This window comes from Equus przewalskii, chromosome 15 (genome assembly GCF_037783145.1).
Source record: "Equus przewalskii isolate Varuska chromosome 15, EquPr2, whole genome shotgun sequence".
Lineage (NCBI taxonomy): Eukaryota > Metazoa > Chordata > Mammalia > Perissodactyla > Equidae > Equus > Equus przewalskii.
The window spans coordinates 44,420,630-44,564,808 of record NC_091845.1 but is presented as its reverse complement, the minus strand read 5'-3'; the positions used below and the strand labels follow the sequence as shown (position 1 = coordinate 44,564,808).

The 144,179-nt window shown below is 42.7% G+C and overlaps 1 protein-coding gene and 2 long non-coding RNA genes across 8 annotated transcripts; 2 read left to right on the top strand and 1 right to left on the bottom strand.

Moving 5' to 3' along the window:
• Positions 1-2,091: 2,091 nt before the first annotated feature.
• Positions 2,092-17,908, bottom strand: LOC103553761 (uncharacterized). The gene is made up of 3 exons (XR_545544.2): positions 17,759-17,908; positions 7,399-7,460; positions 2,092-2,197 (listed from the first exon to the last, which is right to left on the bottom strand). It is a non-coding gene; the product is annotated as an uncharacterized lncRNA (long non-coding RNA).
• A 4,843-nt stretch (positions 17,909-22,751) lies between these two features.
• On the top strand, positions 22,752-27,681 carry LOC139076163 (uncharacterized). The gene is made up of 4 exons (XR_011527483.1): positions 22,752-22,877; positions 24,962-25,051; positions 25,120-25,230; positions 25,479-27,681. It is a non-coding gene; the product is annotated as an uncharacterized lncRNA (long non-coding RNA).
• Positions 27,682-76,896: 49,215 nt separating this feature from the next.
• Positions 76,897-137,580, top strand: SNRK (SNF related kinase). Of its 6 annotated transcripts, XM_070575689.1 has the most exons (9): positions 76,916-77,048; positions 80,106-80,155; positions 90,673-90,731; positions 92,384-92,509; positions 92,605-93,078; positions 121,664-121,805; positions 126,944-127,156; positions 129,654-129,788; positions 133,885-137,580. In XM_070575689.1, exons 1-9 carry the CDS (start codon positions 76,959-76,961, stop codon positions 135,107-135,109), a joined length of 2,514 nt encoding a protein of 837 aa, XP_070431790.1. In that variant the 5' UTR covers positions 76,916-76,958; the 3' UTR covers positions 135,110-137,580. The 6 variants fall into 6 exon arrangements, with proteins under 6 accessions (XP_070431791.1, XP_070431792.1, XP_070431795.1 ...); XM_070575694.1 differs by lacking the exon at positions 80,106-80,155 and having other exon boundaries at positions 76,908-77,048; positions 90,673-90,747; XM_070575693.1 differs by lacking the exon at positions 80,106-80,155 and having other exon boundaries at positions 76,912-77,048.
• The last annotated feature ends 6,599 nt before the right edge of the window (positions 137,581-144,179 follow it).

Below are 144,179 nucleotides of genomic sequence, written 5' to 3'. Positions count from 1 at the left end.
GAATCGTTTACTCTTATGAGCATGTGGTAGAGCCTGTGGGGCAGGGACTGAGGAACAAACGCTGTCCTCACCCACCAGAAGCTTATGGTTCGGTGGAGGGCACAGGGCCTCGAACGCGCCCAGTGCAGGGAGACGTGAGGGGCTGTGAGAGTTGTAGGTGTGTGTCTGCGTGTGCCAGCAAGGCGCTTCCTGAGGGAGGGCTCTCCCCTCCCCTCCGTGTGTCCCTCCTCCCTCTGTCCCTCTCTGATTCCCTCTGTCCCTGTCTCCCTGCTTGTCCCTTTTCCCTTCCTTCTCTGTCTCCTGGTGACAGTCTGTCCCCATGCTCCCCTCTCCCCCCATACACACACTCACAGTTTTGTCTCTCCTCTGATTCTCTTCTCTCACCCCGCCCCCATCTCTCCCATGCACCGGCCAGTCCCTCCAAACCAACAGAAATTCTCCCCATTAGGAGGCAAGGAGGAAACAGCCATCCCAAAAAGACAAGGAACAGAACTAGAGCAGAGGACCAGAATCCTGTCAAACATTTCCCAGGGGAGAGGAGAAGGCCACAAATGATAATAAAAATGTTGCTTGCTGCCATGACAACAGCAGTCATTCAGCCACAATACCAGGGATTTGGAGAAAACAAAATCAATTGAACGTTTATTTCCCCAGCATGACCAGCATCCCTAAGGAGGCAGAAGCCAAGAAGGAGATGCCTTGGGGTCTCGCCTGTCACCTGCCAAAGAACTAGGGTGCTCGGCGGGGACTGGCCCTTCTTTCTCCAATCTACCATCAGCAGTGACATCTCTTTCAGCTGTGCCCTGTGTCCAGCTCTTCATCTGAACCAGGGTAGCTATGGCCATTGGGAGTCTGCTGGGAGCCCTGGGGAGCAAACTCAGGCCCAGGCTCAGGGGAGCGGCCCCCACCATGAGGCACTGGCAGAGCATACAGGGCCTGGAAGGCCCAGTGTAAACAAATTACCCAGATTATGTTTGCAGATGGAAAGGTGGGAGGTCGAACCCCACATAACAAAACAAGAAGCAGCTTCACTTTTAAGGATAAAACCTAAAATCAACAATGGTAAAACTAAGAATGATTAATGCGGCCCCTGTTCCCCCTGTAGCCAAAATCACACAGTTAAAGATTTACCAGGAACAACTTAAGAAAAGGCCATGAGGGGATCATTTACCATTTCTGTTCTAGATAGTTTATGAACACGGGCACAAATGTTCTGTAACGGATTTCCTCAAGCTGCATTGTGAGCTACGCCAGCCAGAGAGTCACAGGGCGAGTGTTTCTGAGACGGTGGTGACTGCCATCTCCAGAGAAGCTGCCACCTGCTCTGAAGCCGTTGGCAGGTGCTGGCAGCACACAAGGCCCTGGACGTTTGATCTCCAATTTATTCTGTGTTGTTAGGACAACAAAGGAGGCTGAAGAGCAGAGTGACTCAGCATCTCCCCGTACTGTATTCCTCCCCATCTCTAGGCGCTATGCAGCTTTCAAGGGTCTATGCACTTAAATAATAATATTGCCAAGTGCCCAAGGTCTCAAACTGCGTGAGATACTAATGTGAGTATAAAAACACTGCCTGGCAAGTATGGCTGTCACGAGGAGACTCCTTTAAGAGAGCGTGTCTGCACTGGGGCATCTGGGAGGCAGAAAGGCAGTAGTTAGAGATAGAAGGTGCAGTCGCTGCCCATTCTATTAAATGTGATGTGCGTGGTTTCCAGACAGACGGGCATTTTTGAATCCTGCTCCTCTATTGGCTAAATGGAGCGGGGTTTGTGTGTGGATCAAAGATAAGTGACTTCTCCCTACTGGATATTTTCTTCTCACTCACTGGCATTGTTCAGAAGAGAAAGGTGGAATAAGGGCTGAATTTATTCACAGACAGGAGCTTCAAAGTTGAAACATCAAGGAAGCACCTCAAAACTTCAAAAACATCTTCCTACCTAAGTGCTCCAACATTTCATAGTTTCAAAAATCACAAGAAAAGGATGAATTATCCCAAAAGAGCAAATTTACTTTAATTTCCATTTAAATGCCTCAAAGCAAAAAGTCCAAGAGTTCCGACTCTTCTCCTACTGCTGTCAGGCAGGCTGGGAGCCCCTCATAATCTCCCCTCTTACTTTTCCATCTTGTGGTGAAAGTCTACTTCCCAGGCTGGCGGGGGCTGACAGGAATCAACGTGACAGTTGCCAGAGCACACCTATTGCTTCAGAAAAAAAGAAGTTGAACATTCATATCCAAACATCTCACCGGTTTACCACCCCATCACATGGATCTACAAACAAAAACTGGCTTTAAAACAAATGCCGTTGCAAAACAGTTTTGCAGGGTCTTAAAAAGTTACACATATACCTACCATATATTCCAGCTGTTCCATTCCTAGGTATTTATAAAAAAACAAAACATGTCCCCACAAAGACTTTCCATGAATGTTCACAGCAGCTTTATTTGTCATAGCTAAAAAGTGGAAGCAATCCAAATGTCCATCAATAATTAATAAGTATGGTATAAACAAAATAACTAAACAAATTGTGGTATATCCAATACAGTGGAATACTACTCAGCAATGTAAAAGGAGAAACTAGTGATATGAATAACAACATGGATGAATCAAAATAATTATGCCTAGTGAAAGAAGCCAGACAAAAGGGAATTTATATAAAACTTTAGAAAATGCTGACAAGTCTGTGGTGACTGAAAATAAATCAGCAGTTGCCTTTCTCCCAGGAAGGGTCCAGGGAGCCAGAAGGAGGGATCCCAAAAGGGTATGAAGAAACTTTTGGAGGTGATGGATATGCTCACTGTCTTGAATGTGGTGATGGTTTCATGTGCATATACAAACGTCAAGCCTTGTCCATTGTACACTTTAATATGTGTAGTTTACTATATCAACTATGCTTCAATCAAGCTGTTTAAAAAATTAAAGAAAAAATATGCCATGATGCAGTAACAGGGACTAGATATACACCCCTGCCTTAAACACTAAAATACTAGGAAAAATATGTGAAACAACCATTTTCAACACTGGACAACAGTCAAGGCAGGATCGTGAGCTCTGAGAGAAGGGAAACAAAGAGTGAGTCCTACCATGGTATCAGCTCCCTGCCTAGAGAGAGCCCAAAGGAAGCCTGGTGGTCTCACAGAGTTGAGGAGACAGAGGTTAGAGTGTGGGAGCCCACAGCAGCTCAAATTTTCAGGGCTGAGTACCAGAGAGGAGGGAGTTCTACACACAGAGAAAATTCCAGAGATTGTCAGGTAAAAACCGCAAGTCTTTAATCTCTGATTACTCACTACTTGTGAAGAAATTCCTTGAGGCAGAGAAAAGAACCACCTAAAAGGAGCAGATAGAGCAATTCCTGGAGTGCTTACTAGAAATAGTTGATATTCTCACCAGTGGAAGTGGAGACCTTGCAATATGTGGGTAGCATCCCAAGAAGGCTCTTGCCTCAATAACGGGGCTAAATTAGTCCCAGACTCAAGGCTGCTCTGGACCGAGCATAACAAAGCTTGAAAGCAAACCCTGAAAAGATCACACTGTTCCCAGGTAACCATGTGGCAGAGCAAAGTCCATCACTCTTTCAAGGAATAAAACAAAATCCAATACAAATACTGTAAAAACTTCATTGTCTGACATCCAATAGAAAATTACCAGACACGCAAAGCAGCAGGAGAATATAACTTGTAACCAGGAGAAAAAAATAGAAGTAGACCCAGAAAAGGGAGAGATGATGGAACTAGCAGGCAAGGATATTAAAATAACTATTATAAAGCTTATCAATAGATTGAAGAATGTTAAAGGAAAACATGAACTCAATTATGAGAGAAATAGCAGATATAAAATAAAATCAAAATGGAACTTCTGGAGGTGGAAAATCCAATATCTGAAAAACAAATAAATCATGAGCAACGATCATTATCTGGTTGATAGTGGGACTCACTCTCAGGTTGTCAAATGATAAGTGAATCATCACTTCCTTGGGGAAGCCTCGTTGGATGCAGCAGAGTCAATATTCTGTTGTGCTTTCACAGAGCTTCAACCTCCTCTTCAGAGCACTTGCCATAGTTACGATATTGCCATTATTGGTAGGACTACACAGTGCATGTCTGTCTACACTATAAGGTCCACGAGAGCAGGAGCACGTTTTTGCTTGCCTGTGTGCCATTGCCCAGACCAGTGCCAGGTATAAGGTACGGACGCAAATATATTTTGAAAGAATGAATGAACTCCTGTAATAGGCTCTGCCCTGGATTCGTTAGGCAGCTCTTGTTTAAAGCATCATCTCTGACTTCCTTCATCAGCATAGTGACGCTGTTTGACCATAGGCTACAGTTCTCACATAGCCTCATAAAACGCGCTGCCTGCAGGCACTGTTGAGTCCCGAGTTAAACGTGAACACACAATTCACTGAGTGACCTGGAGCAGGTTGCATAATGTCTCTGATCTTTAGGTTTCTCAGCTATTAAATGAGGATGTTGAAACGGATGATCTCTAAGAACTCTCCCAGCTCTGATGTTCCAGGATGCTACTGTGGTCTAGGCTCCAAAAATGCTCCTCCTCCTCCCGGAACCCTCACCTCCTAGAATCCATGCCCTTGTATATACTCTCCCTGAACTGAATCAGGGCTTTCTGTGTGACCAATAGCATAAGATGGGGAGAACAGTGTGTGACTTATGAAACTGTCATAAAGGGCATTGTGGCTTCTGCTGTGGCCTTTTGGATTGCTTGCTCCGGGGGACCCCAGCAGCCACGTCATGAGAATACTCAAGTATCCCTGGGGAGAGGTCCTCATGAAGAGAAACTAAGGCCTCCTGCCAACAGCCATGTGAGTGCGCCATCTTGGAATCAGATCCTCCAGCTCCAGTCAGACCTTCAGTTGACTGCAGCCCCAGCCAACATCTGACCTTAACTTCATGAGAGACCTGAGCCCCATCCAGCCAGCCAGGCTGCTCCTGAATTCCTGACCCGCTGGAACTGTGAGAGATGATAATTGTTCACTGATGTTTTAAATCACTAAGTTTTGGAGTAACTTGTTATGCAGCGGTAGATAACTAGTATACTGGTGCTGAGAGCCGTCCCTCCTTCCCTCTTTAATTCCTTCTGGTGTGAAGAATACTCTAACCACTGCATAAGCTAAATCTCCCAAACGGAAATCTTTCCTAATTTGGGAACCAAGTTGGGGGCCTGGAATTTAGACCAAGGTCTCAAGGAATATAGAAACCCCTCTTTCCTTGGCCCCAGGACACCTGATGCCACCCCATTTGGGTGGCCTCTGGACACATTTCCTGCTCTTCTGAATGAGTTTTCCAAGTCCCATAATCCATTTTGAATGTACTAATAGCACCTGTGGGCACATAGCAGGTGTTAAATAAATATTATTTGCTGTCTTGGTCCAGTTCTTCCAGAAAGTAGAACCCAAGAAAGGATTAACATTCTAATAATTTAGTTAAAAGTTGAGAGGCAAGAGCAATGGAGATGAGGGAAAAAAAGAAAGTGAGACAAGAGAAGTCATGCAATGGAACACACTGACGGCCTCTGCTCAAGGAGAGCAGAGAGGGAACAGCAGGTTCGCTGAGCATGGGGCTTCTCTGGAAAGGCTGCAAGGAGGAATCATGATCCAGTGCCCTTCACAGGAGAAAGGGAGGTGGAGGAATTTATCCGCCCTGCTCCCACCTTCTATCTCCTAGGTCCATATGCATCCCCTGGGGAATTAGCGCCTCTGGTTTATCCAACCCCTGATGGCTGCTCAGGAAGTCAGATCCCACAGCCCATGGTGAGGTTCAGTGGAGGGCATCCCAGAGCGAGTGGGGCACCAGCAGGGGAGAAAACAAAGTCATTGAGCAACCTGAGAAGACATACAAGATGTGTGTCCCCCGCAGGTCCCTTCTTGGTCCCTTTTCTAATTCCTCAGGTACTAACTTGCCAGCACAGCCATGGGAAGGCCTGGATTCTCCTGTTGACTGCATCCGTTCCTCAAATGTGTAGTGTGGGTGGAGATACAGTGACGCTGCATGTTAATGTGAGCCGACCCTTGCAGGCTTCACGACAGATGGACACACTCAAATCCCGGCATGCAAAGTGCAAGACTTCCTCTTTCTTCAGCCGCCTAGGAGGGAGATCTTAGCTCTCAGCGGAGGGGTCTCTGAGACAGTAGCATTCACCCACTGGCTTAGAAAATGCAATTTAATGGAATAGAACTGGAGCTTTTGAGCCGTCACCAGGCTGTTTTAGACAAAATTAAAAGGCCCTAAAGCGCTTGTTTTTTTGCTAAGAAGAGAAGTGTTTCCTCTCAAGAGTTCTCCAAACTTCTTAGAAGCAAACCTGGGAAAGTGGCTGTGAGCAGGAGATGGAGGCCCCATCAGTCCCTCAGAATTCCGGTGTGATAAGAGGAACAGTCCAGCGCTCACTAACAGAGGAGGATGGATGATTGGATGGATGGGTAAATGGGTAGATGGGTGGTGGAAGTGTGGGTGAAGGAGTGGGTGAGGTAGCTGCTCAGTTGTGTGGACATCTGAGAAACATTGCCCAGGCATCCGACATGCTTACATGCCCCTTTTCCAACAGGCGATCAAGGAAATCATTGCTGTGGGTTTTTACTGTCTTGAATCAGTCTCTCCAACGTGCATTTTTCCTGTCCCTGACACAGCCACCCGCTCCGATCCCCCATCCTTCTGGCTTGTTATCAGTTCCACACTGTCTCTTTGCATTAAAGTGACAAGAAGCAGCACAAAGCTGACGACAGGAGGCTAGAGCTGTAATTTGCACTGACATTCACTGGTGTTATCCACTTATTGCCTGGTAAGCCAAATAGGATGTTTGTCTGATTTTGATCCCAGGAAGAGAAATGACAACCCTGCTCTACTCCTACCACTCAAAACAAAGCACCAGGCTGGTCCTCAGTCCTGAGTCGGGCCTGGCAATGCCCACCGGCATGACGTGGGTCTTCAGTTTCATCTTTCTTCTGGCTGAAATTGCCTTTCAGGCCTGACATACAGCAAACACTGGATGTGGGGGGGCTGGGGGGGGGGGGTCGCGTAGACCATGGACACATGGCTAGGGATGGGCGCACACCATGCTATCCTCTCAGTCAGTGACCGTATCTCTCACAGGTTGCTCAGGGCCCTCAAAGGACTCTGGGAGAACTAAGTGCCCCTGGGAAGTCAGACCCCAGCTGAAAACACCTCAGCAGCTCTCCTTCTGCCTCCCCAATCCCTCTCTTGAAACTCTCCCAGCTGTAAGAGAAGCGAGGCTGAATGACAGGCTCCTGAGCAGCAGCATCAAGCAGTCAGCCTGTGGGCATGGCCTGCTGCTCAGTTTACAAGGCCCAGGACAAGATGAAAACATGGGACCCCTTGTTCAAAAAAGCAGGAAAAAGTGTCATTAAAGGTACTAAAATATAAGACGTTTACCTTTCTTCTGTGGTCTCTCTCTGCCTCGTCGTGGTGTTTTTCATTTGCTGTACAATGCTGTTCTAAAATAAAAAAATAGAAATATTAGCGTGAATTTTACCATTCCTCTGTCTATTATGCAATGACAGTTTTAAACGCACATAAAAGAGTATTCAAATCAGATGCGGAATCACCAAAATGACACAATTTGTATTTCCTAACTCATACCTGCATATATATTTCTCTCCTATCAGAACAATGGAAAAGCTGAGTAATTTCTTATTTCACTTCTTGATATACACACATTCTACCGACGCTCTCTTACCTTCATCCTACTGGCGAGACAGGAAGGACTGAAAAGAAAAGAAACTATGGTTTCCCTATCTTTCCCTTTCGTTCTATGTCATCATTTTCCACCTAAATTGTTGGTTACTAGAGGGAAGTCATGTAAGAATATGACAGGGCTCTTCGGCATTTCTTAGGACACCACTGTCTTCTTTCTGCATTTAAGGCAAGTTGTGGTTGAACAGAAAGTATGGCCTCTGGGCTGTCTGTGGTGTCCCCCCCACTGTGCCCCCACTTAGCCTGTCGTACAGGTAACACACTTCCCTTATACTGCCTTTGGGTCTCACTGAATTCTTGCGCAATGTGGGTCGCCTGGGATTCTGTGCTCATGGGACATGGCAAACACTATATGAGATGGGGCAGCAAGGAATGGCGGACATGCATATTGCTCACACATCTCTGCTCACATGCACGCTCTATTGTCTCATTGACTTCACTTACAAAACTCAAGTTCAAAGATAAAATTAATGAGAATTTCAAGATGACAATGGCAAAGCCTTAGACTAAATGTGAGACCCCTCTGAGTGTGGGGGCCCTGTGCAACCACGAAGATCTCACCCCCATGAAGCTGGCCCTACGTGTCAGGAGGATGGGCTCTAAGAGCTAACACTAGAGAGTGCCTACCGTGACCAGGCACTGGTTCAAACGCTTTATGTGTATTAACTCATTGAATCCCCTTTATAACCCCATATAGCAGGTAAGTTATTATCCCATTTTTCAGGTACAAAACTTAAGGCACTAGGAGGTTAAATGACTTGCCCAGAGTCACAGAACATGCCACTGGCACAGCCGAGAGGCAGACCCAAGCAGTCTGGCCCTAGAGTCCATGCCCTTGACCACTTGGCTAAGCTGCTTCTCAGGATAAATCCTGGAAAGACTTAAGGGGGAAGTCACACATTTCTCTTTCCCCTTGCATCTGTATTCAGGTCTGTACATCGGGGTCGGTGTCTTTCCCTTCAAGTGGGAATTCCTAACTCCTTTAAAACTTAAGTTTTGCTCAAGCCCAGGTCAAGGGGCTTAGGACGTTTTAAAGATAATGAGGTGGGCTGAAATTCACACTGGGAGGTCTTGGACAGGGCTGGGTCCAAATAAGTTGGTGGTGGGGGCAGCTTCGGGTCTGAGGAAGCGTCCTGCTCCCAGCTGCTGTTAGACTCCGGAGTGGGGGAGTTTTGCAAAGTTAAGTGCCTGGTTTGGTTTTTCCTGTCCTTTAGTAAATGGTGCGTGCACACAAACACACACAGACATGACCCAGCTCTGCCTCCAGGCCACATTCTTAGAAACTATGTCCCTTTACCACCCCCAAGTCTCATCTTTCTCAGTGTGACTCAAAAGCATTCCCCACCCGATGCCTGGAAAGGCGTTGCCCAGCAGGTTCACCAGGTCAAAGGAAAAGCCCTTTGCATCCGAACACCGGCCTACACACGTCAGCTAGGAGGAAGGACAGCCAGGAGGAGGGAAGTGACAACTCCCTACTGGTGCTGTGTAGGTAGGAGAGGGCAGGGAGGGCAGAGGGTCACGGAAGGGAAGGAAGGCCTTGGGGAACGCACAGAGGAGGGAAGCGCAAGATCAGATAAGCGCAAGATCAGATAAGCACTTTGCACAGGTCCCTGCAAGATGAGGGGACGGATGCGATGCCCAGTGGCTTTACATCAGCCCTAAATGGTTTGTCAGTCACTGAACAATCTATTCCTGTCCAGTCATCTCTATGACCCAGAACGCTAGTGATTTTTTCTCTGAAGTAGTATGTGCCATCCAAATAAGGGTTATGTCAGATGGGAGCTGTGTCTCCCCTCTCTTAGCATGCAGGTTACAGACAGAGATTCCCAGTCCCACCTACCATAAAGACTTCTGTATCATGACACATTAATACACAGTTTTGAGGTTTTTTTCCTTAAACCTTCCTGCAGAGACAAACTTAAATGTCCCATCATTTAGGAATTAAAAACAAAAAGTATAACATAGCTGGATATTGACTACTACAGATCAGATGCCTGGGCTTGAAGAAAGGACATCAATGTGGGGAGGCTGGGGCTTAAAGCCATGTTTCCATCATTCTGATAACAGCAGTCACAGCTTCTCGCCACGGTTGCTTTTCATTTTCCAGAACACAGAATGTCTTCCTCTGCTTTCTTTCCATCTTCCATGGTACGGTGCCTTTAGGGGAATCTTGCTTAACAGCAACAGCAGGGGGCAGAGCTCTCTTTCCTGTTTCCTTTTTGGGGTTGTAATGCTCTGTTTTTCTGGACATATTGTTTGGAGACCAACAGGCATGTATTTGATGCATGACACAAATGACATATGGTGATGTTAATGTCACACCATTGACAAAAGAAGACAAGGAGAAGGATCCGGCAGATGGGTCGGGGTTACATTTCATACTGTACACAGTTAATTGCTGACAGCTCAGAGCAAACAGCAGCACCTTTGTCCATGGAAAAGATGCTAAATTTTCTGTAATCTCAATCAAGAAGTCCCCAAGTGGCTATTTCAGGGACCTTCCCTACTTCTCAGGGAGTTTTCTTTTTCTTGGTTCTCTTTTTTCTCCTCAAAAATGCTGCTGGTCCCAGGGCTTAGGGACAGTAATTGTTGCTTCCTCTCAACATAAAGGTCAAGGTCCTTTGTTACATAGTTGGTTTTGTGGCCCAGATAAAGTCGGGCAGTGATCTCTGCTAAAGAGCAGTGGAAGATCACTCGCCCCCGGGTTGTCACATTTGGCTAGTCTGAGTGAGAAAAGGGGGCTAATGGTGTAAGAGCAAATGAAACCACACAATTATGGTCTCTTGCTCATCTTTTTAAAGACAGGCAAAAGACAGTCCGAAGTCAGACAATGGTGGGCCACGAAGGAAAGTTCAGGAAAAAAATCAGCCGTTTTCTTCTTTTGTTCATAGTTTTCTGTTAATGTCATTTTGAAGTGAAGTCTCCAGCAAAGATTCTGACACTATGACGATACAGTTTGTGTTTATAAAAGATGGAGAAGCTGCTTTCGCCCTGGCTGCTGATTTCTAGATTTCTTCTGGCTTTAACACAGGACAGCTGGGGTGTTGAATGCCAAGCAGGTGGAGGTTGACCCCTGGCTGGCTGGCCCCATCGCTGTGTTAATCTCCAACCAGGTAGGCAGCATCACTTGGCTGTATGGCCATCATGGATACTCCTTTCAGGTGGTTGTGGGTTGCCACGGAAACAAGGAAGTCTTAATGTTAAGAATAATTTTCTCCTTGATGGAAACAGTCTCTCTCCAAAGGAAAGTTAACTTGGAAACCATTCGAGTCCTCCCCAGTTGCTGTCCCCACCCCACCCCCGCCGTACTTTCTTTTGCTTGCCTAGAGGTCTTAATTTTGATGATCTATGAGGTGTCAGCCAGAAGGTCTTGTGCTCTGCTGCGAAGCACTATAAAAAGGCAGATGTATGACTGTGTCATCCACAAATACCCTAGAAAGTTAAGTGTTATACCAATGTTGATAATAAATGTTTTCCTCCGAAGTAGGTTACGGCAGTATCACCAGAGCCCTCTAAAATACAACACACCGATAAAATCTCAGGGAACTCAGGGACACCTAACCCTGCCATTGTCCTTATAAGACAGTCAGGAAAAGTTATTAAATGCCATTCCATCTTGTTTGCCTGAAAACCTTGAATGAAAAGAGGGACAGCCCCTCCAAACATCAGAACTTGATCTCTACAAATGGGAAGCCTTGGGACCAGAAAGCCCCAGGGAATTCAGAAATGACTCTTTAAAAATCTTTTTGAGGAAACATGGCCATTGACCTATCCCATTGACTCAGCCCCCAGCCCCAACACACACCACTCCGCCACCTTGATCTAAATGGAGGAAGGCAGAGAAACACTCTGATCTAGGTCCTGCCTGACCTTCCATCATAGGCTGCTGCCTCAGTCATTTAGCAGCTACCGGTCTTGACTCCTGGCTCCTGCAGGGGTTTGTCTGAAGAAAGTCCCCAGGTGGGGAGCCTCTAAGAAGGGCCACATGCTTGTGCGCATAAGAATTTGAAGCTTACTTTGCAATGATCCACAGTTGTGCTGTCTTTGCAAGAGAAAATTCCAAGCTGAAATTCTATATTCTGGCCCCCGTGGATGTAAAGTCTTGACTGTTCCTCATTTTTCTATTGCTTCTCACCCAGTAGTAAGATTGGTCATTTTTGTTACTGTTACTGTTACTGTTTTCTATTAGAAGGTCCTTCTTGGAGCAGGATAAAGAGTCAGCATCACTGGGCAAATGAGCCATGGTCAAGAATTTGAAATGCTCTGGTTTCAAGCTGCGGTCTCCAGAAGCAGATCTTGAGAGAAGAGTCTAGCAAAAATGACTCATTAGGAAGTGTTCCTGGTGTTCTAAGTGTTCCGTAGGGTGTGGAAACAGGACTGAGAAGGGAAAGAGAACAAGCAAGGGGATGATGTCAAACCAAGCCCCTGGGAGGGTAATGTCGGCACAGTTCCTCAGGGGCACGGTGGTGGTGACGCCTAAGTGTCACTGTCAGGGATGAGGGAGTTGGAGAGTTTCTAGCTCTGCACCCCTCAGTCATTAGTTAAGGGCTACAGGGGCGGGACATATGGGCGTGCAGCCAAAGATGTTCCAGTAGCCTGTGGGTCATCCTCTGACACGGAGACGCCAGGGCTGCTGGGCCTGGAAGCACCAGGAGAGCTCACGTGCCCAGAAATGGCAAAATGATCCAAGGGGACTTTGACGTAGGACTGACAGCAGCTGCCCCACACCCATCCACAAGAAAATAAAGCAAAAGCAGGAACCCAAAGTTTCCTTCCAGATTCATTCATTTATCTATCGCTCATTTAGCAAATATTTCTTGAGCACCTGCTGTGCTCCAGTCATTGTGCTACCTGCTGGAGGTTAACACCAAGACGGCGACGAACAAGAAGCCAGCACTGACCTTGTCGTTGACAGGCCAGCAGTGTGATGGAGTTGGGTGGGGAACTTCTATCTGAATGCCCGTCACCCGGCTCAGATTTGAAGCAGTAATTGCTAGCTTCTGTCTAGGCCTGTTCCATGAAGGGCCAACCCTTCTACCTCAAAGAAGCTCTCTGTACAATTACATAACCCAGGGGTTATGGGGCTGTGCTGCTGAATGTTAATAGGGCACCTAGAGATCCCTGGATGAAAAGCACAACATGACAGCAAGGTATTATTAGTAATAAAGTGGTGTTTAGTAATACCAAAATAAACAAGCTGACGCAGAAGTTTTGCTCTGTATTCGGAGGAGTGTTCCGGGTCTCCAGGCCCTTTATCTAAGAATCAAATGCTCCCAACAGCTATGAAACACTCCTGTCCTGGTTTGTCTAAGGGCCGGAGCATTTTCCTGGCATCCGCACTTTGGTGAGTGCCCTGCTGATTCCAAGGAGTGTGGCTGCGTGGGCGGTGTGTCAGCAGCGGCCCAGGCAGATGGGTTACATAAGGTCACATCCATCTATTGCCCATGACCCACGGGCCAGGAGGGAGGAAAAGGGATTGGAGTGAGTGGAGACTAAGAGCAAAATATTTCTCATTTGTCAGGTCAAACGGGTTAGGAAAAGTGCAAGCAGTCTTCCTGCCCCTCCTTTCCTAGGACCAAAGACTTGAAGGTAGGTAGATAAAATAAAATATAAATATAAAAATGCGGATAATATGTATGGCATCCAGTTAAATTCCAACTTCAGATAACCAATGAATACCTTTTTAAGTATCAGCACGGTCCAACTATCTCATGAGATTTACTAAAACATTATTCGTTGTTCATCTGAAATTCAGCATCTGGCGACCCTACCCCCAAGGGCTTCTCCAGGAGGACTTAGCTCCTTCCATTCCCTGCCCAGGTGAGAAACGGAAGGCCAGACAACTACGGTAGACTCCATTTCAAGCCACGTGGGGGGTTCAGCTCTCTCCAATCCAGCCGTTTATCTGAACTCAACTAAAGTTGCTTTTTAAGATTCTTAGCCGTTCCTGGGATTAGAAATGTCGACCCCAAACTATTCTTCAAGTCACTTTAAACCCCCTAGTGCCAAGCATAATGCCCAGCCTCCCTTGAGAGGACAGCAGGCAAACTGTGTTTATGGGCAGGAAAATGGTGGCAGAGAAATGACCAAGGTAAGGATCCCTTAGCAGGGCCTCCAATTCCAGAATTTCTCTCTCAAATGTAACTCCTTAGTTTTTCAGTCTGTGAGGGGTTTGCCTTAAGCTTATGAAGAAGTTAAACAACGTTTTACTTTTTCAAACTACAAGAACGAAAAGCTCTCTAAAATTAAATGCCGCGGGCTCACTTACAGTCACAGAGAAGTATAACCATCGCCAAACCCCAAATTTGTCAGCACCTTTTTCCTGGCATAGCACTTTCCCAGCAGTTACTTCATCTGCGCCTCAGCACAGTCTTGCGGGCAGGCAACACAAATGTTATCCAGCCCTTTGGCAGGTAGGGCAGGTCAGGACAACACAGGTCTAAGGGCCTGTACTGGGTGATGGGAGTGGTGACAGAAACCTCATTTGTGGCTCTGGTTCTTCCCATCTGAACAAGCTTGTTAGGATGTAAACTGGAGCCAGATTCTGGATTTTAGAGTCAAGGTCTGGGAGAGGCCGTTGAAGGATTCCAGGCCGTGGCTTTCATAGTGTACCTGGTAGAGGCCACAAAGTCATTCCATAAATCTTTATAGAACAGGAATGACGTGCCAGGCACATTCCAGTGCCGGGGACACAGCTGGGAAAGGTGGACAAGCTTCTGGCCTTCGTGGGGCTTACGTTCTGCAGGTGGCGTCAGATGGTGACAAGTGCTCTGAAGATGGGGATGGAAGGAACAGGTGGGAGGCGGGGCTGCTTATGGAGGGTGAACAGGAAGCTCTTTCTGGAGAGGAGTTGCCTGAACAGCGGGTCTCATGTCCCATCTGGGGCCCAGCTTTGCAGGCAGAGTGGCTGCAGGGTTCCAAGGTGGGAACGAGTTGGTGTTTGAGAGATGGTGGGGAGGCCAGCGTGTCAGGCAAGCTGGCGAGCAGGGAGACGAGGTCGGAGCACCAGGCTGCTCAGGCCGTGGTTGGGAGTTTGGATATTATTTGACTTGTGATGGGGAAGCTGCTGGAAAGCAAATCTTAGCCCAGGTTCTCACCTTTTCCTGTAAAGATCAAGAAAGAAAGAGGATGTGGGCTCAGGCACAGACTGGGGCAAGTGGAGAGCACACGGAGACCTCACAGATGGCGGCCAGGTGTGCCCCTTTTGAGGAGCTTTGGTTTCTGGAAGTGGGCAGGTGAGGCCCTGGCTGCTCCCTCCTTATAAAGGTTGGTTCGTGGATCTTGGGGTTTTCCAAGGATGTAAAATTCTATTCCCTGAAGTTTCCTGTGCTTCTCCAGAGACCTAGAAGGGGCCCTGATAAGGTTTCAGACCCCGCAGTGGTAAGTTTTAGGCCCTGACAGCCTTTTGATACAGGCTGGGGTGGCCCAGTCACCCCACATAGACTGCTAAGAAGAGACAGTCCAAGACTGACCCAGGGGTGAACAGAGCTGGGCCCTGGCACAGAGGCTGAGCATTTTATATACCTAACTCCTTGGACTTGGGAGAAGGTCAATCTGGCACCTTGTTCAGAGGCCAGATTAAAACATTTGGACTGGGGGCTGGCCCACTGGTGTAGTAGTTTAGTTTGCACGCTCCACTTTGGCAGCCTGGGATTTGCAGGTTCAGATCCTGGGCACAGACCTACACACCACTCATCAAGCCATGCTGTGGTAGCATCCCACATATAAAGTAGAGGAAGATTGGCACAGATGTTAGCTCAGGGCCAATCTTCCTCACACACACACAAAACAAACAAACCACATTTAGACCAGTGGTTCTCAAAGTGTGGTCCCCAGACCAGCAGCCTCAGCATCAAGTAGGATCTTGTCAAAAATGCTAAATCAGAAACTCTGGGGGTAGAGCTCAGCTCTCTGTGTTTTAATAAGCACTCCAGACGATTCTGATACTCAATAAAGTCTCAGAACTATGGCTTAGGAGAAAGCTGTTAAATAAGACAGTTAAACAAATAAGCCTGCGTTAGTTGAGACTTGGCTCTCAGTGTAAAGTCAAACCAGTTCAAAAGCAGAATCCTTCAGGGCACGGGGATGTGTGACGTAGTCTCTGTCAAAAACCCAGCCAACCACAGAGCCTGATATCAGTTACAACTTCTCCATCCAACAAAACTCCATCATGAAATGTGTAGTAAGGAACGAACTCTGGTTATTTCTCCCAACCAGGTTCCAAGGCCCTAATTTATTCTTGGTGCCCTTTGCGTGCTCCCGAGGCGTTCATTCATTCATTCATTCCCACACTCTTAGCCACTGAAGATACAAAGATAATAAAATGCCATCGCCGCCCTCGAGTAGCTGGTATCAAGGAGAGGAGAATGACTTGTGAATGAAGAGTACAATGCAGGGAAATCGGTACCACAGGAGCGCTCCAGGTTGAGGTGGGGCTCCGCACACAGAGAAGGAAAGGAAGGAGGAGGTCTCCGCCAGGCCAAGAGGAAAGAAACACAGCAGCATGGCAGGGCGTAGTTCAGGCTAGTGGCTGAGTCGAATCATGACACAGTCAGATGGGAAAGCTCCAGTTCGCATCCCTCCCTTCTGCCTGAGAACACAGTTGCCTGTAGAGTCTAAACACACCGCCATGGCCACCAGCATGTGCCTGAGGTGCAGAGGGGAGACTGGAGTGGAGAGGGCGCCGCTGGCAGCCGCAGCTCCCATGCTGCTGACCAGGGGCTGCGTTCCCAGCTCCTTCTTCTGAGCAAAGTTTTCACCGGCTGGTCGGCCAGCTCCCAAGCCCAGGACTGCCTCCCCAGTACGATCACCCTAACAGGCCCTCCCAAACATCACTTCCACCCTAGAATTTTGTTCATTTGAAAGTACTTTCAATTGAGCAAAGAAGGACCTGGAATAAACGCCCTGTCCCTGTAGTCACAGCTTCGACTCTAGGCCTTAGCATACAGCCTCAGTGATGCCCCTCGTACCCACCCACAGTGGGCCCCCTTTAATCACTCATTCATTCGAAACTACTTATTATGCCAGGCCCTTACCCAAACGCTCCCCCTGAGTCATCCTGTTACTGATGGTTAACAATTATGTGGGAATTTTTAGCCTCACTACTAATCAAAAATGTGACAATGAACTACTATTTTTCACCTATCAAATTAGCAATACTTTATTTTAAAGAAAATACTCAGTGCCAGTGAAGAGGCTCTGAGATGGGCACCTGTAACACTGTCATTGTAACAGAAATTGGGACTTCCTTTCTGGAAAGCAATTTGACAGTATGTATCAAAAACTATTTAAATGTTAAAACTCATTTATCCAGGGCCGGTTCCGTGGCCAAGTGGTTAAGTTCGCGCATTCCGCTGCAGTGGCCCAGGGTTCGGATCCTGGGCGCCGACATGGCACCACTTGTCAGGCCACGTTGAGGCGGCGTCCCACATCCCACAACTAGAAGGACCTGCAACTAAGATATACAACTGTGTACATGGGGGGGTTGGGGAGATAAAGCAGGAAAAAAAAACCTCATTAATCCAGCAAGTTTATCGAGAAGTTATCATGGATTTACACAAATATTTACACTAGCTACCATTTTTGAAGCACATACCATGTGCCATGTACTAGATACATAAATTATCTCTCTTACCAACAAATATGTTCACCAAAATTGCTTTTAATGGCAAAAAGTTAGAAACAAGCTGCATATACAATAATAGAGAAGGCTTAAACAAATTAGAATAAGTCCACAGAACATAATATTATGCTTTAAAAACTATATCTTTAAAGAATTTTAAATGCCATGAGAAATGTTCTTATGTATACATATGATTCTAACTTACAAAAATACATTATAAATATACATGGTTTCAAAATAACAGAGAAATAAGTCAAAATATTACTTTGTAGAACGGGAACTTTGTTTTTTAATGCTTTTTGCGTATTCCTACTTTCTACAATTGGCCTGTATCCCTTTCATAATGAAAAGGTTATAAAAATTAAAACACACACACACGCACACGCACACACACACGCACACGCACACATGACTGACCCCTGGGTGGAAGGAACTCCTTCTCTCATTCTTCTTCAGACAGCTGTCTCCTGATCCAATCGTGGTGAGTCACTCACCACGTCTGAGTTTTTATTTTCTCTTTGCAAAATGGACGTGATAATCCTGGCCTCTTCACCTCACAAGATAGTTATATGTCGCAGCTACCTTCTGCTTATAAAACCCCAGGTGAATGCTAATTACTATGATTACTAACACACTAATGCTCTCTGGGAGAGGTGAGTCACAGTGACTGTGACATCACTAGTGAGACTCACGTAAGGAAGGAATGATCTTCTGGGACAGGATTTCACATAAAGTCTCCTCTTCCCAGAAACCTTCCTTCTGTGCAGGTTTCCAAGAGGGCCTGGAGGGTGGAGCAGTATATGCATCAGCCATTGCTAGGTACCAAATGACGTGAAACCTCAGTAGCACACCAGTGAGCATTTGTTTCTTGCTGTGCATTGCAGGTCAGCTGAGGTTTGGCTGATCTTGGCTGGAGTCAGCTGGGTTGGGCTCCAGGCTGCTGTTTGGGTCCAGATCTGTTCCATGTGCCTCTCATCCTCCCAGGACCAGCAAGCTAGCTAGGGCATGTTTTTCTCATGGCAATGACAGAGGCACGAGAGGACATGCCCAATCACACAAGCACGTTTCAAACCACTGTATGTGTCACATCTGCTAATAGACCTCAGCCAAGCCCGAAGTCAAGGGGCAGAGAAATGGTCCCCTCCCAAGATAGTGGGAAGAGCTGCAAAATCACATGAAAAAGAGGTGGATGCAGAAAAGGTGAAGAATTGAGGCCAGTAATTCAACCTGGCACTGGGAAGTTTGGGAAGATAGCATGAGCCAAAAAGCTGTTTGCTATCTGTCCAGACTGAAGGAAATAAGAGGAAGGGCTGGGTGGAAGCACGGGCTGTGACCTGTTGGAGGCAGCTGGGAAATGCCTTCTCTACATTCCTTCGTTCATTCAGGCAACAAACATTTATTGGGAGTTGGGTTTGGAACTTGGTGAGGTCCCAAGCTGGGACGCAATATAGGTGAATGGAGGCAGGACTCCATTCCCTTTGGTTGTTTTCCTAATAAACTTTACCTCCAAACCTGCACCCGGTAGCCATATTTTACATGCACTGTAATTTGCAGCATTCCTGCCTCTTGTGTTGCCATGGTTTTCAAAGGTTGTGTTTATTTTTATCATCTCAAGACCATATCTCAAGCACTTCTCTCATGTGTAAACGTCTTTATGATGGGAGCTCTCCCTGGGAAGATCAAATGGAAGTGTGCCCAGTCTGGACTGTAAGGATCCATCTGAGGGTGTGGTCTATTGCCTAGGATAGTGGGTCCATCTGCCAGGATAGCACCTGACGAATGTGAGGACCAGGGAGCTCCTACCGCTGTGCACATGTGGGGCTGACTGAGGAGATGCCTCCACAGAGACGGCAGAGATGGAGAGTTGCAGAGACAGAGGCAAATGTCAGGAGCTAGGAGGCAGCCAGCCATGCCCAGGACATGGGCAGTGGCTCTGGGTTAAGTGGGGAGCAACAAAGGCATGGGGAAGTGTTGGACATGAGGAAGCAAGCAGAACCGGATGACAGATGAGCAGGTAGGGCAGAGCCTTCCAGAGCCAAGGCCCCGACCGTGTTCCCTTTACACTTTCCTGTGCGAGAGTCTGAGTCTTAACAAGGATGAAGAGAGCCAGGCTGGACGACCGAAGCAGCCGATTGCAACCTGTGACCCTGAAATGTGGAGATTAGCAGAGACCAAGGGCCTCACACCAGCCTGAGAGTCTGGGTTAAGATGTTTCTTTTTAATTGGAACCAGTTGACTTGACACAAGTACAAATAGGCGTCTCTTTTCACTTCTGAAAAGAAACAAACAGGGGTAAGAGAAGAATACCGAGTGTGGAATCCTGACAAATAATGGTGGAACCAACACAGATGTCCCTGTTAGGATTCCATCTGCCTTGCAGGAGCTCACTGTACCTATCAAAAGTCAAGGGCTGAGCCTCAGGCTAATCGTGAGAAAAACCATCAGACCCATCCCCAAACACCTGACCAGCGCTCTTCAAAACCATCGAGCTCATCAGTGAGAGAAACTGCCACAGCCAAGAGGAGCCTGAGGAGACCTGAGGTCTGCATGTAACCTGGGACCCTAGATGGGATCCTGGAACAGAAAAATACGTCACGTAAAAAGTAAGAAATCCTGGGGGCTGGCCCCGTGGCCGAGTGGTTAAGTTCGCGCACTCCGCTGCAGGCGGCCCAGTGTTTCGTTGGTTCGAATCCTGGGCACGGACATGGCACTGCTCATCAAACCACGCTGAGGCAGCGTCCCACATGCCACAACTAGAAGGACCCACAACGAAGAATATACAACTATGTACTGGGGGGCTTTGGGGAGAAAAAGGAAAACAATAAAAAATCTTTAAAAAAAAAAAAGTAAGAAATCCAAATACACTATGGACTTCCATTAATAATAATGTATCAGTACTAGTTCATTAATTATAACAAATGTACCATCATAACGTAAGATGCTTATAGTAGGGGAAACTGGATATGGAATGTATTGGAACCCTCAGCACTATCTTCTTAATTTTTCTGTAAATCTAAAACTCTTCTAAAAAATAAAGTCCATTTTTAAAAAATCAAGTCAGGGGTCGAGAGCACAGACTTGGAAGGCAGGCTGCGGGGGGTCCAGTCCCCCTCCTTGTCACCTCGGGCAAGCCACTAACACTTCCCGCACCTCGGCTTCCTCGCTATAAAACGGGAATAATCCTTGCCCTGGGAACTAAATAAGTTAAAACTCGTCAAACTCTGGAAGAGTGCCTGGCACCGAATAAGTGCTACAACTGCTTATTTGACACACAAGTAAGACTAAAGGTGCAGGTTCACCTCAAATGTTCTGTCAAACAAGAGCAAGGGTATATTAGCCGAGTTTTTATTTTTCTTACAAAAACAAGAGGAGCATGCTCAGGGCTCAGTTGGGGCTTCACTCAGATACCTCAAGGCCCTGCCCCCTCCCTCCAGCTTGGCCTGAGTTCAGCTCTTCCTGCTCTTTCTCCTGATGGTTTCCCATCCTCTGCCAGGTTCGGATGGAATGATGCAGCCTGAAAACCTCCTGCCGTATCAGCACAGGCAGATACACCGCCTCTTGCCTGTCCTATCTCTTCCTTCCTCCCCAAGAGCAGCCTACTAAATCTAGGATCTAGCAATACCCCCATACACCTCCAGTTCCACCACCCTCCCCCAGGTCCATGGCCTCAGCCCCTAGACCATTCAGCTGGCTGCTCTGCCTGCACTGACGCCCTTCCAGCTCGGAGAGCCTTGGTAAGGAAGGGAACATGACACTCCAACAGGATGCTTGGGAAATGCGTATGTTCCTGAGTGCTCAGGAAGAGGTCTCCCTAAAGAACAATCCTGAACTTTGTCCAAGTGGTTGAAAGCTTGACACAAGTCATCTTCCTGTGAGCATCTGAAAAAATCCTGTGTCCAGGCAGAATCAGATACACACATCTGCTGCTTCCTTCAGTCAAGATCTTGAATTCCTAGGGCTGTTTCCTGCTCCTGCTCGCGGCCACACTCCCTTTCTGGGGCTGTGAAGTAAAACAAAAGCCAAACACAGCAACGATGTAACAGCGAGGGAAGAGCTGAAGCTCAGGACGAGGCTGAATCTCCCAATACTACTCCTTGGTGGGTTTCCCCACTTTCTTCTAAAGAGACCTATTTCTTGTCAAACTGGTGAAGGAGTCGTTCATATAACCCTCATTTTGCAGATGAGGAAATCAAGTCCTACCAGGAGACAAATAGAAAAGAGATTTGGGGTGTGTTTCCTGACTGGAGAAGGGGTTGCAATCCTCATCCGCATTCTCTCAGGGGTTAGAAAATTTTCTTTGCTTTCCATCATGCCAGTACTTGGCAATGACCTACATAGACCACATGTCTAATAATAACTTGAGCTTTATTAGCACCCAACATTCAAGGGCCTCTGCAGATTTGGCAAAGACTGACATTGACTAAATCATCTGCTTGTTGCAAAGAAAACTTCACTCCTCTGGGGCAGCCTTTGAAGAGAAGAAGCTGCCGGCTAGGAGTATCTGGCACAGCAGTCATTTGTCTGACTTTTTTTCTTTTTCATTTTTTTTTGTATGGAAATCTCTAAAATCATGGCTCACTTGAACAGGGTTGATATTTAAGATATGTAACAACCAATATGGCTTGGATATCGACCAATCAGAACGGATGTTGGCCAGGATACCCACCCAGGATCCAACTCCCATTCCCACCCCTGGTTGGCCAGGCATTGCCCCTGAAGTTTCAGGTTTAGGACAAGGTCCAGGGAATTCCAGTGAAGGGGTGTAGTGTGGTAGTCAGTGTGGTGGGACAATGGCTATACCAAGTGAGAGGGAAATAATTCAGTATTCAACCTGCTGACTGTCAACCCTAACTGCACACGTATTCTCAGTTCCCTGCAAGCACAGATCCATACCACATGGCTGAACACAGACTTGCTCCTAAGCATACATGACGGTTAACTATGGCAAACCAAGGAGCAGAGGTGTTTGAATTCAAGAGCCTTGAGAATTTCATTTTACTGCATCCCACCTCCCCTCTGGTCCACTGAAGCTGGAGCTGGAACTGGAGGTGGGTCAGGTGAGTGGTTACCTGAAGTGAACAGATGTAGGAAGAACCAGAGAGTAGGGGCATGTCACAAATGACAGCATGAGATCGTCAAAGTTAGGGAAGCCCGAGAGGGTTCCTGAGTCCAAAGGACAAGTGTGGAGTTAGACCTGAGAGATAAGACAAAACAGAGCAAATGCTGGGAAGATCCCAAGACAAGACAGTTAAGAGGATCAGAGCAGAGTGAAGGAAGAGAGTGCAAAACCATTGTCTCAAAAGCTCCACCACTCCTTGCCGGGGGAAGCTTAACCCTGGTTGAAAGTGTACTGAAGGGGTGGAGCTACTCAGTACTCACCAGCTCTTAGAACCTCCCTGTGAGAAGATTTCCCGTGTTTGCAGCTAGCTCACACAGCAAGGTCTTTCCAGAAAAGATGTCCCAGATGCCAAAGCTGACACATCAGAAAGATCATCATTTGAAGGGCTGCTTCCCACTGGGAAAAAGCATGATTTGGGTGAGTGGTCTTTTCCACCAGAGTCCAAATTCTCTAGGACTTTGGCCATCTCAGAATAGGGTCGCCTTATAAATTTTTGCCAATACGGTAATTCTAATATAGTCATTTTCAAAGTGGAGAGACTTCAATGAAAGAATTCTCCTGATGGATGCAAATTGCTTCCCAAACATGTGAGTCTTTTCTTCTCTTCTCCTGAGTAAATGCCACGCAATCCTCCAACTGTCATTTACAGAGAACTAATCGCTTCTTACTAGTAACTTATTAAGTGAATCACTAAGGATGACTGAATTTGGAATTTGTGTGTGACCAGAATATTTTTAGTCAGTGTTCTATCCCAGATTCTGTCATCCATGCAACAAGTGGCCCCTTGCAAAGCTCTGGCTGTGCGGGCACGCTGTAGATGGCCAGAATGCCCGTGCTTGGGAGGAAGCAAGTTTTGTTATCTCTTTTATCAGTTGCTGCTACTGTGTTACCCATGTGGTTGGTTTGAGATGATCTGATCTTCTCAACAATGTTTACATCATTATTTGGTCCTGTAATTTTCTAATGACAGATTGAAAGATATGTGAACATCGTGGTTCAAATAGGAATGATCATTACCCCAACCGCAGAAGCAAATGTTTACATAATGCCACCCCCTCCCCCCAAAAACAAGCTGCTTGTACATTGACACTTCATTATTATAAACAAGTCTCATCTTTCTTCCATTGGAAAGTGTAAAAGAATAGACGGATAACGAGGTCCCCACCTAAGCGAGTTGTAAAAAAAGTTTGGGGGTTATTGTTTTTCTCAGGGAAGATTTTTTAAATGCAATTTTATTTTTTAAATGTTATAAATTTCTATGATTCAAAAGTCAAAATAATATTGAAAGTATAATTGAGAAGTTTCACTCTCTCTGCTACCCGAGTCTCCTTGGATTTTCCACTCCACCCCACAGAAGTCACCACTTTCTTAGTTCCCTGTATATCTGCCTAGCTTTTTTGGGGGGCGGGGGAGGAGGAAGATTGGCCCTGAGCTAACATCTGTGCCAATCTTCCTCTATTTTTTGCATGTGGGATGCCACCTCAGCACGGCTTGATGAGTGGTGTGAAATTCGGCACCCAGGGTCTGAACATGCGAACCCCGGGCTGCAAAAGTAGAGTGCGAACTTAACCACTATGCCACTGGTCCAGCTCCACCTAGCACGGTTTTTATGCAAATAGAGGTAGTCGTGTTTTCCTCTAAAAGGGAGAGATAAATATTCCACTAATGCACAAAGCTCCCCTGAGCCCACATTAGGAGGTAAAGTGAATAAGGTAGATAAGTTCAGAGGTGACCCTAGAAGACAGAAATAATCTCTGAAGTCTATCTTCCTATGACTGTCAGCAGCACCGGCCTTTTTTTACATACCTGGCTCTTGGGAAAATAATGGAATAGAGTGTTTTCTCCTGACTCCCTGGCTCTGCTTTCATATTCTGCATCATCCCTTGTCAACAATACCATAAAAGTCCCCGACAAAGATCCATCTTTTGTTCTACACCCCACACCCACCTCCAATAAACATATCAGTCCCTGTGGGGACGGGTAAATGGATTCCAATGTACACAGTATTCAAGGACGAAATGTCTGGCTCATTCAAATCAAGGTTTCCTCCAACTGGAAGCAGTCCTTCAAAATGAGTCTGATGGGGAAACTTGATACTGGAGGATGTCCCAAACATGCAATAGTCTACGGATTTATGGAGGGCTTATTATGTGCCAGGTGTTGTGGCAGGTGCCAGGTGGAAGGGCAAGTAGGACACAGGTCCCACCCTCCCGGACCTCAGAGGCTCAGGAGGAGAGTTACAGGGCATTGTAATAAGAGTCACGAGGAAGGGCCCTAACCAGGGTGGAGAGCTCAGGGAAGGTGTCTCAGGAGAGGCCTCATCAAAGCTGAGACAAGAGGGGTAAGGAGGACTCAGTCAGGCAGTGAGTGGGGATTTGAGGCAGCATTATGTGCAACGGCCTTGGGATGAGCAAGCCATGGCTCTTTCCTCCTCTCCTACGACTTCCTTTCCAAGTGGGACCTGGTGGAGATCATTCTGGTAAGCAGTGATTTGAATGCAGTGCAGGGGCAGTAGGAGTTGGAGGCGCTCAGGAGCGAGTGGAAGTGTGGAGTCCCTCACATCACAACACATGGACGTGTGCCTGCTCAAGGTCTGTGCAAGGTCGGGGGCGGGGGGCACCAGGGAAGAGTCGAGAAACTAAACGCCTTCTCTCCCTAGGACCCCCAAGCTTATTCCAGGCACACTGCATACATTGCTTGGAAACCTCAGAAAATATCATGGCAATGGGAGCTTCGAGGGAAAGGTCTCGAAATGTCAATGAGTCAGAAGGTGAGTCAATCTGGTTCCCAACAGAAAACAGATGGCACATTCAAAACAGGGTAACCCGGGGAGGGACTATTTACAAAGTGTGGGGGGTGAGGGCTCAGTTGATGGTGCAGCCCTAGGCCCAAAGGAAGGAGAGAGAGGACAGACGGCAACCCCCAAGTCCTCACTGAGACTCGGGGTGGCAGGATACTGGACAAGTTTTCTTTTCGTGTTTACGCTTTTCTCTATTTTTCTAATATTCTCAAAATTAGCACATATGACTCTTGGAGTTGGAGAAAATATGATTTTTGAAGTAAAAAAGGCAAAACCACAAACCACATCAACAACAATAACAACAAGGAATGTGTCCCAAGGAGGCCCCACTGGGCAGTACAAATGCTTCCATTAATGAGGTCGGGAAAGGGAGGCCTCACAAAAAATTCTGTCCCACTCTGAATAGCCAGCTGACCCTTTCCCACAGGACACTGACCACAAGCAAAGCAAAAGCAACTGGCATTCTTGACGAACTTCTTGAGAAGAAGACTCACTGGGCCCTGAAGAAAGTGCTGCCCAAGCCCCTCTTGTTTCTCTGAAGTGAACCTTGTGGGGAGGGAGGGGCAGACACTCAACACTCCAGGGACAGGGGTTCAAGTCCCAGCTCAGCCACTTCACCATGGGGAAACCTCAAGCTAGTCATGCACTGGCTCTGAGTCATGGTATCCCAGTGACCATGAATATGTATGATAATCCTTCCTTCTTAAAGTCATTGTGAGGGTCCACGGCGTTGTAAACCACCAGAAAACCTACAAATGCTACTTGTAAGTGAAGGGAGGGTGTGCATAAACCGTAATCACCACCCCGAAAGGCAGGAACAAGGATCTCAACCGGTCCCCTCTGCCGTGGCACACAGCATCTAGGAGGCCTGCAGCACAGCTTGTCTTTGGACAGAAAGAGCTCAGTCTTGGGTGAGTTCGGGAGAAGCACATGCAGGGCCAGATGCAGCTGTGACAGGTTTCTGCATATCTCATCAGATAGCCTTCTTTCTCTCATCTTCTCTGCGTCTCCCCTCCTCAGCTCCCTGGGGTCCCTGTGCCTGGAACCTGGCTAGGAGCCTCTCGTGGGGGTCTCTCCCTACCTACAGGGTGGAGGAAGGCCCCCAGGTTTAGGACTTTCAGAGACTTCAGAGGGCAGCACCCATGACACCCACCTTTCTCCGGCTCCCTTGGCTGCCTTTGGCAGTGTCGTTTCAGCGTGCGATTGTGCTAAAAGACTTCTGTCCCATGAGGAAGAAACGAGATGGATGAGGCAGGTGGAAAGCCTGTCTCGCTGTATGAGAAAAATCATGGTAGAAGAGGGCATGAAAAGAAGGCAAAATAAGGACATGGAAAATTCCTGATAAAGACTGCGCGAAGCCTGAAGACGCGATCACCTTCTTTCACAGTCATTCCCAATCCTTTGACACGTGCTGCTGTGGGGCCTGAGGCACTCGCAGCAGAGCCTGAAGGTTTTAGGGCTGAAACAAAATGCAGTGGCCAAGGAAAACTCTTCTCGGATTCTACCGCCTCTCTACGCACGCATCACCTCTCACACCTCACACCACAGCCCCGAGGAGACCGAGGAGCACCCGAGCCACACACCCGAACTTCTTGTTGCTTGAAAGCATTGAGCCTGGCTTCCTCCCCAATTCAAACTGCATGATCTGACCTACAACTACGAGTGCTTGTCCTCGGTACTGACAAAGGATGGGTGGTAGGCACAGGGACTCCAGAAACGGAGAAACAGGTATGAAAGTGGAGCGCTTGTCCTTCCTGCAGGATGGGGGAGTGGCTAAAAGTTTGGATTCTGGAGTCAGACTGAGAAGGTCCAAATTCCACCTCCTCTGCTTCTTGTCGGGGTGACCTGCTTTCTCAACCACCTGAGCCCTCCGATCCGTCTCTGTCAGTGGGATAAGCAGACTTTGTGTGCTTCTTCAGGTGATGCAACGTAAAATACACAGCGCCAACTCCCACACATTTTTGCCTTAAAAATAAAAATTGGCCCTGAAACTAATCAGGTCTCTAGCTCTCTTACCAAGTCACAGGAAATACAGGGGACTGAGGAACAAATTAAGCAACACTACGAAGAAGCAAGCAGCCGAGCCCCGAACGTGGAACATTCTGTAAGATAAACGACCTGGTGTCTTCAACAAGTCAACAGCATGGAAAAGGGAAAAAATGAGGAGTGGGAACTGTTAAGGAATAAAAGAGACCTAAAAGAGAGAGATGCCTTAAAAACAGCCCTAAAGAGACATCTGTGAGAGAATGAACCTAATAGTAAGGAATAGCTGTTCATTTTGTGAGGTTGGATAAGGGCGTGGTGGTTATATTCCAAAAAGTCCTTACCGATTACAGGTGCACACTGAAGTATTTGTGGTGAAAGGATGTGTGTCTGAGATTCATAGGGTCAGGGAGGAATATTAAAATAGTTGGAGCTGGATGATGAGTGCCTGTGTTTTCATTATATTCCTCTGTCTATATCGTGTATTTTTGAAATTTTTTATAATAAAAAGTTTTGATATGGTCACAAATATATGACTACAGATTGTGCTAGGGGCTGAATGGGACACTTTAGTAGGACCTCAGCATCTGCAGCTTACAGAGCTTGCATCCAGGGCTGGGCCAACAGTTGCTTGTAGCTTTACCTGCTTCACTTCCAGAGTGAGCCACGTGTCTCTCTAACTTGTGGCAGGGGATGCCAGCTTGAGCCTGCTCAGGACACCCACCCTGCCGTGAGGAGCCTGCGAGCACAGGGGAGTTGATGCTCCTGGGGCAATCAGCCAGGTGCCTTGCTTAAAGGTGCATAAACTGAGACTACGTGAAGTGAAGGGGCCCCTTCATGGCAACTGGTCAGGGACAGAGCTGGAGCAGGGATTCTGTCTTCATGACGTCTATGGTACCCAGCAGAGGGCTTTGCCCACTGTACGCCTTCAATAAGGATGATGTTTTGCATGCTTAAATAAATGTCTGAGTCAAAAGAATAGGGACCATAACTACACAACACAATTAACAATAGAGAGTTCTAAAAATAGGTCTATTTTGTTTCATATGACTGATTTTAAAATCCCAAAATATCATCTGAGAAAATGAGTAACTATAAAGGAAGATAGTCTTTCGTCCCACAGCAATACACTTCCACATGGTGATAAAACATCAGGCTGACTGTCTCTTAGCTCTGCCTTCAACATAATGAACCCAAGTATCCGCGCCCATAGAGGGATGTGTGAACAGGTGCGTGCACTCCATATTGTTGTAGATAAAAATAGTTCACAAGCTTGGAAAAACAATCTGCTTTAATTCTAGGAATTTGAAAAACACTTGCAGCCAAGAACAGAATCTCAATTTTGAAGATAATTGGCATTTCCCCCCAACCACAAATATTTTAAATATTAAAAGTGAGATAACACACAGAGGCAACTCCTCAGGCCCAAGTCCTTGTGGCCGTGGGAATCCACTTTCTCCCCTCTCTCTCTTTCTACTCTCTCTTGGGGCTTTCAGGGGACTACGACTGAATCTATAGGATTGCCAAGGTTTAAAAAAATAAGCTACTTGGCTATCACGTAAAAATATGCAAAAGATATCCATACTCTGTTTTTTGTGTAAAGAGCAAGGTGGGAAATATTTTTTGTTAGAAAACCGACAAGAAAAAGGCTAGTTGAGTGATGAAGTTTCCCACTGTGTGGCTAACCTGTTTAGCCAGGGCCAGATGGTTCGGTGGGCCCATAATGAGATCAAACGGATTCTCCATTGAGGTCAGCATTGAATCCAGCCTAGGTCACAAATAATAGAGTTGTTTGGCCAGAAGTATGTTCAGACACTGATGGAAATGAGAGGATGTTTAGAGACACAGACATATCTGAACTTGGGTCTAATTTGGCTCCTTTCTGGCATCCTTTGGTCCTGAGTTGCCGTGGAAGGAAAGCTTTCTGTATAGGATAGATCTATAACTGTGGTTCTTTCCCAAAAGATTACAGAATATCCATGACTTTCCAAAACTTTAAAGAAAGACATAGTGTCTAGTATAAAGTAGAAGGTGGAGAATCCTCTCGTACATGGTAGATAAGAGTGTAAACTATGACAACTTTTCTACAGATAAATTTGACCATATATATCAAAAAACTCTAAAAGTTTGCAGAGCATTTGCCCAGCATTCCACTTGTAGGAGTTTATTCTAAGGAAATAATCAAGGATGTGCCCTAAGATATTATTTATATTAACAATAATTTTTTCAAAAATAGAACAATGAACTAATCTTACTGCCCAACAATAGACGATTATTTTTTTTAAGTGCTGGTACCAAGGAATAGCTTCAGTCATTAAGAAAAATATTGCAGACGTATATTTATTGACATGGAAAGATGTCTGGGACATATTGCAAGTGGCAAAAAGCCGGTTATAAAATAGTCTGACCCTACTTTTGCTTTTCAAAAGCTTTATATACACACATGCATATACACACAAATATACGTGTACATGTGCTTTGGAAAAATGTATTAAAAAGTTAGTCACAGTTCTCTCTAGGTAATAGCGTAACAAGCAATTTTTCTTTCCTTCTTTTTAGTCATCTTTATTTTCTAAACTTTTTATAATAAACGTTTTTATGTTTTTTGCTGAAACGTATTTAAAAACAGAAATTCACAGCTCTTCAGGGGCCGGCTCGGGGGTGCAGCAGTTAAGTGTGTACATCCCGCTTCTCGGTGGGCCGGGGTTTTCCGGTCGGATCCCAGGTGCGGACATGGCACCGCTTGGCACGCCATGATGTGGCAGGTGTCCCACATATAAAAAAGTAGAGGAGGATGGGCACGGATGTTAGCTCAGGGTCAGTCTTCCTCAGCAAAAGGAGGAGGATTGGCAGCAGTTAGCTCAGGGCTAATCTTCCTCAAAAAAACAAAAGAGCTCATCAGAAGGATTCTATGCAGTGGCCAAAAGGCAGGACAGTGGAAGTGTGGTCTATGGAAGAAAAGGGAACAATAACTCGGATCAGACCCTGTCCTCCTTCTTGAGAGATGTGTTTCTAGGGAGGTCAGCCCCAAACTCGCATGGGGTGGGGAGGCCTCTGCGGTCCTCCCACAGCAATGCTGAGACAGCTGTGCTCTTTACAACTGTCAGGCTGTGTCCCGTCGGCTCCCTAAGAAGAAACCTTTCACCGGAGTGGGGCGTGGGGTGGAGCGGCCAGTTCCTAGGCAGGAACAAAACCCAGGCCACCCGTCTCTTTCTTAAAAGTTACTCTTCTTGGCTTATGCCTCATCCTCAACTATTTAAACATTAAATTTCCTAATCCCTCAAGAGAGTTCTTTGGAAATGTGAAAGGAACCCATATAACCCTCAAGAGAGCACAGAGACAGCCAAAGTCGGTTTCTTTTGATCTTTCTCGGTTTTGGGTGTGCCTCCTAACAACAGATGTCTCAGCACTGGGGGGAGCCCAGCCTTAGGTGATGCTCCTTTTTTCCCTTGGCCCTCTGAGGTCTGCAGTAAGTACTCCCACCCTATTAGCACACACGTCCTCCACAAAAGCGGGTACAGTGTCAAACCTAGGATGAGTAAGTCTGCCCCAGAATGCTAACATCAGCTCAAAAGGCAACCAAGCCAGCATCCTAACCTAGGGCTTGGAGCCTTCTGGCTAAAAGGAGGGCTGGAGTGATGCGCATAGCCTGCCTTGACAGGCTCCTGGGCTCCTGCAAGGCAGCTTTGGAGTTAGAAAGGCATACATGTTTAGAGGTGATGACGTCTAGCGCTGAGAGGCCCACAGTCGACCAACATGGCCATCCGCAGGCCAGACTACTTACCAGCTCTTGATGCTACAGAAACTCTCGGAATCTTAGTACCTTTGTTTGTAAAGTGGACATAACACAAATGCAGGGAAAGTGTATGGATTAAATAAAACGATTAGGCCAGTGGGCCTAGAAGAGTCTTATGCAGAAGGTCTGTGGCACCTGTGCTGAAAAACAACTGGGCCCTATCTTCTGACCTAACTTCCCAGGGGCAAAGATTGCTGATCATCCCCTCCAACATCAGCCCGCACCTCTTCCTTAGCTGCACAGCAGCTCCCTGGAATAAGGGTCCCATTTCCCAGCCTCTCTTGGAGCTATGTGTGGTGGTGAGGATATATTCTGGCCAGTGGGATCTAAATGAGAGTGTCACTTGAACTTCTGTTATGGGAAGGAGTGGCCTCTTCACTCTCCTTCCTCTTTCTCCTGGGCCAGAATACAGACTTGATGGCTGAAGCTTAAATAGTCAAATAATCTCATGGGCCCAAGAGGTGAGGATGGCAGAACAATAAGACAGAAGGAGCCTGGGTCCCTGACCACTTCACAGAGCCCCCACACCAGCCCCAGACTCCCTACCTCTAGATTCCTCTAGGGGAGGAAGAGAGAAACTTCTTGTTGTTTAAGCTGCTATTGTTTCGGATTTTCACCCACATCCAGACAGACCTAAGCCTAGCTAAAACATCACTCATGCTGTATTTAAAGCTGGCTTTTTTTTTTTTCCTGGTCTCGTCCTTTTGTGAAAACAATGATTAGCAATTTACCACCCTATTAGTAGCTGTTCGCATTTGTGAAATCTCCTAATAAACATCTTCCTGACTCACAGCATCTTATATCACACTGTCCCCCACTGACAAGTCACCACCCACCCTGAAGGGTTTCCCAGTTGACTCAAGAAACAGGGCTGTTTCACGAGCACCCACCACAAGGAGACCCCAGAGTCAGGGCATCAAAGAAAGATTATGTTTATAAGAGAGGAAGTAAACGCATATCCGGGGAGTGGGAGGAGGTTGTGATATTTTTGAAAGCTTTAAACTGCAACATTTCAGAGATATTTTTAAAGATCCAGAAAGATCTGTTTGTAAACTTTTAGGAATGATTTTTTTTTCTTTAAACGGAAGATTTATTTTAGTCTCCCATTTCCTGTCTCTTTCTCTTTGTTTATTTTATGATAAGAAAACACGATATGATGAAAGAAGCTTGTTTTGAACTAATTTTCTTTTCTAAAAGTTTTGTCTCTGACAGCGTTTTGTCCAAAAAAAAAAGGATTATTTTCTTGGCTATGATTTCTTGAGGTGGCTTGTTTCCTTGCTCGAATTGCATGGTTTGTTTTGGTTGCTGATGACACTCAGGGTTGGTTTGTCAGGTTTTTGTGTGTGTAGTAAAATATCCATAACATAAAATCTACTATTTTAACCATTTTTTAAGTGTGCAGTTTACTGGCACTAAGTACATTCATATTGTCGAACAACCATCACTACCATCCATCTCCAGAATGTTTTCATCTTCCCAAACTAAAACTCTGTACCCATTAAACAACAACTCCCTTCTCTTCCCTTGCCCCAGCCCCTAGCAACACCCATTCTATTTTCTGTTTCTAAGAATTTGGTTACTCTAGGAACCTCATGTAAGTAGAATCATACAATTCTTGTCCTTCTGTGTCTGGCTTATTTTACTTAGCATAATATGTTCAAGGTTCATTCATGATATAGCATGTATCAGAATCTCATTCCTTTTTTAGGGTTGAGTAATAGTTCCTTGTATGTCTATACCACATTTTATTTATCCATTCATCAGTGATGGCCACTTGGGCTGCTGCCACCTTTTGGCTATTGTGCTGCTGTGAACATGGGTATACAGGTATCTGTTCTAGGCTCTGTTTTCAATTCTTTTGGGTATATACCCAGAAGTAGAATTGCTGAATCACCTGGTAATTCTCTGGTTAATTTTTTTGAAGAACCATCATACTCTTAAGGATCACTGCAGAGGTAGAGCACGAGGGTGAGGTTATTCCGGTAGTAGGTAAAACAATGGTTCCAAAACTGGATTATGCATCAGAATTACCTGGGAAGTCTTTTAAATGCAAGTTCTCCAGTGCTCCACTTCCCAAGACTGTGAAATGAGGTTACCTAGGGGAGGAGCCCGGAATCTGGAATTTAACAAATTTCCCATGCCACTCATCCACGGAGTGGCCTTTGCACACATTAGGGTTGGGGAGCAGGGTTCGAGCTGCCCAGGTAATGTCTACAACACACACTGAAAGAAAGGTAATCTTTGTGTAGACACTGAGTCCCGGTCTGCCTAGATCACCTTGTGTGGTGGAAGCTTCCTCTAAGAAAGTGAAGGAATAAGGAAAGCCATCTCTGTGGCCTTGCAAAGAACCAGAATAATAACTCTCATTGTTCAGAATTCACAGCTGCTTAATGATCTGGTTGTCCTTTTTATCTCTCAGACGGCAGAGAGCTTCCACTTTTTCATGTACACTTCCTGAGACAGGATCTGATTGGCCCTATTTTTCACTGTCCGATATGGAAGGCTCCTATTGGACAGCATCTTGGGTGAAGCCTTCTCATAGGTTGTTCTTCCATCTACCCAGCCTACGGGAGCATTTAACAGGGATTTCTGGTTCAATGGGTGTGGCCAGGATGGCAGGGTCACTTGGCACAAAGTGAGGCAACTCTGAAGGAAGGAACATCTCTTCTTCCTCTCTCCCAACAGCTGTGCTTACCCAAATGCTATAATGGCTGTGAATCCTCCAGGACAGGCACTATTAGCCAAGGAGTGCTGTGAGCGTAGCTTTCCTCCTCCGAACACCAGAATTTCTTTTTAATTAGATTTTTAAAAAATTTTGTTTTATAGTCTTGTATAAAGCCATTCATACTGAGCTTAGAAAGTTTGGAAACTATAGAGAAATGAAAGGAAAGAAGAAAAAAATCACCCTAATCTCTCTCCCTAGAGTCTGCCATTTCAGTGAATTTCCTTCTTGCCTTTTTTCTCTGTATAGTTTTTTACTTGCTCACTTGTTATTATATCCTATTTTCCCATGTTATTATAAACTCATAAACGCATTTTAGTGGACACATGGATCTGCTATGGCTTACTTAACTCTTTCCTTACTGTTTAGTATTTTTTGTTGTTTCTGATTTTTCTCTATTGAAAACAGTTCTACAATCAACATCTTTGGGTAGAAAGCCTCTTACAAATCGTTTCCTCAAAGCAGAGTCCAAGAAATGGAATTATTAAGTCAAGTTCACGTACATATTATGGCCTTTGATAGGTAGCCCATATAATTGATGAAAGGATTGGTACCAAATTGCACTCTCATTAGCAAAGTACAATAATGTTCACCATTACCTAGATTCTAGCCCAATAGTTTTCAGCTGTGGATGATTTGGCCCCCAGGGGACATTTAGGAATGTCTGGTGGCATCTTGGTTTTCACATGGAGTAGGGGCACAGGGATGCTGCTATGCATCCTGCAATGCTTGCTCGTTACAGCCATACACAACAAAGAACCATCTGACCCAGAATGTCAATGGTGCCAAGGCTGAGAACCATACTCAACTATCACTTGGGCCACGACCTATTCAGAGAGAAAAATACAGAATCCTATCAATCCAATTTCAGGGCCCAGTTGTCAGCTGCTTTTGCTTCTCTCAGTGCCACGTGATGTTGATGTTGAAAACTGGTCTAATACCAGCTCAATGTGTTCTTGTCCAGGGCTGGCACCCTGCTCCAGAATCAGATCTCCTCTTGACCAGCCCAGGGCACCACTGAAGCACCCCTTACCCCAGGGCCCTGAGAATTCTTACCAGCCAGCTACCAGTGGCTCTCAGTCCAGACCACTGCCACCCATCAGAAATGTTCTCATAGGCTTTAAAAAGGGAGATCTAGATGCCCTGATTTTGAGAAGTTTTCCAAAGTGCTATGCGAATTTACCCACATATTCCCCCCTGCATCCAAAACCCACAGTAATCCCTGTACTATACACCAAAACCCTAGGACTTTGAGGACACAGCTTAAATTCATTGATCTAATCTGTGGTAGAGACAGCTACCTCTTCCCAATATCTGTTCTTCCTTTCCTTCATGGTAAAAGAATCTCCAATTTTTAGCTAGTCAATGGCTCCTCAGAACAAATACCTCATTTCTTAGACTCTCTTGCAGCTATCCAATGGCTTATAAGAGGAAGTGTTGAGTGTGACTTCTGGTAGTGCCATTTTAGAGATGCAACGTGCCCTTTTCCACTGATGGCAGAAATGTGGACATGCTGGCTTGATCTAGAGCAGCCGTCTTAGACCATGAGGTGGAATTCAAGTTTAGAGGATGGCAGAGCAACAAGATAGAAGGAGCCTGGGTCCTTAATGATCATGGAGTTTCTGTACTGGCGCTGCACTACTTACTGCCAGGCTTTACTATGTGGGAGATAAATAACCCCATGGTTAATTTAAGCTGCTGTTATTTTGGTCTCTGCTACAGCTGAATCTAATCCTAACTGACTCATAATCCAGCTCCCTCATTTGAAAAACAAAAATGGAGGCCTGAATAGACTATATCAGGCTGGGTTCTGGTGCCTTTTCTGTCAGCTGTCTGGGAGTTTGCTGAATAAGATAAAAAAAATGTGTGAACCATTTAAGGGAATTGGTGTATTTTGGGTTATCTTATGAGACTAACACAAAAAAAAGACAAAAGACTTGAATTTGGAAGAAAGCAAAGGTCTCAGACTATATGAGATGAGATTTGGGACACAGTCAGGAAAGGAAAATAACACATCAGCCCTCATTTTTCGGGGTTAGGTCTTCTGAATCTGGAAGTTGTTAAAACTCTAATAACACCCTTGGTGATGTAATGATCCATTTTTAGCAGTTGGCATGTCTGAATGCAGAAACTGTTTATAGAACAACGTAATTAGTAGATACTTCATGGAAGTGATTGTTGCTGGTTCAATTATTCTTTAATAGATTGGACAGATCAAGTGACTGCTCTGGAAGGAGAATCAACCTTTCTTTTCTCTCAATCAGGATAAGTGAGCGCTTATAATTTATTAAGATTATCCCTTTGGTTTCATTTCACTCACAAAGGAAATACATGCACCTTCCTAAAATATACAGATTTACTTCGCCTAGGGTCCAGCAGGTAAAGAAAAGATAATCGGCATCCCACTGAGCTAGAGGAAAGCTGTGCCTGCACATCACCTAAGCAACCAGTCGCTCTGGACAATTCCGCCAAAACACCCATTGACTCTGTGAAAAATCCATCAGCCTGGTTATGTGACATCCTGCCGACTTCTGTTTGCCCCTCCCTGGTTGAGTAACTGAATTTCTCATCATTTACTGCCTGTATTGGGTTCCTAAAGACCCTGCTGCAGGTAAACCTTTGATTCCAAAGAGGAAGTCATCCTTCTTTAAAATTCCCCACTGGGTGACTTTACTTATGACCGTCTGAAAACTCTCTGCAGAATGAGGTTCAATTGCCCAGTGGAGCTTGGACAGCCAGATAAAACCCAGTCCTTTGGACAAGCAGAAACAGTTTGAAAGATAATCGTTAATTGGCATTCTCCTTTTTCTTCTTTCCAGTGCCCAGAAAATGGTTTTCCTTGCCTCTGGAACTAAATGGAGTGAACACCTGATCCAGATTTACTTGGATCTTTCTTCTTTAAGCAACTAATTCTTGATGGAAAATATGCTTATACCACATAGACTCACAGCGAAGAGAAGGAAAAGCCTCCATTTATCCTGTCTCTTTGATTTCATTTTACCCTCCTGGAGGCCAAGTCAGGCCAAGCAAGCCTCATCCGGTTTTAGCCTTTACGACACAGAAAACAGTTTGGCCTGGCTGGCTGTAGTATGATCATCACGCAGCAGAACCCTGGCGGCACAGGTTTCTGTATTTCTGAAGGCTGTTTGTATCGCAAAAGAGAAACTCAGAGCTGCACCAAGATTCAACCTATAAAACATGTGAGTGACCAGCCCTGTGTACACCAGCCTTTCTATGCCAGGGTACTCGTCTGCCACTGGCCTACTTTCATTCTGCCTCCTTCTCTCATATCTCTTAGTCTAGCCAGTTCCAAGTTCACCTGAGCTGCCACACCCTCAGTCTATCTGTTGTTTTAATCCCTCTCTTCAATCAGTAGTGCGCTGGAGCCGGCTCTTCTGGCTCAAGAAAGCCGACTGGGCACAGCTCTTCCCAATGTCATGTTCAATAACATGACATTGGTAGCCTGAAATCAGGCAAGGTTAGGGTAATCAGCAAATCTACAAATAGGGCTTTTTCCCCCCAAGAGAGCCAGTTGTCAAACATTTACCATCACACTACTGGATTTATCCCTTTTCAAAAATTAAATAAGAATTGATTTTATTTTTGTAAATGTTTACTCTATCCTCAGGCCTAGAATAATGAAAAGGAGGACCAACCCTGGGCAAAATTGCTAGATGTGTCCAGTGCACCTCTGCATGGTTTTCTTCAAACAGTCTCCTCCAAATTGGTTCTCCTCCCCTTCTTCATGATCGATCCATCTCCAAGCCAGCCCTCCCTCAGCAAGGCTGGACCACCTGGAGCTTCCCTGACCGTTCTCCCCTATCAAAACTTACCTGACCATGAGTCAGCCCTGATGGCCTAATGGTTAAAGTTCGACACGCTCACCGCTTCGGCAGCCCCACAGCATCAGTTCCTATGCTGTGGCAGTGGCTCACATAGAAGAACTAGAAGGACTTACAACTAGGATATACAACTATGTACTGGGGCTTTGGGGAGGCGAAAAGAAAGAGAGGAAGATTGGTAACAGATGTTAGCTCAGGGTGAATCTTTACCAGCAAAAAAGCAAAAAAACTTAACTGACCAATGTTCTATTTATCTACACCAAATTGATAAACACTTTCTAACCAGGAATTGCTTCATATTTTATTCATCTTAGATGACTATATATCTATGTATTCTTTTTTTGAGCAAGATTAGCCCTGAGCTAACATCTGCCGCCAATCCTCCTCTTTTTGCTGAGGAAGACTGGCCCTGAGCTAACATCGTGCCCATCTTCCTTTACTTTATATGTGGCACGCCTACCATAGCATGGCCTGACAAGCGGTGCCATGTCTGCACCCAGGATCCAAACTAGCGAACCCCGGGCCACCGAAGCATAATGTGTGAATTTAACCACTGTGCCACCAGGCTGGCCAGAGATGAATATATTTTTTAACATAGAGCTTTCAATGTCTTAGCTCCAAGAATTAGGAGAATTTCAGTCACGCTAGCAAGGCCAGCAAATATTTAGAGAGCATTGAAACAAATCACTGTCTCTTAAATAGACCTTACATACATATTTCAGTTAAGAGTTACAAAATGGTACAGTCACTTTGGAAAACAATTTGATATTTCAAACGTTAAACATAGAGTTACCTTATGACTTAGAAATTTCACTCCTATACAACTAGAAGGATCCACAACTAAGATATACAACTATGTACAGGGGGTTTTGAGGAGATAAAGCAGAAAAAATAAAAAAAGAAATTTCACTCCTATGTATATACCAAAGAGAATTAAAAATAGCTAGGGGCCAGCAAGGTGGTGTAGTTAGGTTAAGTTTGCATGTTCCACTTCCGTGCCCTGGGGTTCACTGGTTTGGATCCCAGGTGCAGACCTACACAGTGCTCCTTAAGTCATGCTGTGGTGGCATCCCACATACAAAATAGAGGGAGACTGGCACAGATGTTAGCTCAGTGACAGTCTTCCTCAAGCAAAAAAGACAAAGATCGGCAACAGATGTTAGCTCGGGGCCAATCTTCCTCACCAAAAATAAATAAATAAATAAATAAATAAATAAATAAATAAATAAATATACGTCTACACAAAAATTTATATATGAATGTTCATAGTAGCATGACTCATAATAGCTAAAAAGTGGAAATAACCCAAATGTCCATGAACTGATAAACAGATAAATAAAATGTGGTCTGTCTGTATAATGGAATATTTTTCAGTCATAACAAGGAGCGAAGTTCTGACACATGCTACAGCACAGATGAAGCTTGAAAACATGCAAAGTGAAAAAGATCAGAGACAGAAAGTCAAATATTGAATGATTCCACCTATATGAAATGTTCAGGACAGGCAAATTCATAAAGACAGAAAGTAGATTAGTGGTTGCCAGGGGCTTGAGTGAGAGGGGTCACAGGGAGTGACTGCTTCGTTATGAATGATTACAACCACATGACATTTTGGAAAAGGCAAAACTATAGAGAAAGTAAAAAGTTCAGTGGTTGCCAAGAGTTAGAAGAATAGGCGCACAGAGGATGTTTAGGACAGTGAAACTATTCTGCATAATGCTATAGTGATTGATCCATGTCATTATAGGTTTGTCAAAACCCATAGAATGTACACCAAAAGCGAACTCTAATATAAACCATGGACTTTGAGATAATGATGTGTAAGTGTAGGTTTATTGATTGTAACAAATGTACCACCCAAGTGGCGGATGTTGATAATGGGGGAGCCTCTGCGTGTGGGGGTAAAGCATATATGAGAAATCTCTGTACTTTCCACTCTGTTTTGCTGTGAATCTAAAACTTCTCTAAAAATTAAAGTCTATTTTTTAACAAATGGGATTATGCTTCCCTAGGAAGTTGTTTCTGTAGTTTAAGAAGTATTTAGGGATGAGATGCCGTAACGTCTGTAATTTAACAATATTTCAGAAGAAAAATGAAGCAAATATGGAAAAATGTTAACAATTGTTAAATCGAAAGGATGGGTATATGGAGGTTCAGGATACTATTCTCGGTTCCTTTCTATATGTTTGCAATTTTTTATAAGAATAATTTTAAAAGATCTTCCAACCACAGAAGCTATAAATTTGAGCAATCTCAAGTAGAACTGTTCATCTTAGTCCCCTAAAATCTGGGCCTGTAGTACTCTAAAGGTTGGAAGCCTATTGGGTGATTATGATCCTAGCGCGAGCCTGTGAGAGCATGCATCTGGCCCTGTGCTCTGTGTTCACATGGGGCTTGGCTAAGGTTCTTAAGTCTGCAGCAGGCCGGGCAAGGAAGTGACTGACTAGTAGGCATTTCCGGCTTTCTCAGTTCAGCTGGAGGCAGTTGAGTACAGTACACATGTCATTATTTTACCTTTGTGCATTTTGTAACTCTGGGGACAGACTGAAAATAACTGTTTTTCACTAACTCTCATAAGAACGATCCCCCATTTTGTTCAATTAAATGTTTTAGGTCCCACTAACTCTATTTGGTTGGCCATACTATTCTCTGAGCAGCAAATCCCAGATAATCAAAATAATATTTTAAAACATACAAATACATTTTTTTCTTGTACTGATGACTCCTCCTTTTTCTTCAAGGGGAATTGTTTTGCTTTGGGGAATTTTAGGGATCTTATAGATGCAAAGAAAGATGAAGAGATAACGTTTAGCTTCTAGCATCCGAACTAGGATTTTGAAGTGAGAAAATAGTCTTGGAATCCAAGCTTTGTCTTTGCGGGAAGGGTTTTGTAAGTCCCTCTATCCCGACCCTTTAGGGAGAAGTGCAGTGCTGGTGGGCCTGAAGACAATCGATTGATCCTAGCCTTTTAGGTCAAAGAGTCTCAATCAATGGGAAAAGAAAAGAGACTAGGGAAGGAGAAACCGGCAGTTGGGCGGGCACGCCTCTGGGCTAAGGTAGTGTGGCAGATGAGTGGAGAGAAACTCGGGACAGCATTTCTACCTCACGTCTCACTTGGAACCCTGGGAGGAGATTCCCCTGTGAGCTCCCCATACCAACCTTCCATGTGCAGCCACATCAGAGAAAACTCAGGGCACAGCATGATGTAGTGGAGGGAGTTTGGCTCCTAGGTGATGTGGAAGGCACCCCACAGTCCCCATGTTACCCTCTCAGGGGACAACAAAGCTGAATTGAGAGCCAATGGACGTGCCAGGAGGCCTTGGTGAGAGACGAAATGGCCTCAGAGCAGTGGAACAGAGACTCAAAAGGGTCTGTGGTGCCAGCAGAAGCAATGGTGGGCCAAGTCAACCTAAGAGAGACCAGCCTGTGAGTTACAGCAGCAGCAGAGGACAGCAGCGACACCAAGAAAGCACCCAGACCGAATGGTCAGCACCATGCAGCAGTCCCAGCCAGTTGTTCCACAGCAGATACTGGCGTGGAACCAATGGAACTCACACCTATCCAACCACGCCACCCTCCCTCCAATAACCATGTAGAATACAGTCCTCTCCCCTATACTTAGATGTCACCTCAGAGGAGCAGAGGTGGGAGCTGAGAACTTTCCCCAAAAGACCTAGAAAGACTTTAAATGACTGCATTTAAGCAAGTTCATTGGACTTAAATAAACATGGTCGCTCCTACCTCTTACCCAACAGGATAGGGTGTTATGAAGAAAATTAGACTAGTTTTAAAAAAAATGATCAGCTACATTTTCTTTGCTCATCTGAATACAACGTATTCAGAAGATCTAAATCATGCTATAAACTTTGTTCTACAGCACACCCTTCTCCCAAGATTCTCACACGGCAAGAGTCCATGGCCAAATCTGGGACTCCTCCCTCCCGGATGCCCCTTCTGGAACTGCACAATGTACCTGGAGTATTAAGGGTTCTGAACGGTCTGCAGTGAAAAGCCTGCTGAAGCTTTGTTTATCTCAGCACCATGTTTTGCCCCTAAGCCTTTCTTTGGATAACCTCTGTTAATGTCCCAAAGTACTCATCTTCTCATGAACCCACATGGGAACCTTGTTCAAGGGAAAGAAAGATTGCTGGGCTCACCGATGGGAAGCTGCATTTTGGCTCCAATAGGTGGGGAGGTTACTTCTACTTACCTCCTTGAAGAAGAAAGGAAGCACCCCTCCAGCGGATGTTTTTAGTTCCTAGTGGTTCAGGCACGATGCAGACACTTCCCAGCACTTACCGCCCCTTTTTGACAGGCACCTTTGTATGATTAAGGTCGGGGATGTCCTGCACACAGGACTTGGCTCTAGTTGATTCACGGTTTTCATTTTGCTGCCAGAGACAAGTCGTTAAAATGCACATACATATTTTTGTTTTTTCTACACAAAACACTTACTGAAGAAGAAACAGCACTGGACTAAAGAATCTAGAAAAACCTGGGTTTGAAGTTCTTCCCATTCACTAGTGGACTACCAGCCCCAGTTCAAATCTCAACAAAACCATCAAAGGCCAATGGAAGCAGAGCCTCGGACCCTTTACCAAAACGCTCCCACGACAGGATGTGGACCACTCCAACTCCTCAGGAATCCATGCAGATCACTCCAATGGCCTCCTTGCCATCTCAGCTTTCCCTATCCAGCCTCATTTTGTGCTTGCCCTCGGACCATAAGACTCAAGCAGCCCTGGATTGTACCTAGTGTGTCTGGCCTTTGGTGTGGGAACTCATAGGAGCCCATGTCCCAATTTCCATCCTCTTCCCCTATGGCCAGCTATCGATTCAGAGCTTCTTCCTTCTCTCCTGCTGTGGCCTGATGACTTGAAGAGAACCACAAAGCTGAGACAGGACAGTCTGTGGCCTTATACAGCCCATGGAGCCTTAGTTTGATTTCATAATGAGATTAATAAAAGCTGTATGTTTTATCTGCCTTGCAGGGCTGTTGTGAGGGTCAAAAGCAGGAAAGTCTACCCAAGTCTGAGATTTTCTATAAAGCCCAATAAAAATGTTCCGGGTTATGATCTATTTTTATTTAATTTTTAATGTTACACCGTATTTTTAGTGACTCTCCAAACAGCCGTTATTTGTTTGCTCATCTGAAAAAAGACTTAATGCAATATTTTTCTGCCCAGAAAAGTCTTAAGTAAAGAAGGGGAGGGTCCGTGTCTTCAGATGCCTCCCATGAAATGCTCCTGTAAAGAAGACGACTGAGCCTACACCGAGGTGTGCCTCCAAGACCACGTTCTCGCTCTCGTCATTAGCTACGGATCTGGTTCGTGTTCATTTGGGAATTGCTGACATTGAATTTGCACTGGCTTCGATTTTCTGTTGGCCTTCCTTCCTTCCTTCTTCCCTCCCTCCCTGGCTTCCTAAGCTTTTGTGATGTTCAAACCTTTGGCACACAGGGCTGCTGACATACCTTTAGTACACCAAGCTGTTGTGCTCTACTTTTAGAAGTAAACACAATCAAATGTTTTAAAGAGCTTCTAGAAACTTCTCAGGAACAGATTCTGTCCGTATTTTGAACAGAAAATTTCCAGTTCTTCCTACTTATCCACCTATTAGTGGAGTATCTGCTCCAGGTTCAATACAACTATCCAAGGCAAATGGAAGCCAAGCTTGAATCCTTCACCACTTTCTTCACAACGGCATGTGGGCTCAGATATTCTGAACCGATCATATTTCTGGCAGCATCATCCAAACTCTCAACCTAGAATCATCTTGGGAGAACTGAAGTAAGGGCAAAAACCCTGGAGAACTACTATTAAAGCACTGAAGGTGAAGAGAATACATTTTAATACCCCCAAGAAACCTCCTCCCGGATTAGTTCTGAGCCAAATGAATCACGGGTGTATTGGATTTCCAGATGAATCGGTTTCTCTGTGTGAGCATTGCAGTCCTCAGAGAGACATCAACCAACAGAAATGATTCCAGGAATGAGGGCCAAGGTTGCTCTTCACCCTGTTGGCAAATGAGGGGGCTCCCAAAGGCGAGATCAGAGCCTGAAACAGATCTGGAAAACTCTATAGTCCCTAATATTTTATCGTCTTCTTGTCCCTGAGGAATTATAAGATTAGATTCAATTTGGCAAAGCCTGTCATTTTAGCTTACCTCAGAATTTTCATTTGTAAAACATTGGCAATCACAAATCTTCACCTCCCTCCTTCCAAAGGGTGAGATTTTGAAATCCTTATCAATTCACATATGTGGGGAGTGCTCAGATATAACATTTTCTATGTCTATAACCATCCTTTGATAAAATCTCACTACAATCTCATGAGGGTGAGACAAGTCTTACCAGTCCCATTTTAGGGTTGAACAAACTGAGGTTCGGAGAGTTTGGGGCGCTCCCCCACGGTCCTACTGTTGGTAAATGACAGAGCTAAGTCTCAGCCCCACACGTGTCTAAGTCTCATTCACTTTCTTTTCATTCAGCAGCTTCTTAACCTAGAGTATTTTATCTGGCTTCCGGAGATTGCCTAGAAAAATTCATATATACACGCATTTTTCTAGAAAGAGGGTCCACAGCTGTCATGTTTTTTAATGTCATGTTTTGCCATGATTTTTAAAGAGATGCAAGACTCAAAATTGTTAAGAACACTGTGCCTGCTTTGTCTGGCATAGAGCAGGCGTTCAACATTTGTGTGCTGAATTGCATTGAGGATAAGCAGAGCATGGGGAGGTGGGTCTCAGAGGAATAACACTGTTTATGCAGAAGAGCGCCTCATGGGGAATGACCCCGGGCTGCAACAGCTGAGGTCCTGGCCACGATGACTCAGAGAACACATGCAGAGTTTGGGGAGCAGGCTAGGAAAATTTTATGATGGATATATAGCCCGGAACCCAGGACCAACACAACTCCCCTGGAGAGGAATATGCCTAAAGGAGTCTGTAGACAGAACCCTGTAGAAAGAAAGAAATTTCTTGCCCCTTTCCTGGACTTGGAGTGTGGTTGTCAGTTTAGAGGTTCCTGAGTCTTCTCTTGATGAATAGACCCTCTAGGACTTTCCTAGAAACAAAGAAATGAGAACTTTCTGAGGAGATACTCTTCATCAGCTGGCCCAAGGCTCATTACAGAGTGCGACAAAGGGGAGGGTTGAGCTTCCCAACCTTCTGAAGAGAAAAGATAAATGAATATGAGGCTTTGGCAAAGTTGTTGAAACAAATGTGGAGATGAAGGAGCATCATTGTCAAGCCAGTTGTCATCTTGGCAAGTGGACCAGCTTTCAGTATACTTATTTGGGTATCTTAAAGAACTACACATGTATCATGGTTTGGCGTCCATTCAGAGACAGGAAATAAAATCAGGACATTTTTATCCTTAACAACAGTATATTATACCCCCTCTTTGCTAACAGGACACATGCTGTTAGAACGTGTAAAATCTGATTAACTTGGGCAGTAAGAAATAAGCATAACAACCCCAAGTCAGACTTCCAGGTTGGGATGTTTTCAGTCTCTGTGTTTAACAGGATGTATTTGGAGGAGAGATTTCCGTGGCCACTGAAACACAGAGAAACTTGGTGCCCAAAGAAGAATGAGGGGAAGCAAGAGCCTGTGTGTGTGTCCCACAGTAAACAACGAGGCCGGAAGCATCCATCTGGATTGCAGTCAAAAAAAAACAATTGTCTGCTGAAATGCTGGAGTCCCAGTGCTCTGGAAATGGAGCAACTCCTTAGCAAAACTTTGCTGGATAACAGATATGAAAGGATAGGTGTGCGGGAGTGAGTTGCATAGGAAAAAGTTGGGAACAAGAATCCTTCACAGCCAAAGAGGGTATGTTTGTGTGTGAGAGAGAGACAGAGAGAGAGAGGGGAAAGAAGAGAAGAGAAGCCCAGATTCTGTTGTTAGAAATGCTCTAAGTTTATAATTCAGCCCACAGTCCATCTCAGCTCCTTTCACTAGAGTCCTGGCGCTAGACTCGGGTTGTGGCAGCTCTTCGAGGGACCCTGAGCATAATAGCATGGAAAGAAATACATGATGTGTTTCAAGATGGTTGAATGCTTCTTAATCAAGTTATAGTGAGGAGGAGAGGTTGAAGCTGCGGTACTGGCATTATTTTAACTCACCTCGTGGAAAATTATTGAAGCATATTTCATATAATTAGGTCAAGAATGGATTTGGCATCATTTAAGGCAAATGCCCCACACACAAAGCCGATTCAGCTGGCGTGATTTCTAGTCTTGAGAACAGCAAGTCTGGCAACAATTAACCAGGAAAAGGAAAGTAGAGAGACCACTGTTTACAGGCCACCCTCTGCACAAACCAGGGCAGGCAATTGTGGAACTCCAGCAATTAGTAATGTAAGGGGCCCACTGGAACACAGCAAAATGTTGTGGGTAATAGCTTGTGCCTGGAGCATCTCAGGAAGGTTTATGAATGCTAACTTAATTGTGCAACAGGCCAGAAAAGTAAGTAGTCCTTGTTTTACAAAGACTAGGCATGTTAAGATCTGGGCCTCCTTGAGGTTCTCCAAATGTCCTGGGGTGAGTGAGTCTAGATCCTGATGTTGAGAGATACAAAAAAAAAACAAAAAAAAAAAGGAAAGGAAAGAAAAGAAGTAAATCTACATTATTATCAACACAGCTGATGAGCAGAAATGAGATTTGGAGCAGAACCATGATGTTTAGCACAGACGCTGCCATTCAGGATCAAAAGAAGTTGTCCTGAGCTGTATGCAAGAAAGGATGGCAATGAAGCCCCCAGACCAGCCTCATCACATCCTTAGATCACAGCCTCCAGTGACCCTGGCTCCTAGTGTGTGGAAGTCTGGGATTCAAGTGTGCTAACATCTTGGCTTGCTGGTGGATGCTATGAAGCCAGAGCCAAAAGGCCCGCGTGCCATCATTGTGATTGTTTTGCTTCCCTGTAGGCTCCTCCGAGTATAAGTGTTGAGAATGAGACAGCAGGCTTGTCTCCAGGCACATTCCAAGGGGAGTCTTGGGAGGCAAAGTACCAAAATCTATTAAATATGGCAGAGCAGATAAGGGGATGGATGGAAAAGTGAAGCCTCATAGACAAAGGTAACATAATGTAAGAGAGATCCAAATAACAGTGGCTCAGACAAGATGGAAGCTACTTCTCTTCCTGTAACAACCTGGGCATAAGTGTTCACGGAAGGTGTGATGGTTTATGATGAGCCACCCAGTCTCCTCCAATCGTAGTCTCCACCATCAGTAGGGTGTTGCCCTCATCTCAGTGGTCCAAGATGACTCATCACCACCATGTGCACATTCTAGCAGCAAAGGAGAAGAGGAGGGCCCTCCCCTACCCAATAAGAAAACAGTCTGGATGTTCCACTCACATCCCATTGGTTATGAAATAGTCATGTGACCACACCTAACTGCAAGGGAGACTGGGAAATGTAATCTTTTTTTTCCCCTAAGTAGCCACGCACCCAGCTAAGAATTGCATTTCTGTGGAAGCAGGAGAGAGGCAGTCTGAAGGAGCAGGGTGTGATGGCAGCCAAGTCTTTGGCTCCCTGCTGGAAGTCTCCCAGCCCACAGGCCTTCATCAGTTGCTCCTCCTCTTCTTCCCTGACCCCCAACACTTCCTTTCCTGTGCCCCACCCAGCACCTTCAGACCTCTTTGTCATATCCTTTTTCACCCAGATTCCACAGCCCACTCAGCATTCTCTTCTTGTTCTCTTCTTTTCATAATCTCTTCTTCCTTCAAATCAGAGAAACCTAAAAGTAAGAAAAGAAAAAGTTGCATCTTGTGTGAACATCTGGCAAGCACTTTTTCCTGGATGTAACTCCTTGTGTTATGTTGACCACTTTAAGCAATTACCTCCCTAAATACAGAGCGGGGGGACAGGCCTTCCATAAACAGGAAGTGCCTCTGACATTTTTAGTACTATATGTGCTCAGAAACACTAAATAAATAATTTCGAATACACAAGTCAAGTTTCCCTTGGTTCTAGATGATGGTGACATGAATATACACACACGTGAGAGACTGAATATGCAAATGGACAATGGCCAGACCGTATATGACAACAGGACTCTGACTTACATAAGAAGCCCAGAAAGCCAAACCACAACCTCTGCAGCAACCAGCCCAGGAAGCCAAAGCCAAACCATAACCTCTGCAGCAATTGGTCCAGAACAGAGTCAGGACTTGGTCAGTAACTGTCTGCTTTTCTATTATTTCGCTACCATCACCCCCACCCCCACCACGCCACCACTGCCCCTGCAACCTGCTTCCAATTCAGGACTGACCAGAGAAAGCGAAATATCAAACATGCTCCCCCAACCAGTCACATACGATGCCCTGCTTCTAGTTACTCCAGCTCCCCCATGCCCACAACATCTAATCAGAGCACACTGGAAGCCTTCTATTTTTTCCACTAGAAAGGTTTGCCACTCCTCTGCCTGCCTTTGAGTCTACCAAAGGCAAGCGAGGGTGCTGACTCCCTTTCTATGGCAAGCTCTGAATAAGTAGCCTTTATTTATTCTTAATTGGCTGGCCTTCATTTATTTTCACACTTACAAAAAACTTACTTAGCTGAACATTTAAGATCAGTGCTCTTTATACCATTTACTGTATATGTTACCCATTAAAAATTTTAAAACCTTTGCTTTGCTCAATCTTCTGAATAAAGAAAAAATTAGCAATATTAGGACAAGTCAAGGAAAAGCAAGAACATGATAAAATAAATTAAGCACTGCCAGTTGTACATCCAGAGCTTCTGGGGCCCTGTCACCCTTCCTAGCGTCTGCGTGAGAGTCAGGGAGACAGACCAAGGCATTGCTGATTCTAAGTATTAAAACCTTACTAACAAACCCATACATGTACCATGTTTTTTCCTCTGTGCCTCCACCCTAATGACACACCTCTCTGTACAGGTCCATTTCATCTTAACATACAACTTCCCCAGCCTCTCTGAGATCTGGTAAAGGTGGTGGGATCATCTTCCGTCCTGGTCCCCAGGAGCTCTCAGAGCACCACAAGGAATGTTTTTCAGTTCTCTCCCGTGGAATGGAGGAGCACATCGTGCAAATTAAACCCAGACAATTAGAAAAGAAAGAACTCCCTCACCTACAAACTGGTGTTTATTTTTTAATATTTTGAAGAATTTAGTTCAGTGTAGCTCTAGGAACAAAACGGAACTTTCCCTTACTGTTTTGGCTGAGTTTTTTACATAAGTTTTAAGGCATTAAATATTCAAAGAAATCCAATATAAAAAGTTACAGTGAGGTTTAGGAGTAAGGTTGAGGCATCACTAAAAGTCACAGAATCAACAATGCTGTTTGTTACAATAACACAGGGCTGTTCTTCCAGATTCCAAAGTTGAATTTCAAATGTAAAGGATGGAGCCTTCAGTTTGTACTCCAACAAGAGTAAGGTCTACCAGAATAAATGATGTGTCGAGGACGTGACATCAAGCAAAAGATCCCGGGGGCTCCAAGAACCTAAACTCGTGGTTATCCCCAGGACCATAAAAAGATGCTGGATGACAGGAAAGATAGCTACTAACAGACGGTGGGTATGAGAGTCAGCTCATTGATGTTAATCAGTTGCAAAGTAGAAGACAGGACATTAAATATGAATGCCAGGAACAAACTAATTATATACAAGTCCTGTTTGTAGCATGGGCTTCTCACCTTCCAGGCAGAACATTACCTGTTAGGTGTCACCAAGCCCTTCCGTGCTTTCTTAATCCCTGGCAGCTCTGGGAGGGAGTTCTAATATTTCCCGCATTTAAAACTGTCTGAAGATGTCCTTATCCTCACACCAAATGTGGTATCAATGTCACTCCAATCATCACCTCTTGACTGATGATATCTTGGCATGCTCCCACACCACTCCTGCCTAGGATGCTCTTAGACTCTTAACACATTGAGGGCTTTACTCCCTCCTTTTCATCAGCCACAAATGCTGCTCATCTCTCTCCCCTTCTTTCCCATTTCTCCTGCCCTCCACTGATCAGGCCTTTGTGTGGTTTAACTGGACTCTCATCCTGGCCCCTGCTGATGGCTCTGTGCCCCAACATCTCTCCTTTCCTGCTGATAAGCAGCTCCCCATTGCCTTCCTAATTCAACCACATCCCTCAGCCTGACATTGCAAGCCCTTCTCCTTCCAGCCCAGCCCTCAATTTTGCTTGCCTGACAATTCTTCAGTCACCCTCTTGTCCAGCCTTACACTTTCCGGCCAATACTGCTTTTTTCCAAACGAGTTTTTATTATGAGATATAATATAAAAATCCCACTTAGGATGTAAAAAGCAACAAGAGAACATCACTCCTACCCTAGCAATGTAGAAAGACAGATAATCTACAAAATCATAAATTTTCTTGAGCCCATCAGAGAACTAAGGTCACAAGGAGACGAGGTGGTCTAAATTCAAGAGATGACAAACCCCTTCAAGAAGATATGGGACACATGAACTGTTTCACCTTTGGCAGAGCATGGACAGAGGAGGTTGCTGTGGACTGCTATAAAATATAACATAAAAATATAAAAGTGCATGGAAAAGACCTATAGAGCTTAATGAATTATTGGAGAATAAATACCTGTATAATCGCCACCCAGATCAACAGACAGGTTACAATGCCCTCACCCCTCCTAAGAGGAATGACTCTGCTAGTCTTTATAATAAAGATTCCTTTGTTTTTCTGTATCCTTTTACCACTAAATTGAAGTCTCTAATCGCTATTGTTCAGTTTGTGTACTTTAAAACTTTGTGAAATGGAATTCTACAGTAGTGGGTCTTCAGCAGCTGGCTTCCTTCACTCAACACTGTGTCTGTGAAATGCTACCATGTTGCACTCTGCTATAATTTAGGCTGGTACATCTTTGCTCCTGACTCCTCCCACCTAGAATGCCTGTCTTCCACTATCCCAACCAGCTGCCACATCCACCTGTCAAATTATCATCCATCCTTAGAATTCAATACAAATGCTCCTTCCTCCTCCAAGAAGCCCTCCATGTAGCCCTAAATAGAAGCTGTCACACCTGCAGCTAACTCCTCCAACGCTTTGAACGTCTCTTCTAGCTCATTGCTCCTACATTGCTCTGTATGATGGTTACTTGTGCTGGGCTTCCAACATGCAGAGTGTGTCCTCAAAACCAAATAGCTGGACTATTCTATTTATGTGAGACCCCATATGGGGGGGTACTATATTTACCCCATGGTAAATGTTCAACAAATTCAGTGAATGGGTAGATCTACCTACTAAATTCTGCCTGTATAAAACAAAAGTATCGTGGACTCCGTTGGGCCAGAACCTGGCAGTGAATGGAAATTTTCTTCTTATTGTTTGATTGTCTCATATGGTCTGTAGATACAAGAGTGTCAGCTAGAAGCAAGACTGCAGCTTGCTCTGGGAATTGCTTTGGGGACTAAATTCCCCATTCAAACTATTTCCATTGTATCTGTCTCTTTCTCAGAGAAGTGACGTGTAGACAGTTGTCTGGCTCTTTGAGTTTCCTTATTTTCTGGATTTTGGGTAAACAGGAATTTCCTTTCTGGCTCTCCAGGATTAAACAAGTTGGTATATTATTTCAGTTTGAATGAAAACAGAGCAATGTCTCTGATATTGCTTTTTGAGAAATGGAAACTGGAGAGACAATCTTGGTGCATTTTTGATGACGCATGGCAGAGAAAGGAGTGATTGAGGAACCTTAGAAAACCTGCCACTCTGTTCTGAAAAGAACATGGATATGGAAGGGGAACGTGAGAGGCATAGAAGCTGAACAGGAGCCCAAAGCACCAGGTCTCACGACAACAGCCATGCGGACCGAGTCTCTTGCGTGAGGCTGGAGCAGGATCCTCCAGGGGCCCTGTTGCCTGGTAGGAAGGTGCTCTTGGGATTTGTCCTTTATCTCTATCATGTTCACACTCCATGGAGTCTGGAAGCTGAAAACACCTGTGAGCTAGAAGGAGGAGGAACAACTTCTCTCCTTCAAAAAGACAAGCAAAACAAAAGAACAGTTATTCTTACCAAACTATTAACGGTGGTTTCTGTTGGCAGATGGCCTTATAGTGGGGAATGGAAGGGCATGTCTTTCTGTATTGTACCTTTCCAAATTGTTTGAAATCTTTCATAATAATAAAAATGTTTAGTAAAGGAAACAGAGGAACATAGTACAGGTATGATAGCGGTTTCCAGGAAGCATGAAGACATTCGCCTCCAGGCTGTCCCACCTCTCTGTTCAGGGTCGTGTACCCATTGTGGCCAGGTGCCCAATGCCTCTACCCCACCAAGAGCTCCTCCCTTTTCTGCCTGTTTCCCCCTATCCCTCCCCTCTCTGAAGTGCTCTGCAAGAAACTCCAGACCTTGGCTTGCCAGGTTTGGGAGACAGCTCTCTTATTCTACCAAAACCTACCCACTAACAGGATGAAAAACCTTCAGCTGTTTCTTCCACCTGGTGTGTTCCAGAAGAAAGCATTGCAGTGGCCAAGCGTAGGCCACACATCATCCTTGCCTGTTGGGGAGGATCACAGTAGGCATCAGCCTCTCACATCTGTGGGAGGTGGGCCTCCACTGTAGTTACTGTCCTAACAAGACCACATTCTATAGTCAATAGAAGAAACTGAGGTGCTCCTAAGAGGGTGAATGGAAAGACTTCCTGGGGGAGGTGAGATGTAAGCTGACATGAAGGATCAGAAGGGGTTAGCCCAGCTGAGGGGAGTGTGCAGCTGAGGAATACTCTGGGCAGAGGGCACTGCCAATGGCCAGATGCTGTAGAGCCTGGAACAATTTTGGAAGTGGTAAGAACCATATTTCCCCATTTTACATGGTTCCTTATTCTTAAAGGGGTGATTCATTTGATGGTGCAACCTCAGGTAATGATGTCTTGAGATAGGGGAAGTCAGCATCTCCTTGGGCTGGATGCAGAGCATGAGCTGGATGTGGCAGGGTAAAGGCCTGCAGAGGCCAGCAGGGCCTCTGTGTTGAAGGGCTCTGGGCAGGGAAAGATTGCTCCCTGTGGTGGGTAGGAAAAACTGTAGAGCTAGAAGTAGGGTGAGAGTTGGAAGGCTGTTGCCGTAATCTAGTAGAAGCAAGACAAGAGCTAAGGGAGCCGGAAAATGAGGGTAGTGAATGGATAGGCAACAGCTTTGCCATAAAGTGAAAGTGATCCCAAGGATAGTCTCTGCATGTACACAAAGTTGTAAAGTCTCTGGCTTTCCCATTGACATTTTAGCCACAACTGGAACATCCAGGATTAAGTCAGGTCACACGTACAGAGTGGCTCTTAAAGATGGAAGGACTGGGTCTAACACCTGCCTCTCCACCCCGTCTCACCACTCACTTGCTGTGTGGCCCTGCAGATATCACTTCGTTTTTCCAGGTCTCATTGAGGATCATCTCCTCGGGTACCTATACTGGACATCTGTGGATTGACTACTCAGTGTCTGTTCCCCTTAGTAAGACCTCTGATTTTTGTTTGGGAATCTGTCCTGTCTTCATTCATCAGGAGTAGAGCTCATCCCTCATGGCAACAATGCTTGGGTCAAAGACAGGCACATACTCTAAGCCATCCAATCAGAGTGAATCTTGGGAATTTTTGTGCAAGTCACTGGAAGGGTTTTTTTCCACTGAGCAAAACCCATCTAGCCTTCAATATGGAGAGAGGAACAACATGGAGCTCAAGAAGGGAGCCATCAGTGGATGGCAGAGCTAAAAGACTAGGAGAAAACAAGTCCTAATGATATGCTTTTAGTCCCTGGATCAAGAAACCTGATACCAGAAAGAGATCCCTGTTTTTTTCCATTACATGTAAATTCCTGTACCGGTTGCCAGGATCACTCAACAGAACAATAGAAACAGATAAGCTCTGCAGATGCTGAGCTCTCAGATCACTACCTTGACCCCAGGGCCGGAGTTTGGTTGGTGATGTCTTTCAGATGGATGGGGTCCTCTGCAGCAATTGCCACTCTGGGCAGTGTGTTCAACAATCAAAGCTGTTGTCAGCCACGCCCTTGCTGGCCCACTGAAGCTGGCAGTGAGGAAACAGGGGTGGGCCCAGCTTGCTGCGGTGGGAGCGGCATGGGAGGGCACACAGGCAGGCGGTGCTAGGCTTAGCACTGGAAAGCCTGCAGGTGTGCAGTGCCATCTCTGTGCCAGCATGCCACTCACTGCGACTGCCTTTCAAAGAGGTGTTTCTCCACAGGAGGTGTGTTGGAGGTTTGTGATGATGACTGGAAGGAAATGGGAGGCACCAGGATAGGAGTTTCATCATGGTGGCATCTGGTTACGAAAGCAGCAAGACCCCCTTGTTTGGGGTAGCAATAAGAGATGTAGACTTGATGTATGGCTGGGGTGCTTGTACCTGCCCCTTCCCAAGGGAGCTCATGTCCCCCCACAGGATCACCATCACTATGACGGTCAGAGCGCTAACAACAGAAGCACTTGTATTCAGATGGCAATGGAGGGATCCACAGGGCTTTGGCCCACATTCTCTACGTGCTTCTCAGTAGCGAACAGTGCGCAGGCGTGGGAGCTGCTGGGCTGGGGTTGAATGCTGTTTATTGTATTATTGTAGCTGTGTAAGCATGGGCAAGTGGCTTAGCCTCCATGCCTCAGTCGCCTCAGTTGTCAAATACAAATAACAATAGCACTGGCTTCAGGAGTTGTTGTGAGGATTAAATGAATTAATACCTGTAGGGATTTAGGACAGAGCCTGGCCTGTAGTGAGCACGATGGGTCTCTGGGAGATTATTAACAAGCTTGTTTTTAGCTGCCTTGCAAGGCTAGGCCTTGAACCAGGTCTTCTGACTCCTAGATCTGCTTCTGAGTCAGCCAGGAACAGGAGGGTGATGTTCACACACTCCAGCGTGGTTCATGCGGGCACATCCACACCCTGAGACCATAGAAGCCTCGAGCGGAATCTCCGTCAGGTGTTCTGTCTGAGTCAATGGCACATTGGGCACATTGTCATTAATTACACTCAGAGCAAGGATGTGTCGACATTCCCATACCCCATGTGTGCAGCTGCAAACGGCTAGGAAAACTGAACAGAGCTCCCTGTGTATTTATCGGAGTTCATAGGATAGTCCTGCCTTCTTAGTCTCCCAACTTCTGGCTACTTTGGCGTTAAATTCACAGTGGGCAACTGGGAATTCACTTGAACATCTGACCCTACTTTCATGGTGGCAAAACTTGAATCTTCTCCATCTGCTTGGTGTGAGTGAGGAAGGTCTCGAGCCTGTGACTCCTAGATTAGAGGAGCTTGTGTCTTATGGACACCCCTAGGTTTACATAACAAGACTCAGGACCTGCTGGAGATGGAATGAGATCCATTTCCACTGGCTGCCCAGATTCGTTACTTTGTGATCCTTTGGGGACTCCTGTCTCTCAAGCTGCGGTGGGAGGACATTAGGACTGAGGTGAAACATTAGTCATCCTGAATAATTCTACACTCAGCTTTGGATAAGAACAAGTGCCAGGCAAAAGAGACAGTTTCTCTGGTGTGACAGCAGCCTCTTGACTGGAGTATTACAATAGTCTTCTAACTGAGCTCTTGCCTTCTGTTATGGTCCCTGCTGATCCATCGTCTTGTGGCCACAGGGAGGGCTCTGTAAAATATGACAATGTCATTCATTTATTTAAAATCCTGTGATTCCTGTAGCCTAGAGCAGCACTGTCCTGTGATGATGTAAATATTCTATATCTGTACTGTCCAACATGGTAACCTCTAACCACATGTGGCTACTGAGCACTTGAAATGTGGGTACTGTGTCTGGGGAGTTGAATTTTCAGTTGTATTTTATTTCAATCAACTGAAATTGAAATGGCCGTTTACAGCTAGTGGCTACCATATTAGACAGTGCATGTCTAGAGAATGAAAGCCAAAGTCACAGTCATGTCCCAGTTCTATCTGAGCAACCTTAATTTTTTGCCAGAATTCATTCAAACTTGGAATTCCAGCCACAGCAAATGACTTACAACTCCCTAAACCTTGTGCCACTTCACACCTCCATGCATTGACATCTGCTGTTCTCTCTGCCTGGAATGTTCTCATCCCCTGCCCAAACATGTCTACAAGCTGCCTGCCAGCCAAACAAAGCTCCTTCAAGACACAGCTCCAGTGTTACCTCTACTATCAAGCTTTATCAACCACCCCCGGCCCTCCCCACGCAGAATTAACCACCCCTCCCTTTATGCATCCATCACAGACATGCCGTGAGGCCCTTCCAACACTCATACTGCTCATGTTTCCCATCTGCTCCCTTCTGCAAGTAAAGGCAGACGCCTGGAGAGAAGGTTCTGTGTCATATTCACCTTTGGGTCTCTAAGACCTGGCACAGGGTGTGGCTTATATCCAGTAGTCATTAGATGATGATTGATGAAATAAAATTATTGTAGTGGACATATGTCATAGTTTGGGCTTTCTTGCATCCAAATTTCTGTCCTATTCTACCCCAGTCACTCTTTGGGACTTCTTTTTGTGTGTCGCCTTGGGAGTTAGGGGAGATCAAAAGGGCAGATCTTCCTCTCACTGCCCAGGCCAATCCTTCCAGGCTGATGAGAGCATGAGGGATGCAGTAACGCCAGGGCAGATGGAAGTCACACTCATCGCAGCAGCAGCATATGAGCCATGCGATTTCTGTTGCCCAGCCTTCCAGAGCTCGAAGATTTGTTCTCCAGCATCCTGTTAAACATGTGAGCCTTGATGGTCTTCCAAAAATTCCCTGAGAGAGTTGGCTATCTCTTGGTAATCAGCTACCAAGTGATCTTTAACAGCAATCATACAGATAAGCTTCCAGGTTTACAGAGCCCCACAGGAGGAAGGGGTGTGTCCGTCTGTGATGAGACTCAACGGGTAACAGGCTGAGCTGTCACAATGCCCAAAGCTGAGGCTGAAGCCAGAGCAGAAGACCCCCAGGCAGCTGAAGAGGACCTACCTGGCACTGGAGCGAGGTGTAACTGACAATGCCAGGAGCTTGGCCCACGCCAGGAGAGCAGAGCACCATCCACTCCAAACGGAGTGGCTGGGACAGCTGGGTGACTACATTCTGGGCCATCCCATAGGCTGAGAGAGAGGAGGTAGGTTGCCTGGAGACTCCAATTGATGCCAATGGTTGTTTTATAGGGATTAAGAAACTGAGACCCATGGTATGGCTTTGGGTGTTATTGGCAAGTATTATTGGTTGGGTTTCTCTTCTCTTAAGTAAACATCCCTTCAAATACACCATGAACCGAGAACATCATTCATCCTTTCAACAAAGTTTAGGAAGTGCCTCTTTCTTTGCATGAGGGACCTTCCCAGAACTCGTTCCCATCTCAGGGCCTTTGCCCAAGCTGTGTCCCAGCCTGAATTTCTCTTTTTGCCCTGTCTAAACAGCTCCTACTCAACATTCACACTTAGTTTAAATGTCACTTCCCTATGGAAACCCTCCTTGACACCCAGATTAGGTCTCCTGGATCCTAGTACCTCATCTTAGAGCACATATCAGAACTATAATTGCGTAGTTATTGGCAGAGTCATTTGAAGAAAGACTCTCTTCCTTGTTAAGTGGCAGGCTCCATGAGGACAGGGACAATGCCTGTTCTTTTCACAGATGCATTCTCAGCACTGCACAGCACAGTGTCTGACACTCAAGAAATATTTGTTGAATGAATGAACAAAATGCAGGGGAAGGAAGGAGGGTTGTAGCACTCCCTCCTGGCCTGCTAGGCGACTACAGTATGGTATTTGTTCCCACTTATGCGCTTTGCCCTTAGAAGAGGAAATAACAAGGGGCCTCTCCAAGCCATGGGCCCTGGGTTCCTGCACCCCTGCCAAGCAGGGTACCACTGCTGTCTTAACTGTCCTCCACAACCTCATGCCTGAGCCTCTTCTCATCTCCCTACTGCTGTGTCTGAATGTTTATGTCCCCTCAAAATTCATATGCTGAACCCCTAATTCCAGATCTGATGGTGTTTAGAGGTGGGGCCTTTGGGTGGTGCTTAAGTCATGAAGGTGGAGCGCCTTAAAAAAGAGGCTAGCCCCTTCCGCCATGTGAGGATACAACAAGAAGTCTGCGACACGGAAGAGGGCCCTCACCTGATCGTGCTGGCACCCTGATCTCAGACTCCAGCCTCCAGAACAGGGAGCAATACATTTCTGCTGTTTATAAACTACCTGGTCTCTGGTATGTTGTAGCAGCTGGAACGGACTAAGACACCCACCACACCACACTTCAGACACACTTCAGATAGGGTTGTAGCTATCTGATGCTTTATTTTGCAGATCAAAAAATATTAAATAATATAAATGCTATATTTTCTTACTAGTATTTTGCACAGCACACCAGGGGAAGAATGGAAACATAAAAACTGAGTGCTAAGTCTCCCCAGTGTCATATCCTGGATGGGATTCTGGGCCAGAAAAAGGACATTAGTGGAAAAACTGGGGAAACATCGATAGACTTTGAGTTTAGCTAGTAGTATTGTACAAATTTTAACTTCTTAGTTTTGATTAATGTTCCGTAGTTATGTAAGATGTTAACATTGTGGAAGCTGGGTGAAGGGTATAGGGGAGCTCTGTGTTATCCTCACAACTTTTATGTAAATCTGAAATTATTCCCGAGTAAAAAGTTTATTTAAGAAAAGTGTTCATTGGGCTGGCCCAGTGGCATAGTGGTTAAGTTCGCGCACTCTGCTTCGGCGGCCCGGGTTCATGGGTTTGGATGCCGAGCGCAGCCCTACACCACTCATCAAGCTGTGCTGTGGAGGCATCCCACATACAAAATACAAAAAAGAGGAAGATTGGCACAGATGTTAGCTCAGGGCCACTCTTCCTCAAGCAAAAAGAGGAAGATTGGCAACAGCTGTTAGCTCAGGGCCAAATGCCCTCACCAAAAAAAAAAAGAAAGAAAAGAGTTCATCAAGTTTCTTCTTTAAAGTGCTAAAAAACATAAATTTCTGGGTGGAAACAGGATGGGTAACTTTTATTGTCTTTATTACACTTTCTCTCTTTTCTACAATGGCATGTATTGCTTTTCCAATTAGAAAACAAAGTATTTTTTATTAAAAATAATTAAATAACTTGGTTTTGAAAAACTTCAAGTGTGTATGATAAGTTTTGTTTTTGATGGAAAAGACAGTGGAGCCATTAAGATCAAATTGTAGCAGGTATACCAATAATAACCCATTATCTTACTACAGCAACAGAACTGGGTTCTCAATTTTGCATGTAACCACTCACATGCAAAGATAACTCTACTAAACTGCAATCAGCGCTGGGCTGTCAAGTTTTCATGCAGGTGCCTGCCTGTATTTCCTTCAGATGCAATTCAAACAGATTGTACAGTAATCTCCAAATGACAAGTGCTCAAAATGTGCAGTTGCCAATGTAGGTTGTGTAGAGGTTCTGAAGGTGTGGTGCTGTGGCCTCTCAGCCCCTTAAAGACCTCCCACAATTGTCATGGTCAGAGGGTGTGTGTTTGTGGGTGGGGAACATATGGTCAGAAAGGAGTGGGAAGGTCACCCCTCCCCTGCCACTGTGTCCCAGAGCACACCCTTGTGACACCACTCTGAACTGTAGATCTGCCTACTGGCAAGTGGGAGAAGCTTCCTGGGAGCCCTTTGGAGCTGGAAATGCACAATGGGTGCTACTGGGAGCCTGCTGCTTTGAAATCATTCTAGATATGAGGTTGGTGGCTCCATCTCCTCCTGCAAACTGACACAGAGAATTAAGTTAACTATTCAGAGTCAAATAACCTCTTTGAGAGGAAGTGACCCAGAAATGTTGGGGTTTTGCAACGCTCTGTCCTTGCTTTACTCCACCCTACACTCTTATCTTGACCTTAATCATCAGCTTGTCTTGAAGACCTCTCGAAATCATATGAGCCGGTCCGAATCCTGTTAAATTAAAGCTTTCCTCAAGCAAGTTGGAAGAAGCGCCATTTCACACAAAGAAAAGTGACACTGACTTTGTCTCTCTGAAGATACTTCCCGTCCCATAAATGCAGAAAGCGGCCCTTTTCCACTGCAGAATGTGAGCAGTTCTGGAGCCTCCTGTAATTCAGGATGGCACCACCATCCCGGGGAGGGAGAACAACCTCCTCCCTGTTTGGGGCAGTGGGGGCCTGGCTTTCTGAGCAGCCTTGACCTGGGATCCAGGCCCAGCCCTGGACTATCTGTTGCTCCTCAGACACCTGTGCCTGGGATCATGGCCTTGCTCCTCCCAGATCCCACTCCACGTTTATCCTCTCCTCCCCTTGTGACTGGGAAGCTGAGCTCCTCCCTAAAGCCACCAGCAGTTGCTACTGGACCAACTGCTGCATCCTCATCCTGGCATTAAGGGGCCCTCAGGCTCTCTTGCTGCCCCTTTGGTCAGAGCGGTCCCCTCTTGCTTCCTCACTTCTGCCTCCATACATCTGCCCCTCCTCTTCTGAGGTCCTGCCTGCACCCACTGAATTTCCACACGTTTCAAAGCCTGCCCAAGGCAAGCTTCACAGTGGCGCCCATGTTAGAGACACAGAATGCCAGGCCCCACCCCAGACCTGTGGCAGCAGAAAGGCGCTTTCACAGACCCCTGAGTGATTCTTGTGTGCCTTACACTGGGAGAAGAAACTTTCAAAATGAAATGGTCTCCAAAGGTGGGCCTTGGCCCATCAACAAGGGCAGAATCACCTTGCTAAAAATGCAGATTTCTGGGTCATATCCCAAACATACAGGAATTAGAACATCTGGGGGTAAGACCCAGGAATCTGAATGTTTGGTACCCTAAAGTGATGCTTTTGTATTCTCTATATAAATGATAAATTGTATAAATAAAAATCACAAATTACTGTAATAAATTTTACTGTTATTTCAAGAATAAATTTTATTATATGAATTATACATTGCTACAGACATTAGATTTATATATAAATATGTTATCCATTATTATATGTGATGATTTTTACTTTATACATGAAAAACATTGTAAAAAATCAGAACATTACCCAGAAGGCTGATGTCTCTCCATACCCTTTAACTCTTCTGTTCCCAGAACATCTTCATTGTATTTACATACACACACACAGACAATTTACATACACATGTATTCCTAGAGAAATCATATATGATAATTTTTTGGAATTTTTCCATAAATGGTACTTTTTGTGTCATTCTGCAATTTTCTTTTTTTGGCACCTGAGCTATCATCTGTTGCCAATCTTCTTTTTTTTCCCTTCTCCTTCTCCCCAAAGCCCCCCCAGTATGTAGTTGTATATTCTCGTTGTAGGTCCTTCTGGTTGTGCTATGTGGGATGCTGCCTCAGCATGGCCTGATGAGCGGTGCCATGTCCACACCCAGGATCTGAACTGGTGAAACCCCAGGCCGCCGAAGTGGAGCGCGTGAACTTAACCACTCAGCCATGGAGCCAGCCCCTGCAATTTTCTTTTTCTCACTCAACAATATGTTTTGAGGAACTTTCTATATTAGAAAGTAGAAGGCCACTTCACTTTTAGCTCTATGGTATTCCATTGCATACATTTTTTTAAGCCGTTAGTGGACAGGTTATCTCCAGTTTTCCTGTAATGCTGCAGTGAACATGCTCGAACATACCTCCTGCGCCAGGATGTGTGGGTTCCTTTAGGGTAGAAGGAGCAAAAGGCTGGAAAGTGGAATTTTTGGTGATGAAGGGATGAGCATTTAAAATATTAACAGCTATTGCCAAAATAGCTACAGTCCTGCGATCCATTGTACCTTCAAGTTTAATCTCTTTGCTTTGGGGTTGATTTCACATGAAGTCTGGAATTAGACATTATGTTTTGGCATCAGAACTCCTGCTCCAAATGTGCTAGAACTCACTTCCTAGTCCCAGTGCAGCTGACATGTACCGACCCTCCTAAGCCCTTGTCATGAGTTCACTCATTTAACCCTCACATCAATGACCCTTTGAGGAAGGCATTATTATTACTCTCAGAATGCCACTGCCAGGCTGAGGGCTTGACGGCACTTGGATGGCAGTCAAAGTAGTCCATCCAAGATTCAAAGTCAGTGTCTGCCGCACTCCCTTGTCTGCTGTTCAGATCTCTGGGTAAGCAAGAGGCAGACGGGACCTAAAGTCACACAATCAATCTGAGGCTTCTTGAAAGGTTTCTCAAACCCACAAGTTCATAATTGACTTATCTCAGGAATTCATCAGGAAATTACCCACATAAAAAAGCCCGTAGGATTTGCAGTGCAGACAATCCTACAATATGGTAAAAATACAAACTGGGAGCTTCATCTAGGAGCTTGTGACAGGCTGAACAGGAATTGCTACGGCAGAGACAGAAATTTTGGGGAAATCATCATAAGCACTATTGAAAACAAAAGAAACATAGGCAAACTTTTTTTTTTCGTCTTGTCTCGTGGGTATGTGCCCAGGCCTCAGCATTTCAAACTGCACCCTGTGACGTTTCTCTGACATGGAACAAAAAGACACTGACCTCATGCACCTTCTCTGAGTGAAGCTTTCTTGTGGTTCTCTAAGTCTTTCACAATACATACTGAATTTAAAAACAGCCCCAGTCTTCAGCCCATCGGGAGTGCAACTGCACTCAGCCTTTTTTTTTTTTCTTTGACACTTTTTACAGAGAGAAAATGTGTGACTTTTCTTGATGAGCAAACAGCCAAAGCTGTTTAGGAAAGGTCTATCATTTTTTTTCTGGTGGCAAGACACCCCAAACTAAATTCATTAGCAGCTCTTCTGTTTGGAATTTTAAAATATTCTCTGACCTATATAAATTCCTTGTTACGTCCTCTACTAATACAAGAAAATTAACTGACATACACAATGGCTACAGAGCAGAGAAGCAGCATAGTGTAACCAAAAAGAGCTTGGAGACTGTCATTTCACTGTCGAAGTCATCAAAATTCATGCTCTACTTCTCCTAAGAAATGCTCTTCATGTCTATAATTTTGTGAATAGTAGATACCACTTTTTAGACATGAGTCAAATCTTATCTTTAGTTCTACATGTTTATGTCATTTACTTATGTTTTTATATTTTCCTACCCTCTCGAAAATATTAGAAGAACACCAGGACGGGAGTTTGACTATGTTTTATAAGCAACTAACTGGAATGAGTCATATGAGCAAATGCTGAGCTGGTGACCACCAACTCAAATAAATCAGTTCACTTCTCTGCTTCTCAGTTTTCTTTCCCCAAATATACATGACAGAGTATTCCCACTGGTTCATTCATTTGACAAATATTTATTGAGCTCTTACTCCGTGCCTTGCACCAATGCAAGGTGCTGGAGCTACAGTGGTGAACAAAATATATGAGGTTCCTGGCTTCATGGAATTAAATACCAGTGGATATGAAAGTATTGCAGAGGCAAAAACTCTGTATCAGCCAAAAGCAATATATGTATCTACTTATGGAGACCTACTTTTTTTCCTCTGTCTCTAAAACCAATGCCCTTGCATGACTATACTGTGTATTGGTATGATACCTTGGCAGCAAAGGAGCTGTAACCTCCTTAAGGGCAAGACATGGCTTAGAAATTTCATGTTCCCTATACCTAGGATGATGGGGTAGCTGGCACTGAGCCCAGAACATGGCCTTAGGCCCAAGAGTCCCTATTCTTTCTCCTTTGTAAACCACCTTCCAGTTGGGGCAGGTTATCATAGATGTTGAATATACAATGACAATGATAATGAAACTGATATTTTCTTACCAGAACTAACAATGGGTGAATCTGTTGAAAGATACTTTATTTAATATTAATGATTGGGACTACTCAGGCTTGAATTTATAGACGTTTGAGGACAGTATATACCATGTTCATTACACCTCAATTGGTTTAGTCTAATGATTTTTCCCCCTAGTTTATGACCATGATCAGCCCCTGAAATCTGAATTAGGCCCTTTTGGTTGATTTCACTTGGTGTAGAGTTAGATACAGCACACTGATTGTAAACGAAACCATCGTATTTTCACTCTAAGGTTGGATTTGGGTATTTACTGGCCCTTCTCTTGGCTCTGAATTCACATAAATACTCTATTACCTTGAATAACTGAGAGTTTGCTATTTAGAAAGTATGGGGATTGCCATCCTCCTTTTGCAGATTGAGATCTACTAATTAATATCAGGCCCAGGCAAACGGCCCCTGTTGGGAGGAGCCCTGAGTACTGATTGGGGATCAGAGTTTAGTCATCTTCCGGGTGAGTCAAGTCCCCATGCTGCGTAAGGGAGTGTGTGTCAGAAGGGAGGGCTCCACTCTTGCCAGGAGGCTTTGTTTCTTTCACCACTATCCACACCCTTCACTTTCCTCTATTCAAAGGGGCAGAGCAGAGGACTAGAAGAAGACAAGTAAAACCTCAGGCTAGTCATTCCAGAGGTGGTGGCTTGAGAGAAAGAGAGAAGAAAAAGAGAGAAAGGGAGGTAGGTCAGGTGGCTGCCATAACTCATCCTACTTCTCCTGTCCAATCTTTCAATTGCTTTTGGAAGACTAGGTAGTTCCTCCCCTTTCAACATTATTCTTTTAAGTTAAACCTTGAGGATAAAAGGTATTTCTTTAACACCTTAACAAGGAGGATGGTCTAAATTTAGAGTTTCAATTACTGGACTTTTGGATCTTGAAAGCCATTCATTCAACGACTTGTATATTCATTAAACAAGTGTTTATTGAGTAGCTACTACATGCGAGGCACTGGGGATACAACGCTGAAAGACTTTCAGTCTCTACCTTGGAGGAGCTTGTAAGCTAGAGTGAAAGTAAGAGAGAATTGTAACAGCATGTTGGAAGAGCCATGCAAGATGACCTGTGATCTGTTATGGGAACAGAAAGGAGGCCACCCAATCCAGATTGGGGGGAGAGCAATATATGTATCTGCTTATGGAGACGTACTTTTTTTCCTCTGTCTCTAAAACCAATGCCCTTGCATGACTATACTGTGTATTGGCACTTATCATACGATACCTTGGCAACAAAGGAACTGTAACCTCCTTAAGGGCAAGACATGGCTTAGAGATTTCATGTTCCCAACGCCTAGGATGATGGGGTGGCTGGGTCAGACACTTTGACACTGAAGCTAAGGCCTGAGCGACACGGGATCAAGCAATGAGGTTGGGAGACAGATGTCCAGGTTGGCGTTCTATCACTGTGGTTTGTAATTTTGAGGAGTATCAAAAATAGAAAGGTCTTTCCTGAAGGTAGGCTGGGTGAACTGCCTGAGTATGACCTCTGGCCAGAGGCTGGTTCCGAGTGGTCAGCAAGGCTCAGAGAAAACCAAGGTTATTCTTAGTTAGCAGTGGAGTACTATGCACACCACAGTGCTTGCCCAGGACTTTGGGGCCAAAATGCAAGAAACATTGAAGATAATTCCTGGTTTCCTTTTCTTGACTCAGCAAATTGAAAGCTGGAAGAGAAATAAAGGAAGAGTTAATAGTTGTGAAAATGCGGGCACTAAGGATTTCATGTATTGTTGTTGTTATTAGAAATAACACCATGTTGTCTGTGTTATATAATTACTTATAATCTCTCCTGCTTAAAACCGATTTGAGTAATGTCTTCTAGAAAGATACAAAAGTGCCATGGCAGAGAACACTATGAGTTTGTTGTGAGAACTGGGGTCGAGGGAGCATTGGAAATGGCACATTTGGCACTGGTAGAGGAAGGATCTTCCCATAGAGGAAGACTTCTGGAATCAGAAATGAGATTCAGAAGTAGCACTGGGTTAGGAACCAGGAGGTATAAGCTCTCAGGAATGGGTCTGATTCCGAAGAACTGCAGCCCTGGCCCAGAAACTTCAACCCTTGAGGTTTCAGACTCCACAGGTAGAAAACACAGTGGATTGGGTTCTGTTCATATATTCCCAAAATATTTATTGAGCACCTACTATGTGTTAATACCATCCTAGGGATAGCGAATGTAGAGAACAATGGGAATTGATTCTTGGTTCCTGACAGAGTATGTGTGTGTGGGATGGCTCACAGTCTGGTGGAAGAGGACGGACAAGTTATTAGAAGTCAGTGGAAAGAGCAGAGTGTTCTTGGGAATATGCAAGAACAGAGAGGGAACCACCCTGAGGAGCCTCACAGGTGGACAGGAACACGGAAGGTGTGCTGGCAGGACCAGTTTCTCTAAATACTATGCTTTAGTACAGATGCATGACATTGCTTTAAATCCTAGTTTTGCGATTGTAGCATTTGTTTTAGCTTCTATGAAAATAACACTATGAAGGAAGGAAATAGAATTCAGGGACTTTGACAGGATTTTTTTTTTTAAATTCCTTTCTCATTTTTGTTGCCATTGGCATCTAGAATGTAGGAAAATCAAACTAAAATAATAATCTTTTTTTAAGACTTTTTATATAAAATGCTCAACTATACATAAAAGTGGAGGGAAAAATACAATGAACCCCTTTAAGGATCATTATTTTGTTTCTGCTCTACCCTTCCCCCACCACACACATACAATATTTGTTGGCTTTTGCTGGAATATTTTAAAGCACATTCTAGGTGTCATTTCATTTCATCCATAAATATTTCAGTAGGTGTCTCTATCAGGGAAGAACTTTTTTTTCCTTTTTTTGGTGAGGAAGATTGTCCCTGAGCTAACATCTGTGCCAATCTTCCTCTATTTTGTACGTGGGATGCCACCACAACATGGCTTGATGAGCGGTGTCCAGGTCCGCATGGGGTGTCCAAATCCACAAACCCCAGGCTGCCAAAGCAGAGCATGTGAACTTAACCACTACACTACACCACTGGGCTGGCCCCAGGAAGAACTCCTTTTTTTTTTTTTTTAATAAAGATTGGCACCTGAGCTAACAACTGTTGCCAATCTTCCTTTTTTTTTTTTTTAAATTGCTTTTTCTCCCCAAATCCCCCCAGCACATAGTTGTATATTTTAGTTGTGGGTCCTTCTAGTTGTGGCATGCGGGATGCCACCTCAACATGGCCTGATGAGCGGTGCCATGTCCGCACCCAGGATCTGAACCGGCGAAACCTTGGGTTGCCAAAGCAGAGTGTGCAAACTTAACCACTTGGCCACGGGGCCGGCCCCCAGGACTCTTTTTAAAAGACACAACCACAATGCCATTATTAGGTGTTGTAACAGCCAGAACACACCATATCTTCCTAATTAGCTCTAATAATAGTTTTATAGTTGTATCATTCAAATGAGGATCCAAACAAGATCTGCACATGGTATTTGACTAAAAGAACTCTTAGGTCTCTTTTACTCTGTAAGAGTTCTTCCTCCTCCCCCATTTTTATACCATTCATTTGAGGAGGGGGAGAAATGAGTCATCTGTCCTGTAGAATATACTACATTCTGGATTTTGTTGATTGTTTCCTCCTGGTGTCATTTAACTTGTTCTCCTATTTCCTAAATTGGATTAGATTCTTGTTAAAATTTTTTTTTTTTTTTTGCTAGAAAACTTCACGAGCGATGCTGTGTCCTTTCTGGTGTATTACATCATGAGGCACACGATGTCTGATCGTTCCACTTTTAGAGATGTGAAAATCGATCACTGGGTTCAGGTGTTATCAGCATGGTCCATTCAAAGATTCCCTGTCAACCTTTCACTTAGTAGTTATTGATGGTCGTTGCCTAGATTCTTCATTTCATCAAGTGTACCAAAGCAATGGTTCTCTAATTCGATCATTCCCTTTGCCTTTATTAGCTGGAATTCTTTTATACAGAACTCCTTATCACTTCTTTAGTTGTTCTGAAACACAGTTCATACCAGAAAGTCAGGATAAGTGCTTGGATTTTCTCTTTATCCATTTCAATTCAATTTAATCCATTGAAGTCGTTGTTTTTTGTTGCTTAAATTGTCCCCTCCTTGGCCAGCGGAAGTTCCTTCAAGTGAGCTTCTACGTTGTTTTGACCTGACTCCAGTAGGGTTTGATACTTTCCTTGCTTGCTTTTGACAAAGTGTCCACAGCTTCTTTCTGATGTTTTAACTAGACTTGGAAAAACCCTCCCCTCAACCCCCTGCCTTTTTACCTGTCCATGACAAGTAATGGCTTATACTAGTTGTATCAGTTAGGAATGCTTTCAGCTATTAGTAAGCATAATGAACAGAGTTTTTAATTTTTTCACAGATCAAAAAGTCTGAAGCAGGCAGCTGTTAGTATTTGTCCAGCAGCTCATGAGGTCCAGAGCTAGTATGGCTGTGATTCTCTTGGCCTCTCCTTCATGGCTGCAAGATGGCAGCTCCTATTCCAGGCATCATGCCCAGTCAGGGCAGGAAGAAAGGGGAAGGCCAGAGCCAGCTGCAGCTGTCCCTTCATAGAAGAAAAGCAAAAGCTTTCCCCAAAACCCTCCACCCCCAGCTGAATTCTACCCAGATCTTATTGGCCAGATTGGATCACATGGTCACCCCTACTTGCAAGGGAGGTTGGGAAAGTGATCCATTAGTTTTGCTGGTCTCTATAGCCCAGGCAGGCGAGGGAGTGTGAGTTGGGAGTGAAAATAGGGCTGCTATTTCTGGGAGAGTGGTCTTGAGTCCTGAATCAACTCCCTATTCTGCCTTTATTTTTTATTTTCATGTATCTAACACTCCTTGGTTTTGAAGCTGGGTGGGACAGTTAAAAAGAACTACGAGCTGGAAATGAGTAAAGCTTTTTTTGCAAGACTGCCCTAAGGAAATAAGTGTCAGCTGTTTTAACATCCATGCCCTGATGGCTCAGCTTGGCTCTGCTCAGTTATCAGATGCCAACTCCAGATGAGGCCTGCGCTGCCAAGCGTCTTGTCTCCTCCTGTCTGGAAGGGAACAGATCAGTCTCACCTTCATCAAGACCGATACCTCATTTGAGCTGTGTGATTCCATATGAGGTCAGAATACCTCGTGGCCACAGCTTCACCAGAGGCCACCCAACCTTCACACTGTTATGGCAAAGAGCAGTGCTAACATTTAGCCAGCACTCTGTACTGACGTTAAAACACTGAGCTGATTCTGTACTGACTGCTACACAGCTGCTACCTGAAGCCCGAGTCCTGTTGCCTTGGAACCTCTGAGGAACCCACTCACGCTGCCCAAAACCACCTTACGATCCAGCAACTGAAGGCTCAGGCCCTGCCTAGCAGGGGCCCTAAGATGCTACTCCACACAGCACTAGGGCCATCGATTCTTCCATACATTTAGTGCTCATGCAACTCGGATTTTAAAATATTTTAATATCTCCCATGGGGAGCACACGTTACAATTCTTGTTGGTCATTTCTCTTGACTGTCTATGGCTGAAGGGCAGGCGGGAAGTTACTGGTAACTCAAGGAATGGAGGTAGATAATTGCATCACTGATAGTTGAGGTTTCCTCAAGGCTAATTAATAAGTCACTTGTTAGAAAATCTGAGCTGCCCTGATACTGTTATTTTTCTTTAATATTCATGCTGCAAGTGAAAGGAGCCAGATACAAAAAAGCACTCTCTGTATGATTCCATTTTTTATGTGAAGTTGAAGAAGAGGCAACACTAAGTATGTTATAAGAAGTCAGGAGTGGTTCTCCCTGGGGCACAGGAAGGTTTCTGGGGCACTGGTCTTGTTCTTTTCTGTGATCTGGGTATTGAGCCTGCTGGTCACTAACCTAACATCCATCCTCCTCTATTCTCCTTTCTATCCGAACACTGATTTCCTTGTTGGGATGGGGTGGCATGTGACAAGCTGGAAACCACATTTCCCAGCCTCTTTTGGAACTAGGGCTGGTCATATGACATATTTTTGCCTAATGAGATGTAAGTGAAACATGATGGGACTTCTAGGAAATCTCCTTCAGGTGGACAGGCTCTGTAGGCCACACCCTGAACTCCCCCATTAGTGAACTGAAGGGAGTGCCACCAGCCTTGGTCATTGCAAATGTCCATTCATATGCTCTTATATAAAATTCCCCCACATGTCGCCTGTTCTGTGGTTTGGTTCCCTCATTCAACAAACACTTACTGAGCACTTCACTACAAGTTAGGCATGTGCTGATCAGCTGTGTTACAGATTCAGACGTTCCAGGGCCGGGCCTGCAATTCGAGGTGTCGGCCTAGGGTGAAGAACAGGAGAGGGACGATCTAGACCCTGGCTAACAAGGAGGAAGGGGAGAGCCATTGCTCAGCTCTAGCAGATGGTTTGACAGGTGGGAAATTCAAATCTGAAGCTGCAAGATCTTCCCATTTTTCAAAAGAAGCCAGAAATCTTGATTTTTTTTTAAAATTAACTCTTCCATGAGGCAGGACTACCAGCTATGACAGAGTAAAACTGGACAAAGCTGGTGTATTAGTTTTCTATTGCTATGTAACAAAATGCCATAAACTTAGCAGCTTAATCAAAACACATTTGTTAACTCACAGTTCTGCAAGTCAGAAGTCCAGGCAGACTCAACCGGGTTCTCTGCTTAGTGTCTAACGAAGTTCAGATCAAAGTGTTAGCCAGACCAGGCTCTTATTGAGAGGCTATGAAAAGAACTCACTTCCAAGTTCACTGAGGCCAAACGAAGACATCACAATATACCACCCGAACATAAACATAAAAATCACATCCAGCAAACACATAAAAATGACCAAGTGGGATTTATCTTGGAAATGAAAGGTTGATTCAGCATCTGAAAATTAATTAATGCAATGTATCATATTAAAACAATAAGACAAAACCTACACAGTCATGTCAAAACATGCAGTAAAAGCATTTGACAAAATCCAACACTCACCATGATAACCCTCTCAACAAACTACGAATATAAGGGACTTTCCTCAAACAGACAAAAAAAGTATCTATGAAAAACCTACAGCAAACATCATACTTAATAGTGAAAGACTAAGGGTGTTTTCTGTAAGTTTGAGAACAAAGCAAGGATGTCCACTCTTACCACTTCTATTTAATATTGTACTGGAAGTTCAAGCCAGTCAAGAAGAAAAGAAAAGAAAATTAAAGTCATCCAGACTGGAAAAAAACAATAAAACTGTCTTTAATTGCAGATGATATGATCCTCTATCTGGAGAATACTAGTGAATCTAAAAAAACTATTAGAACTAATAAATGAGAATGTCACAGGATGTAAAAATCAATGTTTCTACATACTGATAATGAACAATCTAAAGATGAATGAAGAAAATAATGCCATTTACAATAGCACTAAAAAGAATTTAATACTTAGAAATAAATGTAACAAAAGATTTGTAAGACCTAAAAACTATAAAACATTGCTGACAGAAAATTTAAAAGATCTAAATTAACAGGGAGCTATACCATGTTCATGACATGAAAGACTCATTATTGTTAAGATGGCAATTCTCCCAACATTGATCTATATGTATAACACAATTCCAATCAAAATGCAAAAAAAGATTGGGGGGTTAGAAATTGACAAGCTGATCCTGAAGTTTACCTGGAAATGCAACACACCTAGAATAGCAAAACAATTCTGAAAAAGAACAACACAGTGGGAGGACTTATTCTATCCACTTTCAAAACTTACTATAAAATAATAGTAATCAAGACTGTGTCACAATGGTGTAAGGACAGACACATAGATCAATGGAAATGAACAGAAAGTCCAGAAAATCCTTACATTCATGGTAAAGTGATTTTCAACAAAGGTGTGAAGGCAGTTCAATTGGGAAAAGATACTCTTTTCAACAAATGGTTCTGGGACATTGGCTATCCATACGCAAAAAGTAAATTAATAAAAAAAAGACCTTTACCTTACAGTATGCCTAAAAATTAACTCAAAATGGATTATAGACTTAAATGTTAAATTGAAAACTCTAAAACTTGAAAAAATCACAGGAAAAAATCTTTGTGACTTTAGCTTAGTCAAAAATTTCTTAGAATATGACACCAAAAAAAATTCATAACAGAAAAATTTGATAAATTGTAATTCATCAACATTCCAAACATTGGCACTTCCAAAGAGATCATTAAAAATATGAAAAGACAGGGGCTAGCCCGGTGGCATAGTGGTTAAGTTCATGCATTCTGTTTCAGTGTCCTGGGGTTCACTGGTTTGGATCCTGGGTGCAGACCTACACACCACTCATCAAGCCATGCTGGTGACATCCCACATAAACTAGAGGAAGACTGCCACAGATGTTAGCTCAGGGCCAATCTTCCTCACACACACACAAATATGAAAAGACAAAACACAGCATGAGTGGGGGCCAGCCTGGTGGCATAGCAGTTAAGTTCACATGCTCTACTTCAGTGGCCCGGGGTTCGCCACTTTGGGTCCCAGGCACGGACCTACACATGACTCATCAAGCGATGCTGTGGCAGGCATCCCATAAATAAAGTAGAGGAAGATGGGCACGGATGTTAGCTCGGGGCCAATCTTCCTAAGCAAAAAGAGGAGGACTGGTGGTGGATGTTAGCTCAAGGCCAAATTTTCCTAAAACAAAACATAGCATGGGAAAAAATATTTGCAAATCATATATTAATTAAGGCTTGTATCTGAAATATATCAAAAATTCTTATAACTTGATAAGACAAGCAACCCAATTAAAAATGGACAGAAGGGGCCAGCTCCATGGCCGAGTGGTTAAGTTCGTGCGCTCTGCTGCGGAGGCCCAGGGTTCGGATCCTGGGCGCGGACATGGCACCGCTCGTCAGGCCATGTTGAGGCGGCGTCCCACATCCTGCAACTAGAAGGACATGCAACTAAGATATACAACTGTGTACAGGGGGGGTTTGGGGAGATAAAGCAGAAAAAAAAAAAGATTGGCAACAGTTGTTAGCCCAGGTGCCAATCCTTAAAAAAAAAATAAATAAATAAAAATAAATAAATAAATAAAAATGGACGGAAGATTTGAATAGACCTTTTGCCAAAGAAGATATACGAATGGCTAAAAAGCATAGGAAAAGATGATCAACATCATTGGTCATTAGGGAAATGCAAATTAAAATCACAATGAGACACCACTACACATTTATTAGAATAGCGATAATCTAAAAGTCTAATAATACTAAGTGTTGGCAAGGTTGTAGAGAAACTGGAACCCTCACACACTGCTGGGGGGAATGTAAAATGGTACAGTCACTTCAGAAAACAATTTATCAGTTCCTTAAAATGTGAAACATAGAGCAGTAACCTGAAACAATTCCACCCAGCCATATACCTAAGAAAAATGAAAACATGTCCCCATTAAGAGTTTACGTAAATATTCACAGCAGCATTATCCATAGTAGCAAAAATGAGGAAATAAATGAGATGTTTATCACCTGGTAAATGGATACGGAAAATCTAGTGTGTCTACATAATGGAATACTATTCAGCAATAAAAAGGAAGTAACAAATGACACATCTACAACGTGGACAAACATTATGTTTAGTGAAAGAAGCCAGACACAAAAACTACACATTATATGATTCCATCTCTATGACATTTCTAGAAAGGGTAGCTCTATAGAGATGGGAAACAAATCATTGGTTGCCGAGAGATGGAAACTGGAGTGTAATTGACTGTAAATGCATGTGAGGAAGGTTTTTGGCGGTGATGGAAATATTGGGGTGGATTGGGATGATGGTTGCACAACTTTATAAATTTACTAAAGATCACTGAATCACCATGTATTATGGGTGGACTTTATGGTATGCAAATTATACCTCAAAACTGTCAAACAAAAAAATTAAATCTCCCAATTTTAAAATGTTCTCAACTAATTCAGCTTCTTGAAGAACCTATGTGAAAAAACTTACCCCAGTTTGCAGCGCAAGCCCTTGGGATGCCTACTTGCAACCTCAGTGCTAAGTGGCATGAATAGAAATTTGAATAAAATCAAATCCTTGTCCTCCAGGAGTTTAAGATCCAAAGGGAGAAAATGGAACAGTAAACAGTTACAAAACCCTATGATAAATATTATAAGTGGGATATACAGGGATTTATGGGGCCAGAGAACTCCTGGCTCTGAAGGGGAGTACGGGCAGGGGCACCACAGAGGAAGTTGGATAATGGAGTTGGGTTTTGAAGGGTAAGTAGAAATTCGGGAGATTGCAAGTGTAGGAAGTGGAGAAAAGCAGGAGGGGTGGGTGACCTTTCCAGGCAGAGGGAACAGAATGGGCAAAGGCGTGGAGGTGTGAAAAAGCAATTCCCTTTCTGAGAACTGGGAAGGTTGGAGACATAGTGCACAAGGAGAAGACAAAGAACAGGAAAGGAAGGCAGGGGCCAGATCATGAGGGGCTGTGCAGGCCATGTTAAAGTCTTTGGACAAACGATTAAGCAGAATTTATTTGTTGTAGGAACATGGGCATCCTTCTTTTGGCCTAAATTAAACTTTGTATATCTTGGCAACATCATACTGCACTCATTTAAAAAATATTCATATACTGCTTACTGTGTGCCAGGCACTATTTTAATACTTTATACAAACTCTTTTAATCCCATCAACAGTGGTTCTCAAACTTTATCCTGTATCAGTCACCTGAAAGTCTTCTTAAAACAGAGAAGCCACAGTTTCTGCTTTAGTAGGTCTGGAGTGGAGCCTGAGAATTTGCATTTCGATTCCATTCCCAGGAGAAGCTGATGCTGCTGTCCAGGGAGCACACCCTGAGAACCACTGCTTTACACCAGCCTTATAAGAAAGTTGTCATTATCATCACCATTATGCCCATTTTACAAAGGAGGAAACAAACAGATAGAATGTTAAGCAACCTGCCCAAAGCCTATAGCTCTTGGCAATGGAGCTGGGATTCAATGCCAGGCAAGGTCTGCCATGCCTCCTAGGTTGCAAACAAGCAGAGTTAAGGGCTGGCATTTTCAATCCTTGTTGGCAACAATCAAAAGTTTATTACACACACACACACACACACACACACACACACACACACACTGGCCTTAACTGACACCTGAGATAAGAGAGTTAGAGATGCTAACTGATGCCAAGGGGGTGGTGAGGGAAAGTCTTTGAGGAGCTCTTTAGGCCATTCCAATGAAGTATTATTTTGGTCCTAATGGGATGAAGCCAGGATTTAGAAATGCACAAGCATCAATGTACATAATGACTAATTAAATATGTAACAGGAAATCATTAAATAAAATGTCACAACTCAAAACTGAACTGTACATGAACACTCAATATCTGTTGTTTTAAAAATATTTTTAAATTTTTTATAAATTACAAAAACTAACAATATCTAGAGAAGATTAACCTTGTTACACAAGCTGCTTTGGGGTCGGGGTGGGGGGGTCCCAAGATGAAAATGGCAATTCTTTCATGAATCTGCTTGCTTTTCACATCTTGATCCAATTTGTAGCATCTCCCTGGTTGCCTTCCAATAAACAACTTCTTCCTTAAATCAGTGGCATTATGTTATTTTTGAGATCTGAATCACAGAGACTGTAATACAAGCCTGCATGCTCCATCTTGTCATTTTGTAGAGTGCTGTATATCTAATTAAAGCTTCTTACAGGTCCATAAAAAGACCTAACATTAAAAAAGCAGTTTGTGTTGGAGAAAGCCCCAGGGCAGACTGAAGAAGGGGTTTCTTCATCAACAATAAACATATTTGCTTAAATTCAAAGTTAAGTAATAATATATTCATTTGTACTTGAAAATTTTTAAATCTTACCTAAGCATAATCAGATCATGTTACCACATTTATGGTGTGGAACCGAAAACGGGTCATGTTCTTGCCAGCAGCACTCCAGCTTCCCAAGAAACACTGGGGATGAATAAATGATTTACCACATGGCCAGTTCTGCACCCCTCTCTCTGGAAGGGAGTTGGAGCCGACTTTATTTAAATCAATTTATTACTCTGTTCCTTTTCATTTATTGTTTTGCCATTCTTATGCCCTTGTTTTCCTTATAGAATTTATTCAAATCTTGAGTTGCACAGCAGCAATATAAATGCTCTATTTTCCCAGGGCTTATTTATTATGGCCATTGTTTTGTGGTTACTGTTATTTCTCAGGGGCTACAGACCTGGCAGAGGAGGCCTTCAACCACTGGAATTCTCTTGGGAGACCATTAAGGTGGTATTTTTTCCCTTTACTTGGCTACAGGGTTCCCTGAATAGTGATATCTCCCTGAGGGGAAAAGTGCAGGGCCTTCCAGTTTTCCAGCAACAAAGGAACGAATTCCACCAACCAAGTTAGGAGCCATTGCTTCACACACTGCTCGAGTGAGAATGTCTGTGTCAAACTGAGATTATTCTTTTCTGGTCCTTCTAAATCAGAGTGGTCCCAGAGGTGGGGCCTTGACTCAGCCCTGAGGGGCAGAGGCCCAGCCTGAGGCCTTCCCCAGATAATGATCCATCATTCCTTGCTAGGGCATTAGGGTAACTGGGAGTCCCCCTTTAATAGAAAACTTTATTACCCTGAGGGTTTCACCTCCCAACAATCCACTCTTGTCATCTTCAGACATGCAAAGTTGATGCTGTAGAGAGCGGGAAAGAAAAGGCTCTGATATTTGCAGGTCAACAAAGACGTTTGCTAAAGCCATCTAGATTTCTCTTATCCTTCTAAGCAATTTAATCAAGCTTGGAGCATCTAAGCAGGTTTTTTTTTTTTTTTTTTTGCTGGTGTTCTTCTTTGCCAGGAGTTCCTTCCTGGGGGAAAAGTGGAAGCAGGGAGAAACAGAAAGGGAAAAGCAGGTTGGAGAAACCTGGCACCCGGCTCGTCGCTCCCTTCCAGGAACCCCAAAGAGCTGATCTCCATTGTGCGCCAAGCTCTCACGGGTGGGAGGCGGGAGTCCCTCCTCGCGCCCCCGCTCAGGCCAGCGCTAAGCTCCCTTCTGGAGCTGAACCATTCGTGCCACGGTTAATGCCTGGCGTATTTTGAATCCCTGACTTCAAAAGCTTTAATTCTTTCCACGACCTTTTTCCTGTTCCACGCTGTTTCCAGAGGAGGCAGCCTGGCTGGGCCAATGTCTCCGCTGACCTTTACAGACAGCACTGCCTTCAGACTCTGGGCTTTTCTCCTTTTATTTAAATAGCAACAAAATCAACAAAATTCCTTCAAATTGGGTTCCCAGAAAGGAGAAACTATAGAGAAAAACACATATGTATGTACATATATATGCACGTATATTTAATTTTTCCCCTCTCCTTGGCGGGAGATGGGGTGAACCTTTAAAAGGGTGAAGTGCGTGCCGCTCTCAGCCCCCCGCCCCCAGGACGCAGTCTTGTGCGGATGCAGTCCTTTCCCTCCGATTTCCCCCGACGGCTCGCGCTACTTCTCTCGGCCATTGTCCCTTGTCCCTGGTGCTTCCTCCTTCTCCGTTCCCCATCCTCCTCGGGCGCCTGGCCCGCTTCCTACCGCCAGCCGTAGCGGAGACTCGCGGGGGTCAGGACGCCGCCACTACGCCCTCCAGCTGCCCGCGCGCCGGGGCGCGCAGGTGCGCCCCGCCCCGCCCCCCCGCAGCCCCGCCCCGGCGCTTACGTCACAATGACGCGCGGCCCGCGCAGGCGCAGCGCGGCCGCCACCCCTCCCGCGGCCGGCCGCTCGCTCGGTATTATGATTAGCGCTGGGTGCGGGGATTCGGCGGCCGGGAGGGAGTCGTCGGCGCCGCGGCCGTTGCGGACGGACGCCCGCCTGCCGGCTGAGGTAGGGGCGAGCGCAGAGCGCGGCCCGGCGCGGCGGCATGGGCGGGGGTGTGGGGCCGGCCTCCGCCGTCGCCGGGCTGGGAGCCCGGGCCGGGGCGCCCGCCGCCCGCGGAAAGTAAGTTGCGCGCTCAGCGCTCCCCGCGCCGGCCGCAGCGCGGGCCCGGGAGGACGCGGGCCCCGGGTGGCGGCGGCGCGGCCTGGCGGCGGGGCCCGGGCGGGACCCGTCATTGCGGCGGCCGGCGCTGGCACCCGGAGGCCCTGCCCTTGCGGCCGCGGCGGGATTGCGGCACCTCGGGAGGCGTCCGCATCCCCGCGCCCCGCCCCGGAGCGGGCCGAGTGCGGCGCCCGCGGGCCCCGCGCCCCGGCCGGGCTCCCCGCGCCCAGGTTCTCTCGCGGGGCGTGTATTCTTCTCCGAATGTTTCCTTTTTCCGACGAATCTAGCAATCTGGCCGCGGCAAGGGGGTTCCTCGGTAAAACTGCAGCCTTACAATGGAATGGAGATATTGTTGTCTGTATAGGAAGGGCAGTGGGGTAAGGAAGGAGGAGCGGTGTCGTTCCTGAGGGAGAGCTAGAATTTTTCAGATTGGGAAACCTCCGTTCTTTTCCATAGTCATCGCCTGTTGATTTCTCTCTGGACCTTTTTTACAAAAACCTTCCTGACTTTTACTTGGACCTGGGATCCAAGGAAAGTGACAGCCTTTTATCCTGGGAGGGTTCCTGGAGCTATGTTGTTCCTGACACTTGGATCAGATGCAATCCCATGGCTTCATAGGGAGTTCGGTTCAAGTCTAGCATTTGGGGAGAATTTAGCAGTGGGGTTCTTAGATTTGTATACATCTGAGGATATAGGATCTTTCTGTCGAGCTACTTTTCCCCCTTCCATTTAATTGAGCGCATTCTCAAAGTCTTAGAAACAGGTGATAAAGCTGTCTTAATGCCTTTAACATTTTATGGTGAAAGGTGAAGCATGGCTTGCCAAGTGATGAAACTGCAGATGTTGGGCATCCTGTTGAATTTCCACCGAATTCCTGTCAAACATCAGACACCTCAGTTTGGGTTCCTTCAGTTTGTATGGGGTTGGGATGCCAGTCCCAAACCAGTCTAATTTATCGGAATGTGTATCAGTGTACTTGAAAGCCTGGGGTTGTCAAAGCTTATGTAATCAATTAGTTAATTTATAATCTTGTTACATTGCTTTCCAGATTTATAAAATCATCCCCTTAAGGAAATCTGTCTTCAGCGTCTGCTTAAATATTTCTCTTGGAATTGAATTCCTGAAGAGGAATGTACTGTACAAGTGGTGATTAAAGCATACTAATTAGACAAATTTCTTAGGAAAAAAACCCAAACAAAACAAATACATATTGATTCTTTTATCCAGCTGTCTAATTTTCCCTGTTAGGAAAACAGATGTCATTCCCATTTTACAGAACTAGAAATGAGAGAAGTTACATGACATTCCCAAGGTCACGTGTTGAAGCAGTATAGTAACTGAAAATCAAGTGCAGGTTGCTTACTTTTCCTAATACTGCATCTAAAAGGCTTTCCAGGCAGGGAACTTGAGTGCCACCTTTCTCTTTTCTAAGTTTGCACAATGAGTTTTTATTGTTTTATTTTGTGCACAAAAATCACTCTCATTCTATTAATTTTTTACTATTCTGAGTAAATTTTTTCTTACTGCAGTAAAATCCATTCGTTTAAGACATGAGAACTCAGAAGTTATATTGATGTTTATTTTTCTAGAACAGAAATATAGATTGGGCCTTTATGGTTCTAATTTAATCCCATAATCCTAAACTGAAGGCTTTTCAATGTCCTTATTAAAATTGAAGGGTTTTCCTAGTATTTTTACTGGTGGCAGGAAATACTATTTGTCTAAACTTTGCTATGGGTGTTTCGCTCATATAGAAAGTGAAACTAAATAGGAAAAAAGCTATGTTTTTTTGGAGATGTTGAGCAGTCGTGGTTCTAAGCCTCGGTATAAATAAGGCTTGATTTCTTCCTCGTAGCCGCTTGTCTGAGCCTACAAGCTCATTACACTGCCCAGGAAGAAAAGAGTGCAAGTGGACAGGATTTTAGGAATTAAACATAGATGAGGAACTCTAAAGACTTGATATAACTGCATGCCAGCTGTTTGCTTAACAACCAAAAAGTAGAGTTTTGGCCAAGATGCTTTTATAAGAAAATTATTATTCAGAATTTAGGTACTTCCCAGTGTGCGTGTAGTGCAGGTAAATTCTTAGAGCAACTTGGGTGGAAAAGTTAAGTGAATTCCAGCAGTTTTGAAGGTAAACTTAACCTATGTTCATTTATGGAGCCTTTGTTTCTCTGTTTTGGGGGCCCTGGGTTAGAGGGTAGCAATAGAAAAATGAATAAGAACCAGTTTTTGCTTTTAGTTGTTTACAGGCTATTGGGGACACTGAGGTAAACAGTAACAATAGGATCCGATGAATGCTGTGGTGAGGCATAGGCGAAAACCCCGTAAAGGCACAGAGATGGGGCAAGGAACAATCTGATGTGGGAATGCTTCATGGAGGAGGTGACAGTTGAACTGGTCTTAAAGAACAGGTAGAGTTCCCAGGCAGAGAAAAGGGGAAAGGGCTCTGATGGTTCAGGGAGGATGAGAAGACAAGGTCAGGTGGTGGAGGGAGGACTTCGATCCAAGTGGGTGAAAGGGAGTTGCAGAGGTAGAGACCGTGCAGCTGTTCTTTTTTTAAAAAGAACATGAAAAGGAAGCGGGGGGAGCTGGGGCAGTAGCTGTGGGCATGGAGGGGAAGTGTTTTGGTATTTTGCTTTAGTTTGCGAAGTGCTGCTGTAGAATCTCTCAGACTCAGTGGCCTCCTGAGTGAGCACTGGAAGTTGTCTGTCCTGGGTGATCTGAGCTACGTTATTCACACTGTGGATCGTTTCCTCATCTGTTTTTCTGTACAGCTGCTTTGGGTTGAGGCCTTATATCCCATGGGAAACCATTTCTTGCCAGTGGTAAGGGAGGAAGCTGTCTAATGAGGATTCCTACTTCACTTTCCCTGAACATTTATTTCTTTGCTGTCACTTCCAGAGCCTCCTGAGATTCTGCTTTGGTCCCTCCAGCACTTGGCCTCTGCTCAGGTAGGCTCTTCCATGACAGATGAGGCCTTGTTCCTCCTTACTTGTGTCGTACGTGCCCCCAACAAACTGCTGTCACGTCGCTACTCAGCAGTTGCTTCAAAGTCAGAGGGCTTCATCTGCCCATGCACTGTGATGTTTTCAGTCCCAGAGTGTCTCCAGGCTCAAAGTAAGATCAGGTCTATCGTTTATCCAAACACATACTCCCTCAACTACATATTGGCCCAGAAGTGTCATGTGGCTTATGAAATTAGTGCTCCTGAAGTGTGGGTTACAGGACATGTAACTGATCACATCCTAGCCTTACTCGGCCTCAGTTTCTTAGTTGTCGACATGAGATTATCTTTCTCAAACCCAAAAGATGGTCAGCTCTTTGAAGGCAGAGACCACTTCTTTGATTTCTGCATCCCCAGACCAGACAGAGTTGTGCCTTGTGTATAGTCAGCGTACCCAAGAAGTAACTTGATGAAGGAACTTGAAAAATCTAAACTTTAGTTTGTTGATTTTATTACCCTGTTAATAGAAACCGTACCCATTTTAGTACAGCTGGGTTGGATTTAAATTGTTTTCGGTCGTAGAATTTCAGAACTAGAAGCAAATCTTCCTCTCTGTACCAGCATGCAGTAGCTGTTCAGGAAGTGTTGGTTCCTGTCCTGTGTCCCTGGTGTCGGTGAAGGGCACCACCTGCTCCATTCTCTGCCAGAGTCATTCCAGGTTTCCTTCTTTGCTTTTCCCGCTGGGCATTGAGTTCTTGGATTCTACTTCCTAAACGTGTCTCCTCCGTGACGTCCTCATCGTCACTGCCCAGATGCTAGCTGCCCGTGTTTTCAAGTCAAAGTAGTCATTTACCGGGAGACGTTTTCAGTAGTCTCTGTACTTGTCTCCCAGCTCGAGGCTTGCCTTTCCGGTCTGATCTTCACTTTGCTGCCAGAGCGCTTCGTTTAACTGTCACTTCTGATTGCCGTTCCCCAGCTCAGGAGTCTTCTTTGGCTTGTTAGTGCCAGCTTTCATTTGTTCATTTAATAAAATGTATCTATGTATTTTGGGTAGATGCTGTATTCGGCAGGCCCTGGGATACAGAGCTGAATAAAATGGACATGGGCCTTAAATGGACTGAACTTACCATTAGTCGTGTGGAGGGCACAGATTATTAGTCACGCTAATAATCATGTAACCACAAGTGTGATAAGGGCCATAATGGAAAAGGACGTGGTGCTATAAGAGGGCACAGAGAAACGGTGTGCAGGGGCGTGGGGAGGGGAAGGCCATGGTCAGGAAGGCGACCTTTAAGCTCGGCCCTGAAGCACATAAGGGCTGGCCACACCTGAGGAACATCAGCTGACTTGCATGGAATACAAGGCCCTTTGGGTGTCTGGCCCTTGCCTACCTGTCTGACCTTGTCTCCTACGCTCTGCATGTGTTACTGTCCCCGTCACACTAAGCTCTCTCAGCTCTCTTTTCTGGAAAGCCTCTTTCCTGCCATCTCCATCTTCAATTCTTAGTCAGACACACAAAAAAATGACTTTCTCTGAGATGTCTTCTATGAACTCCCAAGGCAGGTTTAGGGAAGAGAACACCTCTACTGGCATGTCTGTCCCTGTCAAAGATTGTAAACAACTTGAGGCAGGGATCTTCCTAGTAGATGCAGTAGAGGCGTTTAGGGGCACTTTGGTGGGCCACTTAGGCCCAAATAGCAAAATAAGACGGGGAACTAAGTATACAGCCCCTCTCAAATATTGGACTCTCCTGGGAGGAGGCCAGCTCTGAAGAGTTGGGAAAAAAATCACTGGGTGATTTTGATCCCACTCACACCGTGCTAATATATATTATCCTGTTTAGCTTTCATAGTAACTGTCTAAGGTGGTGATTATCTTTGTTTTATAGATAAAGACATGTCTGTCTGTAGAAGTTGAGTAACTTGTTGGGCTCCAGATGCTGTGGTACTCTTTCCACTGTGCTATGATACTGCTCCTCATATTTGCTGAATAAATGAATTTTAATGATTTTTAAAGTGCACCCTCTATGGTGAAGATAATAAGAAAGGTTGACTATGTGGTACTCTGAGATGCTGAATCTTAGTGTGCTATCCCAGCTCCTCTCTGGGTGTTCCCTCCCCTCTATGTACACACACACCTTTTAGGCCAATATATTGTCTTTATTCTATATTGCATAGCTAGGGGACAAGGTTTGAATAATATATATAATTGAGTTTAATTCTCAGCCATGTTGGTTCTTCTGTATTAGATTATATTTTAGATAATGTAAGTTTTACTCCTACAGTATAAGTTACCTAGATAAAGTTGATTTTAGATTTAGGACATTATACTAACAAATATTTGTGGGCAAATTTTGAAGCTAGAGTGTACGAGTGTACTGTATTCATGGATCTCTTTTTAAAGTAGTCAGAATATTCCACAGCCCTTTTTTTTTTCTTTTTTCTTTTGGTAAGGAAGATTGGCTCTGAGCTAACATCTGTTGCCAATCTTCCTCTTTTTGTTTTCTCTCTCTTTTATCTCCTGAAAGCCCTGGTACGTAGTTGTGTATCCTGGTTGTATGTCCTTCTAGTTCTTCCGCGTGGGTTGCTGCCTCAGCATGGCTTGATGGGTGGAGTGTTGGTCTGTGCTCAGGATCCAAACCAGTGAACCCCGGCCCTCCAAAGCAGAGTGTACAAACCTAACCACTTAGCCATGGGACCAGCCCCTCCTCACCCTTTTTATTTAGCACTGGACAAAAGCAGAGCTGTTGAATTTTAAAGTAAAGTTTAGCTTTCTATTTTATCTCATTTTCTATAGGTTAAACAGCTCTCTCCTTATTGGCATAAAGTATTTTCAGTACTACTGGAGAAATTTGGAATGAGAATATTCAGTCTATAGTTTCAGGGCTTGATTTTATCCTTTCTGCGCTTATTTTATTGAGTGTTTACTAATCCTGTTGTGAAGGAAAATGCTTTTTCAGAAACAAATGGAGAGAATGTAATTTGCAAAGTACATTAAAATTGCAGTTTAAGAGGGGCCGGCCCGGTGGTGCAGCGGTTAAGTTCACACGTTGCACTTTGGTGGCCCTGGGTTTGCTGGTTTGGATCCCAGGTGTGGACCTATGCACTGCTTATCAAGCCATGCTGTGGTAGGCATTCCACATATAAAGTAGAGGAAGATAGGCATGGATGCTAGCTCAGGGCCAGTCTTCCTCAGCAAAAAGAGGAGGATTGGTGGCAGATGTTAGCTCAGGGCTAATCTTCCTAAAAAAAAAAAAAACAAAACTGCAGTCTAGGAAAGGTTAAAGTTTTTAAGCAGAAAATAGAACTTCCCTAAATTTTACTTGAATTACTCACTTGGTGTTGGCTGTTCTGTGCCTCTGGAGAGGAATCTTGCCATCACAAAATTGTATGCAAACTCTGAAGTTATTTTCAAGGTGCCGTTCTATTTTCAGATGACCAGGAATTACCTCAGTCCGTCTTTTGAATGGTTATTTGCCTTTAACTTTCTTTCTCAACTTAAAAAGCAGTTTCTAAAAATTTCAAATAGTTTTTAATGGGATTACTTGTTAATCATGTTTATTAGGTGAGTCTTTGGAGGCACTAGGGAATTTCCTCCTTTTAATTGATTGCTGGGGCAGGTAACTCACGTGGCATGTCAGAATTGGAGGAACAACAGAAATGTCAGAATAGATTTATTTCAGTGCTGTCGTTTCCCTGGGAATTAGAAAGGCCTAGGTCAAAGGGAGGCATTATATAATTGCAGGAAAAAATAAAGGGCCCAGGATTCAGTGGGACCTGGAGTCCAACCTAGGCAGCTCTTACCTGGGTGTAGGACTGGGGCAAGGAGAGTCCTTAACCTCTTTGACCCTGCTGTCTCGTCTGTAATAGGGTATGATACTTCCATTATATTGCGGGTTGTGAGGAATGAATGATGTAAAAATGTAGAGAGCCCAGTACGTATGTAGAGTCCCAGTAATTAAATTGTTTACTCTTTTTGAGACCTGCATCAAGGCAGAACTGGAATTCTAAAATGGGCAGTTGTGGCAGTAAAAGACATTTTTAAAATATGCACTGAGACAATGAAGGAAAAGTCAACTGTGGTTTTGCGTATAGGACTCATTTCTATATAAACCTACTTAGGCTAGTAATGACTTTTTCAAAAGTAGCATGCGTGATAATGCGAAAGATCTAGTAAGTCAAAACAAAAATCAGTGTTTTATGGAACTTTAACGTGAACAGCGAACTTTTTAAATTGGTTTAAATTCTCTAATGCCCTTATTCTTCGGTTGCTTTTCTGTTAATACCTTGAGAGTTTTCCTCTGCTGTTGAGGCCTCACATCAGCTCTGTGATGAGAAGCTCCTTCTGTGCTTTTTTAACTCTTTAATGACACTTTAATTAACCTTAAATATAATTCAAAGATAATGTGGTGAGTTATTTAGTATGTCAGGTTTTCCCTTAGTTTTGAGAAGGTGAGAGTTCATCACGGATTCCCAGATGGTGAGCCATTAGGTATTTTTCAGGATCAGCCTTCTTAACCCTGCTAAACTTATCTCACTTCTACCCTAAATTATAACTTCACCCAAGCTAGTGTTCTCCTTTCTGAAGCTAGCCAGCCACGTGCACTCTCTGCCGCATGGTCCCCCCACTTTTGGGAGTGGTGGTCCACTCCCCGCCACCATTGAAGTTGGTAAGCCCTGGTCTGTGGGCTGCCCCTGTCCTTGGGGATCCTGCCTCTAATATTCTCTACTCTTCCTTGGACATACCTCGCCTAGGCTGACTCGTACAATTACTTATCTTTTTATATGTAGATATCTGTAAGATTCTAAAGGACAGGAACTGTGTTGTGTCCTTCACAATTAGTGCTCAAATATTTGCTAATGAAAATAGATGTGGTTCCTGTTCTTTCCTCAGCCTGAAGGAATCGCATCCCTCATGGGAAGCAAAATATTTCATTGAATATGTCTTATTTCTTAAGGTTACATAAGTAGGCTTCAGACAATATATTTTCAGGGAAATTGGTGTATTTCATAATCTCAATGGAAAAGTAAGTTGAAGGAATAATTATGTTCAGAAAGTTAAAATTTTAATAACCTCTGCCTTCCTAGATTATAAAAGCAGCATACGTTTATTGCCAGAAACTTGAAGAGAAAAGCATAAAGAAAAAAAAATTCTATAATCTTACCAATTTAACATTTTGATATTTTTGATATATATATATGCAGACAAATTATATGCTTTTTTAAAACATTGGTATCATATGCCATCAAATTTAGTATGTGAATTTTTTAATTAACCTTTTCTTGTGAGAATTTCTCCATGAGATTAAATAGCCTCAAAATATAGCAGCATAGTGTTGATGTTAGGTTTACTGTGATTTATTTAACAATTTCCTTATTGTAGACCCTTAGGGTTTTTCTGATTTTTTTGCATATATAGATATCATAGAACATTGTTGAATATAAATATTTGTCCACATCTTTATTTCTGAAAGACATAAATCTAGTAGTAAGATTACTGAATCAAGGATATTAATTATTTTAACGCTCTTGATACATACATTGCCAAGTTGCTTTTCAGAAAGGTAATTTTCAGTCCCAGCAGTGTAAGAGAATCCCCAAATGATTATGTTTTTCAAATCAAAGTCAGTGAAATGTTAGGTGCCACTATTTTTGTTTATGGATTAGTTGATTTTTTTCTATTCCAACATTCTTTTTTGACCAGTTTCCTTTTTTTTTTAAAGATTTTATTTTTCCTTTTTCTCCCCAAAGTGCCCCGGTACACAGTTGTATATTTTTACTTGTGGGTCCTTCCAGTTGTGGCATGTGGGACACCACCTCAGCATGGCCTGATGAGCAGTGCCGTGTCCGCGCCCAGGATCCAAACTGTCAAAACCCTGGGCTGCTGAAGCGGAGCGCGCGAACTTAACCACTTGGCCACGGGGCTGGCCCCTGACCATTTTTTAATGACTATTTTCATCACAGTAGCAGCAGGGGGAAAAAAGATGATAGGGAGTTAACATGAGTTTTGACAGTGTTAATAAAAGCTTTGGAAGAGAGATTTAGATTATTAAGTTTTTAAATTCTCCCTAAGTTCCAACTTAGATTCTGTTTTCTTGGCAAAGGAGTAATTGTGGGTTGGCTTTATTTATTTTGGAGTATTTCCTACACACTAGCTTTTGCTTAGGTCATCATTTATTATTCGAGCACTTTATACCAGGGCTGTCACCATACTAATTTTTTAAGTCTCACATACCCTTAGGTAGAAATGGTGACATGCTTAACATTTTTCATCACTTTAATGAGGCAATTCTGTTGAGGAATTTGAACTTATATCTGTGCCGGTGTAGGTTTTGTGGCTTGGATGTTAACCCCTTTCTCTCTACAAATACTGAGTACTACTCTACATCAGTTAATAAATCGCCAGACTCCTGAGTACGTTCAAATTCCTTGATATATCCTGGGCTATAGCTTGTTTTACTTAGAAGAAATAAAGATTACTCAAACCAGCACTTCAAGGAATTGATCTGCATTGGCAGCCCAGTCACTGCCTTGAGAGGCTGGAGCAGGGTCTTCAGCCTGGCATTCCTGGTCACCTCAATGGCCCTGAGTCTGTTAAAATTGCCTACTTGGAAGAAAACTTTCAGCACATGCTGTAATAGGTGGTTACCTTCCCTTGGAAAGTGCTTTCTTAGATATTTGGAGGTACAATTTTGCCTTTTAGGACATTTCTCACAATAAATAGTTGACTTTAACCTTTTAATTTATAGTTCCCATCTTAATTCCGTCCAGTGACTGCAGACTGATGCTACATGATATACTGCGTGATAACCACATAGTACATTCAACTAATCCAGTGAAAAATGCTGGTTTCTTCCATAACTTAGGACCTGTTGACCTATTTGTGGTTTCTTCATCTTCGATTTATAGCTTATATTGACAACAACTGGGAGGAGAAGTGCTTGTCCAGAAATGTGCAATCTTGTTGACTTTGGATAAAAAGAGCAGCGGTGGCGGCTGCATGGTAGGGTTGGGTTTATTTTACTTGACCTGGGTATCCTGGAGGATTCAGTCTCCTGTGTTCCTTGCAGCCTATACCATTTTTGTTGTAGGTGTATTTGAAATTTTAGCGGTAAGATCAGGGTGGTAATATTCATTGAGAGATCGTTAGTTCCTCCACTTAACTTTTCTATAAACATACAGTTTAGTCTGATATTTCCCTTGAGTAAGAATTAAAGTTTTTATTTTTTGGTATTCGTAAAGGATTCCAGATAATTTCCATATGTAAGAAGCTTAAATACAATTTTAGTGTGACTTTGCAAGAAATTCTTGTTTTAGTTGTCTGTATTAGAGGGAGAACATTGGCACAGATTTTTTTTAAAAGCATGTAATTTGTTTGGGAGGTTTTTGTATATTTGAATATTGGTGGTCTGATTTTGGGGGGTAATTTATAATATCCCAAACAAAATGTAGAGAGGCTATGGAAGTACCCTGATTTTTGCCCGTGGCCCTTTTTGTTCAACTCCTCTAGTTTCTCGTGCCCTGCTTTGGTTCATAGTGGTTATCTGCACAGAGCCACCTTGGGGCAAAGTGCTGTTTTGTCCTCACCTCTCCTGGGAGAGGTGTGAGTAGGAGACATTTGTTTGATATACAGACCACGCTGCAGTGGTGATGATGTCAATGAAGAGCTAAACGTGAATTTTGACAAGAACAACAGGGTGAATTCCACATTAACTGTAGGTTTAACAGAGGCTGGTTCTACAACTGTTTTCAGCAGCTTGCAAAACGTGTGTAGGGCCACCCACACTTCCTTCCTCTTCTCCAGCCACACCCGCACACTTCAGTTGCTTCTGCTCTCTTTAGCTGGGAGAACATGGGTGTATTCTTGCAACACATACCAGTGCTTGTTTTTCAAACATGAATTTCCATATTATAAACACTCTTGACTAGTTGGTCTGTTTCATTTAGGTCCTGCCTTGTTATATGCATATGTGAGCATATGCTAAGTAAGACTGCTCTAGAATGGCCTAATTAGTAGTTTTGCTGTTTTAAAAGATGTCATCTTAGCCATATAGACATTAAAAATACTGATTTAGAAGAACTTAGTGCATGGAAAAATGTTCATCATATGAAGTAGAGGAAAAGTAATTGTCAAACTCCATATACACTGTTTTAGCTTTGTAAAGAAGCATAGATACAAATGATATATATTCACACCTGAAGAGAGGTCAGCCTAGATGAGATTACAGTTGTTTTTTTTTCCTCCGTTGTGCTTTTCTGCATTTTCTAAATTTTCTAAAGTGAACTTGTATTGTGGAGAGAAATACTTAAAAAATGGTTACAGTCGCCCCCCGATCCCCGTGTGTGTATGTCTGTGTGTATTATCTCATTTTATTAAAAAATTTGTATCTGGGCATATATTATACATACAAAAAAATTTGGAAGGCTGTGTACCAAAATGTTAACAGAGGGTCGAATAATGGATGATTTTTTTAAAGTCCCCTCTCTTTTTGCCAATCTATATGTTCTAAATGTATTTTTTTCTTGTACTGCACAGATATTTATTTCATAATTAAAACAAAAATACTGAAAGGAAAGTGATAGGTCAAGTGGAAAAAGTAGGCTGCAAGATACATAGTTATGTATAGAATGATCACACGTTTGTAAAACAAAGAAGCAGCTGTATATAAATATTTGTAGAAAGACCACCAAAATATTAATAGTGCTGATCTTAGGGTAGGAATATGGATGCCTCTTTATTCTTTCTCCTTCCTGTTCTGTATTTTCCATATTTTCTATAAGACTGCATGACTTTGATGGGAAAAAATGTAAGGGAATATTTAGTCCTTTTTGAAAGGATAGATTTGATAGAGAATCATCTTTGAATCATTTTAACAGCAAATACTTAGATTTTGGGGGATGTTTTATTGAGAAATCGTCAGACTTTGATGCCCAACTGGACACATTATTTCCTTTATCAATCTTAAGGACCCATTTTCAATTTAATACGTTGTAGGAAACTGAACAGCAGAATTTTTAATGAAAGCAAAGAGATAATAGCTCCATAAATTCATTCTCTTGAAGTAGCCTAGAAGACTAAAAGAATTTCTACTTGAGTGGGCGAGGATGCCATCATTATCACAATGATGGTGGTGGTGGTAGCTGGTATTTACTGACTGCTTAGTCTATGCTGGGCTTTATTCTAAACACTTGACCCATATTAACTCATTTAATCCTCACCACTACCTATGAGGTTGCACTCTTACTACTCACATTTTCTAATGAGGAAACTGACCATACAGAGAGATCAGGTTTTGCTCAGGTCTCCTGGCTAGTGATTGGTGAGCTGGGATTCACACCCAGCCATTGGCCTTCAGAGCCAGTGCTCAGGCACACTGGGCTACCACACTGCCTGGCCCCAGGGACTGTGGATGAAGCACAGGCTGTTGGAAAGAGAGAAGCAGGCAAGGGTAATGGGAGGAGCTACCGTATGCCCCCTGGAGCTGAAGGACCAGGTAGGCATCCCAGGGTTCACCTGTGCCTATGACTTTGCTGGCCCCGTTGTGCCGCAGAGTTATCTCCTCTCTCTTCATCCCCTCGTTCCCAGCAGTAGACTTGTTTTTCACGTCCACCTCTCTTTCTTACCTCTTTCAGCTTTCGTGTCTGCTTTACCCTACCTCATTGCACTCCTTTTCCCCCGAGCTCACGTGAGCCTGAGCTCAGTATTACCTGGACACTCACCTTTAGTGTATTGTGTAAATTGCCTTGGCTGAGTATGAATGTTTGGGCCTTTCAGTTCTTTATGTGACATTTCAGTGTTGGGGAAAGGCCTGCGAGGCCTTCAGTCAGTACTCCATTGCTGTGCTGCAAACTGAGATATCAGTGATCTGCTCACATTCTCTCTGTTCATAGTGATAGTTCTTGTTTACTATCAAATAGAAAACTTCCCATGTGAAAGTGTTCTGTGTGTTCCCCGATGCTGGCATTGTAATTGACTTCTGCTGGCCTGCTCGAAGACAGTGTTTGAAAAGTTGCCCTCCTTGGCTATTGGAGAGAGTGTTTCGTGAGCCTGGAGGGGCTCCTGCAGGCAGGTTGGGCTTTGAAGCCAGGCTGAGCCGATTAGAGCCGTGGACTGCTGCCTATTGGGCAAGTTGAGCCTCATTTGCCCACCTTGCAGGCTCTTAGTGAGGATTTAGTGAAATGGGGATTTGGTGCCTGTTATCCAGGAGGCATTTAGAAAATAGAGGATTTACTGTTGTTCATTATTATTGTTTCCTCCTCTAGAATTCCAGTGGAATAATCATTTCTAACCTGTCTACCTGGAACAGTTTTTCTCTCTCCTTTGTGAAATTCCTGTTTACTAGACATTCCTTGAGTGAGTTGTAATTCATGGAGGGGAGAAAGATAATGGAAGACTGGGTTACTAAAGACAAATTTGCCATTTTTGTATGTTTGCCTGGATCCAGTCTTCGGGTATATATTTGATTTTAAGCGAAGTTAAAACAAATAGAACTAAACTGAAATCTTTCTCTGTATTTTCTTTTAGGAGAAAGAAGCAACCAAGAAAACACAGTAATAAGGATTATTCAGTATGCAGTTTGCAGGGTATGTCTTGGAGCCGGTACGGAGTCACCTTTACTTTATATAAGCCACCTCTTAACATTTGGCATTGATGTTCAGAATGATTCTTGGGCACTGCAAGATCCTCAAAGATCAAAAAACGACTTAATTATTTCCTGTGCTAACTCAAAATGCACTTAATAGTAGAATTAGACAGTGGACTAGTATTTAAAAAGATGTTCAATAACAAGGATATTTTTCCTCCCAACCTCCAGTTAATCATAATGTCCTGTTTTTAGGTATACAATTATAGTTTCATAGACAATGAAAAGGCATATGTGTACCTAAAAAAAGTATTAAAAAAAAGTAAGTTTGTTGATAGTGAGAGTGACTAATCATTTCACTACAAGGTAGTCTGTCGTTATGAGGAGACCCTGTAAGATCCTTTCCCATGAACTTGCAAGTGGATTACAAATTATTCCACTCCGCCCCTTTGCTCGCACAGTTCTGGGAAGAGAAGCATTGAGCTATTAATAGTGATTATCTCTGGGTGTCTGAGACCCTAAGAAAAGATCTGTTTTTCCTTATCTGTATATTAATTTATTGCTTTGTAAGAAAATAAAATTAAAAATAAAATCTAATTAAATTAAAATTTAAACAAACTCAGATTTATTTATTAAATCTGATTTGTATGCCACATTCCAGGAAAATGTCTAAACTGAAGTGATACATGAAAAAGCAATATTATATAACTTGGGGGCAGCCTGAAGAAGTTTGTTTTGACAGCTAAAGTTGCATTTGCAAGTTTGTACTGTAGAAACATGGACTTGGGTAGAATTTTAAGTATAATTACTGCCCTTATGATTAATTGAAGTTACAGATTTGAAGATAGTTTTCTGCCCCCTGGAGTTAGATTAGAGTTTTCTATTTTTGAAAATTAATATGCCTGAATTAAACTTTCTTTTGGGGAACTACTGTCCAAATTAAGCAAGATCTTTCCATTTGGATTTTCCTGTTAATCTTATTAAAATTACTAGCTCAGATAACAAGAATAATATACCATATAGAAGAAATTTTGCTTTTTCTCCAGAACCTTTACATCATACTGGTTTCTTATTTTACAAATCTTAATCGACACAGGATTAATGATTTAGTTTTGGTTCTGAAATTAATTTACAGAGACATTGTAGCATAGTGGGTAAAAGCACAGATTTTGGTCAGACAGCTGGGAGAGTTAGAGAAGGCTTCACGGAAGGGATTTTTTGTATTTATAGGAAATGGTGCTAGTCTTGGAGTAACAAGAAGAGTTGTTGGCTTTCTGTCTAAGTGTTTATTCTTTGTGTTTTCCCTTGTCAATTCTTGCCTTGTTTTTTACGATGCTAATTGAAATTACTTTTGAAAAATGTTTTTTTAAAACATGTCTTATCAGACTTGCCAATTTTCTTATATCTGACATTGCCAAAAAATTGTTTCAACAAACTGATTTTTTTCAGTTTGCAAAATTTAATATGGTATTTAAATTCTCAACCTTTATAATGTAAGCCCTGAATATATTAATAGGTTATTATAAATTGCCCTGACTCATTTTATATCTCAATTTATTTACTTCAAGCTTCTCTTAAACCAAAATTTTTTTTAAAATGAAACTATAAAAGGAAAAGTTACAGAAACTTAATTTTGTTCCTCTTATTTTGTAGATGTCCATGGTGACATTGAAAATGAATTCCTTATTTTCACCAGATATTCTTATATGAGAAGATCCATTTCACACAGTCTAAATATTTTTTCTTCTGTCGGACCAGCATGGCAGGATTCAAGCGAGGGTATGATGGAAAGATTGCTGGATTATATGATCTGGATAAAACCTTGGGTCGAGGTCATTTTGCAGTGGTTAAACTTGCCAGGCATGTCTTTACAGGTGAAAAAGTGGCAGTAAAAGTTATTGACAAGACAAAATTGGACACTCTAGCCACTGGTCATCTTTTCCAAGAAGTGAGATGCATGAAACTAGTGCAGCATCCCAACATCGTACGCCTCTATGAAGTTATTGACACCCAGACCAAACTATATCTTATTCTAGAACTTGGAGATGGAGGAGATATGTTTGATTACATAATGAAACATGAGGAGGGACTTAATGAAGACTTGGCCAAGAAGTACTTTGCTCAGATAGTTCATGCTATATCTTATTGCCATAAACTCCATGTGGTTCACAGAGACTTAAAACCAGAGAATGTGGTCTTCTTTGAAAAACAAGGTCTTGTAAAGCTGACAGACTTTGGTTTCAGCAACAAATTTCAACCAGGGAAGAAGCTCACTACAAGCTGTGGATCTCTTGCATATTCTGCTCCAGAAATTCTGCTTGGTGATGAGTATGATGCACCCGCAGTAGGTAGGTAACCTTCTTCCAGTATTTGCCCACTCGATTTCTACCAGCTAGAGTGTAGTTGGTCAAATCACTTGTTGTTTATCTAAAAATAATTTTCAAGAGAATTTCTATTAAATGTGTCTTAATTAACAGATGGGGTTTCATGAATGCCATATATCCCTAAAGCTGGCAGTTACTTAATTTTACCCTTTAGATGGCAAATGTCTAAAGTATATTTGTCAGCACAAGGGAAAATGAGAGGTTATCATTTAAGGTAACCTCTCATCTGCTTGTTGTAGTTTTTTTTAAGGTCTGAGTACTTTTCCTCTTTTCTTAGATTCTTCTAGTAGTGACCCTAGTCGTCTCCTTCCTCTGAATACCCTTTCACAGTCATTAAGACACCTATTGGAAAGGTACTATGAATATTAGAGTGCAGTGTGAAGAATTTGGGCTTTTGGAATCATTTATTAATTGTGACCTTGAACAGTGTGCTTGACCTCTCTCTACTTCATTTCTTCATCCATAAAATAGAATTAGATCAGATTGTATTCCCATATTATCTTGTTTACTTTTCACAGCGACTTGTGTGGTGGTTATTGTCCATCTCATTGTACGGAATAGGAAATTGGCATACAGAGTGCTTGGTATATGGTGGTTTCCAGAATAGTGGTATCCCTTGGCATTCCCAGCTACCCTCTCCCTTTACTCCAACACATTTTTGTGCTCTCACTCTCTTGTCATGAGTTATCTACTTGTGGTGGAAATGTTTACTGGTTTTCAGCTTGTCTCAACTTTGTCCCCTTGGGGTCATACCTGAAGGTCATGTAGGAATTTATTTTTACTTTTTAAGGATTTATTAATCTGAAGATGTCATCAGCTATTTAAATTTTTGGTTTAATCTTGTAAAAATATGCCCTGATATTATATGCACATATGTCAAACTTCATAGATACGAGTCTTTCATTTGCATTCTGATCATTTGAAATGCAGGTTACAGAAGATTAAATACATACATTGAAGAGTACATTGAAGCATACTGGCTTATCTGAATACTCTGTACAGCAAGACACTGCTTTTCATGTTAGACTGTGTGTTCTGGAAAAGGAAGGGTTAATGAATGGTTTCTGCCCACTATAGATAACCAGGCTTTACTGAAGTCTTTCATTAGAGTATTTGAGCTAGAAGTTTTTGATTAGTGTTGCAGCTCTAATCAGAAAATGAAGCCAAGAATTTACAGAAGAGGAAACATAAATGTTTGAACTTGAAAAAGATGTTCAGCTTCACTAATAATCAGGGAAAGGTAAATCATAACCACAATAAGATACCGTTTCCTACTTTTCATGTTGGGAAAAACTAAAGTCAGACAACACCAATGTAGGTAAGACTATAGATCATCAGGAACTCTTGTACTATGTAGAATACAATTTGTCAGTACCTAGTAAAGTTAAAAATATACACATACAGTGGAATACTACTCAGCCATAAAAAAAAGACAAAGTCATCCCGTTTGTAACAACACGGTTGGACCTTGAGGGGATTATGTTAAGCGAAATAAGCCAGACAGAGAAAGACAAACACTGTATGATTTCACTTATATGTGGAAGATAAACAAAAACATGGACAAAGAGGACAGATTAGTTGTTATGGGAGGGGAAGAGGGTTGGGGGTGGACATAAGGGGTAAAGGGGCACATATATATGGTGACTGACAAATAATAATATACAACTTAAATTTCACAATGTTATAAACTATTATGACCTCAATAAAAAAAATAAATATATGCACATCCTGAGACTCAGCAATTCTACTCTTATGTACACACTCTAGAGAAGCTCTCACTCATGTACACGAGATTTCCCAATAATGTTTTTAACAGTGTTATTGAGTATTCATCTGCAGAATAAATTGTTCAATATTCATGTGATGAAACTCTGTATGTTGGTGAAAAATAATAAACTATGTATGTTAGCATGGCTGGAGTTTACACACATTATGTTTAAGAAAAACAAATTGGTAAAGAGTACATATAGTATTATATAAAAGTTTAAAACATGCAGAGCAGTGTTATAAAGTGTTTAAGGGTGCATGCACATGTAGTAAAGTATGAAGAATGCATGACATCAAGATAGATACTTCTGAGGGGCAGGCATACCTAGAGGGTTTCAACTGTACTGGTGATGTTTATTTCCTGAGTTGGCTGGTTGGTACACAGGTGTTCATTGCAATGTTCTTTATTTTGGTTTTTCCCCCCTTAAATACTGCATAATAAAACATCTAAAAGGTTTTTAAAAAGCAAGAGAAAATTGTCTGGAAGGATGCTCACCAGTCTGACAAATGGTTACCTTTTGTTGGTAAAGTAGGATTGGGTGGAGTTCATAGGTGTCTTTATTTGTATTTATTTCAATTCATTGGTCTAACTGTGTGATTGAAATAAATAGAGAATTGCTTTAAAAAAACAAATGAACAGTTATCTTTCTGTTAATGTAGTATTAGTTTATTGTGCCGAAATCAATCAGTGATTTTTCACAAATCTTTAGCAAAATTAATTGGAACAAAGATTAAAATCAGTCATTTCATTAAATTACCAGATCTTGCTAAATAAAACAACTTTGGTTCAATTTTACAAGTAAGTGTTTTAAGAGTACACTCGTCCTCAACGTTGAGACTTAGTGCAGGAATTATCTATTTCGTTATGCTTTTCGAAGAACCTGATTTTTTTTTTAATTTATCAACTGCACTTTTGTTTTCTACATCATTACTTTTTCTTTCATTTTTATTAACTCTTTCCAGGATCATTGAGTTTCTTTTTTTTAAGTGTCTTGAATTGAAATCTTTTTTCTTTATTGTCCTGATTTCTATCTAAGAAATAACTTAAAGCTGTCTATTGTCTTCTCCCACAGTCTCTGGTAGCATCCTAGGGGTTTTACTCTGCAGTCATTGTTATTCATTGCTAAAGTTTATCTTTACTGTTTTGTTTCTTGTTTAACCCAAAAGGTTTTTGGTTTTTGAAAGAAATTCAAAGTGGATAGATTTATTTTTCCTTTTATGTATTTGATTTTGAATCTGTAATTTTAGTACGTTGCAGTTAATAAATATGCCCAATTGGTTTCTGCTTTGGGGAATATTTTTAGATTTTCTCTGTGGCTTAATGCATAGTAATTTTTGGTGACTATTGCCTAAAATACAAATAAAATATTTGTATTTTTAGTACATACCAAGTTTTTATACATAATTAAGGTTGTTAAAATTTGTTCCTTTGTATTATGTTTTTATTCTGGTCTGTTACTTTCTGAGAGAATTATGCTAGTCTCCTAATCTGTGAATTTTGTATTTTAATAATGTATTTTTTTATACATGTTGTTTTCAAGCTATGTTAGGTATATAAAAGTTTATAATTTTATATGATGAGCTATATCTTTTATCAGTATGAAACTGTACTTATTTGATGCTTATTGCTGTGTATTCTGTCATTCTGTTTCAGGTTTATCTTTTTTAAACACTATGTAGCTGTGTTTTGTGTCCAATCTGTGAGTCAGTCTTTTAATAGGTGAATTTAATCCATTCATATTTATTATTACTGGAATGTTTTTGTTCTCTTATTTTGTGGTTCTCATTTGCCTCATTATTTATTACCTTATCCTGTATTTTGTTGGGTTATTCAAGTTTTCTTTGCTCTTCCTCCCCTAGTGGTTTGCAAGACGTGCAGTCTGTTTTTCTTGTAAAAGTGTCTACCCTTAATGTCCAGAGTTAATCAGCATCCATATCATTCCCTCTATCCTACAAACAAGAACTACAGTTTGCTTTTACTTCCTTTGTAGTAGTAGATTTATTATTTGCTTTTATTTATTTATAATAAATACTTGGACTTAATTTTACAAATTTCTTGATTTACCACTGATTCTTGAATTCCCTGTCTTTCACTTGGGTTATTTTTGTTTGTTTGTTTGTAATCCTTTAGAGAGTATTTGTGAAAAATTCTCAAAGTCCTTGTCTAAAAGTATGCTCTTATTTGAATGGTAATTTGCCTCGGTATAGAAATACATATTCAAAATCTCTCCCAGCTTTGAAGATATTTTCCTGTCTTCTTTTTGCTTCTAAAATTGCCAGTGCAAAGTCTGATGTGAGACTAATTTTATTTTCATTGTAGGACTGCATTTCATTCATTCTGTGAAGCATGGTTTAACACTTCTGGAAGTTCTCCATAAAGTGGGTTTTCTGGGGTATTAGTTCTGTTTGATGCCCTTGCTTCCTCTCTCATGGTGCTCATTTTTCCTAGGTGCTTGGGATTGTTAGTTGTTTGTTTATCTCTGTCTTTGAGAGTCCCTAATAGCCTGTCTGTGAATGTGGTGACTGAGTATTATCATCTGCCTCCAGTGGACGTGGGACAGGAGCAAGATGTGGCCAAATGGGATGTCCTGGTATCTGGTGTTAGCATTTGACAGACTGTCAGCAGACCTTTGCCCCTAATGCCCACAGTCACTCGTCCTTCCTGGAACGAATGTCTGCTTGTTCGTGCTTGGTGATTTACAGGGTGAGAGTAATTAATTAATCCCTCTAATGGTTGTCTTGGTACAATCCTTCCTGTTTTCAGTCTGTGTCTTCTGGAAAGGAGCGCCACAGAAGCTCCTGCCAGCTGGGTTTTGGGGCTCTGATTGCCTCTTTCAGTGTAACCCCACCTGCCATCTCCCTTTTCTGTCATACATAGGGATTTGGGGAGAGAAGGGTGGCTAGATCATGCTTGGGGAGCTCTTTGCTTCGTCTGCTTCCATGGGCTTTCAAGAATGCGTGTTAAGTTGACTTCACTGAGTTAGAAAGGAAAGAGAAAAAATGATCTGTGTGAAAAATCCTGGAATCTCTTTGCAGTCTTTGGAATTCCTGCAATAGAGATTGCAGTGCAGCATGTACATGGTGGAAAACTCGTTATTGCTGCTTGGTGAATCAGTTAAGACAGTGGAAAGACAGGCAGGGGGATGAACCGTGCCTGCTGAGGTAAGGCACACTTCATGCCTTTGCTCTGGAGAGAGCAGGCTCTTCTGAAACTAATGGGTTTCATCACCCTGTGGGGTGGCCTGCTTGTAGTGAGGCTCCAAGTGAATTTCTGGGTAAGTGAGGGGTTATTCTCAAAGCAGCGTTGGGAAAGAGCTTACTCTGCTTTAAAAAACAAAACTAAAGTGTGCTTTAAAGATTTCTCCATTAGAGAAACTCTAAAATGGGAAAACCGTTTCTTAGATCACACACAACTTTTCAGTTGTTGTAAAACCTTGACATTATGACTTTTTTCTACTTCATTAAAAATTTTAATCTTATTTTTAAGTTAAAATGAATTAATTTTGTATTGAGAACTTTGCCATCTCATTTGAGATTCAGAGGCTTCCTAGGATGTTACAGCTCTGGAACTGAAAACCCCTGTATTAGATGCTTCCTAGTTTATAAACTGTTTCAAAGATGAAAAGTCAGTCTCTGCATTAATTTATCATTTGGTAAATTAATATGCAGTCAATATCATTGAAAGCTAAATTACTTAAAACATGGCTCTGTATTAATGCAGTGCAGAGGTTTAGATTTAGAGTCAGTGAGTATAGCAGTATACTGTATAACAGTATAGTGTATAACAGTCTTTACAATTGCAGTTGAGCATTTAATGGAGATTATCCACAGTTATAGGAAGTGTCCTTGTGCATATGAGTATGTAAAAAACTCGAGTTCTTTTCTTCATAAATCTGTATTTTGCCCTACATTAAAATAATACTCTTTGCTGGCTCTCAGTAAACTAGGAATAGAGGGGAACATCCTCAACTTAATAAAGAGCATCTACAAAAACCCTACAGCTAATGTACTTAATGATGAAAGACTGAATGCTTTCCCCCTAAATTCAGAAACAAGGCAAAGAGGGACCAGCTGCGTGGTGTAATGGTTAAGTTCAGCATGCTCCACTTCGGTGACCCGGGTTCACGGGTTCAGATCCAGGGTGCAAACCTATACCACTTTACAGCCTTGCTGTGGTGGTGACCCATGTCCAAAATAGAGAAAGATTGACACAGATGTTAGGCTCAGGGCAAATCTTCCTCAGCAAAAAAAAAAAAAAAAGAAAGAAAGAAAGAAAAAGAAAGAAAGAAGGCAAGGAAGTACTTACCACTCTTATTCAACATAATGCTGGAAGGCATACAGATTGGAAAGGGAGAAATAAAACTCTCTCAGCCTGCCAATAACATGATTGCCTACATTGAAAATCTCAAAGTATCTACAGAAAAGTTCCTAGAACCAATAAATAAATTCAGCAAGATCACAGGATATAAGATCAACATATGAAAATCAATTGTATTTCTATACATGAACAACACATGTAGAGACCAAAATTAAAAACACAGTACTATGACCATCATGCCAAAGAAAATGTATGCATCTAACAAAACACAGTGTAACAAAAATAATTTATACTGAAAATTGCAAAATGCTAATGAAAGAAATCAAAGAAGACCTAAATAAATGGAGAGAGAAATCATGTTCATGAATTGGAAGACAACATAGTACAGATGTCAGTTCTCCTCACGTTAATCTATAGTTTTAATGCAATCCTATCAAAAGCCCTGCAAAGTTTTTCTAGTCATAGACATTATTCTAAAATTTTATGGAAAGGCCAAGGACCTAGAAGAGCGAAAACAATTAGGAAAAAGAATAATGAGAGGAATCACTACTACAGCCACTCTGGAAAATAGTTTGTCAGTTTCTTCTAAAACTAGATATGTACTTATGATGCAACCCTGCAGTTGCAATCCTGGATGTTCATCCCAGAGAAGTGAATCCTATGTTCACATAAAAAGCTGTACATGGATGTTCATAGCAGCTTTATTTGTAATGGCCAAAATCTGGAAACACCCCAGATGTCCTTCAACAGGTGAATGGTTAAACTGTGGTACATCCTTGCCAAGGAATACCGTGCAGCAATAAAAAGGGACAATCTGTTGATACAACAGCTTGGATGGCTCTCAGGGGAGTTATGCTTAGTGAAAAAAGCTGATCTCAAAAGCTTTTGTACTGTATAATTGTGTTTATATGATTCTTGAAGAAACAAAGTTATAAATGTGGAGAACAGATTGGTGGTTGCTGGGGGTTAGAGATGGTCGTGAGTGGTGTGGCTATAAAGGGATAGCACGAAGGAGCCTTGTGGTGATGGAACACTTCTGTATCTAATGGCAGTTACATGAATCTACACATGTGATAAAATTGCACAGAAACTGCATACACACAAATGAGTGCATGTAAAATGATGAAATCTGAATAAGCTGTGTGCACTGTCCCAATGTTAGTTTCCTGGTTTTTACATTGTACTGTAGTTAAGCAAAATGTTGCCACTGGGGGAACCTGGATGAAGAGTACATGAGATCTCCCTGGTGTTTTTTTTTTTTTTTTGGCAACTCCTGTGAATCTATAATTATTGCAAAATAAAAATTTAAAAAGTAATATGTATATTATTCATTGCCTAGAAGGCAGATATCCCACTGTAGACATTACTGAGATGCTGTGTAGGGTTGTTTTTACTTCATTTTTAACCGTAATGCCTGATCATGGTCTGGGGATGATGGTCACTATGATAGAAACACACTGCATTTTTGCACTATTAAATGCATGCCAACGTATGTCAGTCTTATATTTTTTTAAAAATAAAAACAATTTTAAGACCAGATAATCAGCTGAAAATTATCCTATATCCACTGAGGTGAGAGCATTTAGCCCTCTCCATGTTGAAAGTCTGTACTTGTATTTATTTTAGAGCTGTGGTTCTTAATTTTTTCTGGTTCACTAATGCCTTAAGATCTGATCAAGGCTATGGGCACATCTTAATATTGTGTTCTTAAGTATCTTTAATTATTCGTTTCTTTGACCTAACTGATTGAATGTGAAGACCATCTCAAAATCCAGTATGAATTTAAAAATGACAGGCTGGTCTGTCTGAAAAGAATTACCTTGTCTTGTGAAAAAGTAGATTAGTAAAACATAAATTGAGACATTCTTGACTACTAATTTATATACTGTTATAGTGCATATACTATGCCACTTTTTGGAAATCTTAGCCTGTTCAAGCGTGAGTTGTGGTTAAACTAGAAGCCACAGTTACTGCACTTAGCGCAGTCGCTCCTTGCTCCGCCCTAGTCCTGTGATGAAACATCTCAGCATACTCCCTTTTATAAGAGAGGCTTTTAGAGAATTTAGGAACTGGATGGCCATGAAAAGGACTGTGATTGTAGCATCATGTTATAATATGTTCAAATATTTAAATGTTTCCTCCTTGAAATTTTTTTTTTTCCGTGAGGAAGATTGTCCCTGAGCTAACGTCTGATGCCAGTCATCCTCTGTTTTGTATGTAGGATTCCACCATAGCATGGCTTGATGAGTGGTGCATAGGTCCCCCCCAGGATTCAAACCGCAAACCCTGGGCCACTGAAGTGAAGTGCATGAACTTAACCACTACCACTGGGCCAACCTGAAAATTTTTAAAAGAATTACTCCTTCCTGTACAGACAGTACAACCTGAGCCATAAAACCTTTGTGGCAGAACTTTGAAATAGTCCAAAAGGACATAAATCAGAAATTTTCTCCTTGGTTTATATAAATCTATTATAGTGTATGTCATGAATTGATAACTCCTTGCTTTTATTTCTGGTTGATTCCAGAAAAGCTGTTAATGTACTTTTTTTACAGTCCTTTCCAAGCTGCACAAAATCTGAGTGTGTGGTTTCATTTGCCTTCTGAAAGTTAGATTGATTAGAGACAGATCCCGTAGTAATGTTTCACTGTTTTCTGACTTGGACCTTCTCTTCCCGCAGTCAGAATCTGGTCAAATTTTGTATTAGTTTCTCTTACGCCGTTTGCCATGGGACATATGGCCCTGATGGGCTCTAGATGAGAAGACCGAGACCTAGGCTTTTGTTATAGAGTTTTAGGCCCAAGTGCAGAGTTTGGGATTATACATTTTTAAAGGATCATCTGTGCCTCTTATACCCATACGGAAGGAAGTTTGGTCTGCTTTAAAGTAGTACCTTGTCTGTTTCATTTAAAAAGGTAAACATAAAACCTGCCTGCATGGTATCTGACCAGAATGAACTATGTTACAGCCTGGGGCCCAGGCAGCATCACACATGCTGCATTCAGTTGAGAAGTGAAAAACATATCCTGAGAAATGTGGCACACAGCTTCCACAACCCAGCTGCCAAGTGCAAGGTCACATACTCTGAAAGACATCTTTTTCAAAGTGTGACATCATCACTTGTCACATAAAACCAAAAGAGAAAATGAAAATCCTCTTGTAAACTTTCTGAAGTTTCACATGCCTGTGAGCAATGACAGTTATTTCAGAAGTCACAATTAAAAATTGATCTGGGCAGGGCCCAGCCCAGTGGCTTAGTGGTTAGGTTCACATGCTCTGCTTCGGTGGCCCGGGGTTCATAGGTTTGGATCCCCAGTGCGAACCTACACATCCCGCTCATCAAGCTGTGCTGTGGTGGCATCCCACATATAAAGTAGCGGAAGATTGGCACAGATGTTAGCGCAGGGGCATCTTCCTCAGCAAAAAAATAATAATAATAAAGAAGATAAATAAATAATTGATCTGGCATGAACCTTCTGTAAATAAAAGCACTTTATTCAGTATTTGTTCTGTATTCACAGCTTACTGGCTTTCTAATGTGAATGTTATATAATTAAGCATTTGGGAAGCAGGTAGCAGAAATTCTGTACCTTGAGTAAAATCATCTGGGTTTTATAAATAAGCTATTGTTGAATTGAATATTTGTAATAAAGATTCTTGAGCATGAAATGTTATGAGTGGTATAATCTATAGGTACCATATTGATGGGTTTTTCAGGCTAACTCAATCATTGATTTTTCAGTGAGAGGCCTGAAAAATATGATAGGAATGGCTTTTGTGTTTTTGGTGTTTTCCCTCCTGCATTTTTAGCTCTGGTGCTTATTGTTCTGTTCACTGTGTCAGAAGGTTCAGATCAAATGAAATATATGTCGACACTGTTTTGCAAAGTATAATTTACCCTACTGTACTAATGGTATGGTAAGATTTAAACTGGGGTTCTCAACTCACCCATCAGTTTTACCTAGGGGAGATTAAAAACAAACGGGCAACCTTGCCTGGGCCCCACTCCTGGAGTTGATAGCCTTGGGTGAGGCCCACGTCCAGAAGGTTTGTGGGATTCTCATGTGCATCCAGCCTTGCCTATCACTAATTTAAGTCCTTAGAATCAAAAGTTTTTAGTACTAGTGGAAAAACAGATTCCCAACATTTTAATTCTAATATTCTCCAACAAACAGGTGTTAGAAAAAACATTTGACCTCTTTAGTTTCAAAAAGTGAACAAGAATGTGTAGTTTTTTTTTGATGTTGATAATTGAGCTTAAATTTCTCCCCCTGCCCCCACCCCCATTTTTAATCACACTCTGCTCTTTTAGGAATAAGTAAGTGAGAAGTAAATTTCAGGTCCTTTGGAAATTTTTTCTGGTGCTGTTCCAGTGTCTGGAACGTCAAACTAGATACCTCTCTCAGGGACCCTTGTCCTTGCCTGTCCTCTGAGCCTGGAGACTGTCCTGCCTGCTCCCTTTCCACGGCCATCCCCTGGAGTTTCCGATTAGGGCATCTGCTGGCCTCGTGCAGGTCAGAAGGTTGCCCCTCTGCCTCATTCATCATTTTCTTCCCCCGGAGGATTGATAGCACCTTTGCAGTTTTCTAAGGGCTCTTACTACTATTAACTAGACAGGGTCTTGTGTTAAGTGGGCCTTAGTGCACCTCTTACTCCCTTCCTCTGAAATCCCGTGTGGAAGGACAGAGGTGTGCAGGGCTGATACTGTAGGTCGTATGTGAATAAAAATTGGAGTCTCTGTTCATCTGCTTTTCAGACTAGGGCCCAAGCTCTGGGTCTTTGGGTATTTCGTCAGAACAGCTAGGAATTGGGCTGCCTGGCATGAGTATGTGTATCTTAGAAAGAAGACGGGAGAGGAGGGATTTTAGAGGCAGCTTTCCTTTCCTTTGTTTCCTGCCGCCACACACGCCACACTTCTCAGGTGTGGACAGGTGCAGGTGCGGGGAGGCCCTGGGGCTGGGGGCGAGGGTAAGTCAGGAATTGCAGTTGGGAACAGCTGTAAGGAGAGGGAAGTTTCTGGGGTCCGCAGAACAAGGTGGCAGTTTCAAGTAACCACCACTCATAAGGAAAACAATGCTTATCAGCTCCTTTTAAAATTTGAGTCTCTCCTCATGTCACTCCTCTGCTCAAAACACTTTAAAGACTTCCCATTTCATTCACAATCAAAACCAGAGACCTTCACAGTGGCCAACATGCCCTCAAGATTGGTTTCCCCACTTCTTCTCTGACTTTTCCCTCCCACTGTTTTCCCAGTTGCTCCCTCAGCTTCAGCCACACTGCCTCCTTGCTGTTGGTCACATTCCACATCCAGCCCTGCCTCAGGGTCCTTCAGTCTCCCATCCCTGTGCCTAGACCACTCCTGCCGACGTGCCGCCCTCTTGGCGAGGCCTCACCTGCTCCTCCACAGGCAGAGGGCTCACGCCTGCCTCTTCTTCGCCCCTAACCCATGTCTCTGCTGTTACTGCCATTTGTGAAATAGGGATGGTATTAGTTCCTACCTTCAGGATTGTTGAAGGGACTAGATGAGTGAATACAGGTCAAGTACTTAGCATAATGCCAGACACAGCATGGCCCTTTAGTGATCAAGAGGTAACTGTCTCAGCACGGCCTCTTTTGGAGAGATCACAGAATGGCTTGTGTTTCTGTGGTGCTGCACTGCAGTCCCAGAGGGCATTTAACCATCACCGCCTGCTCTCTTCTCCTTTGGAAAGTTGTTGTCGGGGGCGGGGTTCTGAAATGTCGGCTGCCTGGGAGAACTGGGGGGAAGGGCAAGCCCAGGACCTTTGCCTATGTGTTTTTCTCACACGTGTTTTTCATTGTATTTAACTTTCAGAATGTTTGGTTATTTGTATTTAGGGAATAGGTTAACTTCTAAAGTAGAGATTTGTGTATGTGTTTTTAATGTTGGATAAAAAAAATAAAGTCAGTCCTGGTATTTATTTGATAGCTGGTTAGTTTCTTGGAACTTCAGAAGAGCTTTTCAAACCACCCAAAACGGTAACTATTTCAATACAGAAATACGTGTAGAAACTGAAACCACTTATATTCACTTCAGGTTGTAGCATAGGAAACATTTAGGGAGTTGAAAACATCAAATCTGCTTGGGTATTTTTCTTGAGGTTTTTCTTTTTAGTGGGGAGAGACAAACCTGTTGAAGAAAGACTGGTTTGCAAAACAGAAAATCACTAGTTAGAACAGACTTTTTAACACAAAATATTTGGAATCCTGTTGTTCAGAATACACATTGCTGCACAGAGTCAGAACTCCGAATGGCCGAGTGAGTTATTGCGGTGTTTTTCAGAACTGTTGAAGAAGGTGTGTGTCTGCTGACATGCAGGTGCTGTGCTTGATCACTCTCTTGTGCACACTCTTGAGGTGGCCTTATGGGACTAGTTCCTGACAGGTCTCAGTTTCTGGGGACACCCTGTCTCTTCATGTCGGGAAGTTGCATGTGTGGTCCTGACTCCCCAAATGGCTGCTTGGGAAATGCTTTCACAGTTACATTCTAATGCAGAGTGTGGTGTACTTCCTTCATGGGCTGTGGCTTCTGGCAGTCAGATCCTCACATTACTGTTGACTTTGGTAGAGAAAGATGGAGAGCAGACATAGAACAGGGCACCACAGAGCTAAGGCGGGTTAAGTAGCAGGGACTGTCCTGTGGAACTGATGCTTCATTATAGTTATGATTCCAAATAAGTACCCTTCGCTGTTTTTTCATTTTTTTATTCCCATGATTCTATATAACCCATTTCTGTATAGCCTAGTTTGTCTTTGGAAAACATTGACTTATCTCACCTAATTTTTATTGATTTATTAGCTTTATAGTGATGTGTTTAAAATTACATCCAGTAAAGTATAAAACAGTGCCTAATTTAATATTTTAAAAATTTAGTTCAGAATTATTTTAAAGCCTGGAACCTAAGGAAAATATTGTAGGACCTCAGCATTTGTGGCACTGTCTCGTGAGTAGGAAAACAAGACTCTATGGAGTTAGACCCTCCTCCTAGATACATCTAAATTCTAGTGTCTGGGATACAGCCAGGCACAGAGTAGGCACACTAGTTTGTTGGATAAAAATAATGGAGGGGTTGTAGATGGCTAAAAAAAAAGAGGATAAAGAGATGCAGAGGACCCATGCCCTCGGTGCCTTTTCCCGTTGGAATTGGATGGGATGATGCCAAGGCTTGCTCACTTCAGATGGCTTGTCTCTCTCGCTCAATGGTAAGGTCCTTGAGAGAGGGAACTGTGTGTTTATTTATATGTTATCTGTGTCCCATCCCCATTGCCTAGTAAACAATGACAACCTCTTAATGTTTTTTTAAATGAGTAAATATTACAGAAATGAACTAACGAAATGAAAATTTACATTCTTCTAAAGTTCTTTACAAAGTTTAATTGTGGCTGCCTTCCATGGCTCCTCTTAATTTCTTTGCTCACATCATAACCCCTTTTCCTTGTCTTCTATATGTGTATTTAATGAATCCTAGACTCATCATGAGTCTGATGAAATCTGTGGTTCCTCTCTTCAGAGAGATGCAGAGGTGCAGTTTTTCAGAGGTGTTGTATGAAATACTATGTAGCCCATTTTTGGATCTGATCTTGCAAGTTTATGGGGCTGAGTAAAGAGTGGGCCCACAACTTCTTGACAGAAATGATGCACACAAGCAGTTTTGAAATAAACTTTGGAGCATAAAATATAAGTGTGAAATAGTGTCCTTATTTTTGTGCCTTTGGCTACTTGACTCTAACTTGTTTTATTTATTAGATCTCTCATTTTCCTTATTGTGTTTTAAAATTCCTAGCTGTGATTTGGAATGGAAAATTGGAGCTAAGATTATAGACAGGGCTGCTCCCAAAAGGAACGTCAAGTTGTTGGGGGTACAGTGTTCTTTTTAGTTTTTAAAGTCAAAGTAGACTTAATTGGTGGGTATTTGGTGTGTCTGATACAATTTTTTTAAAACCCCATTTTGTGTCATTAACTGTATGTATTAACTCTTTGTTGACATTTGGAAGTTCTTGTTAAAGTTTAAAAGAGACTTACCATAGATTGGGAGCTCCAGTAGATGGCAGGGAAGCCCCTCAGGTGGTTGACCTCCATGTTCCAAGATGGGATTCTCAGTTTTGTACTGAGTGGTAACTAGTTTCTAGAGGACTGAAACTGGCTTAACCAATTCTTGAGAGACTAATGTGTATGAATACCATTGATTGATAAAGCAGTCATGTGGTGCGTGATGACGTTTCTGTCAACAACAGTCTGCATATACGACAGTGGTCCCATGAGATTAGTACCACATAGCCTAGGTGTGTAGTAGATTACAACATCTAGGTTTGTGTAAGCGCACTCTATGATGTTCACATGACAACAAAATTGCCTAATGACACGTTTCTCAGAATGTATCCCTGTTGTTAAGTGACACATGACTGTACAAGACATTCAATATCAGCCCACTATAAGCTTATATTCATGTATCAGAGTAGCTATATTTTCATAACTTTACCTATTTTTCAAGTTTTCTAAAAAGCTAGATTTACCATCTAGCTTCAGTATCAAAATGAATTCATTAATCAGCAGAGGCAAGACTAGGTAGAGAATTTGTATTCTCTAGCTTTCTAACTCTTGACTCTTCCAGCAACTGTCAGGGGAATAAGGAGAACTGCTTTTCATATGGTGAGGAGGCTTTCTAAGGCTTTATTCTTATGTTACTTTATGTAAGATAGATGAACTTCAGAATCCTTAGCTACCAGTGTCTGTTAGCAATTAGAGAGCTAATTACTGATCACTTTCTTTAGATCAGTTTTTGAGTTGTTCCAAACACAGCAGAACGCCAGGAAGCAAGCAAAGAAAGGCTCCTAGGATGCTGGAATGGACTGGCCTAAGCCCATGTACAAAAGCTCATGTATTTTATTGATAGTTGTCATTCAAGGTCTCACTCAGATCCTTATTTAATTTTATGTAAAATTCTAGCAAGTTCAATAAATTCTTATTTCTAACCTTTAGCTGATTGATAGAGCATAGAGACTTTATAGAGTCTGGCACACTGATAGCAGCAAGAGATGAGAAAGAATCATGAAATCATAGTTGAAAACTCTTAAAAACATGATATTCCTGAACAACTAGTGGATCAAAGAAGAAATTAAAGGGAAAATAAATAAGCTTCTCGAGACAAAAATGGAAACACAACATATCAGAACTTATGAGGGTGCAAGAAAAGCAGTTTTAAGAGGGAAGTTCAGAGCAGTAAATGCCTATGTTTAGAAACAGGAGAGATCCCAAGTAACCTAACTCTACACCTTAAGGGACTAGAAAAAGAAGAACAAACTGAGCCAAAAGGCAGCAGAAGGAAGGAAATAGTAAAGATTAGAGCAGAAATAAATGAAATAGAGAACAGAAAAACAATAGAAAAGATTAACTAAACTAAGAGTTGTTATTTGAAAAGATAAACAAAATTGACAAACCCTTACCTAGATTAACCAAGGAAAAAAGAGGACCTAAATCAACAAAATTATAAATGAAAAAGGAGACATTGCAAGAAATACAAAGGATCATGAGAGGCTATTATGAACAACTATATGCCAACAAACTGAACAATGTAGAAGAAATGGAAAAGTTCTTAAAAACGTACAACCAAGACTGAATCAGGAAGAAATAGAAAATCTGAATAGACCAATTACTAGTAAGGAGATTGAATCATTAATCAAAAATCTCACAATGAAGAAAAGCCCAGGACCCGATGGCTTCACTGGTGAATTTTACCAAACATTTAAAGAAGAATTAACATCAGTCCTTTTCAAACTCTTCCAAAAAATCAGAGGAGGGAACGCTCCCAAACTCATTTTACGAAGCCAATGTTATCCTGATACCAAAGCCTGAAAAGGATGCTACTAGAAAAGAAAACTACAGGCCAATATTCCTGATGAATATAAATGCAAAAATTCTCAATAAAATACTAGCAAACCTAATTTAGCAGCACATTAAGAAGATCATTCACCATGATCAAGTAGAATTGATCCCTGGGGTGCAAGGATGGTTCAACATATGCAAATCAGTCACTTTGGTACATCGTATTAATAGAATTGGAAAGCAAGAAGTAAAATTGTCTGTATTTACAGATGACATGATTTTATATATAAAAAGATCTTAAAGACTCTGAAGAATTGTTAGAACTAATCAGCAAATTCACTAAAATCATGGGATACAAAATTAACATAGAAAAATTAGTAGTGTTTTTATACACTAACTGAATTTTCTGAAAAGGAGATAAATCGATCTCATTTATGATAATAAGGAGGTGAAAGATCTCTACTGTGAAAACTACAAGACATTGATGAAAGAAACTGAAGACAGAAATAAATGGAAAGATATCTCGTGTTCATAGATTAGAAGAATTAATATTATTATAATATCAGTGCTACCAAAAGCCACCTATAGATTCAATGCAATCCCTACCAAGATTCCAATGGCATTTTTTACGGCAATAGAAAGAACACTCCTTAAATTTATATGGAACCACAGAAGACCCCAAATAGCCAAAGAAATCCTGAGAAAGAAGAACAAAGCAGGAGGCATCACACTTCCTAATTTCATGATTATAAGGCTATAGTCATTAAAGCAGTATGATACTAACATAAAAACAGAGTGGTAGACCAGTTGAGAGCCCAGAAATAAATCCAAGCATATATGGTCAACTAATATTTGGCAAGGAAGTGAGAGTACTTAATGGAGAAAAGATAGTCGCTTCTGTAAATGGTTCTGGGAAAATTGGATATTCACTTGTAAAAGAATGAAACTTGACCTCTATCTTACACTACTCACAAAAATTAACTTGAAATAGATTAAAGACTTAAATGTAAGACCTGAAACCATAAAACTCCTAGAAGAAAACGTGTGAAAAGCTCCATGATATGAATCTTGGTAAGGATTTTTTGGAAATCACACCATGGAAAGCACAAGCAGCAAAATCAAAATAAACAGGTGGGACTACATCAAACTAAAAAGTTTCTGCACGGCAAAAGAAACCATTAACAAAGTGAAAAGACAACCTATGAAATGGGAAAAAATATTTGCAAACCGTGTTTCTGATACGGGGTTAATATCCAAAATCTATCAAGAACTCATACAAGTTAATAGCAAAAAAAGCAAATAATCTGGTTTAAACATGGGCAAAGGACCTGAACATTTTTCCGAAGAAGACATATGAATGGCCAAAGAGGTACGTGAAAAGATGCTCAACATCACTAGTCATTAGGGAAATTCAAATTAAAACCGCAGTGAGATAGCACCTCATGCTTGTTAGAAGGGCCATCATCAAAAAGACAGGAGATAACAAATCCTGGCATGGAGGTGGAGAAAAGGGAACCCTTGTGCACTGTTGCTGAGATTGTAAATTTGTACAGCCACTATGGAAAACAGTATGGAGGATCCTCAAAAAATTAAAAATAGAACTACTGTGTGATCCAGCAATTCCACTTCTGGGAATATATCCAAAGGAAACAAAAACACTAAGTCAGAAAGATATCTGCACCCCCGTGTTCATAGCAGCATTATGTCCAGTGGCTGAGACATGGAAACAACCCACGTGTCCATCGATGGATAAAGAAGTTGTGAGAGAGATATATACACATATATACATGCTCGCACACATAGTGAAATGTTACTCAGCCACAAAAAAATGAGGAAATACTGCCATTTGCAACAACATGGATATGCCTTAAAGGCATGCTAAGTGAAATAAGTTGGATGGAAAAAGACAAATCCTGTATAATCTCACTTCTATGTGGAACCAAAAAAAAACCAAAGTCATAGAAAAAGCAATCAGATTTGTGGTTCCCAGAGGCAAAGAGAGGAGGAATTGGGAGAAGGTGGTCAAAAGGTACAAACTTCCATTTATAGGATAAATAAGTATTAGAGATAGAATGTATGACATGATGACTGTAGTTGACACTGCTGTATGATATACAGGGAAATTAAGAGAGTAGATCCTAAGAGTTCTCATCACAAGGAGAAATGAGTTTTTCTTTTCTTTTTACTGTATCTCTATGAGATGATGTTGACTAAACCTATTGTGGTAATTATTTCACAATATATGTGAATCAGACCATCATGCTGTACACCTTAAATTTAATAGTGATGTATGTCAATTATTTCTCAATAAAACTGGAAAAACAAACAGACAGGCTACAGCCCTCTGTCTGCTGCCTGGAGTCCGGGTGTTTAGCAGTGCTTTTGGACACTTTTGGAGGTAGGATGAGGTACATACTTGCCATGGAAGCAGCTCTAAAAGGGGAATCCTAGATGGAAGATAAGATGGAGCCATATTTTAAATGCCAGATGGTTGTTTCTTTTTCTGTAAATGAATGAACAGGAAAGAATTGTGGCAAGGCCCAGGACACAAAGGACAGCAGTGCCATCCCTCCTGGAAATTCTTCCTTCGTTGCTGACCTCTAGGGTCTCATTACGATTGCATCTCAGCACCTAGCACAGTGCCTGGCAAGTAGTGGTGCCGCACATTTGTTGATATATGTATCAGTGTCTGCTTTGTGGTCCTTTAGTGTAAGGGCCAGTTCTCCCAAGGGCATGTCTATATCTTAGCATGGTTCTTTTCTATTTTATTTTCATTTTATTATTATTGTTTTTGAGGAAGATTGGCCCTGAGCTAACATCTGTTGCCAGTCTTCCTCTATATCGTATGTGGGATGCTGCCAGGGCATGGCTTGACAAGCGGTGCTAGGTCCGTGCCTGGGATCCGAATCTGTGAACCTTGGGCCGCTGAAGTGGAGTGCATGAACTTAACCACTACACCACCGAGCTGGCCCCTTATCGTGGTTCTTTAACTGGTGATTTTAAGTGATGTAGAAAAGCAGGCTCTAATAATTTTTAATTCTTCCATTATCAGAAGGCATCAGGGGAAGAATTATTTAATAAATTATACTAGAATAATTAAGTATTTGAGGAAGAAAGAATGATAGATTCCCTACCTATGTCATATGTCAAAATAAATTCCAGGTGAGTTAAGGATTTGTAGATGAAGAATTAAGCCCCCTCCAAAAGGTGAATATTCATAAGATCTTGGCCATTTAAACAGGAATCGTAAGGAAAAGGTGATAGATTTGATTACAGTTAAATAGGTATGGTATACATATATTTAAGACAAAATTATAATGGAAACAAACTGGGGAAATAATTTGTAATATAGATGATGATTGCTATTTTTGTTATAGAAAGAGCTCTTACAAATCAATGAGAAAACTCTCCTAAAGATAAATGAAAAGAGAGATCATTAGAAAGCCATTAAATGGCCAGTGAAGAAGGAAAAATTTAACCTTAAAAGCAATTAGAGTATTTAGGACTTAGTATAAAGCTACAGTAATCAAGATTGTATGGTATTAGCAAAAGGATATATGTATAGATCAATAGAAAAGAATAGAGAGTTCATAAATAAACCCACACATAGGTAAAGTCAATTGATTTTTAGCAAAAGTGCTAAAGCAATTCAGTGAGAAAGGGTAGTTTTTTTAACAGTGTTGCTGGCACAATTAGATATCCATATGCAACATGAATCTTGACCCATACCTTACACCACTTAGAAAAACTCAGTGTGCTTCATAGACCTAAATGTAAAACTGTACTTCTAGAAGAAAACATAGGCAATCTTTGCAGCTTTGGCTTAGGCAAAGCTGTTATAGATACAACACCAAAAGCACAATCCATAAAAGAAAAATTTGATAATTTTTATCAGATTAACTCCTCTTTGAAAGATACTGTTAAGCCACAAACTGGGAGAAAACGATTGCAAATCACATATCTGTTAAATAATATATAAAGAACTCTCAAAACTCAGTAATAAATTGAAAGGCAACCCCAGTTTTGTATGTTTATCGTAATTCCTAAAAAGATACATTGATTTTTTTTTAGTGTAAGAAAATAAGATGTATACATTTTTAAACCACATGTCTAGTTTAGGTGTTGTGTATAGAGAATTAACCAAAACAAACATTTCAAGAACTAATATTTTGAATCTTTTATAGCAGATGTATACTATTTTAAAGTTTATTTCTCTGTATCTTCAAGTGAGAAAGTTAAAAAGTCTCTGGACAAGCTTAAGCATTTTAGGGAGTCTGGGTAATGCTGTGTTCTGATAAAGGACGTACCTCATTTGACTTTGTATTCCCCATGCCCAGAAAGCTGTGTTTGTTGTATTAAACATCATGTGCCTTTTGAAAGAGAACCTGTGAGAGTTGGCTCATGCAGGTGATTTTTATTAACTGATCTTTTAATTGCTTGTAAATTTGTCTTATGTTAGCGCACCGTTTAAAATCAACTTGAGGACGTAAAAATACTTCACTAGCTATTAAACTAAAGTGTTGTTAGTGCAGACTTCAAATTTATAAAATGCTAACCAGTTCTTTAGTCTACATTGTTTGTATTGTTTGACTAGAAAAATAGAATCGGGCATTTTTAGATTTGGTATTAAATGTAAACATTTCTACTTTCTGGATCAAAGTTAGACTTGTGAAATTGCTTTGCATTTGTCATAATCTTGACAGAAATTTGAAATGTGAAATCACTTCTTAAAACTAAACGTGTACCCACAGTCAGGGAGTGCTCCAGCAGATCCCCTCTTTGAAGAGAATCCATGTTGTAATTTGTAGTAGAAGAATGTACTCTTATACATGTTGTCATGCTGATGGCAAATTTCCACATTTTAAACATATTTCTAACATATGAACATTTTAAACTTTGTGACTAGTATTATAATAAAATTGGACAAGAGCTAGAGATTTTCCATAAGCTTGTAAAAGGAAGTATTTAAGTTTCACAAGGTATTTTTTAAAAGGTCTAATTTTGGAAAAGTAGGAATTTGTAACTGATTCTTGCTTCATTGAGGTATTTAGAAATACCTTGAGGGATTGTTCTGGCTAGATGAAATTTCGAGACAGCCAGAGCATCCAGGCTGACTGGGAATGTAGCCGAGGTGGGTGACTCTGTGGTGCCTCTGGCTTCAGTGTCACCTCCCCCTTGAGAACCCTCAGGTTTGTCCTGAAGCAGAGCAGTAGAACTAGAGGGTGAAACAGTCAGCAGCACTACCCTGACCCCTTGCCTGGCTTCATGAGACCAAGATCCTCTCCCTAGGCATCGAGTATTGAGATACCACCAGGAAAACTGAGGCTTATCTAGAGATTCTGTGGACCCATAACTCTGCCCTTTTTTTCTTTCATCACATTTTATAAGACTGTTAGGGGTTTTTATGAAACATCAGTGAGTTTAATATTTGAGTTTTCTTAATCGTTGAAGGAAATTATTTGTGCTAAAAATTAAAAGTAAAATAATTCCTACTATAGCTATTTATGCTATGGAGAGATTGGTCTGTGAGTCCGTTAAGGGCACCTTGCAGAACCAAGTGTCCCCAGACCGCTGGTTGAGAATCACTGTCTCAGTGAGTAAGAATATGTCTCGGCTTTTTTTTTTTTTAATTATCTTTTACATTCCTATAAATAGGTTTCTGCTTATTCAGTTAATGTATGTACACATCATAATATTCTGTTAAGCACAGCTAATTTTTAATTACTTTTTTTTTTACAAGTAATGAATGTTCTTGTAAGATAATTCAAATAATACAAAAGTGTATTGAATAAAAAGCCTAAAATCCCTTTAACTTTTCCCTCTCACTGCCACTCCTATACCTAGAGGTGACCATTTTTATCAATCCTTGCAAGCTCTGCAGTGATGCCTGGAGCACCATTTGCCTAGTCACCCTTTCAGAAATTACCAGATAAGTGGAGGTGTCCACATTTTATAGAAGAGGGAACTAGGATGCATAGAAGCCATGTAGCTTGGCCAAGAATACACAGCTAACTAAATGGCCAGGGTAGGATTTGAACCCAGGTCTCTGACGCTTTAGCCCAAGCGTGCTCTCTTCTTTAGGCCATACTGAAAGAAACCACACAGCTATCATTTCTAGCCTGGCTTATCTTTCCCTCTTCATCTGGAAAGTTCACTTCCTGACCCGTACCAAAATCAGATTTGTAGAGTGATTTATGTAAGAAGGCCATGTTGGAAGGGTGTCTGCTGCTTGTCTGATGTGGATTTGTGTGAACGTGTGCAGTCCCACAGTGTATGATTGATAACCTTTTGAGTTCTTGAACTCTTTCCTGTTTTCTTTTGACTTGAAAAAATAAGTTTGCACAAGATCTGAACCAGCTGACTGAAACAAACTGCACCTTCTCTTCACCGATTCCCCTGTTCTCTCCTCCAGGCTCTTCTCAGTCTCCTTTCCCTCTTAGCTTCTATTTGAAGGACATGAATAACCACCGACTGCCCCTGTACCCTAACCTCTGCTTCAGCTGCCTTTTGAGGGGTCCTCCCCAAACAGTATTTGCAGAAGTCCTGCTTTCTCTTTAGTGTCAGGTTCACTCCAGTCAGCAAACTTGTGTCGAGCAGGCACTACCTGGGTGCAGGGGACATAATGTGCGCTCGAGGAGCCCTGAGTAATGGAGGGAGACAGGAGAGCATCTGTAATTACAGCTTACTGCACTGATGCTGAAATTACCGGGTGGTCCAGGTCACCAGGTTGGAGGGCAGTGTGGGGAGACCTCAGGAAAGATGAGGGTTGCGGGTGGGAGCCTTTGGGGATTCTAAGCACATGAGGGAATTGTCAGGCTCTCCCTGACCTGCAATCAGAGGACCAAAGAGTATAGAATCTGGGATGTCTTCTCAGTTTTGATTGGGTAGGTGGAGGTGCTGTTGGCCAGGCTGGAACACAAATGGGGACGAATAAGTTTGGGTAAAAGATGATAAGCTTAGTTTGGGCAGCACTGATTTTTTAATTCCCCAGCGGGCATTTAGATGGAGTCAGATCTGGGAAAGAAGGTAATTGAAATAGGTATGAGATGATGGCATTCATTCTCACTTCTTTTTTTTTTTTTAAGAGGAGAAATGATTTCTTGTTAATTGATAAAACTTAGTTGCTTCTAACTAGAGTGTTGATAAAACTAGGAATAATAGAGGTATCCTAAAGCATTAGACTTGTCCAAATTCTTCATGCTTCTTCTGTCTTACTCTTAGACTGTTAGTTCAGATGACCTGACAGTTTTCTGCTTTCAGAATAGGTCTCTAGTCACGTCCGTTAGAACCAACCACTGATCCTGTTTGGCGTAAGAAAGAGTCTTTAGTAACCAGAGCTCTAGGTGATTTTGAATGCAGTTAAGTAGTTCTTACTGGGTAGATAAGAATGCAGATCAGTAGACCATAGCTTTAGGTTTCTGAATATCATGCAAGAAACAAAAGTCCTAGATTCTGTTGTAAAACTCCTGGGACCTACACACTTCTGCAACAGTACTTGCTATTCTAAGAAATCACAGCCTTTTACCTTACTGTTGGGTCATATGTCGTTTGCTGGGGACCGCAGTTGGAACTGAAAAGTGATTGCATAAATCCTGCCGGTTTAAGTGGTGTTGTAGAAGGCACTGATCCCTACTTCATCTGTAGTGGTTTTAGAACATTCTATTTCTATTGCTTCTTTCATGACTCATGGCTGCACTGATCAAAGAAAGCCAGAGGAAAAAAGTAGAGGTTTCTACCTAAAACCTTTCTTCTGGTCTTCCCATTTTTATTACTTTCTAATCCCTGTTCTTTCTTTTGCTGTCTTTTTTTTTTTTTTAGGAAGATTAGCCCTGAGCTAACATCTGCTGCCAGTCCTCCTCTTTTTGCTGAGGAAGACTGGCCCTGAGCTAACATCCGTGCCCATCTTCCTCTACTTTATATGTGGGACGCCTATCACAGCATGGCTTGCCAAGCAGTGCCATGTCTGTACCCGGGATCCGAACTGGCGAACCCTGGGCCTCTAAACTGGAATGTGTGCACTTAACCGCTGCACCACTGGGCCAGCCCCTCTTTTTCTGTCTTGATAATTCACTTCAGAAATGATTTTTTAGAAAATCTCTCAGTAGTTATGACATTCCCCACCCCTCCTTTGGCCATTGCTTTTCCTCAAATTAATTATTAGCATGTTCTTTTGTGTTTTGTTGTCATTTTGATCTTTTGGTAGCCTGCCTAAAATGAACTTTGTAATGTAAATTCCACTTCCAATGCTAGAAATGGCATGATTCAATTGTATTATGATAAATTGACCTACTGAATGTTGGCAGATGAGCTTCGGTCCTCATTTTCGTGATCTTATTTCCAGCCGGCTTGAGAGGGACCAGTAACTCCCACCCTTTATACAAACAAAGACTTCATTATCTTTCCACCCCTTCCCACGATTCCATGAGTTGGAAGATTTTTTTTCTTAAGGAAGATTTGTCCTGTGATAACATCCATTGCCAATCCTCCTCTTGTTTTACTTGAGGAAGATTAGCCCTGAGCTAACATCTCTGCCAGTCTTCCTCTACTTTGTATGTGAGATGCTGCCACAACATGACTGGTGAGTGATTCAGGTCTGCGTTTGGGATCCAAACCTGCAGACACGGGCTTCCAAAGCGGAGCATGTGGAACTAATTGCTCGGTCATGGGCTCAGCTCCTGGAAGATTTTTTTAACCAAAGGAATTGTATTTGTTAAGTGATATTTTCTTTTTCCATTTTTATTAACGAAGGCCCTGTAGCTGGGTCTGAAATCAAAATATATGCTTCAGATAGTAGTATCAACATTAAGTTTGATTTTTCAGATGGTTGATGTTTTTTAACCTCTGTACCTTTAATATGAATCCAATTTCATTAACATTTTTTAAAAATGAAAATAATCTCAACTCCCTGTTCCATGCTCTTTCTCTCACCTTCTCCTCCCATCGCCTCCATTACATACTTGGTGGGTCCGTTGTAGTCATAGGATTTCACGCTGAGGCTGTGATCTACATCTTGGGAGTTTGTAGTTTTATTAGCAAGGTTTTTCTTTTGTTTTTTTTTTTTTAAAGGAAGATTAGCCCTGAGCTAACATCTGCCGCCAATCCTCCTCTTTTTGCTGAGGAAGACTAGCCCTGAGCTAACATCTCTGCCTATCTTCCCCTACTTTATATGTGGGACGCCTACCACAGCATGGCTTGATGAGCAGTGCGTAGGTCTGCGCTCTGGATCCCAACCGGTGGACCCTGGGCTGCTGAAGCGCAGTGCGCGAACTTAACCGCTGTGCCAGGGGGCCAGCCACAGCAAGTTTTTTTTTAATGAAAGATAATTAAAAATATTCACTAAAATGAATTTTTCAGTACCACCTCCCTTTCTCATTTGTAGGGGAATGTAATAGGTTATTCTTTTTGTTGCCATTTTTAGTCCTCTAATACCAGATGTCTAGTTCTGGAGACCCAAGCTCCTGAATCATCACCGTTTTTTACCCTAATTACCAAAAGGCCTTCTCTGTTCCTCTCTCCTCATCTCTCTTAATTTTTCTTTTCTGTGTTGGCCTTGTGTCTTCTTCAACTTACCTACTTTCTGTTTCTGTTACCTGTTGTCTGTTTCTCACAGTGAATTGGGAGCCCTGTAAGGGCAAGGGTGTCTCACATTCATCTCTGTGTTCACTGTGCCTACAGCAGTGCCTGGCACAGACGAGCAAGAGCCGGGCAGCCCCCTTAGGAATGCTTTCTGTGTGCTGGGCTCTGTCTTGAATACTTAGCATGGATTCTGTTTTAATCCTTTTAATGCCCATGGCAGCTTCAAGAGGAAGTACGTTACTGTTCCTCTTTGCTTTTTAAAGATGGGGAGCATATTTTTAAATAACTTGGTTAAAGTCATACCACTTTGTGTTTGTTTGCTGACTGTTTTTACCTCTTTTCTTTGGCCCTTAGGATGAAAAGATAAAATGATTCAAGGACAAAGAGTAGAGTAAGAAAAATAAAAAATCAGGAAAATAAGTAAATGGAATAAATGGCTCCTTGAATAATCATGTGGTCTCAGTGGATGGTCATTTGCCCTTTCTAAAACCTTGCCTCTTAGTTACACTGCTGTTCTTCTCTAGTTTAAATGCCTCAGATTATGTTATTTATCTTTGCAAACTACTTGGTGTAGAATTGCATTTCTAAGATTGTCCAATTTTAATCATTTCTATGTTCAGAAATTATTTGAGCCCTAACTGGAAAGAGTGTGTGTGTGTGTGTGTGTATTTATGTTGTTTTTCTTTTTTTACTCTAATCATGCATCACTTCCTAACAAGCAGGGTGTGTTAGTTTGCTTGGGCAAATGATCCTGAAGAGAACATTTCCAAATAATTGGACTTCCTTGTTGCTGTCGAGGTTAATATTTAACAGAAAAGGAAAGTTTTCTTTAACCAAATAAGACTTTAGGATGATTATTGATATTTATATTATTTATTATATTTTTAAAACATCAGTTTTGTATAATTGCACCATCAGATACCATCTCCAGTTTTGCATAGAGAAAAGGTAAAAAACGAAATGAGTTTATCCACCAAGTATGAGATGGTAGAAGAAATAATGTAACCAAACTCATTTTATGAAAATTGATTTTGTAGGATTTATATGGAAAGATATGAATTTATTGTATCTCAACTACATATATATTAATGGTTGGGTTTGCTTATAGCAGTAGCATTAGATGTTGTCAATATTTTAACAACAGAATTAAGTTTTTATTTTAAATACCCTGATTTTTGTGTTTATGCATTTTTATCGTAAGCCATTTAAAATCCCCCCTTCTTTTGGGAGGAGATAACCAAGTGTATATTATACACAAAAACTTGGTGAATTTCCCTTCTTCCGTAATGAACATCAGTGAAAAGGTGGGTTTACTTTATGATTAATTTCTAGGTTTTGTAAAACGAGGGACACATGCATTAAAGCGAGAATAATTGTAATTGCCCCTTGTTCCGGGGGTGGCTTGAGAGTTGGGGCAAGTGACCAAAAATAGAGGTTCTACTTGTACAAAGAGGGTTTAAGTTTAACATCAACTATATAAATTTCCTTTAAAAATTATGATCAAGTGCTATTAGAATTAGGGTTATAAATTCTTCTCAGTGGGTATTTAAAGAAAATGTGCAGCTAGCCACCATTACTCAGATTGTTTGAATCTGAATGGGGATGGCCCTCTGGATCCCAAGATCAAAGTAAAGAAATGTGGGTCAGTGAATGGAGTCCTCAGCCAGCTTGCTGTCCTGGGGCAGTAGGTCAGATAATTAATTCATGCATCCAACAAGGAATGCCAGGCATAGCTCTTAGGGACATTGTAGAGCCAAGGGTTTGGACTGAATGATCCTTAGGTCCCTTTCATTCTCATTTATATAAATGTTTTAATTTTAGTAGATTTTTCCATCTGCTTCATTAATTTCCATGGAACATCCTTAGTAAACTTATTATACATATCAAAAAATCACAGTGTGTGTAACTTTTGAGTATACCGCCTCTTTGTTTAGTTTGGACCAAGGAAAAGATATTTCATTAACAAGTTGTAATTCTCTTGAAGAATATCATAGAACCTACATCATTTTGGATGTTGAAGCTTAAATGAAAACAGCAAGTGAGTGTTAACAGATGTGGTGGCAAAGGCCGCATGGCCTGCCCCTGCATTCTCTTCTAAGCCTTTTGTAGTCTAGAAAAGCTTCTTGAATTGATCTCTTGTTTTTTGAATGTTTATGTACTAATCATGTCTGTAGTTTCTGAAATGAATGAATGGTTTGTGATGTCCTTCCTAAATGGATTCATCGGTTCATCATCATCTAGTGCTAGCGTTGGGAGAATCCTCAATGTCAACTAGTCTAGCCTTAAAATCAGTACAGGAATGCCATATGCAGAATATTAGACAGATGATTGCCCACCCTTTACTGGAATATTTACAGTGATGGGAAACTTACTATCTTTTCCAGTGTTTTAACGGCTTTATTAGGTAGTTCTTACTGTTTTTAAGTCAAAGTATGCCTCCTGGTTACTTATACCTTTGGTCTTATTCTATCCTTTGAAGTGATATATTATCAGTCTTTTTCCTCATTGACAGTCCAGGAATATTTCTCTCATCTCTAAGCTTTAATTTTCTTATCTATAAAATGATCATGAGTTACATGATCTGGTTATCTCACCAGGATTGAGGTAAAGAACAACTGAGATAATTATGACCTTAGGCAAAATCCTTTTCATGTCTCAGATCATTAATATCTTAGTTTTATCTCTGCTGTATAATGTAATGAGAAGACCAATGTGTGTCCATTGGTTTGGGAACCTTGATACATACTTTCCAGTTGATATTCTTACTGTTAACAGCTGAATTACTTTATTTCTTCATTGAACATTTATTGATCATTCACTGCCTGGCACTTGCTTGGGTCTTAAGTGAAGATAAAAACAGTGAACAAGGCAGGTACCTTCTTTGCCTTATTGGGGCTTAAGTTTTCTTCCCTAAATCTTTTTACTTTGAGATATAAATGCTTTTGATTTTTTACAATAAAATAATATTGTTAATCTACTTTTACTCCTCTTAGTGTTTTTGGTTTTCTAACTAGCCCATTATTTAACAGAATGTCTTTGATTTGCAGATATATGGAGTCTGGGAGTGATCCTTTTCATGTTGGTGTGTGGACAGCCACCCTTTCAAGAGGCCAATGACAGTGAAACATTGACAATGATCATGGATTGCAAATATACAGTACCATCGCATGTGTCTAAAGAGTGTAAAGAGTAAGTAAAAAAAAAAAAAATTGTGTGGGTTCATTTTAATATTTGAACTTAATGTTTCTGCTCTTAAGTGTGTGGGTGTGCAGTTAACCCCAGAATATGATTTGAAATTTAATATTCAAATACAGAATGTATTAGCCTATTTCTTAAATATGGCAGTTTTCAAGAAGCCCATTATATGCCTCTTCAGCCACCAGGAGCGGTGGTTACGTTCACTTGAAAGGAAGACATTACCATGAGAACTACTTTTCTCTTTTTTGCATCAGCAAAAAGGAAGATCACCTGGAATTATTCTAAGTTCCAGAGAAGAGTTAGGACATTTTTATTCCTAAAATAGACCATCAACATACCATTTTAGGATTTACACAGTATGTCTCATAATTTTATTCACATAGTTGAATAAGAGCTCTGTTTTGGTTTATGTGACTCTGGGAAGCCAGCAACCAAAAGTAAACTCAAATTGTTTAGAATTTAAAGCACTGTATAGTACATAGTAGTGAGTAGTGAGTATGTATGTATAATGAGACATACTGTAATGGAATAAAAGAACTGTTGGAAGTTCAGTATTTCATTGACGTTATGGGTGATAGTTTTAAATAAGCTCAACTGAGATTATAGCTACTGCTTAAAGAATTTTGCTTTAACAACAGTTTTGAGTTTCTCCTGTCAGCTGGTAAGGAGGAAATTTGATAGCTTGAGGAATTTTTTCTCCAGTTGGATCCCATCTTAAGCCATGTGGTAGATGGTTAAGAACTTAGGTATTCAAACTCTCTGGAATCAAATATTGGTTTTTCTGTTTACTAATGATGTGAGAATGGTGGAACCAACCTTACAGGGTAATTGTGAAAACTAAGTGCATTCATGTATATCACGCTCTTCGCTCAGTCCTTAGCACATAGGAAGCACGTGATGTGACTATTGACGATGATCTTTATGCCCTTACTGTTATTACTCTCTACCCCAGGCAGCAGGGCGGCTGTCTGTGGGTATACATCGTGTGCATGTTGGATGTTTGTAATTCAAGGAGTATCTCCACAACCCCTGCTGAAAAACTACAACAGATTAACTTATTTTTGTATTGACATGTATCATTCAAAAGGATGTATAAAATGTGCATGTAATAAAACTAACACCTTTGTACTAATTTTCCAGCTTACGAAATAGAACAGTTCTAATATCTTAGAAGGCTCCTCTGCGTCTCCCTCCTAAGGGAGGATCTTTCATAATCATAGGACCATTCTGTGTTTTACTTTTTCCTGTGTCAATTTTGCTAAGTTGTGTTTTTTAAGGAACTTACCCATTTTATCTAAATTTTCAAATTTATTAGCCTCAAATATTTATAATGTCCTCTAATTCTGTTTTTAAAGTTTATAGAACAGTCGGGAAGTTGCTCTTTTTCATTTCAATATTGACAGTTTTTACCTTCTCTTATTTTTATCTTGATGAGGCTTGCTTGAGGTTTGTTCATTTTAATCGTCTTTTTCAAACTACCTTTTGTCTTTATTAATTTACTATTGTATTTTTTGCTTTATATTATTAATATTCTTTTCTCTTGTCTGTATTATTTCCTTCTACCTACTTAATGGGCTAACTTCTTTTGTTATTTTTCTTCTTTATGTTGGATACCCGGCTCATAAATTTCCTTCCTAGTGTAATAATTAAGGCTATAAATTGCCTCCTAGTACCATTTCAGCTGCATCCCACTGGTTTTGATTTGTACTCCCTTTGTTGTTATTTAGTTCTGAGTATTTTCTAGTTTTCAGTGGTTTACTTGACCCATGAGTTTTTAGAGGGTATTTTAAATTTCCAAATGTATAGTTTTTCCAGTTAGTTTTTTGTTTTTCATTTCTGACTTAATTGCATTGTGATCCAAGAATATAGCCTATATTTGTACTAGTTTGTTAAGGCTTCCTTATGGCCTACATGGAGTCAGTTTTTGTAAATAATCCTTTTGTTCTGGAAAAGAATATACATTGTTTAATTGTTGGGGTCAGAGTTCTATATAAATCCTTAAGATCAAGCTTGTTAATTATGTTGTTCAAAATTACTTACAAGCTGTCTGAGTTTTTGACTGCTTGATCCATCACTGAGATATTCTTCCACTGTGATGGTGGATTTCTTGTTTTATTCTTGGAGGTCTGTCAGTTTTTGCTTTGCATGTTTGAGGCAATATTATTAAGTACAAAAAAGTTGAAAACTATTGTATCTTTCTGGTGAATTGAACCTTTGTATCACTGTTTATCTCTAATAATGGTTTTTACCTTAAAGTCAATCTGTGTTACATAGTTTTAGTTAATAACCACACCAGTCTTCCTTTGCTTAGCACTCATGTGCTATATAGTTTTCCATTCTTTTACTTTAAACCTTTCATCATCTTGGTTTTCAGTGCATCTTTTTTAATAGCTGGAAGCTGGGTTTTTTCACTCCCATCTGAGCATTTTTGTCTTATTTGAAGAGTTTATTTCATTTATATTTGTTGTGTGAACTGATAGTTGTAGATGTATTTTTGCCATCCTTTCACGTGCTTTATATTTGTTCTACTTTTTCATTTTTTTAAAAATCCAGTCCTTTGGGATTGGAGGAGGTTTTTCTTTTTCCCCTTATTTGACTTTTCCTCTTAACTAGCTTGGAGATTACAGTCAGTTATTTTAGTGATTTCTACGTCTATTTTAAAACACACATGCATGTTTGTTTAATTTAATAAAATCTATAGTTAATCCTTATCTTTATTCTCTTCCCAGACAACACAAAATCCTTAAAACACTTTACCATTTAATACTTTAGTAATCTTTTTTTAAACTCAATAAATTAGACAATATTATCATTCTTTATAGTAAAAATTATTTAAAATTACCCAGATGTTTGATAAGAACTTTGTTTATCCTTCTAGTTGGGATCACATTCTTCTGCCAAAATTACATCCTTTAGAATTTCTTTTGATGAGCATCTGTTGGTGTTCAACTTTCTCAGTTTTTATTTGAAAATGTCTGTATGTCACATGTGCTCTTGAAAGATAGTTTCATTGAGTATAGATTTCTAGGTTGACAGTTATTTTCCCTCAGGTCATTGCAGATCTTATTCCACTATCTTCTGACATCTCTTGTTCTTGAGAAGTCTGCTGTCCATCTTTGTTCTTACATAGGTGATCTGTCTTTGCTCTCAGGCTGCTTTAAGAGCTTCTATTTATTCTGCTTAGTATATGTTAGGCTTCCTGGTTCAGAATTTGTATTCTTCAATGAGTTTGGAAAATTCTCAGCCATTGTCTTTTTTTTTTTGAGGTAAGACTGGCCCTGAGCTAACATCTGTGCCTGTCTTCCTCTACTTTATATGTGGGATACCTGCTACAGTGCAGCTTGACAAGCAGTGTGTAGGTCTGCACCTGAGATCTGAACTGGCGAACCCAGGGTCACCAAAGCAGAGTGAGCAAACTTAACTGCTGCACCACTGGGCCGGCCCCTCAGCCATTATCTCTTCAAATACAGTTTCTTCCCCATTTTCTCATTCCCTTCTGGAACTCTAATTAGATGTATGCTAGGTTTTTTCACTCTGTCCTCCTTGTTTTTTAACCTCTTTCATATTTTCTATCTCTTAGTCCACCAAGAGAGACTCTTTAAGAGATTCATTAGGGGCTGGCCCAGTGGCACAGTGATTAAGTTCACGTGTTCTGCTTCGGCCGCCCAGGGTTCACAGGTTTGGATCCCAGGTGCAGATCTACACACCGCTTGCAAAGCCATGCTGTGGCAGGCATCCCACATATGAAATAGAGGAAGATGGGCACAGACGTTAGCTCAGGGCCAGTCTTCCTCAGCAAAAAGAGGAGGATTGGCAGCAGGTGTTAGCTCAGGGCTAATCTTCCTCAAAAATAAATAAATAAATAAAAATAAATAGATTCATTAAATCTCTTTATGTTTAATTTTTAAAATTTTTCCATTGATTTTTTTTTTTACTTACAATTATTATTTTTCACTATTAGAAGCCCCATTTATGGTCTTTTGTTCCGCAGATGTTATTTTCAAACTGCTTCGTCATGTCTTAAACATATTTAAGAGTTAGATTTTGTGTCTCAAAATTTCAATATTTTGAAGTCTTTACATTCTGATTTTGCTGTTGTGTTTTTCAGTTCTTGCTAATGGTACCTTGTTTGCTTTGTTTTTCTTGACTGTGAGGTCATATTCCTTGTACTATTATGTGGGGAGTTCTTTTAACTTACATTCCTACAGAAAGGGACTGCATTTACTTCTCTACCAGTTCCCCAGGAGTACACCAGCCTGAAACCACTTTAAATTAACTTCCTCACTGTGTGGCACACAGATATCATTAATTTGGACCACAAACTTGTGTGAGGACCAGCTTGTAGTCAGAAGTTCTTTGAAGAAATTCCCTGCCCTGCCTCTGCAGCCAGTGTTGAGGGGGGCAAGTTTCCTTCTTGACATGTTAGCGGTAGATTTGTTTCTTGTTGCTCATTCGCCCTCCCACTGGAGCTGGGGTCCCAGCTGTTCGCAAGGGCTCTAGTTATGCTCCCTACCTTCAGTAGGCCCTACTCATTCTGTTCTGTTCATGCACTCAGTGTAGCCTTCAGGACTGAAGCAGAAACTTCCAGCTTTGTCCTTGGCCTCCTCAGTCCTGCTTTTACTCCGTTTTTACCTGCTGAGTATTCTTTCCTTCTTTCTTCCTTTCTTTCTTTATTATTTTGCCAATACAATGCATTTAGACAAAAGATATGTCTAAAAAGATAGGGCATTTTGGTTGTTTTCATCAGGGGGGCCATTCATTCTTCCTGAAACAGAAGCAGCTCATGTATTCTCTTCCGTATGTCAGTGCTGATCATTGTGTCTGCTTCTGGTGTGCTACTAAGCCACAGTTAGTTCAGGGACAGATGTTGATAAGTAGACTTAATTCCAGATGATAGCAGGCTGTATTTGTGTGTTTGGCTTATCAGTATATCTGGTGGTTTTAATTTTTGTTCTATGAATCTGATGGCACTAAATTTTCTTTATTCCATCTGCCCCATCACTGCTACTAGTGGACCCAATGAAATTGATGGTATAAATGTAGGAAACAATTTTGATTAATAAAATAATCCACCATTACTAATCCCTGCCAGCAGTTTACTTTAACAATTGACTTAACTTCTTTTCCAGCTTGATCACACGGATGCTACAGAGAGATCCCAAGAGAAGGGCCTCTTTAGAAGAGATTGAAAACCATCCTTGGCTTCAGGGAGTGGACCCTTCACCAGCCACAAAGTATAACATCCCCCTTGTGTCATACAAAAACCTCTCGGAAGAGGAGCACAACAGCATCATTCAGCGCATGGTGCTTGGAGACATAGCGGATCGAGACGCCATCGTAGAGTATGTCAGCCTCATCAGTACAGGGGCCATGGGTTTGGAATTCTTGGAATGGGCTTTCTTCTTAATTTGTCAGGGCCTGTGGATGCTTTGTAATGGATAGAGTTCCCGATTGGCAGGGGTTCTGTCATTTGTCTGTAGAGTTCTTGGCCCAGTGCCTGGCTCCTAGGTTTTGTTGGTTTTTTGTTTTCATTTTTGTACTAGTGAACAAGTAAACCATTTCTGTGTGGTGTCAGTCAGTCCTGTGGCCTTTCTGCCTCCTTACAGGGGTGCGTTGGAATAGCCTGTTTTGTATCCCAGTACATGCCTTGTCCATAGCTGTGTCCTCTTCATTCCTCTGTCTCCCTCTGGTTCCCACAGGGAGCAGGGAGAATGGGGCAGTACCACAAGTCCTCTGAATCAAGGGTTGGCATGTGGCCAGTCACATTTTTGTAAGTCAAGTTTTAGTGGACCGCAGCCATGCCCACGTGTTCACATATTGTCCATGGCTGCATTAGGCTATAGTATCAGAGGAGTTGTGAGAGAGACCACATGGCCCACAAAGCCTCAAATATCTACTCTCTGGTCCTTTAGAGCCCTTCCTGCAGCAACCTGGAACCCACAAGATACACAAGTTGTTAATCAAGTCCTTTTAAACCAAAGCCAGCTTTTAATAACCTAAGAAGTTTGGAATCGCAGATAAAACAAAGATGAAATTGCTTTAACAATGATTCATTTCTGTAAGAGGTCCTGTCTGTAAAAATATGAAGCATTTCCACAAATGAAAAGTCTGAAGTTATTTAACCTGTTGAGTGAAACAGCTGGGCGTGATGGAGGGAGGATGTACTCTGGTGGACAGAAAAGGGCTTCCCAGCTGGGGCCACTCTGCACGCTGAGTGGTCTGACCCAGTTGCCCGACCTTGGGGAAGGGGTGGCTGCAGGCTGGACTTAGAGACTTCTGCAGCAGGTCAGGCTGTCACATGTGACACCCTGAGGGTTGGACCAGAAGGGCAGTGTCCTAAGAAAGGACCTATATCTTGAGGGTGTTTTTAGTACACTGGGAAAAAAGATTTACAAAAATAAATCCAGGTTTATAATTTTGGGTTAAGTAGAAATTGCTACAGGTTTCTAAGAGCATTATGAGTTTTCACAGATTGACCCACAGCTGCTTAAATGACCTAAACGAAGAGAGAAGAGCAGGACACTTGCTCTGCCTACCAAGACACTCACTTTAGCAATGCGTAGAAAATGATTTTTCGTTTTTGAGTGGAGAAAAGGCTATTTGTATCTCCCTGAATTGGCTTAATGTTCTTAGCTTAAATAAATAAATACAAGCAGCTGTGTCATTTAGAACTATTTTAATTCATGTCAGCTCAGTTATAAATACAAAAGGAGGGGCGGTTTAAGTGGTGCCGGTGGTTCCCTGTGCCCATCCGTCTGCGAGCACGTGCCCCGAGTGCAGCAGGGCTGGGAGGCCTGAGTTTGCTGTCCTCCCAGCTCATCTCAGGTCTTGCCTGCTGCTCACATGATGAGCAGCTCCTCGTTCTGAGGGTGCTTCCTGAGTTCAGAGACATGTTTGGTGGTCCCCTGAACACAAGCCAGTGGCTTTCTCCAGTACTCAGCTGGAGACACCACTCCAGGAAGTCTTTCTGACCCCTGCACTTCACCTCGGGTCTTAGTTTGGAATCTCTGGCCTCAGCCCACCCTGCCCCTGTTAGCTGTGGCCCCACCGTACATTTTGTGAAAAGTGATGCCTCTATTGCTTCTTTCCAGCATGTTCCTTGTGTATTTTCACTAACCATAGAAAGTTCCTGAAAAGCATAATTACGTATGCCTTGTGGATCCTCTGTAGCACTCTCGTGCCATGTCCTGGGACAGGCCAGCTGCAGGGGAGCAGGCAGGGCTGTGCCCTGTGGGTGTCATGCCCCTAGCCCCTCTCCAGCACTGTGCCCAGCCAGGCTAAGTACTCAGCATTACTTTTGAAATGGATGAATGAATATGTAGATTTTATTCAAAGAAAGGCCAGTGACGTATTCTCAGTTACATTAGTAATTCATTAATGTCTAAAATCCCAGTAAAAACTGTAAAAATAAAAACTTTTTCTAATTTTTCTGATCGATACCAGTGTTTCAATGCACATTCATGGAACTCACTGCATACTTCTAATGGAAGCAAGTAAGCCAGCTTAATGAAAACAAACACTTTGACACAGATTAAATTTTGGATAATGTGTGCACTCTCGGAAGCTTCATTATCTTGTGCATCTAAAACTGACATTCAGCTCAGCCACTGTTAGCATTTTGGATTTTTCTTACTAATTGAACATTTTTATGCAGTTTTTTTAAATTTCAAGAGTGATCTAAATAACTACTTTTTTCCCCTTGTTTTTGTATGTTTCATAATTTTAAAGATTCCAGGTCATTGGATTTCATTTGCTTGTAGTTAAGAAAAAAATCAGTTCTGCTTGTAAAAAACAAACCTGCTAATGTGGCTTATATCCACTCTCCCTTCTTTTCCTCAGAGCCCTGGAAACCAACAGGTATAACCACATCACAGCCACGTACTTCTTGCTTGCTGAAAGGATCCTGAGGGAAAAGCAAGAGAAGGAAATACAAACCAGATCTGCAAGCCCTAGCAATATCAAGGCCCAGTTTAGGTGAGAAAAAAATCTTCACTGATTTTAGTAAGTTAACATTTTGAAATAGTGAATTTTTTTAATGCTTTCTTACTCTGTGGGGCGAGAGTATGAACAGTGATGACAGCCTCATTAGAGGCCACGCAGGGGCTCTCCGTGTGTGTGGGGTCTTGGTTCCTTTGTTACCAAAGACGCCTTCCTTGCCTGGGCTCGGCGGGGAGGGGCTGCGGCTGCTGGCCGAAAACACGTTTGGAGAAGCAGCCTCAAGCCGGAGTGTCTGTCAACTGTTTTCATTAAACTCTTCCAGATCTGACAGTATAAATGTGTTACTTTCTTTAATTTTTCATTCCAGGAACAAGGCTGAATTTTCCCTCAGTTATTTGAAATAATTTTTAAAAACATATAGGACATTTCTGTGCCACAATCTTATCTCAGGATTTCAGAGACTTGACAGATCGGCTAGTTGATTTATTAGCTGCTTGACCTTGGGAGGTCACTTAACCTCTCTTATGACTCAGCTTCCTGATCATTGAAATGGGAGTAGTAATACTCTTTACCTCCTGGAGTTGTGGTCAGGGATAACTGAATTCCTATGTGTAAATTTCTTTGACCTGGGCTCCTGAGTTTGCTGTCATTGTGAATATCGCACCACCATTCGGTCTTTGGTAAATAGTGAGTGTGCTTGCCCCTCCTCTTTTTTCCCCTCCCCTCCCCACCCCTTCCTGCACGTTCCCTCTCCCTCCCCACCCTCTAACTTCTCCACTTTTCTTTGTCTTCTGCTGTATTACCTTTCCATTTAAAATCAAAGCATGGGAAGGGTTACTTTTTTCTGTCGTCATTATGAAATTTATTTAGAATTTATCTTTGTTCAGATAAAGTAATCCATGGAATTGTAGTGATTCAAAAACAGAAGGATGCTCCTGATTCTGAATAATTCTCTGCTTGTACATCCAACTATATATGAATATATGTGTGTAAATATGTAATAATAATAATATTATTATTTAAAAGTGTAAGAAAACCATCCAATTTTAAATCACTAGCAGTCAGCCTGCCATGTGTAGTTTGTTGCTTTGGGTGGAGCGACAGAGAAGAGAGAAGAAAACATTCCCCGGTGACCACAGACTAAAGATGTAGAAATCTAGTTTAACTGGAAAATGAATTCAGTCACTTCATTTATACCCTGGATGTCCTCTTCTCTAATGAAAACCAGGCACTGTGTCTGGTGTCTACTTGGAAGAGGACTGGGCCCTGGGCAGCGAGGGGACTCCTAAGCATGAGACAGACCGGGAGAGTGACACTGAGGTTCAGGTCAGCCTGGGCCTGACCCCAGCCCCTGCACGGGACAGAGCAGCTCCGGGCAGAGTCCCTGCGCGCCACCTCAGCCTTTTGGAGAAGCGAATAGTTGGATTCGAACTGCTTTCTGTTCAGTGAAACAGATTAGAACTCAATCCACAGTTGATCAAATACGTAACTGAGTTAAATTGGTTTTACTTTGTTATGATTATTACAGAGCCAACAGTGGCTATAAGGAAGTAACACAGCCTTCCGCACAGTTTTCTTTTAACCCTCCCTGGGATTCTGGAGTGGAGATGCTGTGAGGGCCCCTCCTCCTCTTGGGGCCCAGGGTCCACGGGCAGGTTGTGGGTGTCTGCTTAGTTGCCTTCTCTGTATTTTCACTCTGCCTTTGTTGTCAAAACCATGGACCTAACTTGTTTTTGACCTAACCTAACCATGGCCCTAACTTAGTGGGTAGGCCTTGGGGCCAGATGACCTGGGATGTAGAAACCTCGACTGAGTCAGAAGACCGGTGTTTAAGCCGGCATATAGGGAGTTGGGGGTGGGGAGGTAGAGGCAGGCCATCAAGCCAGGCAGAGCCAGCTGGAGAGAGTGGCTGCATTCTTTGGGCCCTGCTGGTGTGGGGTGGAAACATGGTGTGGTCTGTTAGAACAGGCCTTGTGAAGTCCTCAAGGGAGCTGACCTCAGCACAGGAGGGACTCCGTGCCTGCTGCTCTCAGAAACTGGGAAGTGGGGAGAACCACTGAGGCCTGACTGCAAAGGTCCCATCTGTTCAGCAGGCAGTCATTCAGAGGTTGCAGAGTGAAGCCACGCCCTGTGGAACCCAACCTAGATGTCACTGTCTTTAAGCCTGTGTGACCTTGGGCAGGTCACTTACCCTCTCTGTGTTTTCATTTCTTCATCTGTAAAGGGGGGATGATAATAGCACCTACCTGGTAGAAGTGTGGTGGGATTACATGAATTAATCTCTGCCAGGCTGTCACAGCAGTGTTGGCTCTAGTGAGCACTCATCAGTGTGAACTGTGCTGTCAGTGTGACTCCTGTACAGTTCTTGTTAGCTTGCTTGCTTCTCTTCAGATAAGCTGTGATTTTCTCCCAGTGTTGTGGCTATAACGTTTACTTATTTAGTTGAGCACAGCACTGGGTTCAGATATGGTCTCAGTAAACGTGAGCTGTTTAACAATTCGATTGCCTTGCATAAATAATAAGAGCCATTAGTTCAGAAGTGGCTGAGCGAGGGGCCACTACAGCTGCAGCGTTTACCTGGCTTGTTTGTAGGGGTGGGTTCTGAGAGTGGTTTCAGTTTTCTTTGCAGTTGGGCTGGGAGCGGGGAGAGAGGAGCCTCCGTCACATCTGGGCCCCTCACCCTCCAGTGGCTCGGCTGCCGCCTGCTGGGTCAGACCCGCTGTCAGCACCCTGCCTCCCACCATGGGGCTTCCCCAGCGATTGCGGGGTGAGGTTTTGAGTGGCTGCTCTTTCAAGAACAGGCTGAAAGGAAGCTTGTGTGCAGGGCTCCAGGGCCGCAACGCTCACCAGGAGTCTGCCTGCTTGTGTTGGTGGAGGAGGGATGGCTTGTCCAGAGACACTGCTTGCCCTCAGACACACTGAACACTCAGCTTTCATAAACTACCAAGCAGTGACCCGCAGACGGACCCACCCCCTCCCTGAGGGAGAGGATAGAGCTCTGAGTTGAGGAAAGGATGTTTGTTATAAATTCCTGTGAGGTTTGTTTGTGTATGTGAGAGGAAGATTGGCCCTGAGCTCACATCTGTGCCAGTCTTCCTCTATTTTATGTGGGATGCCACCACAGCGTGGCTTGATGAGCAGTGCTAGGTCCATGCACGGGATCCAAACCCACAAACCCTGGGCCGCAGAAGCAGACTGCGTGAACTAAACCACTACGCCACTGGGCTGGCCCCCCTATGAATTTTTTAAAGCTCTAGTTTTAGTTGGGTTTTATTTCTAGGATAACATAATTGGTGTTAAATGAAAATGTCATAGTGTGGAAGTGGCTGTTTTAAATGTCTCTGGCATCTGCTATTGCCCTGGGCAGAGAAGACAGCTGAGAATTCCAAGGTGTTTATTCAAAATAGGCTAGAGACCTCATTTTCAAGTCTTTTTCTTTGGCTGCCAAGCAATGTTCTTGTTACTTGGGTGACTCCAGATTCGGGAATAAAATCAAAGTTTAAGTATTAGTGGATTTTGCTATCCAGTACTCTTGTGTAGGCATTAAAAAATATACTTATTTATATTTGGCTTAGTGCATTTTTTAATTGGTGAAGAAGAGGTTTATGTATGCCAGTATACAGTGACTTTTCTCTCCAGTATTCTCATATTTATTAACCCATTAAACTATTTCCATTTATTTTTGTAAACACCAAACTTCTACTCCATCCTGTAATATCCGGAGGACTGGAAGTTTCAGGTGAATTTTATTAGCAATAATATACCTTCAGAGGTTTTGCTTTAAGGCCCAAAGGAACAAAACGTGTGGTACTCGCATCTTGCCCTGGTGGCGACACCCAGTTGTGGTATACAGCTTCCTTGTGGCAAAGGTGGGGGAGTGCTCCCCCATGCTGACAGCTGTGACCAAGTTTCTGTTTGGCCAGTGAGCCACAGACTGAACCATGTTTCAAAGCCACATTTGCCCTTCTGGTGTCCTTGCTGATGTTTACAGGATGTTGAATGGTTTTGCAAGGCTGCTGTTTCTTTTTCTTTTTTTTTAACTGTGGATTTTGTCCCAGTAAGTATATATAGTGTACTTTAGCAAAGTCTGCATGTTATTACATGGCTTTTCTTTTTCCAATCTGTTACATAGGCAGTCATGGCCAACCAAAATTGATGTACCCCAGGACCTTGAGGATGACCTCACGGCCACTCCTTTGTCCCATGCAACTGTCCCTCAGTCTCCTGCTCGGGCTGCTGACAGTGTCCTCAATGGCCACAGGAGCAAAGGCCTGTGTGACTCGGCTAAGAAAGAGGACCTCCCTGAGTTGGCTGGACCAGCACTGTCCACGGTGCCCCCTGCAAGCTTGAAACCCACGGCGAGTGGGCGGAAGTGTCTGTTCCGGGTGGAAGAAGATGAAGAGGAAGATGAGGAGGACAAGAAACCCATGTCCCTGTCAACGCAAGTGGTTTTGCGCCGGAAGCCGTCTGTGACCAACCGCCTGACGTCGAGGAAGAGTGCTCCTGTCCTCAACCAGATCTTTGAGGAAGGGGAATCCGACGACGAGTTCGACATGGATGAGAACCTGCCTCCCAAGCTGAGCAGGTTAAAGATGAACATTGCTTCCCCGGGGACGGTTCACAAACGCTACCACCGGAGGAAAAGTCAGGGCCGCGGCTCCAGCTGCAGCAGCTCGGAGACCAGCGATGATGACTCTGAGAGCCGCCGGCGGCTTGATAAAGATAGCGGGTTCACCTACTCCTGGCACCGCCGGGATAGCAGCGAGGGGCCCCCCGGCAGCGAGGGCGACGGCGGCGGCCAGAGCAAGCCGAGCAATGGCAGCGGCGGCGCGGACAAGGCCAGCCCCAGCGAGAGCAGCGCGGGCGGCGGCAGCCCCGCGGGGGGCTCGGGCGGCAACCCCGGCGGCACGTCAGGCAGCACGCGCCGCTGCGCCGGCCCCGGGCCCGGGAGCGCCGTGCAGCTGGCCTCACGCAGCGCCGGCGAGCTCGTGGAGAGCCTCAAGCTCATGGGCCTCTGCCTCGGCTCCCAGCTGCATGGCGGCGCCAAGTACATTGTGGGCGCGCAGAATGGCCTGTCGTTCTCCAGCGTGAAAGTGCAGGAGAAATCCACATGGAAGATGTGCATCACCTCCACGGGGAACGCGGGGCCGGGCCCTGCGGCCGGCAGCCTCAAGTTCTTCTCCGACCACGTGGCGGACACCACCGCCGAGCTAGAACGGATAAGGAGCAAGAACCTGAAAAATAACGTGCTCCAGCTACCTCTGTGCGAAAAGACCATCTCTGTGAACATCCAGCGGAACCCTAAGGAGGGGCTGCTCTGCGCCTCCAGCCAGGCCAGCTGCTGCCACGTCATCTGACGCCACCTCCCTGCGCTGTCCCTTCTCGGTTTCCTATTTTAAAGCGGGCAATTATTTATTACTTTCTCATTTGTTCACCTGACGATGTGACAATGCATGGTCTTTGTGCATGCTGCTAGACACTACTTTTCTTTTCCAGCCGAAAAGTTGATTGTGTAATTTTTACATTTATAATTTTAACGTGGATGATCAGGATTAAATTAAAATGTATATTTGGAACCTAATATAAATGCAGCACTTAGAAATTTGATGTTCTGCACTTAACCTAGAGAGAGAAAAAATGCTTTCGTTTCCTTGTAAGAAGCTAAATTCCCGCCCTGACCTTCGGTGACGGAATGCCCTCGCTGGGCTGCCGGCCGCCCGGGGCCGAGCCCGGAGCCAGAGTGGCCTGAGCGCCCTGACGCGGAGAGGTCAGCGGACCACACCCGTTTGTCTTAAGCTATAGTGTGAAAAGGAGTTTGGCCTCTTAAAATTTAACTGAAAAAGATTTTCTTGTTTTGTAATAGGTGAGATAAAGTACTTAGATTTATGAGGCAGCTTCCCCTGTAGTGGTAAATTACAAGCAGACAATCCTGTTTTGTAATGTGATGAAGTGAACTGATGATGTCTTAACTCTTCTCATAGAGTGTCTGTCTAACAGAACAAAAAGATGCCGGGTGTGGATTCCTTCCTGTGGGCCACACCCCGGGGTTTCCTTTAAAACCATGTAGATAGAAGAAACTGTAGGGCCTAATACGGAAACAGGTGCACACGGAGGTTGGCAAAGTCAAAATCCCATAAATTAAAAAAAATAGAATTGATTTTTAGGAGTTTGGTAATTACGTTGTCTTTTTTGTTATTTCCATTCTTTTACATTCTTCAACTCAGCTATGAAAATTGGCTGATCAAAAATTACACCTAAAGGGGTAAAATTTACACATACAGCAAACAAAAATGCACAAAGCCTGCTTTGTTGTTGGTTTTTTTTTTTTGCTGGACATAATTTTTCCCTTTGCCTTCCTGCCAAAAAAATAGAGAACTCTTGCTTTAAACTATTCCTGTACAAAGACTACTTTTGACCAGATAATCATCTTTCGTGGCATCTTATCTTGTAGGACATAGTATATTGCAAATTGCTAATTTTGGAAGGGGCTGGATGCTACTTTCTCATGCTGTGCCTGGGGGGGTCTTAAAAGCAATGCTTAGTGACGTTGGTGATAGGATGTGGCTCAGCCCTGGGGCCGTCCCATGCTCAGCAGCCTCCCGTCATGTGATGGTCACCTAGTCTGTAGAGTGGGCAGAGAACCAAAGGATGGCATTCCATTGGTCACGGTTCTCCAAGTACACACTGTCTCTGCCACATTAGGATTCATATATTTTACTCGGAACTCTGAATTTCACAGTATACTTACTAAACTAAGTAAAGATGAAACTTAAAATACTTTCCTTTCTAGATCTAGGCTAGATATGTTTTAAGCTACAGCTCTAGTTTATTGATATTTATAATTGAAAGCTACAAGAATAGATGTGTGGGTGAAGCCATAGAACATATTTGCTTGAAATTCTTGAGCAGGGATCTTATAAAGGGCCAGAAATAAGATGTGTGGTTCACATAGATAGTGAGCGGAACATCTGTATTAAACGTAGGAGAGAAGTTGATAAAGGGCATTGGCAATAAACTCTTTGTTGCAGCTGTTTTCCAAGTAATGTACATACTTTTTCCTGTGATTATGTATAGCCTTAGAATGGCACCTTTTAACTAACCCATATGTGTTTGGTTTCCAATGGTTTTTTATATTCAGATGTATATATGGTGCTCACTTTAGGATCAGCAGTGTTGACCATTTATGCTGCATAGCTGTATTATAGCCTTATTAGTTGTGTGTGGTTGGTTGACCCCCTGGGTAAACAAATGTTAGTCTGAGTGGCGTCTTACGTATTTGTTCCTAAGTGAATGATTGTGCATGTGTTGTATGTCATAGTATGTCATCACATAAAAGGGAGGGAGCGAATAACTACTTTAAGATAATATTGGACCAAACTACTTACTTGCTCTAAACAGTTTCTTGTACCCCTTAACCTGTCTTCAGAAGTTGCATAGAGTTACAGTAGTGTGTAAACTAAATATTGTAGAAAAACAATTAGTCTTGTATTTTTATGTGTGTGTGTGTGTGTGTGTATATATATATATGTCTGTATATATATATATATAAATATAAAGTTATGTACTTCTGGCAATTCTATCTGTATTTAAAGATGTGACAATCTTAACACCGATTTTCAGAATAGCCGTGAGACTAAATCAAATTAAAGATATCCCTACTGCGTAAGAATTGATGTCTGTTAAGAGGGTACAGAATTATCAGCTGATTTGGTCAGTTGCTTCCACTGCTGGTTGATTTTCCTCATTGTATAAACATTGACAGATATGTGACAAATGGGAAAAAAAAATCCAAATAATAAAGTGGCATATTGGTGTTCAGCAATATAAACTGCGTCTCAGGTTCTGTTTTTTCTCATGAATGCAGCTTTGTATAGTCTCAGCCTGGCCTAGATCCAACTTTCCACATGCTGTGCACCTGCACAGCCAGATGTGACTGAAAAAATACAGTCGTGACAATTCTTGCTTTAAATTCATGACCACAAGTTTCAGGTGGGCCCCAGGACTACCCATTAATTACGCTGTATTTCCCCAATTCCTCTGCCTTCCTCACACGGCTGGTCACCATACTCCCTAATAACGGAATAAACAGAAGCAATTAGAACTGCCACAAGCCCTCACTTCTGCCTTCCTACCTTGGTGTGTATCCACACACCCCGCCCTGCCCTTCCTCCTGGTAGTGTGAGTCCAAGGTCAGTTCCTTCACTTACATCCTGAGACTTTATAGGTGTGAGGACTTTATTCCTCATTCTCTTCTTTTGCATCATCAATCTTTGCTTTCCTACTAGATCATTCCTAACAGCAAACAAAACAAACATGATTTTATTCCCCTGTCTTAAAAAAAATGTTTTTGTTGCCCTCTCTAGCTGTTGCCACATTTCTCTCTATTCCTCTTCTCCACTCTCTCTTGAACCCTTCCAGTCAGGCTCTTGCTCTTATCACCCCACCACAACTGCTTTGCTCAGTGTCAGCGATGACCTCCATGTGCTTAATCCATTGGTCAATTTTTAAAAACAGCTTTGAGGTGTAAGCCACATACCACACAATTCACCAATTTAAAATGTACAATTCAATGGTTTTTAGTATATTCTCAGAGTTGTGCAACCATTACCATAAACCCAAAGAGAAATTTTGTACCCATTTGCACATTCTGTCTTTCCCCTCAACTCAGCCCAGACAACCACTAATCCAGGGGTCAGTTTGAACCCCATGTTAGCATTTGGTGAGTTGATCACTCTTCCTTATAAACTTCCCATAGTTCAGGATCCCACTTCTACCTTGCTGCTCTTTAGTTCACTAGCTCCTCATTCTAGCCTCTAAAACTGGAATACCCTAAGAGACAATTCTGGATCCCTTCTCTGTTTGCACTTAGTCTCTTCATGCTCTCATTCAGTCTAACATCTCTGTGCTGATAGAACCCCAAAATATATTTTGCCCACATCCCTTCTAGTAACACCAGATTCCAACTACCTATTTGACTTATCTACTTGGATGTGTGTAAAAAGCACCTAAATTTTTGCAAGTCCACAACTAATCTTCCCCCTTATATCCTTACCCTCCTAATGCTCCCATCTCATAAACGGCAACTCTAAACCTTCATTAGTTTTGCACAAGTCAAAAATCTTGGTGTGATCCTTCAGTCTTTCATCCCAACATCCAATCCAACAGCAGATACTCAGCATTCAAAAACTGACCCCTTCTCATTGCCTTCACTGCTAACAGTCTGGTCCATGACACCATTATTACTCATCTGGACAACTGTAAATGTCCCTTAGAGGTCTTGCTGCTTTTGCCCTTGTCTTTCTTTTGTCTTTTCATTCAACAGTGTGAGTGATCCTTTTACAAGCTCAATCAAGTCATGTTTTGAAAGACGTTTAATTTTCAAATATTTGGAGATTTTCCATCTAAGTTTCTGTTACTAATTTCTAGTTTAATTCTGTTTTGGTCAGAAATCATGCTTTGTATAACTTAAAGCTTTTTAAACTTATTGAAACTTGCTTTATGGCCCAGCTAATGGCCTATCTTGGTCAATGTTTTTGTGAGTGCTTGAAAAGTGCTATTGTTGGTAAAGCGTTCTATCAATTAGTTCAAGGTGGTTGATAATGTTATTCACATCTTCTATATCCTTACTGATTTTCTGTCATCAATTATTGAGAGGAGGGTTGAAATCCAACTATAATTGTGGGTTTGCTTATTTCTCCTTTTCTATCAATTTGACTTTATGAAGTTTGAAGCTCTATTGTTAGGTACACACACATTTAAGATTGTTAAATCCTTTTGATGAATTGAACCCTTTCATCATTACGAAATGTTCCTCTTTATCCCTGGTAAATTATTCTGTCCTGAAATCTGCTTTGTGTGGTAGTGATATAGCCCCTCTAGCTTTCTTTGACTTATGGGAGTATATCTTTTTGCCTTTAACCTATCTGTGTCTTTATACTTAAAGTAGGTTTTTGTTTGTTTGTTTTTTGTAGACAGCATATAGGTGGATCTTGCTTTTTTTATCCAATCTGCAAATCTTTGCCTTCTATTTGGAGTGTTTATACCAAATACATTTAGTGTAATTATCAACATGGTTGAGTTTAAATCTGCCATCTTTCTAGTTGTTTTCTATTTGTTTCATCTGTTGTTTCTTTTTCCATCTTTTACTACCTTCTTTTGGTTTAACTCAGCACTTTCTATTGGCTGTGCCCCTTTTATTTTCTAGTGGTTGCTGTAGGGATCTGTATATATATATAGAATCACAGTCTACCTAAAAATATATATAAAATTTATATATATGTTTATAAATTATATAATATTACTTCATATAGAATGTAAGAAACAACTGTATACTTCCATTTTTCTCCTTTCTTTGTGCTCTTATCAGACATTTTATTTTTATATATGCATATTTTTTTTATTTTAAATAGCTTTCTTTTTAAGAGATGAAACATGAGGAAAAAAGTCTTTCATTTTACCTACATATTGTCATTTCCAGTACTCTTCATTTCTTTGTGCGGATGCACATTTTGGTATTTCTGCCTGTAGAACTTTAAAATTTTTTATAGTGCAGGTCTGCTGGTAATACAGTCTGTCACCTTTTGCTTGTTTGAAAAAATATTTTTATTTCATCCATGAAGGATATTTTCATTGGGTATAGAATTCTAAGTTGACGGTTTCAATGCTGGACACTGAATTTTACATTGTTTGGTGCTGGATTTTGTATTCACATACCAAGTGTTGGATTTCATTTTGGCATACAGTTACTTGGAATCAATTGGATCTTTTTGGGTCTTGCTTTTAAAGTCTGTTAGGACAGATCCAGAGCGGTCTGCAGGGCTAATGTGGCCCACCACTGAGGCAATGCCCTTCTAAGCACTCTACCAAAGTCTTTCCACTCTGGCTGGTGGGAACATGAACTGTTTCCAGCTGTGTGTAAGTTCCAAGCATTGTTCAACCTATTGCTTTCCAGGGGCTCTTTCTCCTGCCTCAGGTAGTTTTCTTACATACAGGCACTGATCAGAACTCAATCAAAGACTTTGCAGATTTCCAGAGCTCGCTCACTCTCCGTGCAGCTGGATACATGAGACTTTAGGTCTTTTTGCCCTTCTGCCCCCCACAGCTGTCCAGCAGGGACGGGGGTTCCACAGACTTCTGGGATCTGGGGAGGGATAGATGCGAACGGAAAATGGGATTTAGCCCTTCTCAAGCTAATGGGACCCAAACACATTGTGACCGCTAAGGAGTCATTTGTATTTTTGAGGACCCCTGACTCCAGAACTGAGGACTTGGACATCGCATTCCAAGCAACATGTTACAGGTTGGGAAGTCAGGAAGCAAAAAAAACCTGAATCTTGGTCTCTGTGAGTTCATAATGCCCTTGGGGAAGAAACGGGGATTTAAATTAACAACAGAGGATGATCAGAGATGGTGACTTGTCCCAGGGCACTGCTGTGAGGGTCAGGAGAGTTCCAGGAGGGGTGAGTTAGGGGAGGGAGTACGAGTGCAGGGGAGAGAAAATTGAAGAGTTGAGCAGGGTTCGGATCATTGGCCCCTGTGTGAGCCAAGGAGATAGGAATGGACTTTGCTGAGAGAGAAGAATCCGTTTGCTTCTTGACTCCTTTATCCTTTCACAAGGACTCCAAGATTTCTGGATTGGAAGACGAAGCATTGGACGCCGGGGTGCATTGCTGAGCAGGACGCCAGTCTTCAGGTGAAGAAGAGACTGACTCACCATCCCACTGTGCATGGCCTGCAGTCACTTAGGGCCCCGTGCTTAGAAGGGCCTTCCTCAGTTTAACTCTCTGCTCTTGGTTTGTCTTGAAATTCTTAATAACTTTTGAACAAGGGTGCAGCATTTTCATTTTGCACTGAGCCCTGCGGATTATGCCCCAGGCCGAGGGACTTCTTTGTAGATCTGAACTCTATAAGAATGGAGGAGGTGATCTCAACCCCAAGAATGGGAGACTTTGGTGAAAGCAGCAAAAGCCAGAGACAGAAGCCCAGGGGCCACCTCAAGTGTGAGGGCAGAGGAAGCAAGGAGTGGAGGCCGCAGAGTGGGAGACCGGCAGGTGAGCCAGAGAGCTTCTTACTAAGGCTGCGCGGTCTGTGGTCCAGCTCTGAGCTCCGGAGGCTGCTCTGAGGTCGAGGAGATGAGAGATGGAAGCAGGGCCTACAGAGGCCTCTGAGAAGTGTCAGGAGGGAGGTGGAAGCAGTAACAGTGAGGGTGAGGTGTTACTTTGCTAGCACCCCACAGAGAGGGCTGGGCAGGTGGGTGCACAGCCCCGTTTCACTGCAGGGCACTGAGGCTCGGAAAGGTAAAGGGCTGCCCAAGGGCACACTACTGATCTCACCCCAGAGCCCACCCCTCAGCTTGCCCCTTGGATGGAGAGAGGTGAGATGCTGGATGACACTGTCTCCATGTTGCCTTGGACCTTCCAGTACCAGAAGGCTGGGCAGAGCCATGGTAAGGCACTGGACTACAGGCTTCCACTTTAAACCACACTGGAGCCCTTACATATGTGTATGCATCTTGTTACCTGTCTAATACCTGAAAAATTCCAAATTCCATGACACATCTGGTCCTAAGGGATTGTGCCCATGTAGGTGAGACTGGGTGGGGCAGCTCATTATACCTCATGATGAGAGATCATTTGGGTTCAGGGGCTGAAACCTGGTCTCATAACATTTCCCAAAGAGTTCTGGTGTGCTGAAGCTTACCTGGGCTGGATGGCTAGTCCCTGGGATCCACCGTCTGGGAGGAAATTGGGACCGGGGAGAAGCGTCTCTTGGCTCCCAAGATGCCTGCTAGGAATCAGTATCTTTCACATGTTTGTATAGGAGACAGCAAAAACCTGGACCAGTGGACACAGTTTAGGCAGAAATCTGCCACATCATTGGGTTGATTCAGGTTATTAATGCAAATCCTGACCTGCATCCTTCCTTCGGTTGTGGCCCAAATGCCAGGGGCCGCAGAGCTATCTATAGCTGGTGAGTAGCTGCTGTGCCAACTGCTCCTCCAGGGCACCGTGAACAGGCAGGGCCCCCCAGGACAGCGGGCAGTCGGGCAGATCCTGGAAGGCAGTCGTTCATACCACGTTCTTGGTCTCCCCATCTGCAAAGAAAAGACCTATGGTGCCAGTTTTCGGCCTTGTGTTCTGAGGTTGGGAGGGGCAGAGGTCACTTTAAGTGGCTCTACAGTCTCCATTAGGATGGAGAAATACTTGGTTTCTGTTTTTTGAGCCAGACAGCTATGTATGGGGAGGTATGTATCCGCGTCTACACCGCTGAGTTGCCCTCTGGTTAATTATTTAGCACTCCACGATAGTTTCCCTGGTATTAAGCAGCACTTTAACGTGGTGATTTTGCTACAAGCTCTTCACACTTCAGGCTGGTCGTGCAGACCTGTGCCTGTTGGAGACTTGCAGGGGTGGGGGTGTCACTTCCCCACGAGGGTCAGCAGACCTAGACTTACCCAGCTCTGCCCCTTCTGCATCCTCCTGCCTGGGCCCTGGTGCTCTCAGCTGTAAGTGGGAGACGACAATGGGTAGGTGGAAGGGGCCGTGCGATCCGGGGAAGTTCACCAGCACTGTGAAAGGTCCTGAGAGCAGGCGATTTCTGTAAGCCAGTGTCATCTGCATGAGCTGTGCCACAAGTCCAAGGGAAAACACCCTCATACCGCTTTTACTTTTTCTATTTACTCACGTGAGGCCCACATACCGGTCAGCAGGAAGCCCAGCATCCCCCACCCGAGTGAAGGTGACCCCATCTCTGAACCACCCAAATTCCCCGGGGCTCACAAAGGGTCGGGGAGATGCCAGGCATCCAAGGCCAGGCACTCAGGGAACTGGAAAATCTCTTTGGTCCTGCACCTGTTGCTCATCTCCCCCAGGTCCTATTCAGGCTCAGGGGTGCTTGTCCGGTGGGTGAGGAGGCCCTTGTTGCTCCAGATCCCTGATAGACCATAGAGGCCCCCACCTGGCACCAGGTGACAAGGCAGCAGGGAAGGAGGCTGGCTCTGCAGGGCTTTTAGCATCAGCTACTTCTGGAGACAAACCAGCAAGGCCTCCACCCCGACTGTGGTTCTGAAACTTCAGTGTGCAACAGCATGCACCGGAGGCACTCTCAAAGATGTGGATTCCTGGGCAAAACTGCCAAAATCCCGTTCCTCAGGCCTTGGCTGGTGGGACCAGGGCATCCGCATTGAACAAGGTCCAGGTCTGCGGCCACACTCTGAGGAATGTGACGCCCAGTTGCTGGGCCTGGCCTACAGCCATGTGGCCCTGATCCTGGCCTCACTGCGCACCTGGGGCAGGCCTTAGTTGGGGCTCCCCAGCTAGCTCACAAGAGCTTCTAACTTTGACTCAGAAAGTTGGAATGAGCAGCATCCCCCACACCCTTCTCAGGTGCCAACTTTTGGATCGAGGAGAAGACCACAAACGGGCCTCT

Bases quoted from the DNA above. Each gene is read 5' to 3' on its own strand.
- SNRK (XM_070575689.1), top strand. From the start codon at position 76,959: ATGATTAGCGCTGGGTGCGGGGATTCGGCGGCCGGGAGGGAGTCGTCG. The intron at 92,510-92,604 runs GTATGATGGAAA...ATGTCTTTACAG, and splicing joins ATGGCAGGATTCAAGCGAGG to GTGAAAAAGTGGCAGTAAAA. The intron at 121,806-126,943 runs GTAAGTAAAAAA...CTTCTTTTCCAG, and splicing joins GTGTCTAAAGAGTGTAAAGA to CTTGATCACACGGATGCTAC.